This window comes from Lepisosteus oculatus, chromosome 6 (assembly GCF_040954835.1).
Source record: "Lepisosteus oculatus isolate fLepOcu1 chromosome 6, fLepOcu1.hap2, whole genome shotgun sequence".
Classification (NCBI taxonomy): Eukaryota; Metazoa; Chordata; class Actinopteri; order Semionotiformes; family Lepisosteidae; genus Lepisosteus; species Lepisosteus oculatus.
The window spans coordinates 4,497,667-4,641,845 of NC_090701.1; the positions used below are offsets into that span (position 1 = coordinate 4,497,667).

At 39.7% G+C, this 144,179-nt stretch overlaps 2 protein-coding genes and 1 long non-coding RNA gene across 6 annotated transcripts; 1 reads left to right on the forward strand and 2 right to left on the reverse strand.

Moving 5' to 3' along the window:
* Positions 1–25,051: 25,051 nt before the first annotated feature.
* Positions 25,052–108,730, reverse strand: tns3.2 (tensin 3, tandem duplicate 2). 2 transcript variants are annotated; one of them, XM_069190903.1, is made up of 27 exons: positions 108,714–108,730; positions 96,788–96,966; positions 95,329–95,379; positions 94,223–94,345; positions 93,550–93,614; positions 92,270–92,353; positions 90,836–90,948; positions 89,812–89,872; positions 89,639–89,714; positions 89,224–89,353; positions 88,755–88,820; positions 86,942–87,046; positions 79,290–80,471; positions 64,949–65,112; positions 63,978–64,104; positions 62,754–62,834; positions 46,440–46,581; positions 45,351–45,988; positions 41,835–41,921; positions 40,809–40,940; positions 35,088–35,183; positions 33,025–33,102; positions 30,388–30,465; positions 29,293–29,461; positions 28,988–29,056; positions 28,868–28,897; positions 25,052–28,534 (listed from the first exon to the last, which is right to left on the reverse strand). In XM_069190903.1, the coding sequence occupies exons 2-27, from the start codon at positions 96,935–96,937 to the stop codon at positions 28,390–28,392; spliced, it is 4,242 nt and encodes a 1,413-aa protein (XP_069047004.1). In that variant the 5' UTR covers positions 96,938–96,966; positions 108,714–108,730; the 3' UTR covers positions 25,052–28,389. The 2 variants fall into 2 exon arrangements, with proteins under 2 accessions (XP_069047004.1, XP_069047003.1); XM_069190902.1 differs by lacking the exon at positions 108,714–108,730 and adding an exon at positions 104,667–104,937.
* Positions 81,852–92,750, forward strand: LOC107078303 (uncharacterized). Its single transcript, XR_001479244.2, has 5 exons — positions 81,852–82,322; positions 92,062–92,146; positions 92,246–92,368; positions 92,467–92,547; positions 92,640–92,750. It is a non-coding gene; the product is annotated as an uncharacterized lncRNA (long non-coding RNA).
* Positions 108,731–110,666: 1,936 nt separating the features above from the next.
* On the reverse strand, positions 110,667–140,226 carry LOC102691942 (desmoplakin-A). Of its 3 annotated transcripts, none has more exons than XM_069190904.1 (24): positions 139,915–140,226; positions 136,981–137,068; positions 135,618–135,760; positions 134,961–135,096; positions 132,396–132,521; positions 131,605–131,664; positions 130,946–131,113; positions 130,661–130,765; positions 129,850–129,945; positions 129,442–129,567; positions 128,999–129,151; positions 128,747–128,901; positions 127,886–128,012; positions 127,337–127,523; positions 125,748–126,013; positions 124,934–125,112; positions 124,287–124,425; positions 123,805–123,998; positions 123,350–123,512; positions 122,444–122,527; positions 121,631–121,738; positions 121,276–121,374; positions 116,154–117,971; positions 110,667–114,868 (listed from the first exon to the last, which is right to left on the reverse strand). In XM_069190904.1, the coding sequence occupies exons 1-24, from the start codon at positions 140,109–140,111 to the stop codon at positions 111,677–111,679; spliced, it is 8,109 nt and encodes a 2,702-aa protein (XP_069047005.1). In that variant the 5' UTR covers positions 140,112–140,226; the 3' UTR covers positions 110,667–111,676. The 3 variants fall into 3 exon arrangements, with proteins under 3 accessions (XP_069047005.1, XP_069047006.1, XP_069047007.1); XM_069190905.1 differs by having other exon boundaries at positions 117,474–117,971; positions 139,915–140,225; XM_069190906.1 differs by lacking the exon at positions 116,154–117,971 and having other exon boundaries at positions 139,915–140,225.
* Positions 140,227–144,179: the final 3,953 nt, after the last annotated feature.

A 144,179-nucleotide genomic window follows, 5' to 3' on the forward strand; every position in this document is an offset into this window, starting at 1 on the left:
CTGGAAGGAACAGCATGTGAAAGGATACATTACTATTATTTAGGTTAATGCAGTTTCTTGGAACTATGAGGGGACACACTTCAGTAAACAGCAGGCTATTATTAAATGGCAGACTGTGTCTTTTACAGCGAGCAGGTACTGTTCAGACTAGATGTTTGCCTAAAGGAAAATAATTAAAACATTTTCGCATACAGTATGACGTAATTGACATTGTTAAATAATCAAAACACTCATTTCCTTGTCAGAAAAATCCAGATGGTATTTAATAGGGAAGAATCAATTCTTGGAAGATGGAGAAAAAAAATCATGCAAATGATTTATCGAGGTTAGTATACTTTAATTATTAGATAATAAGATTTAAGGCTTTAGTGAGGCAGCATAGTGTCACAGTGGCTAGCATTGCTGCCTTGCAACACTGGGGTCCTGGGTCAGGTTCCTGGGGTGCTGTCTGCGTGGAGTTTGCTCTGGTTTCCTCCCATAGTCCAAAGGCATGCTGGTAGGTTAATTGGCTTCTGCAAAGTTGGCCCTGGTGTGAGTGTGTGTGTCTCTGTGTAACCCGTGCCTTGAGCCTGCTGATTTCCAGCTTAGGTTCCGGCTTCCCCTTCAAAAGTATTAAGACATTGAAGCCTAAACTGGGATTTGCACTATAATAATCATCATAACTAATATTCCTGAATATTTTATTTTGAACAAAAATCAGTCAATTCAGTTCTTCCCTCTTGAGTCAATTAAACAAAATGTTAGTGTTACACCTTTTTATTTAGAAAGAGCAAAGGTACGCTCATGCTGGGTAGGTTTATTAAGGAGCTGCAAACATCCTGTCAATCTTGTTTTGCTTTTGTTTGGACGCCGAAAACTTTCCGATAAGGAAACAGAGACCATTTAGAAGATAAAAGAAAAGAAGGGAAAATAACATTGATTCTCTCAGCCAGACAATGATGCATATACCCCTGACTGAAACTATCTCTCCCCTGGACAGAAGGACACGACATACAAAAATGCTATTTCAATGAAACGCGAATGATACTTCTCCTATTATTATGCATCATAACTGAAACACAAAACATTGGGCTACATCTGTCATGTACTGTAAGATACATGGTTTCTTTGGCTAGAAAGCATATGTGTGTTTAAACAAGGCAAGAAGGAAATACCAAAGATTGCTGCAGTTGAAGCTGCTTACAACAGCCAAGTCACAACACTGTGGATTACCTTCCTCTGGCCTTCTTATTTTAACTTTTTAATCCTTGAAAATTGACCACAATGGATTTTGGAAACAAAAAAACAAGGAACGTGCTGTTTTCAGGTATTTCACCCAAGGGAACACCGTACCAAGAGGTTCAGTAATGTATGCACACATTCAAAGAATGTCTCACATCAAGAGCTCAATGAAAGCACAGTGCAGCAGAGAATTTATTTCTTCAATTTTCATTTGCTTTTCTGGGGCTTATTAGGAAGTGATGGTCTGATTGCACAGATTGTGCTGTGTACAGTCCGAATGAAAAATGACTTCCTTGGATTCCTTCATTTACTGTATATCTTTAAAACCATGTATAGCAGTAGCACAGCACCTTCCTTAAAAACACACGGTGATTATGCAGAATTTCATTAAGCTCTGGTTACTCAATTATTCCGCTGAACATGAAGTAATTAGCCAGAAATTCTTTCACATAAAAATATTTCCTGTAATGTTCAGGAATCTAAACACCAATTAAGATATATAAAGTGCATTTATTATACATTTTATACCGAATAGAATTATACGATTTTGAATAAAAGGTAAATTGTTGGCTTGGAAGCTGAACCAAGTTGTTGGCCCGATGCCTGTATTCATTATCATCATTTGCACCCATTGAATTGCAACTTGAAATGTTTCATCAGCAAACAAATATTTTTCAAGGCTTTCAGCTTTTCACCAGAAAAGGTATATGAACATTTTTATGTTTACACCCACAAAAGGTCCACTGTTCCTGCTCAAAACGTGTTTGGTTTATAAAATACAGACATTATAGATATACGTCTAGTACCAACAGGAAGGCTGGGTGTGATTTTTATTTCTTTGCTGTAGTTGCACACTTTTTAAGACAGGTTTGGTCAATTCATTCTAAACCTGGTAACTATCCTTGCAATGCAATTCTAATCAATTCTAGCCATAGACACCAGTGCTGTGTGCTCCCAAACACCTGCACTAGTCTTGATCCCAATGAGGGCATGAGGACACATAAGGGCTGGCAGAGATAGCCAAACAGGAGCAGTGCAGCAAAAGCAGGAGGATATGTCGAGGAGGATATGCACTAAGCAGTGGGCTTTCAGACACTGAAGGCTAGGCACAGCTGACAGGGAAGAGCAGGACAGGGAAGCAGCGTGGCTGGAAGATAGGGATCTGGCACAATCCCGCTGGTCCGGTGCAAAGCTGAATGGATATGGAGGTGGATGACAGACTGCGAGGAACCATGGTTCAGGAACCAGACGGATACATAGGCGGGTTATCCTTCTCCAAACAGGGTTGTTGTGCTGTGAGAACTTCCCCGACAGAAGGAATCTGAATGACAGAGCACTGGACCGTTGGCAGATCATGGTTTAAATATCCTGGAGTGTGTTTATTCATACGACAATAACCGATAAAGCAGAGGCAGGTGACCGGGACAGTCTGCCTGAACAGGTTGTCACGAACACGGGAGACATTCGACTCCTAGTGAGAGCATGGCTGGTATCCATGGAATCCAGGGGCTGAGCGCTCTGGTTTGCCCGGGATTAACAACCTCCCTGTGTTTGACCTGGCTAACTTGACTATGCTTTTAGAGTACAGGACATGGCTTGTTTCTCAGGTGACTCTTTTGGATCCCCCTCTGTAAAGATACCTTGTGATGGCTGTGACCTTTACCTGTTTTACCTTTTTACTTTCATTCGCATCTGCCTGATCACTGCCGGCCTTTGCGCCCCACCTGCTTTCGGATCCAGCCTTCCATCTCCAGACCGTTGCACTTCTTACGATAAGCGCAACAGAATTACACTATTCAGTTGATTTATCATTCAACGATTTAAAAGATTTTGGTTGATGTCACAGTAGTGACCTCACAAACGATGAGTTTGGGTTCCTACTTTAAGCTGAGATGGTTGCCTGGCCGTCTGTCACGGTAGACATCCCACCTCCAGGGGGTGCTCTGACTCTATCTCAGTTTCCTCATTTAAGGCATCAATCAGGCTGACACAGTTCATCTGGGTGTGCCTGATTGCCACGCCGTTACCTGTCTGTGTAAACCTTGGGCTTTCGATGCTCTGGGCTCTGCAACACAAGATGTATGCCTGGAGATAAGGCCTGCCCCAGCCGTCCTGAGCCCCGAGCCTAATGATTACCCTGTGGCTACCTTTGTGAATTCTGGCAGTACTCTTTGATACTTCTGTCTTTCTATGATTCCTTGTTCTAGATTATATGGATATTTTCCTCGTTCCCGAGAATACTCGAGTCGAGTTCCTGTTTCCTTGAATAATGGATCCTTTGGTTTCCTGGACTGTGGACTGTTTTTTGGTTAATGTTGTGGATCAGGTTCTGGTCTTGGATGCCTGTTTGGATTAACCCTTTCTGTCACATTGTCACGCCTGCACAGGAAATCACTTGTCACCTGGTTCGTGTGAATAGATAAATCTGTTTACTCTTCTACATTATTTTCATATTTGTGGGAGATTAAACTTTTTCTCTTCAAAATTAAAAAAGCCAACAACCTACATATGCATCTTCATTCAAAGAGTCATAAACCAATTTTATTTTTATCCTCTTCAGTTTTTTGTATAATAAAACTGTGTAGACAACTGTTTCTCCTTCAAGTGATGGTACGACAGGCCTCACGTTGGTACACAGTACTATATGTTTGAAGTCTCAGTAATCCTGTTGCTAGGTTGCTGTATTTCAATAGGTATCACATTTTTTTTCTCTCCAAAAATAGAGTATTTGAACATAATATGAAACTGACACATTTGTATCACAATGAAATAAGTCCAGAGCATTTGTTTCAAAAAGCAATTTATAGCATTGGTAATTAGAGATTTGTCAGGTAGTACAAAAATCTGTAAGTAAATATTTTTGTTGACTTTTTTGTATCTGAATATCAGATACAACAGAATTTCAAATTTTAATGTCTTAATTTCATTAAATACAGTAAATTGATATAATACGTACTGAGGCACTGAGATTCGGTGTCTGAATGGAATTTGTTATATCTTGCATGCACGTGAATTCACATTTTCTGTACTTGCATTTGAGTTCTCCATTTCACTTGCACGGCAAACCAGATCTCTGTACGTTTATCCTTAACATAAGTTATAAACACGCCTTAAATATAGCTCTTTACCTCTTACAAAGCACAACTAAAGAATAGAATGTAAAAATACTCAACACAAGAAATATATTAAAAAGACCAAAAAGGTTATTTGAGGGTTAAGGTATATGTACAGTATGTGGACCCAAAAGCTCCTTGCTGCTTAAAACCATTTATCGACCTACTGAATTTCCCTCATTATGCTGAATGGGATAGCCGGATTTTCACATTTGAGTTATATACAATACAGTTTTTTACACTGGACATTGGTCCTTTACACAACTTTGAATAATCAAACTGATTTTGCAGCCTAGAGGTACAGAGGTACAGCCTAGCCTGTTACAGAGGTGCGCTGCTGTTTGGACTATAACTAGATGGTACCTCACAAATAATAATAATAATAATTGGTTACACTTATATAGCCCTTTTCTGGACACTCCACTCAAAGCGCTTTACAGGTAATGGGGATCCCCTCCACCACCACCAGTGTGCAGCCCCCTCCTGGCTGATACGACGGCAGCCATAGTGCGCCAGAACGCTCACCACACACCAGCTCTCAGTGGGGAGGAGAACAGAGTAATGAAGCCAGTTCATAGATGGGGATTATTAGGAGGCCATGAATGGGAAGGGCTATGAAGGCAGTGTAACAGGGCTCATACACAGTCATGAGTCAGTTACAGAAGTGACGTCACCCCCCTCTGAAATCTAGACAGTGTAAAACTCTGCTGACCAGAGCACCTGGTCTTCTGGCTTTCTCAGCGGGCTAGAGAGTGGCGCTGTGTGGCTCTGGGCCCACTAGCAACCATGAGCAAACCCTGCTGGGGCACAGTAGCGCCGCACTCCTCAATGGCGGTGTGTAGACTTCTCCCATGCTTGCGGGATCTGGTCCTTTTTCCGGTCCACTGTCAAGGGCGTGGTGCTGCATGTGCTTAGAGCCATCCAGCGACCGGGATCGAGTTGCTGGTGACACGGACGTCCCAAGGGACTAACCGTGGGGAGCAGGAGAGCAGAAAGGACCCATATGCGTAGCGGCGAGACGGGAAAAAGGCCCGGGCTCATTAGTGCAAAGAGTTCAGGAATGCCGTATAGAAACCTATGCCCTCAGGGAGCGGACATGGGGCGCCCTGGTGCCAGGCGGGTCTCAGGACATCCGAACGTCAATGCTGAGCCAGGACAGAGTGGAAGACCCAGAAATATATAGCCCAAGGGAAAGAGAGGGACCGGAAGGACAGGAGACCGGAAACTAGGGACAAGACAGAGAAGGAGCGCCCTCTGGCTGCAGAGGGCGTGACAGCTGGAACAGGGAGAGCTGGACTCTTCACATCAGCACTGAGCGACAAGGCAGCCAATGGCCACTAACGACTCATTAACGTGACACAGAAGAATTCTAAAGCCGAAAATCTAATGAGAATAAGTTAACCGGTTAAGTCTAAGGACACCTCAGTGCCAGTAAAGGTGGTAATGGTTGCTGTGTCTGCACATGGATTGAGTTTTATGGCCCAGATGTGACTAGTTCAATATTGGGTCATGTTCCCTGCTGACTGTGGCTAGAATTCCCCAAGCGGTAGTGCTGGGTCTCTAAACTGGGATTCCCCATTCTGACCCCACAGGGTGCTAAATCAGCAGCTCTGTTTTGTCTCCTTACGTTAGATACAGTTTGTTTTTTTTCCCACTTGGGAGAAATGTTAAATCAATCTACCGTAGTTAGTCCTCTGTATAGCCCTTTTTAAGCTGGCCACCGATTTTGACGAGACACAGAAAACAGACTCTGTGGACCAGAGCTGGGGCTTTCTGGTGAAGCGCGGTGACTCCTGTGACTTTCAGTGACGTCACCGAGAGACATTCCACTCCCCCTTGCCTGACATTCACCTTCCTGCCAGGCGCTGGGGAGTTAACATGTCAAATGACAAATGGCTCTGCAGGCAAACATGCTGGAGGAGCATGTCTCCGTGTCTCTTTCTCTGCCAAGAGTGTACGGGAGTCTTTGCCAGGAAGCTGAGTCCTGAAACAGCCGGTGCTCCCAGTTTGGGTGGGTGTATGATAAAATATAATTGGAATGTGCAAATTTAAAAAAAAATCAGTTACAGGTGAGGATTAACTATATTCACTGTATTGGTCAAAAGTGACTGAAAGAAAAATACATATTTACTGTATGACATTGCAACAGTACCGTACATAGGATTAAGTACAGATGTGACCAAAGTATCTCAAACATTTAAACGTTATTTTTGCGAATACTTGTACGTAGATACTCATTATACTGTATGAAAATAATCTCCTGTTTTTTATGTCGCACATGTATTTTTTATCAGTATAAAATACTGAGAAACAAGTGGTTTCTGAAATTGTTAGTACATTAAAAAATATACAATGCAGACATTTGGAGCTCCTTCCTTCTGTAATCCACCACTGGCCTGGTTCTTCCTGCCCGCTGTATTTTCTGCATGATGACTTCCCTCCTCTGTCATTATTTTCTGATTTCCTTGAGGCGGAGACAGAGGTGAAAGGTGGCACAGTCCCAGGTTTTGATACCCTTCTAAATTTGCCCTCTGTCTTTCCTATTATTATTAAAGTTTTGTGAGGATGTTTTTTTCCTATAATAGGAGCAAGGCTACGGTATTTTTGGTTTTACGGTTGTCTTTTACTGCTACTCCTAGATCAACCCTACAGGATGTGTGCCACACACTCGCATTAAGCAAATTGTTTGGAATGTCATGAAAAGGAATGTTTTCTTATCCTTTTTGGTCTGGATAGCAAATAGCCACAGATCTCAAAACAGAACCCACATAAATAGCCTGGGAGCAGTATACTAGGCTTGTGGTAGACAGCACATTTTGAAGTCATGGAAACATGGTTTAGAAGAATTCAGGACAACACGAAGTTGGTACTCAATGTATTAAAATAATTATTTGCAGTATTAAATGTAATTACTGTAGATATGCATTTAACATCTGGATAATAATGGTCAATCTCTAAACATATACCACACAACCAGCTGAATATAACACACATGCAGTAAATGTGCAACACATGCACTGGGTTTTACTTCTTAATGCCCTAGAGTTGCAAAGGATTATTATTATAATTTTTTTTCTTTTATCCTTTATGGTCTTATCCACAAGAGGGAGCTGTAATATTTAGGGACTTGTACTTTAATCCTTATAACAGATATTCAAAGGGCCCAATGCTTCTGATCACAGATTGTGGCTTAGCTTGAATCAGACATCTATTAGTAAGTAATATAACGTACTGTTCCTTGTTTGCAATGAAATTCATATCTCAGAAGGCATGAGAACTCTTCTTTGTACCAAACAAAGAAGTCTGTCTTCTTGTCTGTGATTTTAAACAGGAGAGTCGACTGTTAATGCGCTGTAGTGGATTTATTTCATTCAACTATTTTTTTTCCAATTGCATTAATCTTTGAAATGTATATTTCTGAGATATACATAAAAGCAGTTGGAGCACTTAGTGTTTCTATTTTTTCCATTTCTATGGAAAATGGTTAGTGGTAAAAGTATCTTCTTTACAAAGAATTTGTGTGCATCTCTTAACGTTTACAGCCACTGTATAAAGAAATCCTTCCATCCATTTTCTAACCCCCTTATCGGATACAGAGCTGTGGGGGAGCTGGAACCCAGCCCAGCTTATACTGGGCAGAAGGCAGGAAATGTCCAGTCCGTCACAGAGCATGCACAAACTTAAACATGCACACTCTCACACCAGCGGCAGTTTTCCCAAAAGCCAGTCAACTCGTCTTTGGGCCGAGAATGGAAACTGAAGCCCCTGTAGGAAATGACCAAGGACGCAAGGACAACATACCAACTCCACGCAGGTACAGCAGCAGCCCTGGCACTGAACCAGGGGCCCCAGCACTGCTCCGCCATACTGTCCCTTTTAAACAAGTGGATGAAACAAATTAAACAATAGAAAGGGATAGATATACAGAGCTCTCTGTTTGTTAAGATGAGTTAGACTTGACTAAGCAATAAGGAGGAGGAGTTACAGCTCTGGACTAAGAACCGGAATGATGTAGATTTGAATTCTGGGTGGAGCATTGTTATTGTAACTTTGAGCAAGATAATTCAGTTGGCGTTAGCTGCCTATGATGATTGTATTTCAACCCAACAACAAGATTAATAACGAGAAGAAGAATAGGAGATCAATTAAGGTCCTGTTTCTGGGCAAGAACTGTAGACTCTTCCTGCATTCTCTAAACTATGTTTATACATAATACAACATGATGAATTTCGATTCTGAATTACATTTTACAGAAATGAAAAGCAAAAATATGAAAAGAAACAGCATATGAACTTCTCTTATACATCTTCTTTTTATGTGCTTTTCTAAACACTGTAAAATGTTTCTATAGGAGATACTTGAAAGCTCTACCATGTTTGAGAACGGTAGAAGGTGTCTTGTCAGTCTTTGAACCTTTGGCCAGAATGTCAGCTAGTGCATTAGGAATATGGCACTGACATCAGCCCAAACAAAGTAGATTGAGACAACGTTATTCTTTTGCGCAATCCACCAAAGTTTTTTGCAATCTTTCTAGGTCCCGCCCTTTCATGTACAGCAATCATGCAAGTATTTTGTTTTAAAGGATTCGAGGTGTGAGTTGTAATAGTGTCACAACCTTAAGTGAACCCTTTTAGAAGCAATTGGTTTGTTTTTTGCTCTGTTGCTAAATCTCACTAGCTGTTTTATGATGTAATGCTGAAGAGTAATATGAGAATGAAAATAGAGAACAAAGAGCCTCTATCGAGTTTCCACCACTGATTGTTTTTTTTTCTGTACCCTTGGGTATGAACCAGAAATACATTAGCCCAAATAATGTTTAAAGTGTTATCACACAGCGCGTGGCTCTGGTTTCTGGTTCATGGGCGCAGTCAGTAATGGTATATAGAAAGCAGGCAGTGTTGTACCATGATGAAACATCATAAAGAGTTTGATAGTCAAGCCCTCACCCACTGTTCAACAGCCTAATAGGTCATGTGGGCAATTTCTCGTGCAGGAGTGTAATCTAGCAGTTGTGAAGGGTCAAATTCAAAAGTAGCCCCTGAAACAGTATGGAGTATGTATGCATACACCAGCTTTCAAGAATTTAATATATATGTTATTACAGCAGATGGAATGAAACAGCAGAGAAGTGTCAGTACTGATGCAGTCATCCTGAAATAGATGGGGGGCTAATTAAATGCCTGATCTTAGTATAAACCATTGTTTGTATTATTTAGTTAGACAGATAGGAAGGGTGTAACAGGCGTAACATTAAATGCATCTAATTACAACAGTTTCTTCATTGTGCTGCATCCCAAAGCCTGTTTCCTAGTATCAGATATGTAGAGTAAATGAAAAACAGTGTGAATTGTAAATGCATGAAACAGGGCCATCCAGAGTGATTTTGGGGAGAACAGAAGGCAGCTGTCCATGGTGAGGACATTCTCATGAGTGAGGGCTTTACAAATCGTTATGATGTTAAAGGCGGAAGAATAAAAAAAAAATCAATTAAACCCAAGTAAGCGCCGGAGAGAAACGACTGGCTGAGGCCATTCATTTAATCTTTCTTATTTATGGAATGGTATAATTAGGCATCTTTAACGGTCGCCTTTATCAGAATGTGCGAAGGGTCGAAATGTCTTCAAGTGGCGTGAAGGGAAACGTGGAAAGCATTTCAAAAAGCCGAAGAATTCGAAATGACCGCCAAGCCTCACAGGAAGGGAAACACAGTTTAATCAGCTGGAAGCTAGCTGACACTGTCTGCCAGCAAGTTAACCCTGGAATATTTTCTAGGAAGGAGGCTGGAAATCACATGATGACAACACTGTAAAAGTCAGTGCCATTTTAAGAATGGCTTCATGCTTGTCTCATAAACGTTGGATAATTCTGGGAAACTTATTACAGGGGGGCATATCTTCAGTACACTCCTTATCCCTTCTCGACTTGCTTAAAAACTGCTGGGATTGATCCACAACACGGCACGTTACCTCTCCAGAAAAGGCAAGCAAACAGTCTTTTCAGAGAACTGATTCTCGTCCCCACAAAGTAACTTCCACCTTGCCAAGAGCCAAAGTGCTGTGGCCCTCGTCAGAGCTTGTAATCCAACCCCTGGGAAAGTCAAGGGTTTAATTAGAACAGTTGTAGAACAAATCAGGGAAAAGAGACACCAGTGAGCAGCAATCAACACCAGAATGACTGATTACAGATGCTCAGAAGGGTTAGATGTGGCAGAGCTAAGTTGGGACAAAGACTCCCTTCAAAACTCCTCTAGACAATAAGCAGACAAAAGTAAAACGATAGCTGACTGGAAGTGTTGAAACAGAACCAAAGGACAAATGCATAGTAGAGAGGTTTTTTTTTAAAGTAGGCAGCGGTCTATGTATAGAAGATACAGTATATCACCTAGGTGGATAAAAGAGATATCTCACTGCTGTGAAGGAATGCAGGGCTCCTCGGTTATGCTGTCAAAAGAGAGTTATAAGAGGCTTTGGCAGGCCGGACACATCAGCTGATTCGCACTGCTAAGGATTTGATGTTCTGCGCAGGCTATTTTAAATGTGTGGCGGCTCTCAATTGGATTCCGTTTTTATGTCCTCTGTTCGGCTGTTCCGTTGGGTTAAAAGTCTACTTAATATTATGATTTTGAAAACAAAACAATGAATATCGCGAACACCCCTCCCTGAATGTCTCTTCCTGTCTGAGACCGCACCATGTCTAGACCTTTCACCTTTTCGTTCTAGCGCAGAAATGTGAGCATTAAAAGAAATGAATAAATAATGCATTGGTATGGTTTCCTGCCCGCAGAACTTAAATAATTTGCTTTAAAGGAAGCTTTGCTGCAAAAAGAAAGTATTTTCCCTGAAGACAGCTACATGAATGCGTGGTAGTGGTGAGTGATAGGTTTCATCTCACGCTCTACAAATCTAGTGTCCTGATAAGAGTGCAATCACGCAAGAAAGAACTTCGCAGGTCCCAAGAGCTCTCCCCATTCTTAGTTGTGAAAGCACTGGCCTCCTGTTTAACCACTCAGGCCTTATTCTTAAAAAAATGTCTGAAATACAGATTTCACTAATGTTAAGATCAATGATTGTTACAATTTGAAATAGGACCTTGACAACACAGAAACTTCAGCATGCTGCCCTCAGTGAGAAAAGGCAATGTTTGTCACACTGCAGTCTTCCCTATATAAGATCTGAGCTGCTCAGCCTATAATTCTTTACGATCTAAGAACAGCTTTTTGCTAAACACTCAATGAGAAAAGTATAACTCTGGATCAGGTGCTTATATTCACCCTCAAATACAGCATGAAGTTTAGTATTGCTCACATTAGTGTCTGGAAAACAAAATGGTTGATTCCTTTTTGAACACATACTATAGCTATGCTCAGTGCACAGGAGGCACAAAAGCATTGTACTTACATAATACTTCTCATTGTTTACTTTTTAGGTCACTTGTTTTTCTTAATACTTCTGTATTTAGAGCATATGACTTCAGTGTGTACATATAAATTCAGAACAAGCAGTTACATGTCCTTTGTCATAGAACGCTATTTGGAACAGTCATTTATACGAAAGCCAATCAACAATTACAATCAATGGGACATCTTTCATCATCAAGCCATCTGCTTCTTTGCACAATGTGAACCCAGAGTAAACCAGATGCACTTTGTGTTGGGCAAAGAACCAGCACAAACATTGCAGATCATCTCCAGACTCGAGGCGAGAGGAGTTGCTGATGTGCAGTGAGTCATGCTCCCTTTACCCAGAGATATTTAACCCTAAACCTGGAGGACCTTTCTGTTATTCTACTCCTCACTCTTTCAGCTGATCTTTCAATAATTTAATTTACACCTTGCTGGTATTCATACTGTAATTACAGGTCTTTCAGGACCTGAATTGAATTTCTCTGCCTTATTTCAAGAAGCAGTCACCCCTTTGTGCATAATTCCCTGAGAACTTTTCATTACAGTTGGTTAGTGGCACAGTCTGGATTTGAGCTGGTAAGCCACAGGGTGTTCTCAGTGGAGTTCTTTGTTTTGTGTTTTGTTCTCCTGATTTCTGTGATTGACGCTTTATTTATTATTATTTGAAACAAATGCATTTTAAGGGCTTGTAATTTGACAAATGGTGTCTCATCATGTGACTATTCAATTGAAACGATACAGGTCATCACGCTTTTACGACACTTTACAGTGTCCAGATCCTGGGAAGAAAAACACGAGCTATCCGAGACGGAGGTAATCATCTCATCATGCAATTAAAACACATGAAAGAAACGATGTCAGAAGCAACGCGCGGCAGAACATTAGCTCAAATTGCAGTGCTCCCTGTGGCTTGCAGTGGCGGTGTCGGCAGCAGGAAAACAGGACATCGGTTTGTCGATCCGTTCGTGAACTCCAAACTTTCCTGCTTGTCTATGAGTCCTCGCACATGCCCAGACACACAGTATCCAGGCCCCCCCACCTGACCACCAACAGGGGAACCAGATCAGGCCAGTCTTGCACCTTAATGTTCACCCAGCACAGGGAAAGCCCACGCGGACCACACACAACACACACACATCCCTGCTCCCTGCTACAGTACCTCCAATTGAAAAACAACCACAGAACAATGGCTCCTTATTTACACTCCACCCACCCCCCGACATGCTAGGAAACCACACGGGGAAAGAAAAACAGAATCTGACCAAATCTCAGGTTTAGGCAATGAATTATTAATCACGATTATTGACCTTTTCTGATTAAAAAAACGATTTATTAAGTTGAATACAGAATGCATTCTTTAAATCTATATTTATAGGATGGGAAAAAGACAGGTATAGTATAATCAATGTAATGTAATGAGGCCTGTGTGCACAGCCTTCACCCTTCAAGTTATCACCTTCTGGAAATTTTTACTCCAACTGCAAGCCACATAATAGTACATTCACTGTTCCTTTTTCAGTCAGACAAGTCTCAAATTTAATACAGTACAGTACATCATGTTTCATTTCTTGTTTTGTTTTGCTTTGTTTTTTTGTTTTTTTTTTTTGGGGGGGTGGGGGTGTTTTTTCAGACCATTTAATTCATTCCACATTAGAAGATTGACAAGTTCTGCAAGCAGCTCAGGCATTAAGCTGAGGTAGCATGCCCTGTGAATGAGCTAATTGTTAGGAGAGTTCCCATCCCGAAACTTAATATTGTCATCTCAGTGCCAGCTGAACCATTCTACAATAGTCTGAATCCTGTGAAATCTGCAGATTTCAACAAGCGCTTATGTTGGCCTTCCCCTCACACTAGGGCACACACCATTTGTCACCGATGCAGTGAAAGATAATGTCAATGAGAATTGAAACGAAGACTTTAATGGCTTAATCTTATACTTGTGATAAGTCATAGAGGGGTTTTCTGGGGCGACAAGAAGATGGGAAAATGCGATAAGAAATTTATGAATAAATGGAGTCCATTCAGGCTTCATCATCACTGCTTTTACTGTAAAATTAGGTCACTTCTTTTTTTAACATAATCAAAAGTCACAAAACAGCACAAAGCTCTGTCTCATCTTGGGCTTTGACTGAACAAGTCAAAGGTAGTTAGGTAGTTTTTTTAACTTGAATTAAATGAAAGGGATTAAAAAGCTTACTTTGGAATAAATGTTTTTAAATGCCATTCTCTATTGTTTCTTAAGAAGGCCCATTTTCTTCACAAAAGTCAGGTCAAGTTTATATACTAGATGGCAGATCCTTTCTTGATAGGGTCTAGGATGTCATCCTTCATTTTGTCACTTGGTGACACGAGTTCTGGGTCATTCTACATTATATAATAAAAATAATGATCAACATTTAACCCAGCTACTCCAAAGCAGTCAGAATTTATCAACGAAAATTGTAAGGATTCAAAAAGCTATCGAGGACCGCCAGTATAAGATGTACAAGGCTCCTATAGATACCAGATAATCTGTGAGGTGAGAAAAGAGAGAGTTATCTACACAAGTAAAGACAAAATTGAGTTTTCAAATTGTTCGTGTTCACACACAGAGGTCAGAGAGGCCTTCTACACCAACCACAGAGACAAATATTCTGGTTGTCTTTTCTAAGCATCCTTAAAAGAAAAAAAAAACTTTGAAGCATTTTGAACTGTTTTTTAAACACCCCCAGAAGAAATCGAATATAGAGCCTGTTACTAATCATTACTGAAATAACTAAAAGATCCGAAATCTGTTAGGAGATAAAACAGAAACAAACATCTTTAAAATTCAAAAAGAGGTTCCATAATATGTAAAATAGACTTAGACCAAGAGTTTCTCTCTATTAATTGATGGGATGTAATCCAGAAAAGGATAGTTAACCTCCCATAAAACCTTTCTCTTATTGTATTTTGTATGCGTTCCAGCTTCAGCTGCAAACACTGATAAAGAACGGCTTCACAGCTGACAGAAGCTGTTTTGAAAAACTGGCATACATTGTGTTTCAATCCCAAATTAAAGTCTCTATTTTTATATCCTCCTTTGTTCTCTAATTAAAAATGATCTAGTCTCTATAATTAATTGGTTCAGGCATTTTTCTTCAATGACTGTACTTCCTTCATTTTGGTTTTCTGGCAAAGCTTAAACTCTTTAACTGTCACCCACTGAAACAGAACTTAGGAAAAAATAACTGCAGGTGCCTTCAGCTGGCATTTCACTGAACAAAAGTGGAGAAATGAAGAAATTCACATTTTCCCACACACCATAATGGCACCCTATAGTGGACACATCTGGAGATACAGTCCAACAGACAGACAAGGGATTAATAGTATTTTGTAAACCAGGTCACAATATGTATTAAAAACATTCTTCTAGCAAAATGTCATTTGGTGTTTACCAATTTATGTTTGTATTCCTCAGTTTGTACTCACTGTATGAATCTACATTTCATAATATGCCTTCACTACCCTGAAAACAGTTAATACAGTTCTAAGTATTAACTGAGAGGCTCAGTTAATACTCCAGGATGATGACTCACTGAGAAAGCCTTTCTCAAGTCTGACTGCTTAACAGGAAAAATGCAAAACACTATAGGAGCCTTGTAATCTTTTCAGTGCAGTTCTATCGTGTTAATGCTTTAAATCTCGGGGTCTCACTTTATAAGTTAATGTGTCTTTTTGGTTTTTATTAACAATTGATGCATAAACACAACTGATATTTAAGATTAACACAGCATACATGGAAAAAGGCGATTTTTATACTTTTTTTTTCATGATCTAAAGTACAGCCGCAGTTGCACTGAGACATAGACGATTTGTGGTTGAAAAGCTTTGAGAGGCAGACAAAATAGAATTCTGTGAAATAATATCAATTGTTCACCCTTGTTTATTACTTTAAATGACCTTAAATTATTTTCCAATTAAGTCATATAACTTGACAATTTAAGGTTAAGATGTAGACACAGTAGGTGCCTGCCTGCCTACTGTGAAGATATGATTTGTAAGCAATATTTAAAACTAAATATTGTGTTTTATTCTACTTGAAATTCAGTGACAAGCTTTTGTGGTGCTTATTTTAAACGTTTTCAGAAAGACTAAAATACAGTGAACAATGGCTGTATACATCCTAGTAAGATGACTGGACAAAAGTGGTACGACATTAGGCAATTAGTTCCATTCTGGACCCGTTTAACCACTGCACTCCAAATCTGACCTCCTGAATAGCACGCCTCTTACAGTCAGCAATGTACTGTACTAAGCACCAGGAAATGATTAAATGACGACGTGTAAGATCATTCAGTTGGGTAACAATTCTCCGATTCTCTTAGATCTCCAGAAAAGTTTGCCTTGAAGGCCCGTCGTGACACACTGCGCTAAGACACGCTCTCGGGATTTCCAGCCAGGACCCAGGGTGAATCAGCAGATGTTGCAAGCCATTTAATTACTGATGTAATTGTCCTCTTTTGCACTACTCTCATTAACATCTCCGAAGTGCTGATGTAATGAAACCTAATCTGTTAATCTGACTGCAGCGTGCCCCTCTCCTTGCCATCCCTTTTCATTGTGCTGCAATAAGTCTGCAGCTCCTTGTGACACTTATTACGTTGGGCCAGCCTACTGGTGAACTCCACAAAAACTTTACTGACAGGTCCATTAAATCTGTTCGTGATATCCAGGCAGCCCAGCTATTGTGTGCAATTTCTTGGTTTACTCAGTGCACCATTTAGGCTCCTGTAACAGAAGAGGACCAATAGAAACAATGCACACAGGGAAAAGACTGGGGAGGGTGTGTGTTTTTTCAGGATATGTGCTTCAGTGCACGTACGCTGATTGCAGGGTCACTACTTGGCTTTATTCAATGTGCGTAAGCAGTATCACTGTCTCCTGTAGCTTTAAGGACAGGGCTGTTGGTTGCAGCAAGAAAAACCTTGCATCTTCGAGATTCTGGATTTAATAGTAAGATTTTTAAAAAATAAATAAGAGTAACTGTTCTGTTTGTATACACCTTCACATTTAACATCGGTAAAAAAAATACTAATAAATATTGAACTCTACAATTCTACAAGGTTCCTGGCTGTACATTTGACTTACAGTAAGTAGGAAGCAAGAGTTCATATTTTGTACTTCCTTGAAAGTAATTAGGAAGTTCTAATCACAATCCAAACACCAAATAAAATCCATATTTACCAAAAGTACACAGGGAGATCTGGTTACTAATGAGAGCTTTTCTGTTCTAAAAGGTTTTTAGGTGACATTAGCTACACGGCTCTGTTCTCAATCCGTGCTGCACAGGTGGATCATCACTCCTGCAAAATAATCTTGTCTTTCACAATGTTAGTAAAACTAATTTAAAATGCCTTACGCAGCACCACAGAATGCTTAAGAATACTTATCTGTTTCATGTTTTTGTCAATGTGTTTCCAATGGTCCATTTTAGCCTTCTGCTTCCTCTTTACCATGAATAATTCTGAAGTGGAGATGGCATTAACATCTTTAACTGTTTTGGAAGTTAAAGCCTTTTTGTGTGAAGAGGGGACAAGCCGTGTTATTGAAGCTGATACCCTGGTTTCCATCAAGAAACAGCTGTATAATATCCTCAGACCAGTGAGCTCCAAACTACCAAGTGGGCTGACCGCGCTGCACAGCCTCCTCCTTTCATTGGCAACTTTCTTAGGTTCGTATTTTTTTTGTTCAATGTTATATCAAACGCCCTTGAAAATATCAATAGTACCAAAGCTTGAAGATTAACATGTTAGGAAGTCAATGTGAAACAACCGTTTTGTTATATGTTCGAGCATTTACCAGTGGAATTTAACAAATGCGTGCACTGGGAATGGGATTGTTGAGGGGTTATGGTTCTCTTCCAGTGCCAAATCCCAAAGAGCAGAAGCAGGAGCCTCGTTCTTCCTGCACCACCTCAGGGACCAGGCGCTCTTACCACCCGGCCAAACGCGACAGCCTAGTCACCATGATTCAACATTTTGACCACAGAGAGCAGCAGGAGACAGCTGCAGGGTATCATGGGAGACCCTTGGAAAGGCGGTATCCGCCGCAGCCCTCTGTCATTGACGTCAGTCAGCGGGTGTAATGCCTCGGTCCAATTACAGGCTGAAAGAGCACGTTTTAAGCGTGATCCCCAAGACACGACTGTGCCGGCGGGCTCTCTGCTGCAGCACGTCCTGGCCCTCTGAAAGTGCCTGTTGCACCCTGCCGAGACGTCTCTCCAGGCCATGCGGTTTTGCTCCGTTGGGATTCCTCATTCTGGGGTCTTCGCCTTAGGGAACCTGGAGCTGCCACTCCCCGGAGAGAGTTCCCCCCTCTGTAAGATCCAAGCCTTTTCGTCCCCAAAGCTTGAAACTAACTTTTGCATGTTGATATTTAAACTGGCTGATCCCCTGTGTTGCTTTACCAGAAATAAAAAAAAGCCTTTTCAGCGGACACAGGGCTGTATGAACACAGAGGCCCTAATGACATGCCAGGATTTACTTGTTGCTGACTGAAGCACTAGAATAGTTAAGTTGGGATTTATCCAAACCCTGTACTTTCTCAACAGGAGAGAAGTTTTGATGTAATTGAAACCTTAAGCTATTTGCACCTCTAAGCATACAAATGAATGGGAGGACAAAATGAGTGGAACACAAAAGACTGCCTGATTAGATACATGTACATTTACCTTAGAAGTACTAGTTCAACAGTGCGAATTATACCATGAGTTAGGAGTCCAGAGGCAAGATCCAGAATGCTTTCATTTATTCCCCAGATCATGAAGGATACCTCACAGAGTGAATAATAATAATTTTCCTTGCAGCCCAAAGGATGTCATATATGCTTCATATATGCTGTAAGAAGGGACAGGCAGCGCTGAAGTGCAGCTCCCATCTGCCAACATTATGGGCCACAGCCCCTGGACTCAAATGCAGCTCACGAGATGGACAAGTGAGACACTGCCATGACTGAGCAAAAGAAACTAGGCTCCCAAATTTGGTTCCGTTGCTGCAATTTACACAGCAAGCTGGGTTAGAGGGTAATTATTAGCATTCAGTCTTAGGAGTGTTGTGTCCTGTTATCGATGAGCCTCTTTACTGCAAACCTGTGTGTGATGTTTCTAGAAACATTGGTATTTATTTTCTACAAGCGCAGTAGATGAGGTTCAGTCCTCTCCCTTCCCCCAGGAAAAGGATTGTTTTCTGCATCGATATTTCCTTTTTTTTTTTAAAAAGAACTCTGCTGATATTTTACACATGATCTCCTGAGTGTCCGGCTTTCAGCTGTGCTAATTAGTTGACTTCTGACTGTGCTGCATAGATGCATGTCTTTGGAGTTACTTTTAAGCAGACAACAGGGCTCTTTTGAAGAGCTTTGGAATCTACATTCTGTATAAGTGACTTTAATACGGGCTTTGGAAACATGTAAATTCCAAGCGTAGTTCAGACAGTAAATTTGTTTTATAAACAAATTTAACTCCTACATGTAAACCATCTGCATTCCACATTGCAGCCACTTAGAAAATTCTTCTGGTTTTTCACAATTAACAGCCTCCTTATCACGCAATCGTAATGAACAATGCTTTTTTCATACCAGCGATACCAGCATTAAGAACACTCCTGGATACCTTGAATACTCCTGGAGTGATTTGGCACTGTATTGCTCTGCAGTAATTGTCAGACATGACTGGTGCTCTGGTGACTCCTCTGGTCGTGTCTGACAATTACTGCAGAGCAATACATTGTAATAAATCACACAGAAAACACGGAAACTACAGCTTGCCAGTGCATAGAATAAGAGAAAACCAAAAAACAAACCAGAAAGAAATGCTGATAACATATAGACCTTCCCTGTGCAAGGAGCCTATGAATTCTTAATAGTAGCTCTGGTATAGAAAATTCCCATCCTCGTTTATCATAAACTTGTTTGGTTTCTGACTGCAACTGAAGTTACTCTTTTAATGGTGTTTTGACAATGATTTGCGACCAGAAAACATAGAAGCCTGGGTTCAAACTCACAAAATGTACAATCTGTATACTATATTCCTTAACTTCCATTACACTTAATTGAAAAGGAACCTGGCTTTCAGACAGTATTATTCATATACTGTAAGCAGAGAATGAGGACTTGCAGACAGGCTCCTCCAGTAGGCCCACTTGTCAGTGCCATTTACCTTTTTCCACGCTGTGAGCTCCACAGAGTTTACAGCGGAGTTAGTGTTGCTTGGGGCGGCAGCACATCTGTCATTGGCATCAAGCCTGCGGGTGTCCTGTGGGTCGCAGGAGTCACTGTTCTCCTGAAAGTCAGGTGGATCCCTGATGAGTAGTGTCCGTCCTCTCCCAGCGGAGCTCTGTCAATAGTGTGCCATCATTTGGAGAATCCTAGTCCCCGCAGGCATGTAATTCTGGAATACTGTAATTGTGGCTTCTGTACATATGCTGGTATAGAAGATAATGGCGGGTTATCAGAAAGCAGAGCCATGAAATAAAACTCACAGTAACGCAATATCAGTTGCTTCAGTTGCTGCAAAAATGTTCAACTGAAATGTCCTGGTTATCAGATCCATCAACGTGTTGATATCGAGTCGATGAGATCATTGTTTAACAGAATCACCAGTGAAAGTTTTCTAGACTTGATACGAGTCGCCAGAGTGTAACTATTTAAAATAAAACAGTCTGATTAATGAAATGAACACTGCCTGACTGATGGTTATAGATGGTGTGTGAAACACATTGACATAATAAAAGTGCTTTATTTTGTTTTAAAACGGGTAGATGTTTTGTCCAACAGTCCACATGTCACGATCCTCACCCCTCCTCTTAAGGGGGATCCAACCCTTTCGTATTTTAGTTCATGACGTGCACCTGCCCCCTGTTTATCCGTCATTATTGAAGGTGGGCTCTCCCGGTATGCCTGGCTCAGCACTGGAAGCCCGGAAGCCCAGGAGCGACTTTATCACGGCGTCCTGACTATCTGAGTCCGGGGCGCTTTACCCTGTTTTTATTCCCTGTCCCCGTTCCGGATTTTAACTGTGTTTGTCTCGTCTGCGATGGATCACCCGGTTTTGGACTTTGCACTGTCTGGATCTGTCTGCCCTTGCCACGCCCCTCGAGCACCGATCACCGCGCTCACGCCCCCCTGTCTGTCAACACGTCCTTCCCCGCTGACTTCCGGATTAGACCATCTGCATAGGGTCCTGAACTACGCTCCCGTTACACCGCGGCTATGGACCGCCCCATCGAGGATGAGCTGTAGCTCTTTTCATGTATCCACTGATAAGCGCACACTTTGATTCATAAACCACGACATGCAGTACGGTGAATGTAAAATAAACATTTTACTGAGAGATCTTGTTAATCAACAAAAGTAGCTTGGTTTCAGAGTATTACTGGACTGAGTAATAGAGACACATTCTCATTAAAACTCCGTACAAATCACCGTTGTGCTGCATACTCAATATAACAGCACTGTTGTGCTTGGAAAAGGAATTACAAGTGAAGGATTGAAATGGTAAAAGTTTCAAATTCTGTAAAAGAACAAGAAAAGTGATCACTGAGGCATGGAACTCTTCTTCTGTACCAGCATGTTTAAATAATTTCATGATACATTACTGCTTTATTACAAATATCATCACACAGTCAACTGAGCTATTCATTAATACACAGCTGTGTTCAACTAACAGCAATGAAGCTTTATTTAGACAATTCATTCCCTGTAGGTCTGAATCTATTCGCTTGCCCCCAGCCTCGTCCTGCTCTTCGGCACAGTCTGATAGTCTGTACATAGACAGCAATAACCCTGGAGTTCACAGCCGGCCTGTGAAGTTATCTTTGTGTTATCCTGAGGTTTAGGGTGCCTCCACAAGAGAGGCAAAATAGGGAAAAAATGCCGCTTTCAGAACAGGAAAAGATAATACACCCAAATGAAACAATGTTATACAGTTCCAAGTGATTATTTGTGAGCTGTAAGCATCCTTAGACGCACCAGTCCCATACCCCTTCACGGATAATGGCTAGGCTCCACAGCATAAAATCAGTGAGCCATGAAAGAGGCATTTCTAAATCCTCTCCTGGGTTAACAGAGCTTCAGGTGAAAAGAAAAAACAGTGAACTGTAGGTGAAACGTATTCACATGCTGTAAAGAAAACACATGCTTGTTTTTGTCAGTGGCAATGTGTGCAATGCTGTCTAAAGTATATAAGTGGCTGTAAAATCATGGAAATATGGAGTCACAAGGGCACTGAAATGCTTTTAAGAGTTTGTTTCTAGATAGCCAGTATTCAGACAGTCCAGAAATGCCACTGGCTTTCTTGTACTGGCCGTGTGCGATACAGTTTTCTGTCCGCCATCAGTATTGCCTGGTGCTTGCTACCTACAATACAGCAAGGGGGCCATGTTTCAGCAAGCACCCTGGGACATGTCCTGTGCACATCCAAGAGCATGCGGTACTGTATCTGTGACAGGAGGATGCTACAGGCCTGCTGAAACTGACTTTATTGGGCCGCCCACTGTCCCAGAACCCACCTGTCATATCCTCTGATGAGTCAAGGTTCGATCTACACTCCTGTGATCGCATTGTCAGACTTTCCTGCCTGTTCTCGTCTGTCCGAGGTAGAACAGCACCTCTTTGTCAGTGTGACGTAGCCTTTCTCCACACATGCCTGGTAATTCTGTGGCTACAGCAACCAGGAGAATCACCTTGTACCTTTCACTCTTTGTCATGGTGACAGATGTGCTGTCTAAGATAAGATCATGCTCAGACTTACGATGCACATGTCACTATTGACCACTAGAGGGGGAAATACTCACATCCTAGCTTGTCCAGCGATATTCCCGGACTTGCTGCCCGCAGAACTTGCTTATAGCACATTCCTGGCTGATAATGTTGAATTCTCCCCACACAACAGCAAAATTGCAAGAGAAATAACAACAGAGCAACCCATTACTGCCGATAAGAAATATATATTTCCTGCATCATATGACGGTGGCTTCATATCTTTACATTTATTTTTAAACACACTTATATACACAGCATTACAATGCATAATAATTTAATTACTAAAAAAGTAAAGAGGGATGCAATCATCCTACTATGTCTTTGAACACAAGTTTCTTTTGACTTTAATACATGTGTGTACAGAACCAGTTGGGTGTATTTAGATGACAGCCCATCAGAAGTGGCAAATGGATACTGGAATAATGGCAGCAAAAATCTAGAATGCCAAATGATGGAAGAATTATGATTTTTCATTATTTGCTTGTAAGAATTTATAGCTCACCATAGCTTCTTTGCTAAAAATAACGTGAAGGCTGAACTTTTTTTTTCTAGGAGGGCTTTTACATAATTATTAAAGCAGTCTTCAATTTGACATTTTCTTACTGCCATCTGCTGGCCAAATTTCTAAATAATAATAATAATAATAATAATAATAATAATAATAATAATAATAATAATAAAGAAGGTTTTAGTCTAATTTAACAAAGTCTTGTTAATTCAGGTAATGAAAAGTTTTAAAGGAAATATTTGAGGGAATTGTGAGAATATTCATTTTTTCATTCTTCTTCAAATATTTAATATTTATCTAAAATTTCAATTAATCACAACTGTATAACATCACTGACAAAAAACATAAATTAAAAACCTCGAGAATAATGTTTGAACTCTCTGGCATCATCACACTTTCTTAACAATATTATTAACATCCAAAAGGCATCTATACTCAAAATACTACAGGAGCCAGGGAAAAAGTACTGTATTATGAAAACAATTATTAGATATGAGTTGTAAAAATTGATTAAGCATGATAGAATACACACCAGTTCAATAATTCCATATTTGGCTGGAGCAGGAACTTCAGCTATTCGATTGGCATCATGATTTGTCCAGAAAAAACATTATTGGGTTTAGATGTGGGGCTATGCAAATCTTCAAGTATCTAGAAATGTGAATTTTATCTTGGCCTCCACTCGATAAAATCCACAAACCATTTCAGAATTGTAGGATGGGGCTCTTATAAGAAGGATCAAAATGACAAGTTCCAATGAATGATTCTAGATGCAGTTTCTACTTGTATGTGTGTTTAAGTCTAAACGCAAATGTATTCAAACCTTATTGGAAATATACTTTTAATGAATGTGGATATAGTCATAAATACTTTAAGTTTTTATGCCATATCTTTTTTCAGGCTAGACATGTAATCAGTTGGGAACACCAGATAATCTGATATGGTGTGACTTTTGCATACCGCACTTTACGATGGCTTGACAAATGAACGTTGTATAAAGTGTTTCACGTGGCAGGTATATCAGATTTCATTATGCCATGCACAGCTTTCACTGGTCAGCTTCTTGCAGGACTGCCAGACTACAGTATCTGGAACAACCATGTCTTATCCCTGGAATTCTCTTTGCGTTCTATGATTACGGTGTAAAAAAAAAAAGACATTACTTGTTCAGGCACAGATATTACCGATCCCCTGCTTGTCTATTTGTCATCTCTTCTGAACTAAACTGACAGAGGAAAAATAACACAGTGTTAAGAAATGCAATCTAGCTAACAAGGAAAATGTTTGCTTTACCTGATCATACAAGCTTTTAAAATGTATACAGTGGCAGTATAATCTACTACAGTTGATGTATGGTTCACAACCACATTATTTGTAATTAAAACAAGAAGAAAAGCTTTCATCAAAGCTGAAAGGGTATCATTAAATCAGAAGTAGACATTCAAGTACATGATTCCCGTATGAATTATAGAGATTTACAAGTGGTCCAGTTTCTGGACTTGTAACTGGAGGGGTGTGGATGCAAATGACAGCTGAGAAACAAATGCTGTTGCTCTGAACCTCTCTCGTTATGGATCAAGGCATAACCAAGCAAGGAATTCAGGGCTATATAGAATTCAAATTAAAATATTTCATCTGCTCAAAAGAAATTAGTCGAAAGACATTAGTAGCGAAAGACATTAGTAGCGAGCAGCGAAAGACATTAAAACCAGACGCCAGAGCTTGTGTGCTGGGAATGTTTTCTGTATGTTTAATCTGCATTGGATTTTTTTCATTGCACCGTGCAGTAGCTGGACAGCACTTTTCAAGCCTGATCGAATATTCACCCTGACCACGGTGCTCCCACGTTTTGTTTCCAGCCTTTGATTAACCACAGGCGTATTTAATAACCCAGCAACTGTAACCTCACTTGGTCAGACTGCGATAACATTTCACGGGCATCGCTGTACCTCTCGTGCATTGATTTCATATGGACCGCAAAGAGGAAGGTGAGAGAAAAGGCAACTTATGAAGAATTATTGGCCAAAATTAAGTAATACACATTTCATTAACTTTATTATCATTTGAAATGAGCTGGTATGTAGGGAGTACAGAAATAACTATACACAAAAATATATGACATTAATTTACATGAATACAAAGTGTTTTTTTTACAGAAGGCTTGATGGAAAAATGCGACATCACGCAGAAAATATAAAGGGAAACATAAAAAGTCATAGTTTCCAATGTTAACAAAAATATATCTTTAGTCCACCTCCTTGATGCACATCCATTCTGATGTCATTTGCTATCAAAAGGTCAAACAAAAACATTTTTTTAAAATATCTTCTCAGCTCTGATATTGTAGAAAATAGAAAAACACTGTTCCAAGGAAATTATGTATATTTCATCTCCCTGGCTTGTGTGTGGGGGTTACCTGTCAATAACATGAAATACTATATTACCATCAATATAACTATTTATCTCTCAGATATGCAATTTATATATGACAAGCATGGTCTATATAAAAATATTTCGGTTATGTCTGTGTAAGTTTATACCTATGTTAAAAACAATGAATAGTCCATAACAATAGCGAAGATACTTATACAGTATAGAGCAAAACTATGGAGATTTGTGCTAAACCAAGCAAGTCTTTTCTTTTCCTTTTAAAGAGCACATTTAAGATAAGAAAGCCTTTAGCAAGAAGCAATTTAACACTGTAATACAAAAACATACATAATAATATCAATATGATTACTTGCATATGTTTTATAAAATGGTCCAAAAGAGAACATTATACATTGAAGCAGAAGTAAATGCCTGTGGTGTTGTTTTACATTTGACACAGAAAGCATATTGTATTACTTTATTTAGAAATCTATTATAAAAACTCGTTTTTAATTTAATTTAGTAAAATACATGGGGAATTTACATAATCCCCTGATAATATATTCATGAAAGACGTACAGGAGAAATATCCTATGGGTTTTTCTTTGTATATATATATATTCTTTCTAAAATATCTGCAAAGGACTGAATGGCACCCCATAATGTAAAACATGGTAACACAGATAATGTACCTTGGTTAAAGAAAACAAAATGAAAATGTAGAAGAGAACATTTTGCTTCGTGGGAAAAAAAACCCAGCGATGACAAGACGTTTCCTTTGCAGTCTTGCACATCGGTTAAGAATACCCACATTAATTCCAGGACCACTTTGATGAAGTCGAGCAAAAATCAGACCACCATTTGAAGCAAATGGAAGTCACAGACGTGAAACTGGATAATTTAACTCAAAGACCTCATACTAAAAACAAATACATGCTAGGCAAGGTTAGTCATTCCCAAGTAATTCAAAATGCAGGCAGTACAGGCAATATAAGTACAATGTATATCGCCCAGACCCCATGTCTTCTGTCTCCAAGGGTTCCAATGCATCTCACTTGAGATGACAGGCTATTGGAAAAAATCTGCAATCAAGTGAGATGCATGAGAGCTGCCCAGCAGACCTCTGCAGACTGCAGACTGCGAGCATCCGACAGACTGATCTCATACCTGTACGTTCAGGCACTTTGTTCCACCTGTGCGAGTGACACCGCCCCCCAACCCAGCGTGACTCAGAATGGAATTCCAAGCCTGCGTTCCGGCTTCCAGGCACTTCCAAGCATGCTCTGCCGATGGCCTGTGTCTCCACTCACAGAGAATTCCGGAGGACCGGAAGGGTCACAGACAGCGTGATGTGTATTATAGACACTACTCGATACTTACAGAAGCACTGGGAGAGGACACAAGGCGCTTTTGATGCAATTGCTTTGTCAGTCTCCAGGAATATGAAATAAGTGGTAATATATGCATGTTTTTAATAGGTATATTCATCTTAAATACATACCTGCTCTATAACATTTTCTAGTAAAAAAACAGAAGTTTAACTGAAAGCAATGCATTATAAGCAGTTAAGAGGAGTGGGAGGTGGCCAGGACTAATAGAAAAATAATTGAATACAACGAAAAGAGCAAATGAAATAATTTGTTTGAACGGCAGTGAACAAGTACTCCTGGTTTGGAATTTAAGGTTTGTGATGGTAAATGACCACAGGAAAACTGGTTACTGTAAACAGGGCTGTGCACAGTGTTTATATTCCAACCCATACTTAAGGTCAGATACTGTAAACATCTCAATTTTTTCCCAAGAGTAAAAGAAGATTTGATCATTTCTTTATGCTTCATCAAATTTTAGAATAAAACTTTGTTAACTGTTTATGATTATGTATAATCTGAAGCATTTGTTGCTGTAACAAAAACAGAAAATTAACTTACATGATGCTTTGATGTTTAATTTACAAGAAATCCTAAGTTTTCATAAGTCTATTCATGGTTCCTAAACATCTTTTAGGCATTTTAATGTGTACCTGGATGAAATTGTTCCTATTACACAAATAGTACTAAATGTTGAGTGATGGTGATTTTTGCAGGCTGCTCTCTAACTACATCCATCACTGATCATCTTATAAATAAGTAGGAGTTTGGAAAATCACAGATAATTTACACATCCAAAACTATTATTAACTGTGAGAGGTAATTAGAGCATCCAACAGCTTGAAGTGACAAATAAATGCCTAATCAAGTCTATTAACAAAACCATCCCTCCATCTGCCCTATTGTAACTACAGCCTTCCAAAAGAAGAACATTTTGAATCAAGTCAGGGCCTCCAAGGTTTCTATAGTCTGAACATCCATGAAGTGTATTTGATATAACGGCTTTGTTATTTCCAATATGAATTGTACCACTTTTAACACTATGTTTTTGCACATTGTTACAATTCAAAGGACCAGAAATGCAATCAATATTAAAAATACAATTCTGGTTTCCATGTTATTTTTGTGGTATAAACAGCTAATTAGAAAATCTTAAAATAAAATGAGCAATTGGCAAAGCAGATACGTAGTTTGCATAACGGCAGTAAAACATTACACATTAACATTAACATTTGGTTAAAATATGGCCTTAAAAAGCAGGATTTTTTAAATGTCACATGGATGAGGAAAATGAAATCTGTAACAAAAACCTGTGACAGTGAAAAAAGTAGACTTTAGGATATAATGGAAAATAAATACACAGTTGCATGTTAATCAATTCCTTCCCCATCCCCACCCCCACCAACGAATCCCTTTACGCTTAATTCACAATAAAATACATGACCAACAGTTCATCCTTCAGGTGTTCCAAATAAATCATTTTTCTAGCTTTTCACGATCAATTCAACGGGTGACCTCGGCCCAACAGAGTCATACTTTCCGAAAGCGCTCCTCTTCCACTAGCTTCCAGACACGCGACGCCAACCCGCCGCCTGTCCCTGCGCGGAGCCGAAGCGGGCGGCGGGGCCCCTACTTGCTCTTCTGGGAGCCGATCATGACTCTGGAGACGAAGTTGACGATGGCGCTGGCGGGCTGCTGGGGGTCGTGTTCCGCGAACAGGTGGCAGACGTTGTCCGTGGCGCTCCCTTGCTTTCTCGCAACGAACCCGAAAATCCTGAGGTGGGAGGGAAAGAAAGATCCGCGGTTGTTGTTGTCGTTGTTTTTTTCGGGAAACGAGTTTTAGCTTTTGATGCAGCGAAGGATGAAATGATGAAAAGACCGGGAGATCTGGCTTGCTGGTGTGTGGGCGTAGGCAGATTGAGCAGCAGGGCGTCCTTTGAGATGGAGATTTGGTTTTATAGACTATTTTTCAGATTCAGTTTGTGTGTGTGCGTGGGTGTGTGTGTGTGTCCTCAATATTTTCGCTCAAACTATGTTTCATCATACAATTATCCCACTAAAAACCAAGTTTTATTTTGCCATTACGTTAAGGAAAAACAAAACTTACTTTGCAGAGGAACATCCATCCTTCGTCCATCTTGATAAAAATGAAAAAACAGTTAATTGATCGTTAGGATCCATTGGAGCATGTGCACAGTATAAAGCCAAAGAAATATGAAAGATTTACCTTCTGTCCTGCGGGTCTAAAGCACAAAATATAACAGTGTTGACTGCATAATGTCTCCTGAAGAAAAGTCTGAAAAAAACAAAATATATATTCATAGACAATCAGCCTTAGAGACAAAAGTAATATGACTCTGAAGAAATGTAAAATATGAATGCTACAAAACATTTTCACACATAATAGAAATCATATAGTCCTGTATGTGTGTCGATAATCGTTTGCAGGTAGATTCATTCCTTTGCAGCTACAATTGACACTCTGAATGGGGAGGAAATGCTGTGTGAGAAGCTGTGGCACGAAGCACTTACTTCCTCTGATTGTCAGTGAGCGTGATGCCTTGAGCAGACACCTTGAAGTGCACCACTGTGGAGGTTGTTGGGGTGTCTGGGTTCAGAGTGACACTGGTGGCTTTGTGCACCGCTTGGGTTCCTGTCAGAGACTCCATTTCCACTGATCCCAGATACCACACGTTGCAGGCTAGTACAGCAATAAACCCCCACGTTAATAACACACTTCGAGACAACAGCCATATATTTTTATACACTGTACTTTAAAAACTGGGACAGGATATTCCTAATGTTCTGCAGCTCTTAAGAACGATATATTCTTAAGTTTAATCATCACCTTCTTGAAAAACAAATAGACAAACGATGAGTGCTTTGTTTAAAAAAATAAATAAAGTGCAATTTTGTCGAGGAAAGAAAATGCAGCCACTTTCAACGTAGGTTTCCGAAACAGAAATTCCCTCTTAAAATATTCCAGGAGAATCTTTTCAATTTAAAGGAAAAAAATAGTCCATCCATCCAGCCTTAGTCCTCCCATTCCAGTGAGAGTCATGGTCAAAAATATCTGGTTAATTCTTGATGAACTTTTTTTCCATCAATTCATTACAGAACAAAATACATAAAAGCAAATGCAGTTATATAAAATTCTGCACCATGCTCAACAAAAATATATTTCTTCACGGCCTAAACATCAAAATCAAAATGGCTTTTCTGTGATTTAATGTCTATCAGTAGGCCATGTGTTTTCCAAATAATTTAAAGCAGATCCAAACACAGAATACAAATCCTTAAAGCCAGGATATCACCCAATCAAATCTGGAAAGTCATTAAGTGACGGTCTACAACTAAGATTCCTGAAGTAATGTCACACAATTCATTCTTAGTGAGAGCTCTGTCACTCCAGTCTACAGACACTGCAAGACACACAGCATGAAAATGATCTGATGACTCTCACGCACATTTCAGAAGAAAGAATGTGTGCAAATTTCAGAAGAAAGAACATCTTTCCAACACTGGATGGATGGGGCAAATGGAAAAAAAACAGCTGGGGTTTTGTTTTGAACAAATGAGTGTTCTGATACGTGTTACACCCCCACACTCCCTCTAATAAACTCATACCTGCTCCTTGCTTCAGCAGTTCGGCTGCAGAGTTTGTTGCCATGTGAGCGTTCGACTCTCCGATATCTTCCAGAGGATCTAAAAAAGAGGAGGAAAATGTCTGGTCCCTCTGGATATTACAGCATTTGAATGCCCACTGTGCATTCGCACGTTATGCAAACTGAGATTTGTCTAATTCAGAAAAAAAAAAATCTAGTGACCGAAGAAGGGTGTGGTTAGAAGCCTTCACAGAAACGAAAAGGCTGCAATTCAAAACGCTAGTAGAGGGGTATTTATTCAGCACTAAAACCAACAGCACTTTAAAAATAAACAAGCTGTTAACAAAAATATAGTCTGGCACCACAAAATGTAAGGAAAACAAATGAAAGTAAATGACGTCTCTATTCAAAACTACTCCAGTAGACCACCTGTAAATAGAATGTCCTATATCTAGTCTGAATTTTTCGATTTTTTAAGATGAATGAGTTAGGCTGGCAGGCACCCAAGTCAGACAGTTCTTCATCAGAGCACAGCGCTAAAGCGCTAACTAGCATTTATTGCACCCATATACGAACAGGGCTCTGTCTTTCTTTAGGTCTACGTAAGTTATAAATTTATATCGCAAGTCATACCTTAGAGCAAGCCATTCACTCAGTTGCAACTGTACAAATGGCTGAACCGACCTCAGTAATGAGGTAGACTCACGTTTTAACTGAACATTTTTTCATGCAGATTTGTGTAAACGTGGTCAGTGATAAAAAAAATACATGAAAAATTAAGCAATGCAGGAAATTTCACCATTTCAGATCTGGCACGGCACACCGGTGTTTTCCTTAAGAGTGCGGCATCACCATCACATACAGAGTACGAAGTGCAGAGGGGAAAGGCAAGTCAAGAAAAGATTTGTAGTGGAAAACTGAGATTTAGAACCAGTTAAGGGGTGGGATTGGTGGTAACCAGTTTAGCGTGTATGTCTGACAAGAACAAATCTTTAACTTGTGCAATCGGACACAGAGAGAAGGATATTTGTGAGAGCTATGCATCTGCTGTGTTGCTTGCATTTTATTGTTACATTTCATTTAATCTATTTTGTATATTGCACAGTAATGTGTTTGCTGTATTACTGTTTTCATAATACTTTAAACTACATAAATACACACACAGTATTACTAATAATTGATTAATTCTGTACACTTATATAGTGCTTTTCTGAACACTCTACTCAGAGCTCTTTACAGGTAATGGGGATCTCCTCCACCACCGCCAGTGTGCAGCACCACCTGGATGATGCACCAGTTTGCTCCCCACTCACCAGCTCTCAGTGGGGAGGAGAGCAGAGTGATGGAGCCAGTTCAGAGATGGGGATTATTAGGAGGCCATGATTCATAAAGGCTAGGGGGGGAATACACTTACAGGAATAGGAGGGTCTACAGAGGTGTTTCTGATTATACTGTAATTTACGTACTATGTAATGGACCTGACTACCGCTTAAGACGCAATTCTGCTGTACTGTAATCTCTTAAGATTTTGTTATTTGTACAGACTGAAGAGTACCGTACATGCCAGAGGGTACAAGTGGAAGTGTGTTTAAATCGGGAAACAGGAGGTACTTCTCTGCCCGGAGGTACTGAACAGCTGAACAAGCTACCCACCCCATGATGAAGCCGACACCCGAGGTTATTGATACCCTGTTACCCCGGAAACAACTGGATGAGATCCTTGGATCAATAAGATACTAACTACCCAACGGATCTCTAGTATCTCTAGTAAGAAGGAAACCTTCTTCTGTTCTTGCATTCTCTCTGAGTGGTAGCTTTGGAGCAGCAGGCCGTATGCTTGTGGTGTGAATTCCTGCTGCAGTGCTCCACAGCTCAGCAACCCTCTTGATCTGATTATTGCCAAACCGGAGAAGGGGAAAGACGCCCCCTCCTCTCCTGCAGCTCAGCTGCCACAGGAGACAACAGTCTTCCTGGCTGCAGTCTGAGTTCAGAAGTGGAACAAAAGTCCATTGCTTTAAAGAAATTCCATGAATGCAGTTTATTCATCGCTCCATAGTGTACCATTTGAGAGATTTCCCTTAAACACTGAGGTATGCCACCACTCAGTTAATGTGTTTACACAAAGTGTAGTTACAGAACTTATGCTATTCTAAATGTATTAAATAAAATATAAGCAGAGTAATATTTTTCAGTTATTTTTAATGCCCACACAGCATATATCTGGGAAAACATGTGATTATGTCATTCTAATTTGTTTCCATCTGACTTTGTATTATTATACGAGCAGATTTATTTGAGATTTCATGCTACTTGCTGTGCCGCAAACCAGGTTGTTTCCACTGATATTCGTATTGTGCAATAACAGTTTCCACCTTCCACCTTTTAGCCTCGTCTGGTCAAGACTCCAGGAGTTCAGCAAGGCTGGGCCTGGTCTTTACAGGAATGAGAGACCTCTTAAGGAAAACCAGGTGGTGCCGCTGGACTGGTAACTGGTGATCTTCCCTCGGTATCAGAATTTTGGAGTATTGTCCCAATATTGGGGGGGGGGGGGTTGACTGGATTGCGCCTTCTAAATGCAAAGCATAGGACCAGCTTGCAAGAAAATGAAAACTGCATCCCAGTTAGATCACCTGTCACGTAAGGGAAGCACTTTACTCACCTCTGTCAGGAATGATGAGTTTACAAGGCAAAGCCAATGGAGTGATGGAGTGTTGGCAGACCAGAGCTGTGAGACTGCCTGCGACACAGATAAACAGCACGAGAGTTTGTGGGACTATGTGTGAACCCTCCTGTGATGGCTGTATGTCCCAGACAGAGGCATACTGATCACAGTGTAGCTCACCACTCCACTGCAGAGGCGCTCATGGAATAACCCTGGATTTGAAGCAATAACCAACAAGCATTTATACCAAATCAATTACACGAGTTCCATTAGTGCTAATCTTATTTACGACTTTTTTTATTCCCATAACTTCAACCACTGCATCACAGAATTTACCAACGAATGAACTATAATTTGGCAAAGTGCCTAAATAAGCCCCATCTTTATTGTCAGACATTCATGGTAACTTATGTGCATTCATACAAGATTTAATGTAGGAAAAGTGACTGTTTTCTTGGTTTGTTTTGAGTTTTGTTTTTTCCCCACATTTTTCCACTTTTCCTAACTCTTTAAGTCAAAAGCAGCAGGAGAGATCAGCGGCCTGCGGTCTTCAACACACACCAGGCCACTTTTTACCAGAAAATGACCAATGATATCGTGGTGACTATCGCCATGACACCAGGCTGGTGGGCAGAGTGGCTAGGAAATAATTAGTGTAAGACAGTATACAAAACGCCTCAGCAGAGTACAATCAGGGTAGTTTTCTGCTACCGCTCTGCATGGTCATTCATTAAACAACAACTTTCTTCACAACAAGTTAAAAATGAGAGGTCATTTTTCACCATGCCTGGATGTATAAATGTAGGGTAATTCAAACCAAATTAAGGCTGAGCAGGACTTTAAAGAAACATTTGTTATGCACTGTAGATACTAGCTATTAACCTACTTTTCCCAAAATACAATGTTTCACTGCTTCTGACTCATTGATGCAGACAATTGCTTCAAAAAGCTGTTGTAGGAACTTTTAGCCACTTGACTAATCCTCAGATTACACACCGAGATCCAACTACTGACTCATCTGAAACCTAGATGTCTTTACTATTAAAAAACAGTGTGACAAGGTGGCAAAGAACAGATGTCTGTTCAAGGATATTCTTTAAGAAAGGATGCCTCTATTCTTTTAATTTATTTTTCTACTTAGAATATTATTGAAAGTATTGAAACAGAACACTGTGTTTGCTCCACGGAGGTACGGTGCTGCATGGAGTTTTAAGGAGTGCGCTGAGCTTTCAGGCTCTGGAATTTCTAACACACACCAGAGGGCACAAGGAGAAAGTTTCAAATGGAAAATAGGAGGCATGTCTTTACCTAGAGGGTTGTGGGAGTCTGGAATAAGCTGCCAGGACACGAGGTTAAAGTCGATACCCTAGTTTCTTTCAAGGAACGGCAGGATGAGACCCTTGGATCAGTTCGCTTCTAACTACCAGATAGGTCAAAATTCTAAATTGCCAAAATTCCTGCTTCAATGCTTAAATGGCTAAGCAGTCCTCTCGAACTGATTACCGGTGAGCTGGAGAAGGGAAAAGATGCTCCGCTCCTCTCCTGCAGTTTTATTTCTAAACAAAAGTATTATTCGATGAAATATATTGTAACGCTTACGGCCGACAGGCACAGTGTAAGAGCCGGCGTACCAGAGCAGGTGACGTCACCGCCCTTCCCTGTGATAGCAGGACTACAGCTACTGGGCTGTAGAGAGATCTCTCTTTAACTCATGGGGCTGGGTCGCTGCAGAGAGACGCGAGAGTCCCGGGTTCGAGCCTCAGTCAGGATGGGGCCGACCTAATGCGGCAAGGGCGCCCGCCTGAGCCCCCGTGCGTTACAATATTATACTGCCCAATGGATCCTATATGCAATCCCACCCACAGCCACAAGGAGGAGATACTGGGAAGTTTCACAGCCACAGCATGAAAGGAGATGAGGCCTCCAGTCATCCTCAACGCTGGAGGGGTCACAAGGCTTTACTGTGCACGAATGGGAAGATGGTATCCACCCATATCGGGTCCACTTTTTCCAACATTGAATTGAAACAGGGTCCTACCAGATCTCAAAACACAGCTTACCAAAGTAGGGCTCATTGGGACAGCCTTTGAGTCGCACTCCCTTCTGCGTGCACTCGATCAGAAAGTGCCTCACGAGCTCGTTAGACAGATCTCCAACTGTAACAGGAAAGGAGGAGAAAGAGCCGGTCAGGCGGCAGACACAAACAAATGCAGTATAGAATAAGCGAGAGATGCCAGTACAGGTCCAAGCAACGCAGAATTGTGCCTCGGTATTTGCCTTTTGATCACTTCCAAGTCTGTAAGCAAGCAAAAAAAATCGCTCGAGGCAGAACAAATACAGTGGCAATGTAGTTCAACGCATGTAGAAACCCCCCCACTACGTGTGTTCAAGCGTGCTAACACTGTCACAAAACCCACGTGAAGAGCACTCCCGTGAAACGGAGAGATCGCCGTGAAACAATCACTGCAGCAGAGTATCCACTTGTGATGGGGATGCGTCTAGCAATCTACAGTAGGTGTCTGTTCATTCTTGACTCGGCAGTCGTTTCTGTCACACATACACATTCGTGAACGTGTATTTAATTTTTTTTTATTCCGTGCTGAAAAGAGAAGAAAAGAAACAGACCCGATGAAGGCTCTACCGCCGAAACGTTGTGTTTCTTTTCTTCTCTTCAGCAGGGAATAAACCTTCACTTGTTTCTTTGCAGCCTACACGTGCTGACGCAGCCACCTACTGGAACAATTTGTGTAATCTGATCAAACTAGTAGAATAAAATATTCTTCCGATACAGAACTAAGCTTTGTGGATGCAAAATGCAACTTTGTAAAGGAAGACAATGTATTTTCATTGTTATATATAGCATATTACATCACAGTATATCTAGCCTTTAAAAACTATCGCTGATTACAACAATGGTTTTCTATTCCTTTCTTACTAAGAACGTGGTTTTTACCGCCTGTCTGCCCTAACAATGTGCTTATCCCAATTACAACAGTGCTACAGCACCACCTGCTGGATATGATTGGAAAGCTGCAAACAAGGAATTGCTTGAAATGTACAGTATGCACAATTACAACCTACTGAGAGCTAAAGCCTTTCTGCACTTCTCACAGAAGGTCCAGATCCTGCATGTCTCATAATACATGAAATATGGGGTTAAAGCACTTCCTCTAAGTTGCCCACAATGCATAAGAACAGTGTATTAAAAATAGCTGTTTTTGGTCAGTTTTTCCGCAGGACTTTTGTTATTTTTCCCACAAACAACTGGGAGTCCATGGCTAGAATACATGTAGCAGTCTAGAAATTGTACACTTTGTACTCAAAAATAATTTCTGTCCCACATCAAGACACCTGTCAAAAATAAATATATTATTATTTGTTCAGACAAGCAGAGCAAAATAATCTTACTAACAGGCAATTCAATCACCATATTTTTACAAGGATTATCTGAAGGGGGTGCTTTCAAATTAATCAAAACACTGCACTAATTGACATTACAGCACACACACTAGTCACATTCATATAAAATGAGACCCATTCCTAATTAAGACCATATTCAAATATTGGAATTCCATTGAAAACCACCACATGTGTATTCAGATGTCTAAAACCACTTCTAATCAACACAGTCAATAAAGTTTTAAATTCCCCACCACATTTCGGTGGCTTTTCACTTCAGAGGAGCCCTTTAGTATCAACGATGAAACACCAACCACAGGACACAATCGAAAACTGCTGGAAGGACATTAAAAACCAAACTGGAGACTCTTCTTTACACCAAAAACCCCGCTACTCAGAAATACTGGTGAAAACTTTATGAGGCACATTCGTTTTCCATCACTTCCATTACACGTTTTATCATTTCTGATTGTCACCAGAACTCAAAGACATTCCCTCAAATACCCAAACTTCTACTTACAGTAAAAGTAAAATATAGTACAGAATCGTACCTACATTTGAAAACAATACCATTCCTGTTTGATTATTAAAGTAACCGGCTTTAAGTCATTAATTGATGCTTACACAACACGGAGGGATACCACTTTTCCTCATTTACAATATAGTACGGTTGTTAGCAAATGCATAAATATGAGGTACTATGCTGTACTATACTGCATGCACTTAACACACATAAGTTGTATATGAACTATTACATAGAATAAAAAGTAAGTTCCTAATCCTAAGAACAGAAGAATCTCGACAATTCATAATGACAACCCAGCTAGTAAGAGACAAATCCTGCTACATAAATAAAAAAAACTAGTAGAAACTAGTAGTTTTATAAAACTCACTATACTATATGACCATATCAAAATCAGTATTATTATACAACATAGAATATTTTATCATTTAAAAATGTAAATGATTTAATAAAACCATGAGTATATCATAGCATCTGATTTGAGGACTGAGGAGTGTCATTATGTACATTCCTACAAAGATTTGCGTTTTAAATATTTTAAAATCTCTAAACATATTCCAATTCTGGTGGTCACATCATGTTGAGATGCTTTGTTCTATTTGTGTGACTAAATGAATATTGTTTTTTGGAATATAAATTGGGCAGCACAGTGTCACAGTGGTTCTAACCATCTTGCAATACTGCTGTTTTGGGGCCCTTGGTTCAGTGTAAGTCATTATGTTTTATGTTTTTTAAAGTTATTAGCCATTTCTTTGTCTGTTTTTGACTGATCTTAAATCACCACAGAGATGGTAGGGAGTATATGTCCTATGTAGGAATTCCAAGGGCAATCATCTTAGATACATCTTTATGTTATAAAACATAAAGTAATAATGTTTTTTGCATAAAATGCATGTGAAGCTGGTGGAGATAAAGCACTGAGAACAGTCTTTCCTTATATGTGGATGCGTATGATTTCACGCTACCTGACTGTATTTTGGTCGACTTCTGTCATGCATCCTGACACTCAATACAGAACGCAAATGTGAGCCCTGTAGTTTGTTTTTTTTTATTCGAGACAAAGGACTTCCTCATCTGGTAGCCAAGGGATGTTATGCTGTTTCTTATATAACCATATGCTAAAATAATGGCATTTCCTTTCTCTCAATTGTTCTGGTACTGTTCATTAAGCGATTCATCTCACACACACATACCACAACGTTAAAGCACTTTAACCCTAAATAGCTTGTGAAAACGTCCCCTGCAAAAACTGAGGGAGGAATCCTGGAAAACGTAATGTCATACCATGACTTATTTAAAAAAAATATTAGTGTAATACCGTATTGCAGCATTGCAGGAAATTAGAAGCTAGTCAATACTCTTAACCTCAGTCCTAGACCTAACCCCACATCTGGATTACGATGCTATACTGTCTGCAATCCAAACCATAATACAAACTCTAACCACAACCACAATCACACCCCTAATCATCCCTCCGTCAGAAATCCACTGTACTGGCAAGGGTCACGGCAGACTGGAGCCTCTCCTGGAAGCACAGGAGATCCCCGTTTATCTAGCAGGAATGTCTCTGACCACTCCAGACCACTGACGGCACTAGGCCACCTTGGGGAAAGCCCAACCGGGCTGGGAGAGACATGCACTCAGGAGATGCCATGGCCCAGAATCGAACCCAGGACCCTAGAGAAGCGAAGCCGCCGTATTAACGGCCACACCAATGCGGTGGCCCTAATGATAGCAGTGAACAAATTTTTACTGGAACCCTGACTCCAGGACCAGTCCAAACCGCAACCATCACCCAAACCGCAACTCTGACCCTAAGTACAGTCACAAACTTTACCCTAATTCAAACCTAACCCCGGTCCTCAATTTAATACTAATCCTGGCCTCACTAACTCTAACCCTTAGCCCCACACTTAGCTCATTGCTTGCTCATACTATCTGAGTCCTAACTTCCATTTCTATACCAATTCAAATAATTAAATTCGCTTAGCTTATCACAAGGCTGATGTTTTAACACTATCTTGTAGCAGTAATAGGAAAAAATCCAATTACTATAATGTTAAAATGAGGCAAGCACAAACTGCAAAACCAAGCGCAGGCGGAGGGGTGGCTCTGTGGCTCAGGATCTGCGCCTGTGGCTGGAAGGTTGCCGGTTCAAATCCCACAGCCGGCAGAGGAATCCTACTCTGTTGGGCCCCTGAGCAAGGCCCTTCACCCTAGCTGCTCCAGGGGTGCTGTATAAATGGCTGACCCTGTGCTCTGACCCCCAGCTTCTCTCCCTGTCTGTGTGTCTCATGGAGAGCAAATTGGGGTATGTGAAAAGACAAATTCCTAATGCAAGAAATTGTGTCTGGCTAATAAAGTGATCTTATCTTAGCTGGGCTGAGATAGTCTGAGACTGCAAGTTTAGATACAGTAGATGAACTGAGATGGCTGTTGCATATTAATAGTGAATGATTTTTGTTAAAAACTGTTACCAGAACTTGAAAACTGTGTTTAAATCTTAATCTAGCCTTAAAGATGCTGGCTTTCCTACCTTCAAAGCCTTACTGACAAAGGTGTGAGGCATAGTTTCGCTCTGATGTCATGCTGGGCAACACCCTGCGACAATTCTAAAGACAGTGTGAACACAAAGAGCTGCTGGGGTCTGTTGGGTTCCCCTTAGTATTATTAAATTAGGGTTGGCATCAATCTGTCGCCCTTTGCAGCTGAAGCCTGTCCTTCTCTTGTTAATATACTAAAATGACAGAAAGTTGTGTTGTGCAGTTGAAGCTTCTGTCTCTCCTGCTGAAGGATCGATTTATTTAAATAGCACTGTAAATTAATTACTAAAGCATGTCAGGAAAATTCCAAACATGTCCTTCACTACTGTTCCACGTTTAAATAGCTATACACATGCAAAACCTTTCTGTAACTCGGCGGTACTGACTCGCTGTCATCGGGTTTAGCTCTGCTGGATGTGGTTTTGCCGTCTTTCCACTCCCCTCTCTTTCGCTGAGAAAACTGGTCAAAAGTATCTGCTCTATTGTTTTTCCCTTCTTCTCATCATTCACTCATCTGACTAAATCTTCTTAACACCCCTCATCCTCCAGCACTCAGAAAAAACTCTGCGTAGTTAAACTGCAAAGTTAAACACTGCCTCCAGCGTGCTCCATTCACAGACTTCAGTGTTATTTGTCTTGATTTCAGTTTGCACTCTTTAATGAGCAGGACCTCACTCTGCTATGTTCTTATGAACCTTCCCAAGAAATTCATTAGCATCACTATGATACAAAACAAGAAAACACCACACATGTATCGATCTTTTCAGCTATATTTTTACAATACAGGATAAAGGAATTTTTTTTTTAATTTAAATCAGGCATACACATGAAATACAATAATTAAAATAATTTAGGTTTAGAAAGGTCTTATATACTTATGCTTTTAATCAAAAAAAACCTTTATTCATTCAAGAGCTGATCGGAACAACAGCTGAAACGGCCTTTGTGTTTCACTTGCCTGTACCCTGATTAGCTTTTTTACTAGTTCTGAAACACAAGTCAGCTCTAATTCCCATTCGAAAAGAGTGGCGCAAGCTTTGTGCTGCAACAAAAGCACTGTAAATCTGCCCCACAGAAGTCAGCTCACACCAGAAGCAGAAAACAAAAGAAACCTATCGGATTCCATGGACGTAAAGTAAGTGGAATACTAGTTGGTAGCTCTCTGCAACAGTAGAGGGGTTTAAAAGGCAGACAGCAAACTCCCCTGAGTCTCACACATAAACCTTACTGCACATCCGTGGGCTGATAAAAGTCTGAATGCTTCAGTCTGAATTTCTGGAAGTCAGATGTCAAAGTGCACCAGCACACAAAGATACCTTTCTTGCTCTGCTGCAGTACAGAAGGAGGGGGCGTGGCCACCTTCATGGCCAGTCCATATGCACCGCGGAATGAATGGCTGTCCCGGACAATGAAAGATCCTGGCTCTTTGTCCTTGAGGATTGCAATGGCTGTGGGTATTAGGAGGACAAAGGTTTAAAAGACAGAACACCGCAATTAACATCTAAGCTTCCCCTTGTGTCACGGCGGCTTCAAAGCATTTGTGCTCACGGTCTCAGACCGTGGCATGGCCTATTAAGACTTCATTGTTGTTAAAGACATACACTGACTCCTTACAAAGAGACAGCACACTTCTGGAAAGCTTTATCAGGGCTTCATAGCTCCAGAAATGTTTAACACACACACACACAAAGTTGACATTCTTTTTAAATCAATTTGAAATAGGAGTCAGCTGACGGAATTTTATTTCCCAAATACTTCATCAGCATACTGCATAGAATTTAAATGTTACGGTGAACAGTGATTCCAATACTTGTAAACAAAAATGTTAGAACTGCAGGTAAATTCAACACTGTCCTGTACATCACATCTTTCACTTCTTGATATATATCGGCTATTATTCTGCAACCTTACAGCTACTTGAACTCTAACATCATCATGTTGTATGTGACTTTGGAATAATATAATTTCAATACATTGCAAAACATAACAAACTGCTGCATAAAAATTAGGACACACTAATTAAAAACAGCAAATGAGTATGGTAACCCATATTATTTTTAATTTTAAATGCCTCTCAATAGATGTTTACATATACTGTATACAGAGGCTTTGATTCCAAAGTTATTTTTTCCACTAAGACATTAACAGATTGACAGTAGCAGATAAAAAACATGTATGTGTTTTATAAGGGAAATGCTAAAGTATAGGAGATGAATATTCTTAGACATTACTTCACTAAAACTGAAACAAAGATATAGACCAAAATTAATTTCCTCAGTCTCATATTAAAAGACAAACCTTCCAAACAGTGATTTTTTAGACAAAACACATAAAACATTTACCTTGGTCCCTTGAGATATCAGGCTTATACCAGAATTTTGAAGTGTCTTGAACAAATTTTACAGTCACCTGCTTATTAGGAATAGCATCTGGAACATAACAAAAAAAAACATGTAATATTAGATGTTAATCATCTTTTAATCACAGTCAGAACAAAGCCTGTAGAACAGAGAAAGGATAGCTCATCAGAGCACAGTGAGACTGGAAGGAGTATAAAACAGAGTTGGTACAGTCCATCACAATGGTCGGCTATTTTAATATAAATACATTTAAACAGAACAGATTTTTTTCCTAGCTACACATTTCCATTGCTGGGCCAGGTATATTAATAGTTAATTGCATTTCCATGACGTACGGGCCATGCTAAGTATTACTCGTGTAATCCTGGCAATTACTCTTGCCATTAGTCAGGAGGGTGTGCAAACACAGAAACGAGGCAGCCGAGATTCCCACACCTGGGTGAGCTGGGTTCTATACAGCAGTTGAGTCAGCCACCTGAGTGGTCATGGAATCCACTCAGCCAGGTAGTGTGATCCTTCTCACCTGAGCAATGGAAACTCTGAAAACACGTCTAACCACGTGAATACCCCAGGAACGACCTGCACAGACACAGATGTCTCCATATGCTGCCACGTAATAACTTCAGTGGCCTGGTGGCAGCTTCATCCGGTACATTCAATCGAAAAGCATGCTTGTGGTCTCTGCTTCCACCACGTCTCCATCCTTGTGTTCCGAGTGCACAGGCCAGGTCCTGATCTCACACACACAGGCACACCTGACGTGAATGCACCGTGTGACCCATACTGGAGTAACACAGGGACGTCACCGTCAAAGCACGGTCAAAACAAGCCTAAATTAATCCGTAATTAATGTCGGCCTTCAACTGGTGCTTGCGGCTCTCGTTATAAACAAATCACCAAACACATTGAAGAAGAATGCAAATTCATTCAATCGTTTGCGTTATGGTACTGGTGGCTGACCATGCTGGGTGACGAATCAATTGCAAAACAACAAAGACAGATAGAAGTCCAAAACAAAGCCATTTTATCTCAGCATTTAAGTTGTGAAATATTTGGCTTTCGGGTTGTGGCCGATACTGTTGGTGTTAAAGCTTTTTAAAGAATGAATCAAGTGTAAACAACGCAAGTTACAGGTAATTCGTTAGCTGTATTTATATCCATATTATCTTTTTACTCTTGCCATTAGCCCTTTGTATGCTACCTGCATGATTTTGAATGTTTACGCTTTTTGCAGTATTGTGCTCACTTCGTGGTGGTACTCATCTTCTTTGAACTAAACGGTATAAAAAAAAGCCTTTCTGAGTTCTGCACTTAATGGACAAATGTAATAGATAACCATGCACAGCTGGCAGGGTTATCTTAAAAAACACACTACCTAACACATGGCAAAATGGTTATTTGGTCTCTTCCCAGTCCTCTGACAGAGACATGAATAGGAAATCTCTCTCAAATGGACAGGCTGATGATGCTGGATAAGCTTTGCTTCATACTTCTCCACCATACTGTCAGGTTGAACTCTGCCTGAGATATTTATTTTACTGTCTTAAAGAGTATGACAATGCTCTACAGCATGGGTGAATACTGATACTGTATGTGTGGAGCAGAAGAACATGTAGCAATACCACGTCATCACCAAAGCATTTTGTTGGTTTCAGAGCAATGTGTGATGGCATTTGATCATTAAAAAGCACGAAAACCTCGGGCTTAAGGTATGCACTGGCTTTCCTCATTTTTAACAGGCTGAGGAAAACAACACAAACTCAGAGGAGCTAAAAACTCCAGAATCTACTGTACTTGCCTGAACAGCTCCACCTGGCACTACCAATAATCCAACCTGCAAATATTAGACTACATAACTTTTCAAAGACGTTTAAAAGTAAACATGGAATGGAAAATGGGAGTTCCTATAACACAAATTAGTCATATTGAATCACAGTTTTAAAATTTTAAAATATTTACACATCAGTTTCAAATGCAGTTGTTCAAATGCATTTAGGTCATTTTTGTATGTCAGTTTAGGATATAAAAAAATACTATCATTTTTAATCACTATTTATTAATAGTTTAATATACAGTCTTTCATATTGGCTAAAAATTATAGCAAAAACCCACTTGTTGCTACTATTGTTCAAGGAACACCTTATTCATTTAAAAGTGCTTGAGAATGCCACACCCTAGGATATCACCATCTTCTAGAACTACTCTCTTGTCACACATTGTTGAAAACATTGCTAGTTCTCCATGTGAAAACTGTTTACGGAGCAAAGTGATTCTCTCGGATGATAGAAGTATACTATGTCATACAGACTGGGTTCCCAACAAGCTAATTTTCATTATTCTAAATCTTCTGGCCGTTTCAAGATTACCCAGAGGGCATCCTGTCTGTACAGCAGTCTCATGTATTGTATCTCTTGCAAAAAGTACACTGCCATTTCCAGGGGCCAGACAGGAAGACAGACAAAGTAGTAGGGATTAAAGATCTCTCCCAGAGGACAACTCCCCATTTCACGTCTCTCAGCTGTGACCCTCCTGTCTGCGTTCTTTCACAGGGGTTCAAGGACCCTCACACCACAAAGACAGCACAAGTTTAACGTATCCCCAAACAATCACACCTCCCCTAGCTCCTGGTGTTCAACTAGTTTCTTTCACAAGTCTCTCCATTCACTTACGGATTCCGGCCTTTCACTCTGCCACTGAAATGTGTCTCCCCGAGTTCTGTCTCTTTCTCCTTTTCCCGTTCTAACATTTTTCTTTCATCCTGTCTCCCTCTCCCCCCACGCACTTGAGGAGGCACCACTGCTGAAATGCCTTTTGTATTCTTTTTTTGTTCATTTCCACTTGCAAGTGTGGACTAAACTTCTGCTGGTGCCTCAGAAGCCTGCACACTGACACAGCTCTTTGCTCAAATAAATCCAGTTATGTTTTTTTTCAACAAAACTGTAATGACATTTTCCCAACTAAACTGTCAGTTTCAACAGTGAATTCATCATTTTATCCATATTCAGTGCCAATTTATATTAAAATTGTAATTTTCCTTTGAAGTATTTATCACAATGACATAACTTATCCTGAGAAGAATGTTAAAACATCTGTGTTTTTAAGAGGTTCTTAGGCATTCGATAATTGCAATATATCAGTGCTGGCCACGGGCTGTTGTTGAAGGCCCTTTGCTGTGTTTTGATCCTTACAACAGCTGTGATATGTTGTGGGAATACCACTTGGAGGAATGTGTCAAAGACAGAAGTCTCTAATCTGGGGCAAACAGAACATAATCGCACCAGTCTCAAACCACATTACCCACGATTCAAAATCAGACTCATAAAAAGAAAAAAAAATCCATAGTGACTATGAAGACCGTGATCAATAGGGAGCTGATTTAATGTCTTTGACGATCACTGCATTGCTGGAGTGAAAACTGAATACATGAGAACACGGTTCCAATATAAAAAATGATGAGAAAAGACAGAAAGAATAAAGATGCCAACGAAGCAGGTGTACCTGGGATGGGGGAGGTGCTCAAGACCTGGGAGAAGTCTGGGAGGACACTAGGGAATGGGATGCTTATGGTGCTCCCACTGTGTGGGCTGGAGAATCCGCTCAACGAAGGAGACGCGGAACCTATGGAGTGCTCCCCCTCCGAAATCCTCTTTTTCTCCGGGAGGGGCGGCTGAACATTCACCCCGGCGTGCCTGAAGGCGGGGCTCGGCTGGCTCAGTCCTTCCACCGCCGTGAGGAAACTGTGCTCCAGGCTTCCGTTGTCCAAAAGAGAAGACAGATCCACGTTCCTGGAGCCGAGAGAGTCCGCGGCCCCCGGGAAGCTGGAGAACGAGGGGTCATCCTGGTCTTGAAACCTCTGAGCAGCACCCACGCTGCCCCCGTAGCTGAAGGGCCCCTTGGCAGCTTGGCTGCTGGCTAGGCTGCCCGCCTGAAGTCCTCTTGGAGAGCTGTGGCAGCTGGCGGAGGCGTGAGAGCCGGGGTACTGAGACAGGAGGGACGGGCCCTGACTGGGACCGACGGAGAACTCCCTGGATCCCAGGCAGTGAGGGCTGGACCGGCTCGCTCCGGGCAGCGACGTCCGGACACTCAGGGGGACCTTGGGGTTGCCGTCTTGCCAGGATCGTCCGGGGGGAGAGGGGCTGCAGCACAAGGAGAGAAGGTCAGTCACAACCGGGAGCAACCCTGCCTCTCAGAAAGGTTCTTGCCATAGGCCTCTGACGTCCTGAGGAATAACACCCTTAATCTCTTTCATCTACATCCTAGATCTTCTTTCAGTCTTGCTTCTTGCTTAAACCTATGTGGAGTCAACAAATCAGACACGATTCCAAATTAGACTTTTTGTCCCATTTGTCACTCTACTGCTTTAAAACAGAATATTTAAAAACAATGTTAGAACTGAAGAAGACTTCAGAAGAAGAATCCAATCCTTACTCCCATTATTTGTAATCGGTAATGCATAAAAGGTATGCAAGAAATCTCCTAAGTGTGTTTGCTAATCAGAGAGACCACATTTTGTGTGAAGATTCCTTACAGTGCAAGACCAAATCAAAATTAAATAAAAGCATCTTACATATAATCACAATACTTTACCTTTCAGTTTGTGGAAGTGGACTATTGGTGGAAACATAGGGCCTTTGGCAGGAAGAGGCTGTAACTGTCACATCTGATCTGAACAAGTCACCCTCCGAAGACATTGTGGTGTGGGTTATGTTGTCCATATAACCTCTGGGTTCTGTGTGGAAATACAACAGCAGACTTTTAAAGACTGAACTGCCCTGAAAAATAATGTCTGGTGCAAAAAACAGGGCCTATTGTTCCAGCACATACACCACGTAGTGTATCTGTTTTCCCACCTACAGTCAAGGACGAACGTTATCTGCCAACTTGCACAAACAGGGGAAAATGAGATGGAAACGGAGTACAAAAAGGTCCAAATCAAACTCTGCTTAATAAGATAAACCAGGTATGGTTGGGAAAACAGGATAGCAATACAATATAATATAAATAGGCAACCACTGGCATAAAACTACTCCAAAAATAACTGGACAAAATTTGGAACATCCGTTCATGATAAATATATTATACCCCAGTTGTCACCATCGCCCCGGAAGATAGGCTTTACTACAGGCAGTACTGGTCCTGGAGTGGCACCATGATATTTTTTGTTAAGTGAGCATGATAGTTTCCTTAACTTCATCAAAATAATACTAACAATTATTTTATATAGTACCGTTCTTGAAAGGCTTCTTTCAAGCTCATGTTTTCCAGCTGATTAATACTTGAAAGATAATGGGTGTCTAATTAAATCACGTATTTCATTGCTGTAGAATGAGTATGAGAAATGAATGAGAGTTCGTTTGAAATAATGGTCAGCAGAGATATGTGTATCCCAGGACCAGCTGTTGAAGAAACCTGCCATAAAGACATAATTTCACAGAACTGAGTCCAATCAACACCCAAATTAAATCCAAGGTCCAATGGCACCTGATCACATCTGGGGATATAAGTCATCGAATTTCTCTGTGTGAAAAAGTGGAAATGTATACTGTTGAAATTGCAACCATATGTTCTGCAACAGCTTTTGTACTGAACAGAATTTGGGAGGCACAAACAGCACTGTATGTGAAGAGTTTTACTTTACAGACAAAAAGGTCCTATTAAATTAAATAAAATGTATTACTATACAATTTAAATATTAACAGCAAGCCAGAGGTTATCATTTTACTCAATATACCACAGTGCGGAAAGGCAAGAGGTTAAAGCTAAGAACTATAAACATTTGCCTTATTGATGCATAACAAAAATGTCAACAAATGAATTGTTGAAATGAATGTCATGGTATTGAGATATTAGGAGTCACGTTGTACACTTCCCCCGAAACACTTTGCACAAAGCACAGCTCTTTCTCAAAGCCCTCACTCCTTGGATCTTCGACATGATGAAAATGTCTGTCCTGATTTTTATGTGATAAAAATCTAATAGACTTTCAATGAACGGGGCCCACACATCTGTTTTTGGGGAAACAGAGCTTCTTTATTTCTGCCCCACGACAGAACACTTACTGTAGTTCACATCACTACAAAATGTGGCTTTTCAGCTTGAATTTTCAGACGACTTGTGCAACCGGGCTGATGGCCTGGTTTCAAGTTAACTGGAGAGTCAACCCCTTCTCCCTCCTCAGTTAAACATGCTTATTCTGAGGTGTGGGTAAAGATGTACCCTTCTTCCCATATCAATAATTACAATTTTTTCCATTTTTATCAATCTGTGCCAACTAATAACATAAAGCAATGAGTAAAGTGCAATTTGGTTTTCGTTTTAGGACAGAATAACTGATCCTTGTCCCCCAGTCTTCAGAGTTCAGGGTTCACTGCATGTTCAGTTTTTCCCTAACAAGAAGAAACCTGACATGCTTTAGCTTAGCTCGGGGCTATAGTAAAGAATTCATGCCCACATACTGTAAACAACATGAATCCATATCAGAAGTCTCCGTGCTCCCAGTCATGTCCACACAAGCTTTGAGGTAGATTTCAGATGAATCAATCTACTGATTAGTGCCACAACAGACAGTCTGCCTGCATTCCTGAAATAATACAAACAGCATCCAGGGGCTTAAAAGATTTAACTGGATTTTCTATTCTCTTCATTCACAAAACAGAAGCCAATTGCTTATATTGAAGCCAAAAGTCAGAAAATACAATTTAAAGAAGGATATCTACAATATATACTGAGCATAAAGATAAACTATTTATGCATGTGTTGTTTTACAAGACTAAAGCACAGGGATTTGGGATACAGAGTTGATTGATTGATTAAATGTTATTTGACAGAATTTTGAGTAGCTGAGCATTCATGACTCACTGTTTTACACCTGTGTGAGTCTGACTATTGCACAAGTACTGAATCTCCTCATTAGTTAGAAATGTGACTGGGCACAGATGAATAGGTGATTTAACCTGCGGAATTTTACACCTGGTCTAAACTGAGAAAGAAAATAAAAACTATATGCCTCACTTATCGAGCAGTCAATCAGTTTATTTGCCACTTATCGGGAGGGGCCATCATTATGCTGTAGGTTGGACTGAATCCAGGCACTGTCACTTGCCGTCTGTGGTGATCACAGCCAGAAACTTTTCACTTGAAGGAACTTTACAGCCAAACACTGTCTATCAATGACAGGCCATGATCTGGGATAACATGAGACACATTTCACCAGGAGACAGTATGCGGGGAGATCAAAGTCTTAGCGGTTTGGCTGGATTATCAAGTCACTACTAGTGGAGCTCTGATTCATGACCACATGCCTGTACAGCACTTCACTGATAACGTCCTGGAATCTCTGTTCTAGGATGCTGCTCCTGAGGGTTCACTTGACAGCATTCCTACAGCACGACAACATCCATCCACACGCTGCCTTCACGCAAACTGGCCATGTGACAGCTATGTCATGGATTCCTCGTGACACCCAACTTGTGACCCAGTGAACACGTGTGGGATGAGCTGGGGCAACGTGTGGCATCGAGGACTCAGAGACCAGAGAACAGGCACAGGATCTAGGAGAGGAATGGGGCACAATCCCACAAGACAGCATCTGAAACCTGGGGCGAAGTTTGATGCACAGCTGGCATAGCCAAATTCTTTAATAAATTGTCAGTACAACTCCTAAGAAAGCTTTTGCAATTTCACCGATAAACAAAATAATAAAAATAATTTGCTGCAGTTATAATTAACACATTTGTTTTCATGATCAGTATACTGTATATATACACACCAAACATCGCAGGCACCTAAAGGAAGCTGGAATGACGTTTGTCTGATGTAAAACCAACGTATAAGCAAAGGAAGGAATCATAGGTTTACTGTGACTTTTAAACTCCATTTCAAAATGATCCAATTCAAGTACATGTCTGACACACAGTAGAAATGACGCACCTCGGGTTCCAAGACACTTTGTGGTGATTACGGTACAGCTAAAATCATCTGCACCCATTTAATTTCCATAGAACTTGTGTTAAGAAACTGCCTCTGAAATCTAATAGTGACACAATAGAGCAAGTCGAATGGGGGAGAAACCTGCTTTATGATGCGAGTCATACATTTAATTTTAAATGGTGAAAGTAGGGGGGAAAGAATAATATCCTCTCCACTCTCCTCTCCTCTGGCTGTCAGTGAATTCCAAACCTCTGACCAAAGTCTCCTTGTGTCAGACGAAGCTGGCGTGATGGAGAATACTGAGAAAGCTTGGGCAAATGCAAACTAATTCTGGCTGAGAAAACAAAGACTGAGAAGGAAGCAGATCTAAGATCCATTATCAGAAAGATGCATATTTCTGGAAAGGGCCTCAGCAACTAAGATCCCATCGCTGGGAAGAAAGGGAAACTGCCTGTCCTCTGTGGGGCGCACACTCACACAGGAATCTAGAGATGCCAATCAACTCTGCCAACGTGTCACGGAAAGGACCCCCTGACAGAAACATGCACCCAAAAACTTTTTTTAATTAAAATTCCAAAAGACTGACATGGTCATCCCTGTTTTGCCAGAGGTCTTGATTTGGTTATTTCACCATTTGTCTACTGACAACATGGTTACAAATATGGACCATATGGTCTCCTCTAATTTGTAAGCTTCCTAACTTTCCGAGAATCTGTTCTTGAAAAACGATTCTGTAATTGCAAGTAAAATGACAGATTGCCTTTCCCATTGAGCATGGAATGAATGAAAAACAACCTATTCATCACAAGAGATTATTCTGTGTGGTGTAATACTGCAAAGGAGTAAACCTATTTGTTTTCTTTTTTCTGTAACAATGAATATACACATATATTTTAGTATACAAATGATGTTTTTTTTTTCAGATTATTGTGATTAATGTGTCCTCTGATCTGGGATATAACACACTCGACTCACACCTCGAAAAGCTGAAACAAATTAGTAACCATAAATCATAAAACCACGGATATCAAGTCTGGCGTCCCTACAGAGATCAAGACTCATTCTAAGACTAGAAAATAATTATGAATAATAATATTTTACAAAATCATTAGGATCATTTTTGGATCACTCCTTATAATTGGGATGGTTACAACTATTCTTGTATTAAATGCCGGATAATTTATCTATTTAAAAAAGCAAAACAATCAGGTTTTTTGTGCTCTAGCTGCAGCTGATGGTTTAATTACCATGGGAAACATCAAAGGAAGGTACCAACAGAGGGATTAACGAGCTTTCAGCCTGGAAGTCAGTAGCAAGCACTGATCCTTTTGGCAGCCTTTTCTCACGCTATTATGAATCACACTGAATTAAGAAATAACAAGATAAAGAAATAATATTTCTAAGGAGACACCTGGATTTACAGTATATTGAAATAACTACAAACTAGAAATGTATAACTTCATGAATGCTGCACTCCTTCTGACAGGAACATACAGGGTAGTTAAAAGATTTCACGGTCCTTGACACCTCTGCAGATTCCTTACAGCCCTGTTTGGAAAATGGGGTGAAAAGCAGCATTCAGCCTACATTCTGAAGAACCTCTTTCTGCATAGAAGCAGAACTGAGAGCCGAGTTTTTCTTAATCGTCAAGTTTCCAAAAAAAGGGAGGCAAGCACAATACGCCTTTAGTCTTCAGTGCTCCGAAAATACAGTTTTGCACAACTTGTTCCAGATGGCTCCAACCACCACATCTACTTGCCAGATCAGAACTAATGAGTTTCTGCAGAAGAAGGAAAATGGAAATTGCCTACAGATTACATGAACATGTGTCACTGATTGATCCCTGAATGGGGGATGCTATTATCTATCTTATTAGCTAACTTTGCTTTCTAAACTTTTAATTCAAGCTTGAACAAAATGATACATTCATATGCTTTTTTCAATCATTCCCAGGGCTGCCTCAGTTTCACTGCTTAAAAACAAACATGCACCTATAAAAATCATGAATAGTTCAGATGTATATGAAAAAAAACGATGTAAAAAACAACTAGACTAAATTTATTAAGGAATTAGAACCATTTGTTGAAAATACTTGTGCAATATGAGTCCAGATAGGCTTGTTTTTGTGTGCAAAACTGGAGTTTCTGCAGTAAAGAAAGCAAACATCTGTTTTAAGTGACAAAACAAAGTTTCTAATGCACTTCCAAGGAACAGTGAAAATGCCAAGGTCCTCCCCAAACTTAAAGGGCTGATTGATTGATTGAAACAGTAAAAAACAATTTGTGTTACACAACCTGATTGATCTTGTAGGTTCAGACAATCCTATAATAACAGACCTACAATTTTATTTATGAGCCCCTTTCAAGAAACAAAGCATCACAAGTAGCACACACCTACTGCACATAACAAGCAAAAGAAAAGCACTTAGTCAAACCAGGAGTAAATTACACATTTGTAAATCTACACAGCAGTAAATTACTCAGTGAAATGATGGGTCTTTAAATGACCTTTAAAAATGTCAGCAGCCGCAGAGTCTCTAATGGATTGGGCAGTCAATTCCACAGATGTGGAGGTGCACAGAAGACACCCCATTACCCACGGGCAGTTCCGCGCCCGTGTGATGAGTGCAGGGATTCAATGCCGGTCTCCTGGGGGCTCCCAGATTTCACAGGAGGGCACATCAAATCTATAACTGGGTCTGTGAACTGAACTCTGTAACACCTGGTCTTTGGCAGAGTGAAAAGCCCTGAATATGCAGATTTCACATTAAGAGGTAGATTATGCTCATGCAATAATTCCTTAAATTCCAGACAGAGCGAGAGTCTTAATGGAGCAATATTTCATGCAGGTAAGATCACACCTGTGAAGTACTAACATGCACTTCAAACGACAACAGAAATAATAACATTCTCATGTCCACTGATAATTTGCTTTCAGCACCAAATATCTCACCAAGAAGCAACATGTCAATGAGCAAAGAGCCGAGCAAAGATCCCTGCGGAACACCCTCATAGTTAAAACACCCACAATATACAAGAAAAGTATATATTTGTATAAAAGTATACTTTACACTATATACTCCTGATTGTCAAATACGAGTCAAACCAGCAAAGGGAAGCAGCAGTGGTCCTAGCTAAATTCCCATATGATCCAGTAAAATGCCACTTTAATCCAGAACAAGGGGACTTCTAAGTGATCTGGAGTCAGAAACTATCAGCAAATCATTAACTACCTTAACCAGGGCAGCCTTCTCTGTAAGACCTCGGGAAAAGCAAGAGAGACACTTCCAGTATCCCTTCCGGGACTAAATTAGTGATACTGCTGAAAGGTGAAATAATCGCAAGAGCGCAGAAGAACTTTTGCGAACCTACCTGGTCAATATCAGATGAACAGCACGTCGAGCAGAATACTGTTATTTAAATTCGAATAGGGAGCTGCGTCTGCATGCTTAAGCTGCAAAGGAACAGGTCGAGAGACTATTTTCTTTTCCTTTCAGCATGGAATAAACCGTTACCTGTTCCTTTGACTAGAATGATTTGCTTCATCTGAAGAAACACAGATTGTACTAGAGGTATTTAAGTGCTCATAATTAGCAAATTATCACTTAAACAAGCCTCTCTGACAGGAAGGGGAAAGTTCAGAACAACGTACGCTGCACGTATTCAGCTACGTGCTGGGAGTTGCTCGGGTGACACCCAGGCAGCTGGGGAATCTGTCTCGCTGTTCCTCCAGCCTCCACTCATCTCCTATAGCCTCAGTGTTTCAACATGCACCCAGGAAACGTCTTCATCATCTGCGCCTCTACCTTATGTTCATAGTGAACAAAAATTATACCGTAACGTCCCAAAATAAAGTAAGCCACTGTGTGAAAAAACTGTGCAAACCGAGAACTACCTGTACTTAAGTTAAGGAAAGTATAAAGGAAAGTCAGGGCCATCTACATTTACCATCATTTAACGCCAAACATTCTTAAGGAAGGCCTCATATTCTTTTTGAATACTCCAGAAGTGTCTAAAGCTACATTAGGCTCATATCCCTTTGCAGGCAGAAGACAGAGATTCTAACAAACCTGAGCCGCATTTCAGCTGTTATGACATCTCTTCACACGTGCTGCCACATGTATGTCAAAAGTGACTTACACATCAACACTCAACAAGTGGTCACGCTACATAACGGAATTCTTTCAGACTCAGAATATATATATATTTAACACTTTACTATTTGCAAATCACTGAAGGACAAAGTGTTGTACTTTTAAGAATATGTGAGCAGTTCAGAGCTGGCTCCATCGTTACACAGTGTGAACATCAGGATGTACACAAGAAGCGACAGACCTTTCGCTGTGTCTAGACCCAGCCTTCCTGGCTGCTAACTGATCTGGCTCAGTGAAAGAACGTGGCGCACCAGCCTTGACATCATGGCTGGGTACGTTGTTCTAGGCTCCCACATCCTTCTGTGTAAAAAAGCACTTCCTCTTCTCAAAAAAAATCTTTCCTTTAGTGTCCACCGGTGTCCTCTGGCTCATGTTTCACTGTATATTCTGGAGTCCACTGAGCTGATTTTGTCAGTGCCTTTCATGGTTTTTTACACTTTCAACTATATAACTTAACATTTTGTTTGCCTTCTTTTATTTGCATAGTTGGCAGCTGTGAGATCTGTTTATCTGTGAGAGCCGAACACAGCTGACCAAATTTCCTTAATATGATTTCATTATCCATACTCGGAAAAGTATAATCCCATTAAATATTATCTTCTTTTTGCTTATATTTAAGAAATCTACTGATATTTTCTCCCTTTCTTAAGTATCAGAATGTACTTCTAAATTATTCCTCTAACCCAACAAAATACAACCACACTTCCCAATATTACCATAACAGGGTAATTTTCTGATTTGTAGAAATGGCAAGCAGATTACAGGAATTTAAAATGGATCACAATAATCCCCACACAAATATTTGCTTCGGTGTTAGTGTAGCTATAAAGGCAGTTGGACTTCATGGGAAATCCAACATATGGTGTTTTCATTTAAATGTGAGGAAAGTTTTCTCTTTTTGATGTGGTCAACACTGGATCTTGAGAAGCATCGATGTGAGTAATGCGCTGTCTCCAAAGTAACTAACCCCAAACTATTATTTGGTAAACGAAAATGATTTAAGGAAAGTTTAAAACAACACTGCACTTCTAAAAGTTTATTTTTTTGCCTCTTTCTAGCTAATGTGATTAAGAGCTGTTTGTGCAGATTAAAAACTGTCTATCTCTGTTTTATCATTCCTAAGAACACAAATGAACCTCTTCAGATTTTGAATAAAATCTCAAAATTAAATTATTTTTAAAAGCTATTTTATGTGACATAAAAACATGAACAAAACTTCACAGTATGTGCTCATAACAACCTAATTTCTTCTGTTTATATTTAAATTATAATGCTGATCTAATCAACAATATTTTTATAGTTAATATTTATAAAAAATGGGTTTCATCTTATGACAGGCTACGCAACATTGCTACACTGCTCTCGTCTGTTCATTTTCCACTCATTTTCCAGAAATTATTTAATTTCAGGGACAAAATATTTAGCTGCTTGTCTATCTTGCTTTTGTGCCTTGGAAAGAAAACACCACATTTCCCCCCATATATTCTAATGCCAAACGCACTTTGGGAACAATAATGCCCGACATGTCTTCACTTCTAGAAACTAAATGAGTACAGCAGGAATGAATGAGAACTCCCAGTCTTATTTCACCAGTAATGAAACCTGCAGTGGCTAAAAAACGTACAGATTTAGATTTTAAAGTGCCTCCAGCTTTCCAAAAAAAAGTGCCAAACTGTATTCTCTTTTCCATGACGGATCAGGTTTCACTGCCTGCTGTGCAATTCCAGACAATACAGATCTTCAGGACTGCTTCAGACAGCTGGCTGATTTCATTGCACACGCACACATTCACACACAAGACCATCCATCACACGAAACAGGAGGGGGGGGGGAGAAAATGCACCCCCCCTCAAAGTTTACATACCTAGAGAAGCGGTCATGATGAAGAATGTTTCATAAGGGAAGTTACAGCCCAAAGCTGTGCAAACATCCACAACTTCGTCAGTAAGTCTCTCCTTCTCCTGCCTTCCGGCACCAATTGAATCAGGCTGGCTCAGAGACTGAGGAAACACTCTGTGCCGGATAAGTATCTCTTCTCTTTCTCCCTCTCGCTCTCTCTCTCTCCCTGTGCAATAAACTGTTCCAAGCATTCACCAAACAGGACTAGAAATGGCTGAAGCAACTGAATGTAGTCATTTAGTCGGCAGCAGCAGCTCCTGTTCAGTACAGCCCAAACGGAAAATAATTCCCTGATTGTTCCTGGCTTGTTGTGACACTCACACTGCCTATTCAGAACATGCTAGGATGAATCTTCTGGTTCATTTACATCTGACGTTTTCTTCTCCCCCTTTAACTGGCACAGAGCATTGTCTCCTTGCCTCAATCTGTTTCCTCCAATCAAAAGACACTGTCAAGGGTTAAGGGTCACACTTGGCCTTTTTTTGGAACAACTGTGATTTTTTTTTAACTGCCCCAGTGACACATGGTCTTAAGGCTTTTTTTTTGTCATCACAGAAAACCTGGAGTCAATCCTATTTTTGATTAATTTCAGTTTCATTTGGTATAGGAAGCTCAGCCTCCTCCTGTTTGTGGGCAAATACTTGAGGAGATCTGGGAGAGTTAAACACTACTTTGAAGCAAACTATGTAGAGAGGCATCAGAAACTTAACAAGGTTTTGCTTTTTATATGAAATATTTAATGCCTTTTGCAATGTGTCTGGGCCATTATAAAAAAAATAAAATATGAAACAGTTGTACATTTCTAAAAAAATACAGTTTAGAAACTAAATATTATTTCAAGCATTCTCTCAAGTGAATTGTTTTATGCATTGATTGAGGTTTTTTTAATATAATATAACTACTTAAGTCTGATGTCTTTTGGGGTTTCATTTAACATTTTATTTTAAAAATATCTCTTTCAACCCTCCTTCACTTTATGCAAGGAATCCTTTCAACTTAAAAGACATTTTAAAACATATTTGAAGCACATTCCAATCACGAAAGTTTTGTGAGCACATTGAAAACACTGGACTAAAGACAGTATTTCTTTTCATTCAAAATCTTCACATATTTATGTATTAGCTGCATAGCCACAGTTTAAAATGTGCTTTCAGCATCAATGTTTCTATTGTTATAGCAAAGAAAGAACGTTTTCTTCTGAAAGCCAATAACAGTTTTAAAAGGCTTTTAAATACATGTGGAGGTTCAGACACCAGGAAACAAATACAAACATATATTAAATCACTATCATTCCTTGAGTTTGACAACAAACATATATAGTACTTAATAAAATGTTGGTCTTTATTTTTACAAACATTTCTTGAGTTTCAACAGAATATACACAAGACAAATTATTGTCTTACCCGAGTGATAATTCATTACATTTTGAGAAAGTGTCAAATATATAATATACATGTATGGATTTTATAAGATAAAAGGGATGAAATCACAGCCTTGAGTGAACATTTAAACTTTTGCTTATTAATATTATTTTTAAAAATCAAAAGGAATTGAGTTGCAACCTTATTCAGACCCTATTTAAATTCTGTGAACTTCTTTGGTTTGCTGGATATTTGCTGTAGTCTTATTTAAATATTTAATTATTTTAATCTAAATGTACTCAAATAATTTCGCTGCTGAGTAGGCAGCCACATTCCCACACATTCTTGTTCAACACAATTGACCCTTAAAAGGACTGAACTCATCAGGAATATCTGCTTCCTTTTTGCATTGGCTTGTTACAATACCAAGGTAGCTCATTTTAATCCTCTCAAAAGACACCTTTTAGGAAATAACGATGATGGTGAACTGTGTAAACGTTAACTCTGTGACCTAAAACGACTGCATTTGAATTCTGGAACATTTTCATATCAATGTCAGGAACCAAGCAAGAATGCCACTACTTCATCCAATTAAAATTAGCATAAGGAATTAGTATGTCCCACTCTTTTGCCAATGCTTTGGACTAAATAATATAGGAAAATTTCAGTGCTTCTTCTTATGTTTGTGCATCTGTCTTTTCTATATCCCACTGTCAAAATTAATTTTCGTTCTCTTTAACCCTTTTAACCTGCAGCTTTTATTTCATTTCAAGTCCTTTCGGAATGTAGCACCTAATTGGCATGCTAATGCCCACAGAATGTCATTCAATTGGCTCATTCACAACTTGAAACTGTTAGTCATCCAAAGCCTTCAACTAGATTTTATGTCCTAATTTTGTATAAATAAAAGTACAGATTTGAAACTGAGGTTTGTTTTTAAGCACGTGAAACAGGACTAATATGTACTTTCAAATAGTAAATTGAGCAGTTCTCACAGTTTCCAAAGCACCGTTTCTGAAAGAATGAATGAGAAGTGACATTAAGCAGTTTAATCCCCACTCTCGCCTACTCAGACCTGTTTTATTGGGCTGTAAAATCTAGCCAATCAAAAGCTAACTGAAACAAAATTAAGGCTGGCTGTTTTCTGTCCTGCCCCAGGAGTCTGGCGAATAAGTAGGAAGAAAGGCACCTGAAGGAGGCTCTACAGTCAAAACACTGTTTTTTTATCTTTCTACTTTTCAGTGTGGAATTATCTGCTGCCATGTTCTCACACACAATAAATCAAGCCACTTTGCCGTGGAGCAGTGTTTAGGGTTCTGCGCTTATCACTGAAAGACTGTGGGTTCAAAGCCCAGGTGAGACACTGCTGTTGTACCCTTGAGGAAGGTATTTCACCTGAAAAATACCCAGCTGTATAAACAATTGCAAATTTAAGTCTCTTTGGACAAACTCTTATTGAAGGGTTAAGATGTCCTGCATTATGAGCCTCAATTAGTAAATTTGGGAAATTTACAGAATCCGATTCCGAGATGTTAAGAAAATACATTCTGTTAAGGAGTAATATTACCAAATTTTAAGTAAGTAATTGCAATTCTGCCCTACCAGCCCCTGATTCAATGCAATTGCTCCGACCAAATGCACACACACTAACAAGTTTGCATTTAAACAAAATTACTCATTAGCAAACAAAACAAAAACTGAAATGGAAATGTGGTCTAAGGAGTTATTTCTCAATTAAATCAGACTTGAACTAAATAACATGAAAATCTCTTTCATGAGGGGCTAAACTGTGCCAATTTTGCACAGTGCCATCAATGGAAAAAATGCTCTGCAAGCTCATATTTTTAGAAACACTGTAGGAAATGCACTATACAAATACACTACATAAAACACGATGCATTCCACACTCTTTTTTCCCTCCTAATTACATCTACAGTTGCAGTGAGTGAAATAAAATCTGGTGGAAACTCCTGTTGCTATGTGGCTCTTTGTGCCCAGTCCACACTATCATTAAATATCTTTCAGAATTTCCCTGTAGATTGGGATGGATTTTCATTGCTTCTGTTAGATTTTAAAGTTTTTTTTTTTCCATACTAGAAATAAATGTCTTGCTCAAAATCTTTTCTGCTTTTTAAATCATCTTTTGGAATTCCTTTACTCTAACAGCATAGACTCTGAATAAGAGAGGTGTTAAACAGCATATTCTGGATGAGAGAGGTGTTAAACAGCATATTCTGGATGCCTAAGGGTTAGCAGGTAGAGATCTCATTATATGGGCAAAGGTTTTGGGATAGCAATTTATTTTGTGTGGGATAAATGTTAAATTCACATTCTGATACAAATGGGTAGGAATTATAATAAAGTACTTTTCAAATTAATTTTTCATGTCATCTTAAGATTCCATTAATCTCATTTAATAAATATCCATTGAAAGCAATGAGGTTCATTTACTCTTAATTTAACATGAACTGCAGAGTGATTAATTTATACCAATTTATATTAACTTATAAATTAAACACAACTGGTTTCTGAGTCCAGGAATATTAAAAGTCCAGAAATATTAAAAACCACACACATAAAATAATTTGAACAAGTCAGACATATGGGGATTCACCCAGATCTACACAATTCCTGGGATATCTGTCTATCTACAGCAGAGAGCGTGTACACATATCACAAACCAACTACAAATTCAGCAAATCAGTTTGCAGAGCTGCCCAGTGAGGAAACAAAGCACAAAGCTTATTTGCTAAAGTCAGGTTATTCCCCTTCTGGAAATGAATGGGGAAGCTGCAGGAAGCCAGTTAAACAGAAATCTAATAAGGTTTGAGTTTGCAGGAAATTTGTTTACTTCCGAACAATAAACCAACCTCCATAGAGCTAGTCCTTGGATATTTTTAGCTTCACTGTTGACACTCGGGCAGTGGGAGCTTAGTGGGAAATTCTTTTCATCACATTTTGGGAACACAAAATTTGCACAAAAACGGCTTTTGTCTTGATAGAATCTGACCACACTGCAAAACAATCAATTTCTGTGCTAAGACTTAACTAAGATTAATGACCACAGTTGATAGTATGCAAAACAAAAACATACTTAATTATTTTATAACTTCAAATATATCATGTACTTATTCTAATTATTTTAATTGACTGATTATTAATATTTAATTTACCAATTATTATTTATTTATCAATTATTATTATCTTATATTGAACATACTCATACCTCCTTATACTCTGCATACCATACCAATTTTTACTCAAGTTAATAATTTAGGATAGAATTATAGACAATTGCAAATCAAATGCATAAGGCACATAGGATAAGGTACAATGTGCAACATATGAAGAGTGCCTTCCACACATGAAAAGTACCAATCAATCTATGAAAAGAAATAAATGAGTATATAATCTGACTTTACAGTAGTTTCTAAAGAATCCACTTAGAAATCCCAAACATACCGTATCATGCAAACATGCTGCACATCTCAGAACACCACATCTCGGATTGCCATTGTTTTTGATATTTATACAAAACATTTTGATTTCTTGTGCATTGCCTCACAGAAATCTGGGGTTTGATGCTTTCCATATGGTGCTTCTTTGGCAGAATGCAAAAGCAAGATTTAACGCCACGAGTGTTTAAAAAACTCATAGTTTACTGCAGGGACATGTGGATACCACCTTCTTCTCCTGATAATCTGCCACGTACACTGTATATCTGTCAAATATTACCCTGCCAACATCACTTTGAGGTGTTGGTGAATTGAACATTATTAATAAAATGGCTTAACCCAAATTACACTGAGGTTAGGGATGTAATTAAAAGGTTCTAGTAGAAGCGATTGGTTTGCAGTACAATGCAAGGCATAGTCATTGAACTCTTTCACCTGCAACACATTCTGCAGTAAAATAACAATCATCCATGTCACAACGATATTTGGGAATTCTGCATTTCTTTGAGTTTTTAAAATTCTTCAGAATCTTAAAAATAGTCCCATGATTTAAAATGTCATTCAGACATTCATGGAAAGAAAAGTTCCAACATATTTTGATATGATCAGAAAACCATTTGAGGCTTTATCACCATTCGCTTAGCACAAATACTAATCAGTTTAACAAGCACACTACAGCAGATGTTAACTTAATGTAAAGTTTAAAGCTGTAAAGTTAAAAAATGAACACAATATTTCTTTTAAGTTTTCAGTGTAGAACTAACCTCTACCTCTTACTTTGCAGCTCACACCTAGACACAGCTCCCCATAGTAACTGTTCTTACTACCATCAATGAATTTCAATAATGCACATAACCACCCTGGCATATCTCTTCAACATTTTCCTTTTAAGACAGGAAAGATACGAGGATGAAGTAGGTATTAGGAAGAGGTGGTGACGGTGTTTTAGTTCAACTTTAAACATCTGGAAAGTTTCCAAATAACTTGTATCTGGAATAAACTGCGCAGGAGGCATGCCAAGTCGAAATGCCAAAGTCACGGTATTTAAACAAGCTCCTAGTGTTGTTCTCCTGTGGGAGGAGTGGTGTTTCCTTCTGTATGCTGTATTAGGACACAATGTTACTGATTTGTTTAAACCCAGCAGCCATATCACCCTGCAACTCACAACTGGCAGCCCACTGGAGCTCAGCAGGTGTGAGCCTGGTCAGTACCTGGAGGGAGACCTCCTGGGAAAAACTAAGGTTGTTCCTGGAAGAGGTGTTAGTGGGGCCAGCAGGGGGCGCTCGGCCTGCGTTCTTTGCGGGTCTCAATGCCCCAGTATAGTGACGGGGACACTATACTGTAAAAAGGCACTGTCCTACGGAAGAGACGTAAAAGAGAGTAGGGGTGTAACCTGGCCAAATTTCCCATTAGCCCTTACCCATCATGGCCTACTTATAATCCCCATCTTTGAACTGGCTTCATCACTCTGCTCTCCTCCCCACCAATAGCTGGTGTGTGGTGAGCGTTCTTGTGCACTATGGCTGTCGTTGCATCCTCCAGGTGGGGCTGCACACTGGTGGTGGTGGAGGGGATCCCCATTACCCGTAAAGCGCTTTGAATGGAGTGTCCAGAAAAGCGCTATATAAGTGTAAGCAATTATTATTATTAAAAACGTGCTTTAATCTGGCATGATCAAATCTGGGTATTCTTTTGGTTTTTGATGAAAACATTATTTTACGTATGAAAAATATGATAAGGCTTTACACTTCCGTGATTCCCTTTGCTTAATGAACATTAGGCAAATTTCAGTAAGGTATTACTGTATGAACACACTGTTATCTCTAAGAGTAGTAACCAGCAGAACAAGTGAGTCTTTGAACAGAAGTGCCCAGTGATAAAAAGCAAGAGATACACTGTGCACACTGGAAAGGCATCCACATTCCAGTTCCTGAAAACACGTGCCGGGGACATTAAGCACATACTTTTTAGTTCACGTTTTTGTTTTAATTCAGGGTTCTTACCCTGGCTGCTGAAAGCAGATTTTGAATACGTAAATGCCAATTTTCACATTCTAAGCCTTTTCCCACCTTATATGTACAGTAAATACGACAGATTCTCCTACCGTGGGAGGGTCTGTATGCTTCAAAGTCCCTGCTTGCTGGGTTATGCATCCTCATCTCAGTAAATTCTGGAGCATTTCTCACTGCAAGAGAGGAAGAGAAAGCTTGTATTGCATATCTCAATCTAAGCATAATTATGAGCACATATAATCTCAGCATAAGAGTTTTCTGAGACCGTAAGTGCAGCGCCTTGCTTTACTGAAAAAACAGGGATTTTCCAAATGTTTGGAATTTTTTTTTACTTTACTCCGCTCCATATTTTTTATACTGTATATATGAAATATGGGAAGCATTTTCTAATGCTCTAGATGCATTGGTATAGACAAACAGAGAAGGAGGAGTTGAGGGCTTAGCACCATTCACACCAGTCACATCCGAAAACACATGTAGTTCCAGACATACAGAAATACAATATTACAGGACACTCCCACTAACATACAGCATGAGGCCCATCCTGAGAGAATCTGTAACAGAGGGGATGAGGAGCAATCATTCTGGCTTTCAGCACGATCATTGTGCAAGTGTAAAACAGATTAGCTGGTGCTCCAATTGTTAGAGGAAGAGAAAGTACTGTCCCAGACCATAAGGAATCGTTATAAGAAATGCATTTATTTTTATAACGGGAGATCCATCTTTGTAGCATTGCCTGTCAGGAAGACTATCTAGTCAAGTGTTTTTGGAATTTATTTGAGATCGAGCATATTCTGAAAATTGAGGAAGATCTTAATGTCCTCATAAGTAAAACCCAATTTAAGTAAAACCAGCAGACCAGGATTAAACAGGAATATTGAGATCTCCACTTAAAAAGCTTAAAAATAAATGGATGGGTAAGACTCTCAACCTTAGTTTAAATCTTTATTTTTTATTTCTTTTACTATCACAGCTTAACAAAAATAAATATTACACTATTATATGGCTATAGACGGATTCATAAGACCACCCTTACATAAAACATATTGTGCATTTACACTTTTTTGAACACATTGTCCAGACAGCCTTTATTTAAGAAGGTATGTTATGCAAGTAATTGAGAACAAATTCTCATTTACTATGACGACCTGGGAGACCGATTTATACAGCGGGGCATTCACTGTGATCATAACAAAAAAAAACAAAGCCAGGGACACAATTAAGCTGAACATGATTGAGCTCTGCATTTCGAAGGCAGCAACAGACCTGGCCTTGGAAATGCTCTTAATATCAGTGGGAGAGAATGATCATCTTACCATAAGGTGTTGGAGGGGACACAGGGAAAGCGGGAGTGGGAGGGACTATTTCACTGCCGGTCTCCAGCGAAGACAACACACTGCTCTCAGCTTCACCGTTCACCTCTCTGCGCTGCAGGGCACTGCACTGTAACGGGCAACATCCACGGAAACAAGTGAGAAGAAACCACATCAGTCAAATCTGAGGGGACCCGTGACACAGCCCCATTCTGCAAATAAAGAGAGTCCCGGGGAGGCTGTGTTTGCACTTGTATATTAGAGTCTCAGCACAAAGGGTGCAGATAATTCTTATCAGCACTGGGGGCTTCACACTCTTTAAAACAGCAGCAAGGCTTTTCTGCAATGGCTGTGCCACAGACCTGCACACCTTGGCAAATGGTGAATGCAAGAACAATCTGTTAGTCGGTTTAATGGTAAAGATATCATTGGAGTTAATACGAGCAAATAAACTGAGGATACCATACTGGTTAACGATGCTGTGAATGATTACTAAGGGGTTAAATGGACACAGTGGTACAGTATAAATCAAGGGCTCTGCCTTTACATGGTGACCAGATTTGTACAATTGAAATAAATGCTCCATTGTATTTTGCCTGCTCCAACATTCTGCTGTACACAGGTTTTTTTTTTCCCCCTAATATAATTAGCATTGCCAAATTAAGTTAGTTTAGATACAATTTTAAATGAAGGTGAGTTATTTGAAACAAATTTTGAACGTACATGACATAAGCCAGTGCTTAATGTTTCATTAGAGTTTTCTGAATTAAAGTCAGTTTAATTTTACTTTTTGTTGCATTTCTTCCTCACTTTAGTTTATCACATCTAACACGATTTCAACAAAAAAAGACATGCATATTAAAATATATAACATATATCTATATATATTTGCATATAAAGGGGTTTCAGCAGCCGTCGAGAAAAAGAGCTTGCACAAATAACAGTGCTACTGCTCTGTGCCAAGAGCCTCATACCTCAGAAGGCTGTGAGCTTGAAGCATAGGCCGGTGAATGTTGAATCTGTTCCATCAGGACCCATCCGGTCCTGCTGAACAGAGAGCTCTCTGTGATGTCACTGCTCTGCCGGGCTCCAAGCACACTCCTTGACCTTTCCAGGCTGGAATCACTGGCTTGCAGGGCTGCAAACGCAAAGGACTGCATTTATTAGTTTCAAAGGTATGTCAACACGTTGTTCAGGAAATAGAAAAGCAGTTCAAGAAAAGTCTCTGGACCACTTGTGTTCCCCTCTGTACATTTTGAAAGTATTAACTGGTTTTCTAGCATTCCTACACGTCTGGGGATGTCCATGAACCAAAGTTGTACATGGATGTGAGGGGAAATTAATTAAAAAATGAACTAAATAAGAGTAAAGAGTAACCTTCACGAGGCTGAAAAGTTTATTTCTAGTGTCTGAACATCAAAAGGGTCGGCTTACGCTTGCATTCCAGAATCTACCAGATAAGGTTCTGCCAAAATTCTGCTACAGGAGATTTTACTACAACAATATTGCCTCAGACTCGAAGAACAACATACAGTCACATTACAATTATAATTACTGAAGTGTTGTAAATGTTATCATCCATGAGTCATTAATTAAACTGGCTTAATATATTCCAAATTTACATTCTTCAGGTTTACATTTCATATAATTAAAGAACAAGTGCTGCATTCTTACTAGCTATTAGAATAAAGGTGAATGAATGATTTATATATAACAGCACACCTATACATCAATCTTGCAAGAAGTCTGTCTGAACATGTATTATTCTTGGAGAAACAAAGTACAATATTTATAGCAATAATATATTGCTTTAGAAAGTGTGCAAATTCACATGCTTAAAGAAATAGCGGGGATGCATGGACTTCTTACTGAAATATAACTAAAACGTTTGATTGCTATGGAATTTATTAGACAAGAAAATAAAAAAGTGGATTGTTTGTGCAAGTTCCTATACGGCCACATATACAGTACTGGTCCATTGTCTTATTCTCTCAGGGCACAATTATTGAGCTCATCTTCCTGTTCTCCCTCAGGTTTGTTCTTTAAGTTTTAGTGCAGTTAAGGTCCAGTGACTGGTGACACCAGCCCATCAGTTTCAGAAACCTGCAGTTGTTTGAAACAGCAAGAGGGACTGGCCACAGCAGTGTACTATACTGTATATCCCCATGCATAAGGAATAGCACTGAAGAACTCTCTGTCAATACAGTCTGTGCAGCTAGGAAGAAAACCAACCTCTTACATCACCACAGCTACAGTATTTTAGGAGGTAAAATTAATGTAAAAAAAACGCACAGACCACAATCAGGAAATACAGAATAAACAGCAGCTCTGTAAACAAAAGTCAGAAGGCTGACAGAGTGAATGTCTTAATCTTGATTATGAAAATGAAAATCAAGCCCATCCCTTCCTAACTATTCAAAACCACTTCCTTTTTCAATTCATTGGTATCATTTAATCTGCATCTATTCATTTAGGTGTTTAGGTTTTAAGAAAAGAAACAAGTGTAGGTTTTCGTAAATCTCTCCATGTCAGGAGAAACTCCGGAGATATCTTTGGGATGCTGAGATGGTCGATGGGTTAGGGTAGAGGTCTGCGGTGTGGGCAGGAGCTGAAACTCCAAAAAATAGTTGTTCCCAGACAAACACTACCAACTCCTGCAATTGACACAAAACTGTGTAGCTAAATTCAAAGAGTAATGGAAAATAATGTGTACCACATACAAGAAAATGGCAAAGGATGTGATTTCATCGAGTTGGGCTATTTTGCAAAAGCTATGATAAAGGTCCAATATAAAACCATTCTCCAAAGCCAAAGTGCAGCTGTGACAGTTTACAAGGGGAGATATTTTAGAGGGTTAATGCATTTTAGCATAATCTAGTTTTATATGGATTCTTACCTATATTTTAATAATACTGTCCAGATGTCCTTATAATTATAATTGCCTGTGTAACCATATTGCATATCTGAGTGCTTTGGGGTTTAGAAATTCCTTAGTTCCCTTTGTGCCTGTAAAACATCCCTCATTAACAGTGCTGTTGGTATAACGACCCTATCTGAACACAGAAAAATGCAATCTCATGCAGCTGTGGAATGCTAGAAACTGCTAATGAATACAACTGATTATGAAGATGCTATGTGGTTTGAGTTCATCTGTTCTACATTAGTCACACAGCTCTTGGTTAAAAGGCAAACCATTTTTGAAGTGTTGCTTCTTCAAATTGAGAAAATAGCTGAACTTAGGTACAAAGGACCTATACTGTATATCTGGAAACCAGGGAAATTAATGACACCAGGGAGTTTCTGCTATGAAATAAATCTAGTTTTCATTTAACTGATAAAAGAGGCATACAACTTTAATGGTAAATACAGAACAGTATATTATTATAATTGTAAGTATAACTTGTTTACTTCTTCACTCAATATGATCACTTCACCTCCCTTGCTATTAGCATGCATTTCATTTCATTGTTTGTTTCAATTCTTCTCTCAGCAACAGTTTTCAGCCTCACTGGAAAAAAGCTTGGACTTTACCCAAAAAGCCCACAAGGATGACCTCTCGAAAAATGGAAAGAACCTGGAAGTCTGCGAGAAAGGAGTGATAGCCCAGTTTGTCAATACACGTCTGGAAACTGGCTCAATTCATTTGCTTCAAATTACATACTCCATCACACACAGATCAGAAATGATCTAGCTGCTCATTCAGACTTCATGGAGTGCTCCAGGCGTTTCTCAAAACAGAGACAAATTTAATCCAAAATTAAACAACTCATGAACAATATCCAGTCTCTGTATATGCCACCCTAACCTGTATTTCTCTTTTAATATACTTAGAATTGAGAGGAACTGGGACAAGAACCTTTTATAATAATAAACATTGCACTGGCATTTTTTAACAATGTATTTTTTACATAGCATGGCCAGAGGCAAACTTTAGGATAACTTTAAATAATAAAAAGATGTAAGCATGATGTAGAAATCCATGTTATACAAAACCTTACAATAAACATTCTCAGACTTCAGAAGTATTAAACACATGTTCTAGGAACAAGAGCAGTGCGTGGTCTGTCAGACAGACTCCTGCCATATGTGCAGCTGTGACAAAGCAGACAGCTGCCCCTTCCCAGAAACTGCAAGCCCAGGATTTACATTGGAAGTGCGGAATCTTTCATTTTAGAGAAGTACGGCATTCTAGGTTAGAAAAACAAGCTAAAAAAAACCAAATGTGCTCAGTGCAGTAATACATTTACGCAACAATAACGTTATAATGTTTGTATGCTTTCATGACATATGCTAACCACACTGTTTCTGGGGTGATGTTCACCATTTCATTCCTGTCATTTCTTTCTAATGTTACACTTGCCCTGATAGCCACTTCAGGCAAATAAACACTGATAGATCCACGCAGAGGAAAAAGTTACTGTTACACATAATTTAACAAGATAATTCTTATATTGGCATGGGCATGGCTTTTTTTGGACAAGCAGCAAAGAAACTGCTTAAAATGGTATTTCTAGCCTGAGTAAAATATGTGTGTGTGAAAACTGTAAATATGTACACTATCTGTACACTGTGAATCTTGATTTAAACCCCTCAAGTTTTTTTTTTTATTGGAAGATGTGATGCTTGCTGCAACAATGGCACTAACTACAAATTATGTATTGTGTAACGGTTCTGGGGGTTCAGCCCTTGCCACTCCAGCCCCGCCAGTTCGTCCCTCACTGCCTGGGCTCGGACCCGGGTCTCCGGCGTCACGCAGCAGGGAACTTGTCGGCTGAGCTAAAGGAGACTTCCTTCATCCCGGGCGGCTGAGATCCCCGTTATACGCAGGGGCGTATTCGTTACAATTGGAATAGCAGGACAATACATTAAATCTATTAAAATACCAATTCCATTTGAGATAATGAGATAGCTATCTAATAGGCTTTGTGGGTCACCCTTAAACCATCAAAAGCTAAACATCTGCGACAATATAATTTCAACCTCTGAAGGAAATCATTCAGCCATTCAAGTAGTTTAGAGGCTGTTTGAAACGAAAAACCCCAACATCCTGTTGCTCTCCAAGACTACAGCTGGCTACAGTGAAGCCTTACAGTTTCTGACAATTATACAGCTATATCCAATAGAAAACTGTACCCATCTTTAATGTAAAGAAATAGCTTAACAGCTCTAGGTAATACCACACTTTCAAAAACGTCTGATGGCGGTATTATTCACACTCAAAGAGTGTGAAGTTTTGAAAAAAAATGGTCCATTATACTCTGTAGTAAATAAATATATTGTTTCTTTCTATAACTCCATAAAATTAAAATCCGAAGGATTTCCTACACGTCTGCTACAGTATATCCAGTATACTGTATATAGTATGTACGTACTTTATAATAAAACATTTCATTTTGATTATGAAAGGTACTGTAGCAAGGCTGTCCTGTTTTAAATAAGTAGCCCGGCTGCGGGATTTTGTTCTGCTGTCAAGTTCACCTGGTCCTGGTACATTCGATTTCTGGAGTCCACGTGCTGTCAGAGGTATGCAAGTCATGCTCTGACAAGCTGTGTTTCAGTGCTCAACCAAAACAGAATCGACATCTGTCTGCAAGACAGAGCACAAACCACGAGCAGAGGCACATTTCAGGGAGCCTTGCCGAGCAACTCAAACTGTGGTCTTAAAATGATCTTCTCCATCTTCGGCAAACTGCGGTCAGACAAAAGGGTTAAGACTTTACAAAGGCGACGTCTACCCTTTATCGGGAGCACATTACGAAATGATGAGATGCTTGAAGATGATGAGCCTGTGTCCACAGAGAGCAGGGCGGTGTATTACCTTCACAAACCGTGAAGAAAAACAGATACAACGTTTTAGCAAGGCCTCTGTTTAAGAGAACGATGGAAAAAAAACAGTTCTGAAAAAAATGCGTGGATGTTAAGACAGAATATTATATTTAGAGATTAAGTATGAAGTTGTTTTTTATCCGTAGAGCTGATGTACAGTATGATCCAATATTAATAAACAAGTAGAAAGGGAAAATTAATGTAAGTCCATCCATCCATCTAACTTCTCTATCCCATACAGGGTCACGGGGGAGCTGGAGCCTATCCCAGCATGCAACAGGCGCAAAGTAGAATTGTTCAGGTGGGGAGCTGGGTCAGCATGCGTAGGCTGCAAAGGAACAAGAGGTTTATTCCATGCTGAAAAGAGAAGAAAGAAAACACAACGTTTCGGCCGTGGAGCCTTCTTCGGGTGTGGGGCACACCCTGGACAGCCAGTCCATCACAGGGCACACACACACACTCACACCAGGGCCAATTTTCCCAAAAGCCTAGCACGGTATGTACTGTATAATAAATAATGATAGAAATGAAAAAGGAAATGCAATATGAAAATGGCACAGGAATCTCTTAATATTTCTGCAGAAAACCACAGTGACTTCAAAATGCTAAAGAAATTTCATCTTGTGGTTGAAGGTCCTCTCATGTGAAACACCACACATGTCAATTAGAATCTGTAATTGGACACATGAATCATCTCTATGGTTAGGTACCAGAGTGAAATCATTCCTATATTTAGCATTAAGTTGCAAAATGTAAAGTCAGTATACTATGATGAATTGTCCACATACTGCACCAACATGTACTGCATGGTTTATACAGTATTACGATAACAAATTCAACCATAGCTTTTAAAGTTCCTGTTGTGTAAAAAGTAGTGCAGTCCCACTTTTTCAAATGAAAACCAACAAAATGTATCATAACATGCAGCTCACACTTGATATTGAGTTGTCTATTATTGCTGTTCAATTTATAATTAAATGTCTCCCAGCAGCACAATAAACTGAAACAGTCAGTACAAGTGTATATTTCTGAACTGTGGAAAAACATTTGTCAATGACAACCATGGTACCTTCTTTTTCCTCTTTGTATCAGAATTTCTCACTACCCTTTTACAATTCAATATCTCTTTCTTTGTATTGAAGGAAAAACAACCTAATTTCAAACCTGAAAGAGGAAACAATTATATTTCTCATAAAACAAAGCCACGGTGCTTAAGAAATGTATATCAACTGTTCCAATCTTCAGGGTTATAATTTATGTCAGACTTTGTCATGAGAACATAGTAAGAAAGGCTACAGATGAAAAAAAACCATTTGATCCTTCCAGGTAATTCGGTACTTTCGTTCATTGTTAATTGAACCATGGATCTAATCCAGCTATTTCTTGAGAGAAACCAGGGTATATACTTCAATCATGCAGCTGGCTAACTTTTGTGTATTAAATGCACTTCCACATAGTTTTCACTTAATAATGTGTAACTGTACATGATACTGTTAATATAATATTTCTCCTGTCCTGTCTAATCTGAAACTAAAGACTTTTACAAAGATGCAGAAGTATCAACATCCCCTTTCTAAATCGATCTAATTCACTTGGAATCAGACGTGGGATTAAAGTGTATATTGAACTGTGATACTGAAATATCATTCAAGTGATTGCACATGGAATGTGCTCTTATTTATCAAGACCTGCAGGACACATCTCTATCAATGGCCATCCATTTACACAGCCTTCTCAGCCTGTGAAAGGTGTGAGTTTTGAAGTGGTTGAGAGGAATGATCAGGTGACTTCTTTAAGTGAGCTGGATGGATGTCAGATGGCAGAGATGTGTTTGGCAGATCCCACTCGGCTCAGTCACATTTGTGTTCGATTAATGTAAATTAAAAGCCTTAATAAAGGATAACGATGGAAGTCAAAGCTCAACTCAGCCAAGAATCAGCTCCAATAGATCGTCACAATGTGTGTGGGAGTGCACGCCTGCAGGACATTCTTGGATCGTTCTAAATGAAATCCCAGCATAACATTAGAACACAGAACTGAAAACCCTTCACTGCTGCCCCTCTAAAAGTAAAGCATGTTGCTTTCGCCACAGTGTAGTTCAGAACAGTGGATTGAGCATTAGCCAGGTGGAAGAGCACGGTTGTGTTTTGCTCCACAAGGCAATTCTACACCGAAAACCTTGAGCACAAATTGTTGGCTGTACCTTGAGTACTAGCTGTTGGCTGCAGGGTAAATGTGTTCCTGACGTGGAAATTCCAGAAACGGCACCGTTCACAACAACAGGAGGTAATTTGTTTTTCCCTTGTAGAACTATGTACAGCTGGCAGCCAAGACGAGACTTGTCCTGTGACTAATTATGCTCTTTTATTGACAATTAATTATTCCGGGGTAAGAAGAAGAGGGACCATGCCTCGCAAAATTGTTAAAGCGGGATTTTTTGCGACTACATAAATACGGCCGGGTAAACACAAATAATTGTATATAGTACATTCTCCATGTCACGCGCCTGTTAAACAAAAAAAATATATATCTTGTTAGTTTTTCCAGTTAAAACAAACGTTTTGCACTACTCAGGTCATGGGTTCACAACAAATGGTATTCCAAATCTCTTATCACATCCAAACACACAAATCTTCCAGTGCTGTTAATGAAGACTTATTAGCACTTATACTCCATTCAGCCTTCAATAGCCTTTAACCCTATCAGCTAAGCAAGAGGTCAAAAGGCGGTGGTAACCAAGGAATCAGTGGAATGCACAGCAGTCCCCTCTTCATCTTTCTTTATGTTGGCATGACAGGAGACAACCTGAAGCTTCTATATAACTTGCACAAAACTTTTTGTTTTGCATCCAAGACTTGCGTTTATTTAAACATGTCTACAGTCCACAGCACATTTTCCTGTAAGTTCTCCCCTGCCTATAAACACTCCTTTTGAAAATTACGGTATTTTAAATCTTTCCAAACACAGGCACAGGATTAAATACAAAATTTCTCGGGACAGCGGTAATTTCTGCTGTTTAATTCCAATTGAGCTCTCAAAAACAGAAATGAATCCCTTAAATGGATAATTATTAAGCAATCATCTCTTTAAATTCCATACTACTTCTAAAATATCTCCCAAGAATGAACAGCTTACATATGGTCATTCTACACTTAATGAGTTGGAAGATTAAATCCAAATTTTGACCCACCCACAGAGAATAATTGAAAATTACAAGCCAGTGACCGTCTGTCATTGAGTATAAACAAAACCCTTGAGATAGAAAAGCCCAACCTCAAGCACTCAGTTTTTAATTTGTACCTGGTATGTGAGCCAAAGTTTTCATTTAACCCAGGAGATTGTCTTTAATTAAAAAAATAAACAAAAGCAGACTCTACCTTTAAGCACTAAATACCAGGAAGTACAGATTTTAAAATAACAAACCAGGTGCAAATGTTACTACATCCATGATTTAGCGCACCGCAGGTTTTATACTGTACATATTTGGTAAAGAATATACCGTACTGTGACATAATACGTTTATTTTTCCATTACTACTGTATTTGGGTGACAATTCTTACAAAAAGCAACTTACATTTGCACCCGTTAATTCAGCTGGGTATTTTACAAGAAGTAATGTGGTCGAAATAGGTTGTGCAAGAGTACAGCATTGTGTTTCTTGGGACTGAACCCACAATCTTGGAGGAAGTCCAGAATCAGAACTGCTGCACTAGACTGTTGACCATAAGCACATAGAACGTGAATCACTTCAGTTGCACAGAGTTCAGCTAGTTTCCCTCCAGCAATGAGCAATCACGAATAACTGAGTCTAAGTGTCTGTTCTTCTGTGCTGCCTTTCTTTTATAATCCAGAAATACAGTAAACCTTTGCACTGGATTTTAAAAATTTAACACCATATTTAAGTTTATTTCAAGTGGTTAAAATATTTGACAGAAACAATTTGCCCAAATAATTTGCTCAAATTTGAAAAAAAAAACTGTTCTTTCTTACAAAACTATCTTGGTTCACTCTATAGCAATATAAGGTTGCCAAAACTGAGACTGAGCAATTAACTATAAAACCTGAAAACTTATAACCATACTGGATATGGATATGGATATGGATATATGAAAATATTATCATAATTTGGGCAGAATTAGATATATTAAAATCAGAAATATTAGATAAGGGTAAAGCTGTAATCAAATGCAAAGCATTTTAGGGGTTTTCATGCTCATAATCAGATGAAAATCAACCAAAGAGGCACATTTTTCATCAATCCACAGGGAACCCTTACAAAATTATGAGTTAGATATCAATTAGAATGAAGAGATTAATTGTGAATTAAATCAAGAGAGGAAATTAGACAAGAAACCCCTTTCTCTCATTGTCTTATGCGTCATCTACAGTACGCAGGTGAAGATACTAGATGCCTACAGTTCATCTTTCTGTATTGTTGACTCCATAGTACAATCACGTACAATTAACAACCGATCCTGTTAATGTTCCTTCACAGCCGAATAAACAGCCCATTCACAACCCTCAGTTTATTCACACTGTAAGCAGTTCAGGAGCTGGCCTCCAGAGCAGGGATGAGTTTTGTACACTGACATTTTCAGTGAACAGCGGACTTCACCCCAAATAAGTCCAGAAAATTCAGCTGTACAAATTGGAAAAAAATTGATGTAATAGACTGAAGAAGTTCCAGTAGGGAGCTGCGTCAGTACGCTCAGGGTGCAAAGGAACGGGTAAAGGATTACTCCATGCTGAAAAGAAAAGAGACACAACGTATCGACTGTGGAGCCTTCTTCAGGTGACAGGCTGTGTCTCTTCTCTTCAGCATGGAATAAGCCTTTGCCTGTTCCTATGTGATCGGTAATTAGAAGCGGCTTTGGGTGAAAGCATCAACTGAATAAAGTTTCACCCTGAGAAGACTGAGTTGTCTACAGTACCCACTGTAAGTGTTTGCTTTAATGAAGCCATTGACCTTTATCAAGGTCATAATAAGACATCTTGCAATTCCTTTAGTTTTTTAGCCAAAATCTCTGAAACACATAACAGCCATGTTTTAACAAGTTATTAGACGCAAAGCACTCTGTGAGTCATTTTAGTGAAATTACAGGCATTTCATACTTCATCCAGTCCAGGTTACAAAAAAACAACATGGATAACAGCAGTTGGCAATTTACTTGTCAAAAAGCCAGCTTTATTTACTCAAGATGATGGAGGAGTGTTGTAATTTGCTCCTGTCATTCAGGAGCTAGAAAAACATGCACTTTAATGTATTAGAAAGTATAACTTTTTTAATAAATGCAGTTTTGTCTAAGTGGTACACCAACACTGGAAAGAAGATATCATATCAAAGATTTACATAACAGATTTGGGCACTGCATTTTTAAAATTTTATCTAAACAAAAGTCCTGGATAAAAATGTACCTTGTGACCCTGGCTTCAAAAGCATTCCCTGCCTGTTACGCAACAATGCCCCCTATCAATCCATTTTGGGAAAAGAAAATGATAACACCTTCAGGGGAAATATTATACCACAAAATAAGAAAATAGTTAATTGTTCTCCTGATACAGTCCAAGTCCCTGTACCTTTTCTTCAAACACAGATATTACAATGAAAGCGAGCAAAAGAACTGTTTCATACACGCAGAAAACTCACACACAAATAAAAAAAAGTTTCTAAACAGAATGGTTTAGTCAAAAATTGGACAGAAATCAACAGACATGTTGACAAAATATTTTTTTTCTACCCCTTTCAAACATACTCAATCATGTTCACCATTATGACCTAGGGATATGCAAACATTCCTCCAAAATGTAATTTATCACAGCCAATAGCAATTTTCCACACTCATCACGAGTATCACCAACACTTCTAATCTTCTGTAGGCATCGTAAGAGAGACAGCGCCACAGTCTCCCATTTATTTCACAAGGCCAAGAACAGGAAGCACTTCCGTACACAGAGGATTATGGGAGTATGGAGCAAGCTAACCAGCCATGCTGTCAAAGCAGTACCCTGCCCTGTTTCAAGAAACAGCTAGGTGAGACTCTTGGATTGATTAACTACTTACAACCAAACAAGCTAGATTGGCTGAACAGTCTCTTAAAGTCTGTAACTTTAATTATGTTAAAAATCACAGGGGCTTCTCTTTACGGGGTTCGCTGGGGTCACCCAGGCCAACTCAAGCCTACCCAGTTCTAAGAAAGCTAGGCCAACAATGTGTTTCCACTTTGAGAATCCTTTATCCTACAGGTAAATAAAATCTCCACCTCCTCTCGGAACAGGTACCTTCAGACGAGCCAAAAATCTGAGAATCTGAAAAAGAGTGAAATTGGTGGCTCTCTCAGACAGGCTCATTCGCTTTCCTTTTGAAGGCCACCATTCTAACGCATTCTCTTAAAAAGTGTCAGTAGATGTGCACTTGGTTTTGAGTGTGAAGACTGAGGAGAAGAGAAAAGAAGGTTTCCGTGGAAGAATTGGGGAAAAAAAAACTGGTTTCCTGGCATCCATTACCTGCTAGCTAGGATGTGATGTACGACAATGGAGACACCACATGAAAGGCAAGGACTGTGGAGCAGTTCATGAATAGCAGGTTTCAAAACATTTACCGACGGTTTTCTGTCCTGGCACAGTGGCCTACACTGCCAGACCATCATGCTGCCCCAGAAAAAAAATTAACACTTGCAACAATGCGATGAAGGTGAAATACCTCCCAAGGCTGTCCTTAATAAGAAGGACTCAAACATGCTGAAAGCCTCACAAGAAGAGGGGAATGAACAGAATAAACTTTAACCTTTGAAAGCTTCAGTCATCCCAACAAGTGCCGTTTCCCCATCAAACTTCTAAGGCTGCTGCAGGTAGAGGTGTTAGTGGGGCCAGCAGGGGGCGCTCACCCTGTGGTCTACGCGGGTCCAAATGCCCCAGTATAGTGACGGGGACACTATACTGTAAAATGGCGCCGTCCTTCGGATGAGACGTAAAACCGAGGTCCTCACTCTCTGTGGTCATTAAAAATCCCAGAGTGTTTCTCGAAGAGTAGGGGTGTAACCCCGGCGTCCTGGCCAAATTTCCCATTGGCCCTTATCAATTATGGCCTCCTAATAATCCCCATCTTCAATACTCTGTTTTCCTCCCCACTAATAGCTGATGTGTGGTGAGCGGTCTGGCACACTATGGCTGCCATCGCATCATCCAGGTGGGGCTGCACACTGGTGGTGGTGGAGGAGAGTCCCATTACCTGTAAAGTGCTTTGAGTGGAGTGTCCAGAAAAGTGCTATATAAGTGTAAGCAATTATTATTATTACTATTCATTACCACCAATTCACTGATTCTTCAAACCATATCTGAATCATAAACTACATCATAAAAAGGGAAGGATTTTTTTGTAGATTTTCAAAAATCTGAATCACAACCACGTACACCATCAAGAATGCGTCAAATTCCTTACCACTTACTGTATGCATTAATTACTGTATAAAACGTGTCAAGTTTAAAACTAAGAAGCTTTGGACATTCTTAAACATTAGATAATGGCCCTTTTGCCTTGATCAATAGCTACAAAATTGCCTATCAGTTTTCTTTCTTAGCACTTCATAGAAAAAAAATGTTGGTTTACGTTGTTTTTTGTGAAAAAGAAAAACACTTTTTTTTATTTTAAAACTTCAAGGGCTATTGGAGTAGTAGCCATTGAAAGCTTAAAGAGTGAAATGTGCTTATTAATATTATTCTTGGGATGATTCCTGAGGTTAATGATGCACAGTAATTTTTGCTTTTAAATGACGTTTCGCAGTATTTATTTCTAAATGTATATGTACATTGGTCAAAGCCCTAAATAAACAATCTCAACTTCACTCCTAATTACAAACTAAATAGAAAGTGCAAACAGAACATCTTAACTCTTAACATCTTAACTGCTGTCCACCAGACGTGCAAAAAAATAATCTTTTTTTAAAAAGAAAGCAGACTCTCAGTGACTGAACAGTTGGTTATGGCTCATCAAATGGAAATACAAAGTGGTAAGAGAATGGTCTACACTCAATTTCCATGAGGCAGGAAGTAAAACTTCACAGAAAATAAAGCAGGCTGTCAGTGGTCAAACACTGGTGGTAAAAAGTTCTTGAGTGCCAAACTCTAAGGTAAATTAAAAGGTGGACAGTTTCAGTTGACAGTGTAAATAGGGAAATACAGCTCTGTGTGAGGGACACCTCAAATGGAAGTGTTGTTTATCCCCACTCGAGGCAAATCTGACAAGAAAGTGGGTTCAGGCTATATTGGTACAGCTGCCTACCACTTCATGCTAGTCTAAAAGAAACTTGTGAAAAGACAGGTCAAATCGTGTGTACTGAGCTTCTTGCTAGCCGAACCACAGTCCAAAGGGTTCGCTTTCAGGCTGTTCTTGTTAATTTTCCTCAACACCGGAGAAAGAAGAGCAACACAAAAGAGCTACAAGGTTTAAAGGCGAGACCTTGAACAGGATTAAAAATCCCTAAACCTCCCACATAAATACAGCCCTAATACATCTCATTTTGACGTCTGCTGTTCCTTTCGGTTATTTTAGTTAAAATTATTATGAGCATTTGACCTGTAACTATTCAGGTTGTCCGAAATGAAATGCAACAAATTCACCAAAATGAAGAAAAAGAATAATGAAAAAATTCTATAGTGTGTGCAATTTTTCACAATCATAATAAGGTGTTAAATAAATGTCCACAGTACCTTAATATACAAATTTACTGAGTTCTTCTTAAACAGCTGGTGAAAGGAACAAAATAAAATAGCGGCATTATCTGCAACGTGATCATTTTTTACCCCAGGCAGCAACAATCCCAGGTCCTACATAAAATTGTTGATTATATTTGCCTTTAAAAACATTTGCAGGAGAGCCAGCCCTTATTATACGACTGAAGAGTGCAACATTTTACACGTTATTGGGGAACTATTTGGAATGTAAATAAATAAAGCTCATTGGGAACATGTAAGCGTGATTAAAAGGTTTAAAAAATATTAGCCTTAAGTTTAAAGTATATTTCAATATCGGGCAACTTGCAAAATTATCATATGTCGGTCTGCAGCACTCCCAAATGAACTATGGGTGAGTGAAAGAGTATTATCACAATTTTCCTTACGGTTCTGTGTCTTTTTGTGCCGGTATTAAAACAGAAAGACACCCTTCACAGGAGGAGAGACCCCAGAAATAAAATCCTACTGGTTCTTAAAAAAAATCCTTAAAGCTGAAGGATCTGAGCCCCTGACCACAATCCCACCTCTCCTGTTACAGAGAAACCTCAGTGACAACATTCTCAGTATTAATTGCAGGATCATCATGTCTGCTTTTGTTTCAAATTCGGTTGGTTGTTCATAATACACAGGGTTACACTAATATGTCTTTTACATTAATACATCCCCACCAGTACGTCAAACATCAAATTCAAACAACCCCAAACATCAAAGCAAGACACATACTGTATATATTTCTCAACAGTAGGGATCTGGACTTGCCTGATTGGTGTGTGTTCTGCATATCCTCGTTGTTACCATCCTGAATCCTGCGATTCACCCCATAGGTGAACCTGGCTCCATCATCTTTCTTGGCCACAGATCCATTGACCTGCCCCGTGCCCTCCCTCTTAACTGAATTCGATCGAGTGGGTATCGGCACAAAGGTGGGGTCGAGGTCCATTATCAGCTGGTTCAGCTGCTCAATGGATTGATCAATATCCATAGCGAGCGAGGCAGGTGAATCTTCTTCTTTGCTTGCGATATGCAAGCCATTGGATTCCTTCAGCGCAATAGTCGCCCTCTGTACAGCATCTCTGCTGCTGCTCCCTCTAGTGGGAGTGTCGGGGATTGCAGTTTGGCTGGGGTGGCTACTCATCTGTCTCTTCTCTGGAGGGAACCTCGTGTCACTCTCTGCTGGCTGGTAAGTGTAGTGCTGTGCGGCCACCATCTGCTGCTGCTGAACCCAGGTCTGTGTGGAGTAGCCACTCTGCCCAAAGGTCTGGGTCTTTGAGGGTGCCACATGAGAGCCAGAGGGGTTCCTCTGGGGGAGGTGACCCGGCTTCAACTCGTTGAAAACCCTCTCGTAGTCCTCCATGCTGATTCCCAGGTCAGGAACACCGGCCAGGCGCTGCTCTTCGCCTGTGTGACTGCTGAACCCATCCGACAGCAAGGAATTCTGGCTGCTCTTGTGGTACCCAAAGTGGCCCAGCTGATTGGAGTGCTGGCCCTCGGAGGACGACAGGGTGCCAATGCTGTCTACGCTGTGAAGGTCGTGGGTGGGAATCTCGTCGTCTAGGATATCCGTCTCCCTGTCCTTAATCCTCACGTCCCCATTGACGTGGACCTGGGCCGGAATCGTGTGCTGGACGCCGACCAGCTGCTTCCTCTCCGTCATCTCCCTGCAGGGCTCTGCGCTGTCCAGCCCAAACCCGCTCAGAAGACGTTTCAGCTCTGCCCTCTCCTTCTTGCTCGGCCCTCGTTTGGTCCCCGAGGTGCAGCTGGTCCACACCGAGGCCGTGGAGTGCCCGGAGTCGCTGCTGATGGACAAGGCGTGGTCGCTGTGGTCCGGGCTGCTGGTCACAGACCCATCCTGAGGCCCCCCTGCCAGTCCGCTGTCTGTAGTGCTCTTCTTCCTCACTTTGGCATACAGATTCCCGTCAACAGGCCCCTGCGAGTGTGGCACTGAAAGGACAAGAGGGCAGCGTTTCAAACACTCATCCTGTGCTGATGATCGTGGAGCACATCCGCCCTAGCAACCTCCTCCGTCACGCGCTGCAGGAGGACACCCAACGTACCGGCAACCACATACACGGCACTGCGTCTGTGCTTTCCAGACATTCATCAAGATTCATATGGTTTACTTTATGCCTTGCCTGTCAAAGCATGGTATCCTCTGAAAGATCACACCTCCATGCGATAATAAGCCTCGACTTTTTTTTTTGTTTTGGTTGAAAAGGTCGGAAGTTTGGTCTACCTTTGAGGCGAAAGGCACTCTATAAACAAGTTTTTAGCAATACAAATTATTAATTTAATTCATTTGGACACAAATTATTCGAACATATAAATATGCATATAGGCGCTGACAGTAGTGAAAAAACGAACACTTAAGCTGTTAAAATCCAATGCATTCAATCAATGAGTTCCTAACAAATGCAACACAATGTCCGTTTACTCTGCCAAGATTGAGCCACTGATAAAATTCTGTATGATGTCTTTTGCTTGGATTTGTACCCTAAGGCTGTGGCAAAATAACGAAGGTAAACATACCTATTTTTCCTGATGCCAATTAAAATGTTCATGGTTGTGAAAGAAGAACTGAGAGATTTCCATTGTGGTCTTCTTTATTTGAAAATTCTTTGCCTCGGAGAATTCTTTTTGAAAATCAGACAAGGCATATTAAATGTTCATTGGATCGAAACTCTGAATTTAATTTAGTGTTTCCACCACATAAATCCGAACTATTAAAATGGCAGAAGAAACAAAGGTTCACCTTTCATTTTTGTACCAGATCTGAAAGTAAATATTGAGGATTACTGTGGGATTTGACCTTTAAAAGGGTGCTGTTTACATTACATCACAAAGTCCTTGAAGCCAGCAACCCACAGAACATAGCTGTATTTATACTCTCAATTCTTAAAAATAAAAAAAGAACAGGAATTTCCACACGCACACACAAGAGAATCCTGTAAATTACTGTTATACAAATATTAAAAAACTACCAACAAATTTAGAACGGTTTCCGATTTGTCAAAATGAGGATCCAGGAGTGACAAAACATACATAAAGCAACTTTTTAATGCTTTAAATTGAGAAAAGCTATCCATAATGTCACTGTTCAAAGTCCACATTCCAAATATACATAAGCAAACAACAGCATAGCTAACATACCTAAGTCAGTCTCCCATTAAATGCCTGTCTTTTAGGGAAGCAAAGCATTGAAATCCAAATACCAGGCATGCATGATAAAAGCAGCGCAGCCTGGCAGCCCCCTCTACTTTACTGCCCCCTATTCATTCACTACTTGTTGAAACACAGTTGGTTCAGAGCAGCTAGATAAACACATCCATGGAGCTGTCTGAGAGGAGGCTCTTCCAGCTTTTCACCAGTGCATTCACTCGGACATCTCGAAACAGGAGAACAAGGTGACCCTTTCTGCGGCGCACGTCAGGAGCCCTGGATTGTTCCCTTTGCTCAGGCAGTTCTGGGCAGGCAGGGAACTTGCATTCCTCCCCACAAGGTGACAATATTTCTCCAGGGTTCTCTCTCCTGCTCTCCTTCACCACCAAACCTCCCCCGCCCCCCCCCTTCTCCACCATTCCCTCCACCCCTAGCGGGCTCCCCTTCCCTTCAGAACACTCCTTACCTCTTAATTAACTGCAGGTAACCACGATCTGCCCCCCCCCCAAATGTCCACATAGCCAAGCGCTTGGAAAATCAGCCGAAGAAGAAAAGAGTGTGGCTCGCAGACGCCAAGCCAAGCCAGCACACAACATCACGGAAGGCTCCCCGTTTTAGCCGCTCTGCACTGGGGAGGTAAGTGTTTGTGCAGCGTACACAGGAGACCTTCAATTGGCCAGATATGAGAAGGAGAATGTAAACACGAAGGCGGGCCGTAGAAGGAGTAGGCAGTAGGGTTTAGCTGTAATCCGAACTCCCAGAGCCAAGGGAGACGTATAGGAAGAGAGAGAGGGAACTTAAAACAAAACCATCTGAGAGCTGAACACAACATTCCTGTACCCTGAAAAACCGTGCTTTAATTAGAACGGTCTTCCTTCTTGGCTATTTCTTTCCACTCTTTGTGAATCGGGGCCAGATAATTTCTCAACAGTAGGTAATCACAAAATTATATGGCAACGCTAAAATGTTTCGCACTGGCATAAAACCAGATGTGCGCAGAAAACCTCAATTGCTGGGCTCACAGATTGTTTCAGCATCGGCATGAATCAAGTTTGGAAAGAGTGAACCTGCACAGACCACTGTGCTTCAACAGCAATCTTTTTTTTCCAGTTTTTACTGCTTCTGAAGATAATAAGCACATACTTATCAATGACTAACAAGACAATAAAACCTGTGAAAAAATGTTGATAGTCGGTTTTCCAACATATTTACCTATGTTAGGAATTTAACAACTTAAAATTCTCCAGCATGTACATTGTAATTACACCTTTATTTTTTAAAAATCCATGAGTCATTACTTTCAAGAATTGTTTTTAATTTTGAACTAGACAGTTCTTTAACATCATCGTATCTTTTTAATGTTATGCGGTATATATTTTAGACCTAAAGCTAGGAACTTGTAATTGAAATGCTGGAGTTTTAATTTAGCCTAACTAATTACAGTTTTCACTATAATCAGCAACTACTGTAACACTAAAACTCTTAGTTCTATATCCCCAGTGGTAACAGGCACACATTACAAAAGAACTTTGATTTCCTGGGCTCGCTCTGAAAGTCGTCCTTGAGAAACAACAATGAATAGGGCAAGGTGGTGCTGTTGTGCATTTTACTGTACTCTTAGTCATTCTGTCTTATCTCAGCAATATCTGTAAAGATAATCACACCCTTTATTTTTTTTAAATTGGAGGGCAGCATAGCGTAGAGGGTAAGCCTTTTTATAAAATTTTGATTTATCTGAAAACTGAATGACTTTCTCAAAAAAAATGCATGTTTAGCTTCTATTTTACTGATGAAAATACCCAGGTGAGAAAGCAGTTTCATGTGAACTACACACTGCTTTTATTTTATTGCTTGTAACAATCTACAAGAATGTTTTCATGTTGCTTGTGATCTTTTATTATTTTGATGAAAAGAAACAGCAACTTCTTTCAACAATTAAACAGAGCTGGACCCAGGGAATATCAAGTCATGTCTTTTTTTCTAAAAATAAAAATGAATTTGAGAGGGTGACATAATGAAGTGGTTAAGCCTTCGGACTCATAACAGGTGGACTGCAGGTTCTAGCCCCTGCTGCTGTTCAACCTTGTGAGGTGTTTCATCACAGTACACTCGTACTGTATGTAGCTTTGTACTCAGGAATATAAAACCCTGTCATTCAAGACACAGCCTTACTGCACTGACGAATTCCAGTCAGGGTGAGCATCGTCTGTAGTTTTTCATTGTCTTAACTGACAATCCATGAGGTTATTAAAATTTTGAAAAAAATAACTTCTGTACATTTTAAGTGGGTAGCTGCGTCAGCATTTGTAGGCAACAAAGGAACAAGTAAAGGTTTATTCCATGCTGAAAAGAGAAGAAAGAAAGGTTTGTGGTTAGCTTACACCCGAAGAAAGCTCCACAGCTGAAACCTTGTGTTATGTACATTTTGATATGCATTTTGTCATGCAAGTTGTGGGTGTGGGCATGTATTACTATCAGTGTGGACTGATATAATAGAGAACAGTAAATAAAAACAAAACTAAAGTCAACTGGTAGATGTATAAAAATACAAATTTCTGTGTAAAAAAATTGGTACTATGACTTTAAGGTTCCTGGGTGGACATAGTTGACCCTTAATCTCATACAGCCCAGTAAAAGACAGTACTCTGCAATATCACAGAGAACTGGAGTTTGATGACTGGCACAGTAATATTATATAGTCTGTTGCTGTAGATGAGTTGTTACACAGTATTCACAACCAACCTGCAATATGCGGAATGGATTTTCATTGACCTACTTCTGAAGTGGAAAAGGTAGCCTCTGGTATTTGCTAACTGATATTTCTGTGTATTCCCAGCATTCACTTTACATATATGCATGTGTAAACTTTAGCACAGCCCTAATATGAGTAAATTATGTGCAAGCATTTGTTCCACAACAGTGCTTTGAGCCTCTTCTTGTGGTACAGTGATTTACTGCATTTGTACAACACGTCTCTCTTTAAAGAAGCGATGATGGGTGATGAGGCTGCAGTCTAGGAAGCAGTGTGGATCGCTCTGGACTCAGAGGACATACCTTGGACCAGAGGACTGTAGGTTCTAAATCCTAGCTGGAATGCTACTGTTGCAGACTGGAGAAAAAGTAACACTTTTTTATAGTGCATATCAGCCAGCAAATCTGACTTCACTCAGACTGTCCTGCTGTATCAACACGTCTCCGCTGTTTTAAAAATTCGATTTGTTTTTTAAATGAACCAGAAGTGGACACAAGCAAAATGACCCTAAATCCAGACTGTGGAATTTATATCTATTTTATTTTAACTAATGTATCCATCATGAAATCGCTCTCTAAAAACTGATTTTGTGGATAACAATCCATTGGATTATACCATATGAATGAAAATGGTGAGGGTGCAAGTCTACAAAATGGGATAATCGCTCATTTAAACAGAAGTGGAAAATCTGTAACTAAACCTTTTCTGTGTTTACACTGTCTTTTGAGATTTTTGCCATTATGTTTCACTGGATTATATTTGCTCCTTTACCACATGATCAGTATATCAAGGACAATAAGTAGAATACTTAAAATCACAATAGGCAGAATTCTTTTATTTGACTTGGCAACATCCACTCACACAGAATGGAATGATATGCACTAAAAAACAAGTTCTTGGCTGATTACCAAGTGCTGAATTCCACTGTCATTTAATTAAACCTTCACTCTCAGGTGTAATGTTTGCTGAGAAAATTTGCTTTGGAATTATACTACTGGAGTGTTTGAGGTTTGTGGAAGGAATGTCCCCTAAGTAAAGAACAGTTTTTCATTGTGTTTTTTTCATGCTTTTTTAAAGCAGCTGGAGTGATTACATTTCCAAAACAACACACAACACAACAACTCCTCTATCAGTAAAAGTAATAGAATTCTTTTTTTTTTTGCAGTATCTCTTATGTTCTTTTTCATTCTGTATCTTGTTGAGTATAAATAAACAATCTCACGGGAAAAAAGACAGCTGGCAGAAAAGCATAAGAATAACCCACAGTTGGGTTAGACTCATTGTTCAGAGGCCTCAATTCCAAATGCGACGAGCACCCACAAACTAGCACAAACAAGTTAAAAGAGGAACACCCACTGTTCAAAAATCAACAGCGCTCAGAAAGAATATTTGCATCTGTGGCAGATCTTGTTTTTTAACATAACAGGTGCTGGGAAATGCTATTTGTAAGGTCTATTTTTAAGTTTCCTGAATTTTTATGGATCAGCAATTTGAGATAATTTTTTTATGAAAGAGCCTTTAGAAAATAAACATTTTTTGCCTGACATAATCCATGTTCTTGTATACTAATACAGCAGCTATAAATGATAAAGAAATGTGTTATAAAAAAATAGTAAATAAATAATTCACATTGATCCCAGACATACTTAAGAGAGATGTGAACATATTTACTGAACACAACCAAATGGCTTTAACTCTATCATACCTCAATTTTAATGATTTACACCCTACTGAAAGCCAGGAGAATATGCTGAATGTCTGTCTGGAACATTATTCAAATACAATTATTATTATAAATAACACAATCACTACTGAAGTATTGTAAAACTTCTTTTATGCCGTTTACTGGTTTGGAATCTCCTTTTCCTTCCTCTCACTTACGATCGGGCTCTGAGAAAGACCATCACATGCATGTTGTGAGTAATAATAATTTAATAATTGCTTACACTTATATACGCTTTTCTGGACACTCTACTCAAAGCACTTTACAGGTAATGGGGTCTCCCCTCCACAACCACCAATGTGCAGCATCCACCTTCTTCGTACTTCTTCGTCAAACTCACACAAGGTAACTCAAGGCCCAGCTAACCACCAAAGCAGGCAATCTTAGCCGTTGCAAAACTCAGAACTGTTTTCCATGTAACACATTTGACAAATACTACAAATACTACTTCCATTGTGAACATGCCACAAGTCAAAGTCAACTGGGCAGACTGGTGGCACTGTGGCTAAGAATCTGTGCCTCTGGCTGGAGGGTTGCTGGTTCAAATCCCACAGCCGGCAGGGGAATCCTACTCCGTTGGGCCCCTCAGCAAGGCCCTTCACCCCTAGCTGCTCCAGGGGCGCCGTATAAATGGCTGACCCTGCGCTCTGACCCCCAGCTTCTCTCCCTGTCTGTGTGTCTCATGGGTTGATGCGAAAAAGACAAATTCCTAGTGCAAGAAAACGGCACATTCTTCCTTCTTCCGCACGCTGAGAAAGAAGACAGAAAAAGCAACTGTACCTTCACTGTCCGGGCTCATGTGTTCAAGCGAGTCCCAGCGGAACAGCGGGTCTGCGGTGTTGTAGTCCACAGTCACGCCGGGGCCGTTCTGCCATAGCTCAGAGCCTGGAACAGGCATGCACACTCACTGACTCCACACGTGATGTCACCACACAAGGACACTGGGCTGAAGCCAGGACAACTCTATGCATCCTCAATTAAAAACTCCGTGGCCCCTCAGATCCATATCTAAAGATATAGTTCTACAGACATCTTCACATTTCCTGAGTCTCCTTTTGTTGTTTGCTTCATGGGTAAACTGTCACAACTTTATGAATTTCTCATTCATATTTTTATTGTTAATCCAATGAAAAAACTGAACATTTTAAGGTAGTTGTATGACATATCAAGATTCTTAAGATACTTCCCTTTAACTATATCATTTTTTAAATTTATTTTACATTACTTTTATTTATTTTTTATTCTTAAGATACTTCCCCTCTACCATATAATTTTTTATTTTTATTTTACTTAAGGCCCCTTTGCCATGTAACATGAGTTCAGCTGCTTTGTGGATAATTAGAAATGTTCATCTTGTCACAATAATTCTGGTCGCCATATCTTGGCGTCTCTTTCTTACTTACTGTTGCCACGTTCCCTTCAGCTCCACTTAGAAAAATGACAGAAAGCTAGCTATCCTTTAACTTTTTTTCTGCAACTCCAGCTTCTTTTTTATTATCATACCCCATTCCCATTTTCTTTTGCATTATCCACTTTCCTTGTTCTTTAGTGCTGATTTTTTCAAAATGATTTATTATAAAATACAATGTATAGGAACATGATGCCTAAAACCTCAGTTCAACTCTGAGGCTAACACAATTAAAAATCTTTTAATTATTCTATTCCTGTTTCCAAACGCACCCCTTGAGCTGTATTTACCCTCTAACAGTGTGGTGGAAAGATTCACGGCGATACTTTAAAGCAGTGCATCACAACCCTGGACCTGCTAACACCTATCTCTCCCACCAAGTACTAAATCACAGGCTCTTACTTCCATTTTATAATCTATAGATCTTTTTTTTTAATGTTCTTTTCACTTTTAAAAAGCTGAATGAGGTTTGTAATTGCTATGAGCCCAGTGCTGTAAAAAGCAAGTTCCAGGACCGCACTAAACTGGACTAAAGCAGAAGGAAAAACACACTGACTCACTGTGGGAGTGTCAGATACAGTACAATTCCAACCTCTGTCTGTTCATCAGCAATTGATCACCTATTAAAAGCGGTTTAATCAGAAATAAGTGAGTACACTTAGGACTTAGGCATATGGAGAGGAATCTGCATGACGTTATTACCTCTCTCCTGAAACTGCCTGCACTGTTGATTGATACCATGAGGGTGCCTGTGTTAGGACAGGCGCTCAAATCTGACATCTTCATTCCAAAGTGGTGAGACTGTGATGTGTCTACATTTCCTTCTCTTCCTCAGAATTTTTTTTTCAGACCATAGCTTTCCCTCTCAGTTGCTGCTGGAAGATACAGCTTCAGGGCTCTGTCAGCATTCTCCGCTTGATTTATCTTTTTAAGGCAATGCATCACCACCGCAAAACTGGCACAAAAACTACTGTAGTTTGACTCAAACAAATGTTCGACATCCCCTTGCTCTGGTATGAAAACACCTTTTGAAGTCATTCATTATTCTATTCACCTACAACTTGCCCAGTGACTAACAGACTGAGCAACTGGTGGAATTTTGCATGACTGAAATAACACAATAGGGGTAAACACAAGAGCTGCCCAAAGGATCTTCCACGACAGAATAAACTAAGTGAGTAGTACCTTGAACCTTCTCCGGACTTCCCGAAAACATCAGTTCAATCTTCCCATAATCTGGGAATCTGTCATCTAGAAAGTCAAAAGAGGTTATTTGATGGTGGTACCGGTAAAAGATACAATGAACAGGCTGCCGGGGGGTAAGTGTTAAAAAATGAGTCCTGTAAGAGTTCAACTGTGTTTAAACAGACAAGGCAAAGTACAGACTATTTAATATACATACTGATTAACAAAAATCTTCTGTCGCTTATGTCACTGTCAGGTTTATCGGACCACATAACCCTCATACACATGGTTAGAAGCTCTCTATTTAAAAACAAAAAGTCTGTAAGCTTTAAAAGAAAAATCCAAATTTAGAAAACTATCCATCTTTACCAGCATTTTAATGCATGAAACTAGTTTGTTGCTTAGGTTTTCTTCACAGAACAGGACAGCGCTTTCCGGCCCCTTGACTCTCTCTGTCTTTGTCGCCTACCTTCACAGGCGACTTCCAGGTCCTCCTTGTCAAACACTAGTCTGTGCCCATGAACAGCGCCCGTGTGAAACTGAAGGCGAAAAACAACCTCTCTTGCCGCGCAGTGCAACCTCTTGTGATAACATTTAATCTGTAACACAGCGGGAGAAATTACTTGGTAGAGTCATATAAGTTCGTGAGCAATATTTTATGACCTCGTCCTACATCTCCTGAAACTTATGAAGATGATTTGATCTGCACACATGTACGATATCAACCAAAGGGCAATCGCCAAAGCTGAATATGTACTATTATGTAAGCAATCAGTAAATCAATGCTTTGTAGGGCAAAAGCATCTTAGATACAGGTTAGTTAGCTCCACAGTTAGTTATTTTAAGAAACATATTAGCATTCTTCCAGTGCTTTAGGAACTTACCATTACATCACCTTTCAGTAGCTGAGCAGGTTCCAGGGCAATACAGATCCTGCTTCTATAACCTGCTCCCACACGACTGGACAGAAATAACATGAAACAGTATTTAGATAAAAAAAACAGAGACATTAAAAAAAAGATAAATCAATCATATTTTAATAAAATAAAAGGCTTACTAAATTCCTGAGGTGTACACTGATTCCATTCCCTGGTAGACTTTCAAAAACGGGTGACAGACTGTAAAATAAGGACAGTATCCTTTTAACTAGAAAAATGTGCTTCGGATTAATTTTTTTTTACAAAAGTAATGTTTATATAGATACCAGCAAGCAAAAAAATCATCTTTGTATCAGCAGTGTAAATTGTATAATTCTGAAAAAAATAATTCACACACTTTGAGTGCTCTTAATTAGGCTACCAAACACTGGAAGCCTGCAGTAATTACAAGGATTTCTCTTTCCTCACACTTTTCAAGCTTTTCATATTCAGAGACCAGGCAGCATGGCACTTTTATTCTCATGAGGTGTACTGAGACAGACCGGCAATTCAGTCTTAAGAAAAATGATTAAATCTTTCCAAGGCATTTTATGAATAGCGGCTCCACTTCTGAATTCAAACGAGGTAGATTTTACTTTCATGTGTTTGTGAATTGTGTTATTTAATAATTAAATGTCAAAATGATTCTTGTATTATACAATGCTACTCACTCTATGCGTTGAACTGTTCTGACTCTTTCATTAACGTATCCACAGTCCCTTCTGAACATGTAGCACGATTGTGAATTTCTTAGTAAATTTTGCCAGGCAAGTGGTTAATAATCAAGAAAGAAAATACTCCTGAACAAATAAGGATCCGGGATAAATCAAAACGTAGTTACAAATGCAAACTCCAAAATCAATGCCCAATGGCATACTAGTATTGGGTTAAAACAAGCAGCAGACTGTTACATCAAGCAGCATGTTTGAAAATTGCAGGTCCAGGACTTGGATTAGGCCAGTCAAGAGGAAATGTCCTATCCCAGTAAATAATATCCACTCCATCCAACAGGAGCAAATAAAGCACTGGCTTCCATTTGATCCCAGGAGCAGCAACTTTGTGACCATATGACTCATTTCTAATCAGTAAATCGCTCTCTCACCCACTACCTGATGGTCTTCCTGTACAGTTTTGAGTTGGATCATGCTTATAAGAAGCCTTTACCTCCACCAGTGTCAAAACTGGGTACTCCATGAAGAATGACAAAATGCAGAAAGAGGGGTGAAGTGTTCATTTTGATGGACCCAGTCAGAAGACTGTTCAGGAACCACACATACCTGCAATGAAAGTGAAGGTAAAGTGGACTTCCTGGCACCCAGAGAGTAAACTCCTTCCTTTTTCATTGCATACAAGTAGATTGCAGCCTATAGAAATCGAAGAAGTAAAGTCCTTGTGCACTTTGTCCATATATAAGTTAAGCTGTGTTTTTCTTTCCTGTCACTGCTGCAAACCGAGGGGCACACTACTTTTTGCTCTTGTTTTCTTGAGGAGAAAAGAAACTGGCAGCAGATTTAATCACGGGTTCCTCCTAAACCCTTTACAATTTTGAGGTCACGACTCCTAATTTATTAGAAAGGAAGTAATTGAACGGGATACAGAGAAACCTATTAAAATAAAAGATCAAAGCTACAAAAAGATAACTGTTCCATCTCTAAATTATAGAGCTCTAAATATATGAACTAGGGAAAGACAGCCGATGTGGCAGCATCATTTAAATCAGGAAAAACAAGCTTTTCTTTAAAGCAGAACTTAGCCAGACAGACGAAAGTGCTTTAAAATGCAGATGTTCAACTCGGAGGTCCTCCTTTAGCTCAACAGAAGTGCCTGACAAGTTTGTTACTGTACCTGGACGGTGTTGTCTTTTTGAAAACGGTAGTCTAATAGAAGGGGATTAGAATGAGTCGCTGCGTAACTGTCCAGGCTATGAAGGATCAAGCAGTAGTTAATCTGATGCTGAAGGCTTCAAAGCTGGAAGGCTCGGTTTTCTAGTCTCTTTCCTTTTACTTCTCATAATTAACACTTACGTGTTCCTTTGTCTAACATAAAGGCAGAAACCCTAATGCTCTGAACTGTTTGGGACTGAGCATCCGGGTCAAGTGGGATAAACACCTCTCGGCTCCCATTGGAAGTTAAAGAATACACAGGGGGGACACCATTGAGGCGTATCTCAGATCAGGAAAGATCTTAGATGAGAAGAGGTCATAACTAGTACAATTTCTGTCCCCCTGACATTGTTTCGTGTGGTGAATTTGTTTGAGCCTAAAGAAGGCAATCTACCGCATTTTAAATTCAGCACTCTTTTCATTTTTCATGAAATTTATATGCTGACATTTGCCTTCTTGATGTTCTGATGTTCTGAATTTGATCGGTTGCCACATTTTCTCCTTCAGGAAAAACAAATGTTCTTTTCAGATTGACTGCGAGAAACGGCATGGATTTACCCATACACTTCAGGGGAAGGGACATTTAAATAAGGTAGCTTTCATAATCATTTAAAAAATTATCTCATTTCCGGACGTGTGTAATCTAAATCTGCATCATGGAGTGTTATAAAACTAATATTCCCTCTCTCAGCAAAGCGCGAAAAACGGGACTTACCGTTTCTGAGACGCCGTCATTATGGCGGACACCTTATCATCATAAAACTTCTTCATTGCAAAGCGGTCCAGCGCTTGGTCAGCACTGGAAAAGAAATCGGTATGTATATATGTTTCGGTGACATTTCAAACCCATGGCAGCAGGCTTAGGGTGACGTGCCCGAAAATGCACAAACAAGAACAATTTTATTTTTTCAGTTTTGCACAGGCCATGAAAACTGGGACCGCAGTAGCCCCTATCTACAGATGCAGCATTACTTTGACCTGGTTAGATTTCAGGTAGGTTTCGCAATGGCAACTTAGTATGATTTAGAAAGCAAAAGTGCTAAAGTGCTTTACGTGCAGTCACAGCATGTTTTTTTTCTCTACAGGTTTGCCATAGCGACCCAAAGTGGTGTCTTTTCAGTCCAAAGTCTACTTCACCACGTCTGTTGTATTGAAGACCATCTGTCAATAATAAACTTGATTACTCTTGCTTTCTCTTTAATGTATAGTTTGCTTATTTTTATCTTTCTTAAGTAGTGTTAAAGTAGCTACATACGGAAATTCATTTGTTGAATGAAAAAAGTAGAGATACTGTATAAGTAAGTTACCAGTAAACTTTAACAGGATTGTTTTTCCACTTTATAAAACTTATCGGTTAAAGACATCTGTCCAGTAATGTACAGATGTGCTTACAGTAAATGTTTAAATGCATAAATCACAGATAAATCCGAAATAAAAGAATCTGCACAAAAGCAAAGTAACTTTATAATTGTACATATGAAACCTGTCCTTTTGAGTTATTCACTGATCAAACTTAAATTTTCATTTATTCATTAGCATTTGTACATATATTCTCACATCTGAAATATTGTGGCTATACCTGAAGAGGTAACATATCTCTCAAAAACCCTGTAAAATGAAGGTGTCTTGAGAGAATGAGGAAGAGAAAAATCTTAGTTTTTTTATCAGATTAAACTATATTCCATTCTTTCAACTACTTTACCACCCTTAAACAAATTCATTCAGCAGTATTTTAAATAAGAAAAAAAACAAATTTTATGAGCACACTTTAACATCCTGATGTACACCTGGGATGGAATTACATGGTGTTTTACAATTTTCAACATTGCTTTTAAGTAATTTGGAGTTTGGTAACATGCACTACCCATTAGCGTTCTTAAATATTATTTAAACGTTCCTATTGATACAAATCCACAAATATATATACACATGTGCAAGTACACCATACAGTATATACAAATACACAAATAATAGCATCGTTATCATCTATGTTACCTTGCTGATATGTTGGTGAAGTGTACATATGAGGAAATGACAACTCCAATTCTGCTTTTGCCACCCTGGAGGAATAAAGTAACAAGTTCATCTTCATTTTATTTACTATCAAAAAGCTTTTAAGTTGAGAGATCGCTAGACAGGAGCAGAAACAATTTATTTTGTCTGCAGAGTAGACATTAATAGGTCTCCAGACTTCTGTGATCTCGACTTTGGTGTGTTTTCATGGACTGAATGCTTAAGTGCCTATTCCCCATTATCAACAAGAAAAACTATGTATATTTTTTATATAGACAACCTTTGGTAAAAAAATGAAAGGATTTAGTTTTTTTGCAAATATTGGCATCAAATTGTTATCTCTGAATAACCTCATTATTTTGCTTTATTGTCTCTTTCACCTTATCACTAAAACATGACCCACTTGTGGGTTTCATACAGCATCAATAGGGAACTGTTACTGTCTAAATGAACAAATGTTTTTATAAAGACCAGGCTGCCCACTAACCTAATGCTCAACATAGTCTGTGTCAGGAAATGACCATCAATGTGTTTTGCAGTGAGGAGGACATTCATGAGGATTACATCACCTGCACATACCACACTACTGAAGGCACACTTTTCTACAGTAAAAGTACCAGAATGATTCAGTTGGCAACCGAGAGTCCTGGCTTACTCTGCAGTGGATGACCACCACGTGCTGAGGGTCACTGTTGAGCCAGCTCTCCATGGCCTTGCAGATGGTGCAGATCTTCTCCAACGGAGGGGCATGAAGGTCAGGCCAGCCCGTATCCATGGTCTGGAAAAACAGCAGGTCTCCCAGTTCATAAGGACCAGCGGAGCAGAGCTAATTTCTGCTCTGCCAAGCTCAACACATAGTATCCCACAGCTTAGATCTTTCAATCGGTCCTCTTTAGACACACACGGAGAAATAGAATCAAGCACGATTAAATCCAGATTTGTGCTCTACATCAGCTATTACTCAATTCAAAAACAATGCTTTTATCTGTGTGTGTGTTTTAATTGTATGGGACCAAAACTGTGAAGCAAACTGGCTGATCTGTGGTGGCATTTGATCTGAATAAAAGCTCATACAGGAGCAACACCATATGCCAAGAAGACCCCCAGAGATACTGCACATCCAATAAATGTCAGACTGGTTTTGATTTTGAATTAGCTTCATGTTAGACACATTTGCAAAATTACTATCAAGTCTCAATACTTCAAGAATTAATTCTTGTGTGAAGGAAGCAATTATTAAGACCTAATTTACAATTCATCTAGTTAAAATTTCATACTACTGCGACTAGTGAATATGTAGAATCACAAAAGTAAATTCCTTATTTTTTCCCTTGATTGTCACAAACTGTTTTTAGTCCTTGACCAGGGTACATGTACTGGCCTTGAACATTTTCATTTGGTTTAGCAAATTATAATCTTTATCTTCCAAGGCCAGAGAATCTGGAACTAAAAAATTACAATACAACAAACATTATATTTTTTGTAGCTTTAGCAAGTACTGATCCCAGAAATTCATGATTATATCAGACAAGCAGGCTACCATAAAAAAAAGATAAATCTTGTAGGCAAATACATTTACAAACATAGGCTATTTACATAAGAATTTCACTACAGTGTAGGGGCAGATAAGTCTTTATACAAACACGCACACACATATTAATATGTAGAATGTGAATAACCAGTACTATTGACCCACACCCTGCTAAGTCAAACAGAACCACAAGATCTACTTACTCATGTGCAATTCTAAGAAAAACATACCTTGGGGTTCATTTTGGTGAGTTCATATCTCTTTTCTGAGAGGTTTATAACCTGCATGAAAAAAAGACATTCATAACTCAAAATGTATAATATATTATGATATCTGATTAGGACATTACATCAGATTGTTGTTTTTTGCTTTTTCAATTGCATATATTTACCACTGCCTCCTGATGCTGTTCCATAAGGATTATCTAATAATATAATCCTAGCTTAAAGGATCAATTGAGGCACAAAGAGAACACAAACGTTTATGATTCACACCAAAAATTCATTAAGCATGTGGTTCTTGATATTGTAAATGGTGAACAGGCTGAGTAATTTTGTTTCTTGGTGCAAGAAAATACTAAGCTCAACTCATGTGATCAGGTATTCACAGGGAAGGATGCTCAATGTTTGGTATTTTAAGTTAAAATTGGAAAAATGAGCAGGTTTAGAAGCTGTATAAACAGCAATTCAAAAATACATTTTAATTAACACTAAAAAAGTGAAATAACCATGAACATGTCTTGGCACTGTCTATGACAGAACATGCCTAGAGAATAAGAGGCACAGTTTCAAAAAACATCAGACAAGTCCAGAGAAACCAGGAAAGCAATTCTTTGATGGACAAGTCACATCCCGGAAGGCACACCAACCCAAGACTGTCGCATCTATCTGTACCATCTTTTATCATCAATTTCTGAAGGCCACCACACACAGGAATGTCTGACCTGTGCAGCAGCATGCTTATACTGCAGCTCATGGATGATGGCTAATTGTGAACTACTGTACATCATTGTCTTCTGTGAGCCAAGGAGCATCTGAGACAGAGGCAGCAATGGCAGTATTGCAGCAATGGCAGCAAGGAATACTAGTGTGCCCTCAGTGGACCTGACAAAGGATGTGTGGATGGACATCTTGGTGAGTATTATGCTACCTGCTGGGCACGCCTCTCCCCAGTGGGGCAGAAGAAGTTCAAAGGAAATCAAGAGGAAATTCATGCTGCCTATAGATAGAAATGTTACTACTACTAAATGTTACAATGGAAGTGAACAACTCTTCGTGACATAACCTGCATGCAAAGCAAACACTTTGCCCTGTTGCATCAAATCCAAAAACCAAATTCCATTTACGGATCTAATCACAGGTAAGACTGAAATCGATGCAGCTTCTGATCTCAAAGAAAAATGTGGCACGCACAGAAATGCAATACAAAAATAATTCTTGGAATCGGATTCTGGCATTTCGAACTAGCTACTGTATTTGTCGATAAGGGCCAGCTGCTAGTGTGCTGGTACTGCTGCTGGTCTAAATTACAGGACAATCTCGTTAGGTCTTGCTAACTGTTTTGCAATTCAACGTCCCCATCTGTCAACTTTATTCTGATAATTGTTGATCACATATAAAGTAATTGGGGGTCCAGATGTCAAACGACACTGGAACAGCATTCGTGAACAGGAAGGTAGGAGGTTCTTACTAAATAGTTGTCTGCATGTTTAGATTTGAGCATCCGAGTGACGTCCTGCAGGTTGGAGAGGTAGGTTTCCTCAGAGCAATCCCTGGGAAAGGATACTGCAATGATGCACTCTGTGATGTACGTCAGATCCAGTTCATAGCCTTCCTCCATCCTGGCCTTTGGAACCACTCTCCAGGACACTGAAATGACAGCACAGCATTATGTTGGTAACTTTAGTAGTTTTCATCTCCATTTCATCTGGTGTTGAATGGGGGGCTTCACTGCATCAAGCATTTTCAGCAATGCTCAGAACATTTCAGTAACAATTGAGCACTCAGAACAGTTTTCAACAGCACCCTCGTCCACGAGCTGAAGGATCATCAGGCAAAGAAATGAAGAGGACCACCACCACTGCCACTCATCAGCTGCGAACATGTCAGGAAGCCCAGCAATAAACACCGATTAGGTCCAGCTAAATTCAGAAACGCCTTAAAAAGAACAAAGAATCACGTAGGTGAATGCAACAAATAACAGATGGAAAGGCTTTAGGGAAAGGAGCAAGGAAGATCATCTATTCGAGAATGAGCATCAGTTGTTTTTATGAATTTCAAAAAATAATCACCATCATCAAATGTCATCACTATAAACTGATAAACAAGATTCAAACAAAAAGGTGCTTCTCTAGACATTGTTTTAGTGCTTTTTCTTTAAACAAAAATTATATATTTTGGGTCCTTCGACTGTAATGGGTAGAATCGTTGCTGTGAAAGATGTCCCTGACTATCTTTGCTTTGCAGGTCAATACGGAGCCGCACTCGGACTTGCCAGCTAGCCTTGTTTATAACCACTGCCCTTGTCTGACAGCGTCAGTAATGTATTTCATTACTGACTGATCCAATTACCGATGCCTGAGTGACACCGATGATGCGTATTGAAGTAATACAATTATTCCCAAGACCACTGTTGTACAGTATTTATCATCCAAACATCATTTATTCTAGTGTGTAGCAAAGAATTTTGTTTCAGACTGCAAATCAGCTGTTGTAATTTTCAACAGAAAATGAGTTCCTGTGGAAGATGCTATGGCAGTAGGCAGTTCTGTCTCACAGCTCTAGGTTCTTAGGTTGGACTTTGTCCCTCTGCACCTGTGTTTTCTGCGTGACCTTTTAAATTATTACATTGTTATTAATGTATTATTATTACACATTAGTTCAATTATTATTACAAATGAGTTCACTAAAATTGCATGTAGTTGAATATTCATGTATTTAAATTGATTTAGTTTCATACAGTAGCTTTCAACACAGGCCACTACCAAGTGGAATGAAGCAATTATTCATGAAATGCAGTAGAAAGGTCATCAGTACAGGAAACTAACATTTCTATTACCACATTTAACTTGTTTTGTGTTCTGGGGTATGAAGACTTACTTCTAAGTAAATATGACTAGCAGTGTCCCATTGAGACTAATACCCAGGGCTGAAGATGATTTAAACAGGGGTCTGTAACCCTGGTCCCAGAGAGCCTCGATCCAGTTTGTCTCACAGATCACCCCAGATCAGCTTGTTTTAAGATTGGGATGACTTGTACATTATTGATCAGTTTAGCCAATTCTTTCATCCCTGAGGGAATCAGAATTTCTCCATCTTTCTTGTCTTAAATAATCGCTAAATTACTTCAATCATTCACCTGATTACAGCTCAGGTGTTCCACGTCCTTAGATATCAATGATTTTATGGCTACCAATACAAACCGCTGGACAGGACTCTCCAGGAGCAGGGTTGGAGACTCCTGATGTAACCCTGTTCCCCAGCTCACCCAGTCTGAGGCTTAGTCATTTAGATATAATGCAATTAGAAGACTAAGGTTATGCTCCTTTTACAATTTCCACACTGTACAAGGGCACAGCAGCTGAAAAGATCATCTTGGTCAGATCAGCAGTGTTTCAATACACTGTTACAGGGATTTCTGAATGAAGCACCCAGTAAACCAAAGGGGAAAAACTCTTAAAGTTTTAAAATTCCTCTTAAAGGAATAAAGAAAAAAAGGATACATTTAAGAAAGGAATCAGTTGGATTTATTACACAATATATACATTTAAAAAGTGTTATATTACTACTTAAATAAAACAAAAGATGACCCAAAATTCCTGAATCCTTAATGCCCTTCAACTTTGACAAAAGTTGCTTTCTTGTTCAACATAAATAAAACTGATTTTAAATCTGACATACACACACAATTTTTTTTCCTTTGTTCCTCAAGAGTCTCTACCTAACAAAAAAAAGACAGTGAAAAACTAAAGAGTGATAATCTCTTTCAGAAAGAAAAAGTAGCACTAGTAAACGTGATTTACATTTAATTTGCATTCAGAAAAACAGCTATGAAATAAATATATATACTTACTGATGAATAGTATATACAGGTAACTGAAACAGCAGCCTTGCTCAATTCAGTGCAGGAATGCCTTACGTAATTTCTCGAGCTACGACAACCAGAGGCCTAAAATCTAAACTGGGTCCATTTCATCTAGCAGGAATTGTTCCATTTATAACAATGTTTAAAGTGACCAGCACAATTTCAGTTTTAATGTGTCCGAAAGAACCAGAGCAGTGTAATAGTCAAACTGCCAGATTACTGAAAACATCACGGCAAATAAGCCACCACCTTCGACTCAACCTGAGACCTTAGTTTTGCGCAGACTGCTCAAAACGTCACCAGGAGCTCCTTACTCCCAATAGGCCCTCTGCACTAAGTATTTTTTCTTTAAACAAATGAAGCCCCTTTCGGAGTATTTTACCAGACAGAACAACTACAGAGGTGCCTGAAATCCTGTTTTTCATGCAGACGACCAAGAAAACTAACTTCATATAGAGCAAACTGCGCGCGGACTTGTTTAAGCCTGCATTTTTTATTATCGTTTCTGCTGTTTTCTTATCCTTAAACTCTTGCCTCCCAAAGCCCTCAGTTAAGGGAAGGGGGTAGTTCCTCCTGAAGGCAAGAATGAGCGGTGTCTGGTAAACTGTTCAAAGCCCACACATAGCTCTATAATTCGAGTTGAAAAGGCAGAAAAAAAGAAACTCACAGAATCCATTCAACAAGCTGCAACAAGCCAGTTGGCAGATGCTGAAGATTAAAGCGTCTCAACTTCTAAATGAATCCCCTCCGGGAACATGTTTTTATATAAGCACTGTCAGCAGAGCTAAAATATGCATCAAAAATCATTAATTAAAATAATATTCCCAGGAGGCATCACACCCTTGCTGTGCATCTGGGTTACATAATGTCTCTGAATCTTCCTCCTAACGCAACAGGATCCAGAATGAAATAAAATTTTAAAAAGTAATAAACTAAGCCAAAGTGAGTGGACACATGAGCACAAAACAACAGTTAAACTGCAACATCTGTAAGACAAAACAAATAGTTCAAAACATTTTTTCAGACCATGAAATTGCAAATCGCAATTCCGTGCTGCATTTTGAATATAGAGTATTGTATACCTTCAGGATAAAATTAAGAATGATTGATACACTTCTATCATTTCCAAGTTTGGTGTATATGTAAAGGGTCGAGCCATTTATTATGATTAAACATACAAAAAAAACAGCAGAAAGGCCTGGCTTAATATGGCACACTATATATATATAATACTCCAATTGCCGGAGAGGACTGTAAAATACACATCCAAAGTAGAAGCGAATGTTACAGTTACTACCTTGGAAATGTCTGCTACCTTCACACCCAGTGGGAGGTGCTTTTTAACTTGGATCGGACCCTCAGTGCTCATCACAGGAACGGTCCCAGGGAGGGAGATGAGCATCAATGTGCACAGCAAAGGCAACGATAACAACGAGTAGTGCAGCAACCCGAGAGGCAGCCAGCAGGGGAAACAAGCGGAGCTATCGGCTAGCAGAGAATTGGGAAGCACTGGATGGTGCTTGAATTGACAGGAAGGTGCACAGAACGGGATGTCCAGTTTAACAATTAAAAGGCGAGATAATGGATTCTTAGTTTTAAAAAGAAGTACTTGAAAGTGGCACAGCATGGCACGGATGAAATGTAACCCTATAAAAGTAAAAAGGCGACACACCAGCTGCGAGTGCGCTTTGAAGTTTAATATTTGTAGGATTAATGCTTCCTGGCTTTCAAAACTCCTTCAAGCAGTTTTCTGATAATTTATCCATTTTTTTTTCTAGCCCGCTAGAAAGGGGACACATCCCCTTCTTGGATCTGGGTAGGCTGGGTTCATTTTCACAAACACCCACGCTCAGCATCTTCCCATCTGACAGGAGTGCAGCTTCCTCTAACAACTGCGTCCAAAACTGCTCTCCTCTTGGAAATGCCATGCGGGGACGCTGCCAGATCATTACCACAGGTGTATTATTTTTTTAATTCAAAAAATGCTATTCATCCAAATCATGAACAAAACCAAAGACCGGAGATGAACTTTTTTTTTTATGAAATGCTTAAACAAAAGTACAAAAGCCAATACTTCAGAGACTGTAATGTGACCTTAAAAATACAGGAAGATGGACAAAGCAACTTTGCACACGCAAAACTGCAAAAGGAACTTACGACATCTGGATTTGTGGAAAATTGTGTAAATCCAAGCAAAGATATATTTAGCAAGTTCAACACAGCAGAACATTCAAAAGTGTGTATGTATGCAATCTAGGGTTTTACAGGCCTTCTTCCTGTAAATCTAGTCTTTCACATGATTTAAACATGCATGCAAAGGCAGATGAAAACAGCATGTTTTCAAATTAAAAATGATGACCTATGGCCTCTAAGAAACATGTATCCACCTAAAGCTGTTTTACTCATTCAGAAAGACAATGTTTATATTGTTATTCAAGCGAAGCTTTTCTAGAGGAGAACCCTTTTTTAAAAAACATTGGAGAAAGCATAGCCTTATTAACTGGAGTGTTGTTTTCCTAGGTTTATTTTATCTGTTACTGTGTGCACATTTCACCTATGAATCATTAACAGAGCAGATGGCTCAAATGTGAAAATAAAGAACGGAGCTCAGATTCTTCTGCTGATGCGATGCATTATTTATTCTACGCATCAAAATCTGCCAATATACTGACCACCTTTAACTATAATAAGACACACAAATGAATCCTGAGAGTTGCCGGTGTACAGTGTATGAACTAAAAGTACAACCCATTTAAAAAATCAAGGTACAGTATAGGTCTTTTACTGGAAATCATGCCAAATCTGAAGGAATAAATTTTGTGAAAACTACAGTTATGTCATCCTGTTCAGGAAACTTCAGGCTATATAAAACCATATCATTTATCTGAATTACCTACTTAGCGAAACCCTGATCCATTCAGTTCTCAAAGACTTGCCAGTGGGCAATGGAGCAGCAGTTCAGAAGGTCTTCAATCATGAGTCGTGTCAAGAGGTAACAGTGACTAATGAAGCACTGGGATACCCCAGATGCTGTAGTCCTGTAAGATATTCTTCAGCCACGTGAACATGTGCTTCACACCGAAAGCATGTGGTAAGGGCTTGAAAGACCGATGCACACTTAAGTTCAGGACATCAGTGAGGTAGGCCGGTCCGTTAACACGTTCTCAAAAGGCAAGAAGAGATGTAGGATACAGCGCTTGTCACCACCACACCCTCCACCCCATCATCCTGGGCCTGGTAACTGAAGACGGAATCTGTAGGTTTGTCTTCATACAGTATCGGGGAGAAGGTATAATGTTTTGTCTCACAAGCCAGAAGTCTAGATGCTAGCTAGTACTTGCCATTCTTATAAGCCTTCCTCGGTCATTTTAGAGTCATTTTAAGCTTGACGCGTAACCATCCTGCGAATGGACAAAACCAAAATTTTGAAACTGACTTTTTGCTAAGCGAAGGCCCTGCAGGAACCTGAACGAGCAGCCGTTGAGACCTTCCGATCTCCGTCAGGGAAATCTTAACAGCGCAATAATGGAAATTCATGATTACTGATTCCATGATTTATGGAATATCTGGAAGAAACAGAAATGAGTTGATTGATGAAACACTTAAGTCTTGTGAGTATATACTGTACAAACTATGCCTTTCTTTGCATCTGTTACATCTACATGCAACTTAAAAATAGTTATTAAGGGAACAGAAAATAATTAATGTGCTGTCAGTGTATTTTGAAGGAAGTGTCACATGTGGCAATTCCAGTGTCACTTTAAGAAAGAATAACTGAATGGAAAGTTAAATAATTTGCTTTTTAGAAAGTGACCTTCTTTATTCCACCCAGGTTTGCGCGATATTTTCTCAAGTCAAAATTAACAGGAATATCGGATTATTAAAACATTTACTCATTAAGCAGTACAAAACACTGGGCTGAGCTCAGTTCATTTCAATGCATTCATTTAGTATACCAACGGACAACTGCTGGTTTCTCTGTCATCAACATTTACTGTTTCATGCCAATGATGTTTTTTTTATTGGTTTTACAAGTGGGTGCCAATCATAGATGGGAAACTACCGTTGTATAATTAATTATTGTATAAAATAAATGTTTCCACCCTTCAATTAAACCTAATAAACTGAAGAAAAAACTCTTATTCAAATACCCCTTATCAAGGTTGCTACACTCCACTGTTCAACAGAAACTGATTATCTCCACCATGAGCATGCGTAAACAGAAGTAAAACTGGGTGAGTCCCCCAACATCACCACATATAAGATGTGTGTCGTAATAGCTTTAAAATAACGTGACCAAACTGTTTATTTTCAGATGGGGTTTTATGCATTATGAAAGGAATGAAACACCCATTCTAACTGCCCACAAAAAGAACTGCAGAATAAAACTAAAAAGCAGAGGAAATTTGTTTTCCTCTTACAAAATACAGTTTAAAAACACACTGATGCAGATTTGTCACTGGTCTAACAACACTTCAGAAAAAAGCGTGCATCCGCGTGCAAGTAAAATACAATTTAAAACATTTTCCCCAACGAGTCCAAAAAGAAATGGGAACCTAAACTGAAAGAGCTGCCAAACAAGCAATACCTAATTATCAGCCTCTTTCCCAAAGGTTAGAGGAATGCGTTCCAAAATGGATTAGGATTTTTTTTCTCTTGCTTTCCTGCAAACTCCCAGTTTAATAGATTACACATGTCGACTGTGGCTGGTAGTAAGGAGCACATACAGATTTCTGTACCAGCCACCATGCTGTTCTTGCTGCTCCCTTTAATTCCACTAAGAGGTTAACGGGATGTCAGGTAGAGTTGAGTTCTACCTCACCGTTCACACCTGTTTGCCTTGCTATCAGTGCTCGATTAATCACTTACTTTCCAGGACAAACAGTTTATTACCCCGGTTCCCTTATCACAACATAAAAAAGACCCTCAGGTAAAAGAGATAATCACAGGCTGTTACTGCAGAAAGGAAGAAAAAGTAAAAAAAAAACAGGGATGTAGGGTAATGGAACTTCTTACATGTCATTAACAATGGCTGTCTACAGCAAAGCCTCTAGGCTACAAAATACCAGCTGTAGCACTAGGTGCCAAACTGCCTCCTTGACTGATGCAGTTTTGTTTTCTTGTTTCTGAAACCAAACCAAAACTACAGCCGGGCACTAAAACACTCATGTAAAATACACCCAATCATACTTTAGAGTATAAACTCTTTTCCCAGCTTCTTTTGCAGGTTCATTCTTTTTCTCTTCTGAGAGCCAAAGGAAATCAAGTGTGCATGAAGCACTTTTTGTGTTTCCATGAGCAGCTTAAATATTTCCACATCACCTCTTCAGAGCTCTTAATAAGATGAGCTTCACTGGGGACAGGGGGAGAGGGGTGGTGCTGAAACGGCAGGGGAAAACTACTTCATAACTCTGCTCCATTCGATACAAAACATGAAAGGGACGCACAGGCACACCACCGAACTAGAAGATAGAGCTCTGCTTACCTTTAACGGCGGATTCAATGTGCTTTTGATCCCTCAGGCATAACAGAGCAACAAAACAAGAAGCTGACAAGCAGAAACGCAGAAACTTGGGGAAAGCTCTAGATCATCTCTGTCCCAGTGTTCCCTCTTCTGAGATCGGAGTCGCTCACAAATTCAGTATGTACTTTGCCCCTCTGCTGCTACTTTGGAGGTTAGCTAAATGAAAACCCTACTGCAGCTCAGCCCCCAACACTTCCTTAGTGCTCGAGCTGCAGTTCCTGGCTGAAACAGTCCTCCCTCTGCGCTTGTTCCATGATCCCTCCCTCTGCTGAGAGCAGCCTCATTAACACTGAGAGATCAGGAGGGCTGGAAAACGAGAAGGCTCTACTGGCACATGCATGGAGGTGGTTTAAAAACTACATCACTAGATGTCCGTTAGGGAATCACATGAACAGCCACCAAAAATAAAAAACAAAATAATAAAATATGCTGATTTCTTTTGTGCAAAGGCTTAAAAAAGGAAAGGTAATAGTTTACAACACTGTACTAATGCAGTCAAAAAATTCGTTTTTGATTTTAAAAAAGCTTCAGAGAATCACGGTATTCAAGTTAATCACCTTTTCATCTTTAAAAATAGCAGGTGAACTTACTTCAGATCTTTAAACAGATAGGAACAGAATCAAGACCAGTAAGCACTTCAGAGGAACGTAACAAAGTGATCATCCAGGGCCAAGAGTAAAAATAACTTATACAACGACAAACAACAAAAAACAATGTTGCAAGACAATCTAACAGAGGTATCTGGTTCTATCATTTATGTTTCTTGAGCAATCAAAATACATTTTAATATAGAGTGAACATAATATAGAGATTTAACATAGAGTGAACGTCTTAATTATGGTGTTCCACTAATTTTGTATTTTGTAAATAAACTGATATATTTTGATTTCTATAATGAAAGAAAGAACAAAACTTGGAGTTAGGGTTGTTTAAGATCAAGTCCTTATTTGCAGTTTAATTTTCTTGTTTTGTTAGCACCACAGGCTGAAGTCTGAAAAGGAGTGGAAAAGTGTCAGAACTATTCCTTTTTCCACTTAAAACAGTGGGTCTCTTCAAAACCCAACATCTATATTCTTTTTATCTATTTTAATGTTTTAATTGGGCTTGGTATAGTTACCGTAAAATGCAGACTTTTGGATGTTTTATTTGATTGGTATCTTTTAGCACAGATAAATAACAGTAAAAGTCATTTTTTTTTCATATTGGGTAGCAGATAGCACCCCAGGTCTGGAAGTGAACCCAGGAACCCAGTGACCACTGCAACACCACGAGGCCAGCAATCCACAGAAAGATTATAAATCAGCCCTGACCTGATGACCTCCTTAGTGAGGACACGCTTTTTTTCTCCTCTGCCAGCAATCCTACTTCTCTATACTCACAAGTATAACAGCAGTAGTAATTATGAGTAAGGTACTCTAAGGTTTGGCAACTCCATGTGGAAGCCCATCCCAGCTTCAACCAAGCTTGTCTTTTTATCTTTTTACCACATTCATACCAATCTTTCACACCTTGTCCACAACAGTTCAAAGTAAGCTATACATCAGTTTACGAACCAAATCTAAGTGACTGACTGGCCAGTGTTCCTCTTCATTAAAATAATTTGTTCCTCTCTACCTAACAATGATGCTGAAACGTTTTGTATTACAGTATGTGATACAGTCTATCAGCATAATGTAGTATGTTAAAAGTATTTTGTAGAAGAATGGTCAGTACAAGACCTGGGTTTCTAATGGAAAGATAAGAACAATGCAAAATGTCTTCCGAGTGCAAATAAATATCCAAATTACTTATTTGTATGGTAACCAAAAGATGCCTCAATCCCTTCAAATTATGCATGTTTCAAAAAATGTACTTTTCAATAAGTTTAAGGTCAATGGTATCTGACAAATTATTTTTAAATCAGAAAAAATTGTGATTCCCTTAAAGTAGCAAGTACAGTACCTCACTTTATGAGCTACTAGTGCTTTTTCCATTAACCAGGTCATTCTGCGGTTTCTTTAGTTGCACCATTGCCATCTTGTTGTCGCTGACTATTGCTGTGCTCCTCAGCCTCAATCATTTTTTGTTGCTTTAATGATTTTTGCCCCAATACTTTTATACTTTTCTCAAAGGAAGAATTTAAATTTGAGGTATTTCTCAATCCACAAATGGAAAGGATAAAAAAATACTTTCTCTGCGGTTTCTCTCATTTTTTTTGACCGCCCAAATATTTTGTGGTTGCACAGCTTGATGTTGAAGATCTGCTCTAGAAACTGACGAGATACACACCTGTCCAGCATGATGGCGATTGATTACATTGTTCTAATTCCGGGAGGCTGTACTAGAGAGGCGTGTGCGTTTTCATCTGAGAAATGACTGTGTGGCGGAACTACGGTGAACTATGAGGCTTTAGGAGTACCAGAAAGGAGGATCTGAGTGATGCACTCTCAGATTCCCTCCCATCTCCCTCCTTTCTGAACCAAGTGTTCTCCCAGTGCTGCCTGTCTGGCGACAGTAATCTCGTGGTGACAGTGCCATCCCGCTAATTTCACCCATGAACACTCAGGCTGAGGCACAAGTCTCGGTTTGTTATATTATAATGTTTAGAAGATCACATAAGGCCAATTAGCCCATCTAGGCCCATCTGTTACTTAACTGATCTCAGCTGTTTCGTCAAGGAAGCCAGGCTATTGGCTTGAACAACATGGCTGGGCAGCTTGTTCCACACTCCCACAACCCTTTGGATAAAGAAATGCCTGATATTCTTCAATTTAAAATGCACTTCCACTTATTTACCACTTACACGTTTCTGGAACATGGTTCATTTTTTACAGTTCGTTTTGAAGAAATCAGCTGAATTGATTTTGTCACTGCAGGAGGTCCTTTTTTGTCGGAGGATTGCAAATAACTTGTATGAGATCCCCTCATAGTCTTCTCTGTCCAAGACTAAAAAGGTTTAGTTCCTTCAGGCTTTCAGTGTAGGACGTTTGCTCAACCCTGAAATGTATCTGTTCCTCCAGACTCATTCCAGAGTCTGTACGTCATTCCATAATATGGTGCCAGAATTATACACAAAATTCTTAATGAGGCCTTTCTAGTGCATTAAACAATTTTAATATACCATCCCTTCATCTAAATTATATGCTTTTAAACTGTGCATCCTAACATTTTGTTTGCATTTTTAATTGCTCGTGTGGAACATGTAAACGATGTGTCAACATAAACACCCAAGTCTTTTTCATAAGCAAGGCCTTCATCAGTTTCAGGTTTGTCGACCTTGAAGCGCCACCAGATATAAGAGGAATAGACATTATAAACTTTATGTAAAGATATAACCCATTCCTAAGTGATTTATAACAGCAGCTTTTGTTAGATAGTAACTGCCATTATTTCAATTACTAAATGTAAATGAGAATGCATTAGTTTACTTGTACAACTACACATGTAAACAGACAATATTAATCATAGCTTATTGGGTGTATGACATGTATAGAATTTGGGTTATAAACAAGGACGTATGACAGGGAAGCTAACAGAATGTCTCCAGTTAAAACTCCAATCTGCACTTGCTTCAGAAACCATTCTATCTCAGTTATCAAATTAATAATTCCCAAATATACTAAAGATCCTAAGGTTACATCCACAATAAAAGTATAACTATACATAACACGTATTGATGCATATTAGGGAGTGTCCGTTGTAAACAAACATCTTATTGCAGGCCTTAAACTTAAAATATTATACAAGCAAATCAAACTAAAAATGAAAACAGCCATCTTAAATGGGATAAGCGGCCCACGGCGTGTAACCAGGCAGTCAAAAAGCTTAAAAGACAGAGTCTTTCAGGAGACTGTACGAGCTTTTTTATGCATTCGCGTCTGTTTTCGTGCTAAAATACACCGGCTGTAATCACGTTTACGTTATAAACCAATTCCCTTCATTTACTGAAATATTTAAAAACCTTTACCTACCTTTTGGACATGAGCTTATGCGCGTTGCATGCTAACAATAATAATTACTGACACGTACCTGAATGAAAAACATAAACGCGTAAGTCGCCGATTTAGATTCTATATACGTTGGGGTTTCATGTTGATGCTAGCCAGAAAAAAACTTGAAACAAAATATATACACACGAACAATGCTTAATGCGCGTGTTGCGGCACGTCTCGATATTATCTACGAAGACGTCACCTGTCAAACAACAACATGAAGTTTAACAATCTCCACTTTTTATCTCTTTTTACAGTGCCAATCCAAGATAGGTCTTAAATGTGCGTTCTGCAGTCTTATGTGAGCATCAGCTACTGTACCAAGCAACAGTCAGCAGTGTACAGAGATATGCATACTTAAGTTAAAGTTTAACTTAATCTGAACCGGTTGTAATAATCAAAAATACGCACAATACCGTGCGTGGAGGTCAGCATTAGAATTACCATTGTTACTTCTCATTTGTCTGTTAACAATGCGCATAATAATTTTTTAAAGAAGTGGGTACAATTTAAAGAAAACAGGTTTTTGTAAATTAACTGTGCATCAAAAAACGCAAAATGAAAGATTGTTTATGCCTGTTTCACTCGGGAACGGACCACACACCTGGCATGAGAACTGGGTGAGATTTTCTGATAGTCCGCACCTCTCTCATGAATAGAAAAAAAAATCAAATTTCGCCGCATTAGAAGGCATACTTTCCTAACAAGGTCTGGCTCTTTAAAGAGTCGTGTATGGGTTGCCTCTGATATGAGTGCTTTGAATTTCGCTGCAAATATCAAATGTTTCGGACCAGAAACTTTCCGTCAGATTCGACTTGTTTCTCACTGGCTGGTCCGTCAGAGGCAGCCGAAGCTTGTGAGATTTCATTTAAGGAATAACTTCTTATTCATATTTAATGGATGTGGGCGGAGTCCACAATTTTTCGCAAGAGATGACTCGCCCTTAATGCCGAAAAGGGTCCCGGTGCACTACAGGGAGTCAGTTCACCTTCCGCGGAGTCGATCGGCGGTTCCATCCTGGAGAGCAGCATGAAGTGCAAGGCTATTATTCCTCAGTAGGTGGCACAGCTCATAGGCTGACACCCTCTAAGAGTATCATCATTATTAGTAACAGATAAGTCATTAGTAACTACTGAGGAGTAACAGTATCTTTAGTAATTGAGAGAGAGTAATACTGTATTGCCATTACAATATTGCTTTTGGTATGATTGCGCATCCATTATTGGCCTCTCTGACTCTCGAGGCATTTAATAATAAATTCTTACTTTTCTGGACTCTCCACTCAAAGTGCTTTACAGGTAATGGGGACTCCCCTCCGCCACCACCACCAGTGTGCAGCCCCACCTGGAGGATGGGATGGCAGCCAGCCATAGTGGACACGGTCCATTTCAGCACACACCAGCTCTCACGGGGGAGGAGAGCAGAGTGATGAAGCCAGTTCATCGATGGGGATTAATAGGAGGCCATGACTGGTAAAGGCCAGGGGGTGATTTGGCTGTTAGTGGGGTCATAGCCCTCGCATGTGAGAAACATTTGCACTGTAACAGGGGCTCATAAGTGCAGTTCATTCACATGCTATTCCTCTTATCCTAGTTACCAGCTCCAGTCGCTCCCTCTTGGCTGGTCCCATCTGTAGGAAAGCACTCATGAGCCCCAAATATAGTTTGCAGCAGCTAAATGTCGGGACTCGCCGCCCCATCGTTTGGCTATGTTATCAGATGTATTATGTTTTCCTCCTCACGGTATTTTATAAATCACGTTTTCAGGCTTTAAAACATTCCGATCGAATTAACTCAAAGAAACGCCACCACAGCAACAAGAGTGTTTCCCAACACGCGAGGTACAATGGTTGAATGAAGGACAGGTCTGCAGTGCGGACACAGTTCAGGGCAGCGCTGAAGCAGATGTCCACCTAGAGAGCATGTCTGCTTGCAGCTTCACTTCATGTGTGAATATATACGCAAATAATAACACTGAAAACACTGAACAGTTATTCTATAAAAAGGTTTATTACCAAGCGCACATTGAAAGATATTAGTCATGTTTATTTGTGCAGCATTTCATTCTTTGGAGGGGGGTTTGCATACAGATCACAGTGGAAAACGTCAAGAGTACAAAGATGTTTTTCAAAACCTGATTCCGTCTCCATAATGGAGGGAAAAAATTAAAGTTGAGTACAGATGGTTATTTGCTTCGCCGTTTCGTGAATGCATTTGTGCATTTTACAAAATGAAAAAAAAAACTAATACAAAAGGAACTGGTCACAGGACTGCTGTTTCTAGGCAGTAACAGAATACACTGAAAAATCTCACCTCTATGCAGCTTCGTGCCTGTCTCATTACGGCCGAATTCAACTTACGCATCATGAATGCATTGGTAAGCAATGAATTGCAAAATTAATATTGGGATGTAATGCTCACAATTCCTAAAGTACAGCTGAAGAACACTTAAAAGAGAGCCTAAAATCTAGAGCCACAGCATGGTGGTGCAAGCCCTTTCAGATTCCACAGTGCAAACGATAATTTTATATCTGCTACCTTATTGTGATTAAAACGGCTAAGACGAACACGCACAGTTGAGCCACTTTAGGTTGCAGACCCTGGACATTTCTGTGGAACAGGGGTATCATTTTCAAAAATTCATTATTGGCTTTTCTACGAAGAAGAAACTTAAGGAATTAGTGAGGACATTGTGAAGAGAAGAATAAAAAATCCACACAGTTCATAAAGAAAATCAGATATTTTTAGTACATGACCGAGTAAAACCAAAAAAAAAAAATCTGTCAGAACATATACCAGGCAGATGAAAAATAAGGAAACAAAACTAGCTGCAAAAAATAATCCCTTGCCCTGTATAACTAAGTATTGTAGCTAAATACCAAACAGCTGCTAAATGCCTAATATTGTGTATATCTATTCCACAGCCACTCCCCTTTAAAACTTGAACTTGGTCTCCTCTACGTTTTGAGAAACGTAACAAATCTCAGATCCCCCCATTGTATTATGAGAGAGAGCTGGAGCTAAAAGTGGAGGAGGTGTAGTTGAAAGTAAAGTTTGAAGACATATCTACGCTGCCTCGTCTTGAGCCGCTCCTGGACCCGGAGCGGGACCCCGGCGCAGATGAAACGTTGTAGGGGCTGCTGATTCCTTCAGAGGACATGGAGGACGCTTGCAGCAATTTCATCCCGGTGTTTTCCTCCACCATGCAATTTTCCATGGCCTCCTTGTATGAAATCTTTAGCTTGGTTTTAGGACACGTCAAACTCTTGGCATAGCGCTTGGCATCTTGGAGTTTCTGAGCTCCTCTTCCATCCAGCCAGCCTTTTCTGATGGCTTCTTCAATACTTCTCCTTTGAGTGGTACCGGGTTCCATCAGGCCTCCTGTGACATACTGATACTCAAGGAACCTCTGCCCAGCTTCATACGGTAACCACTTCTCCTTAATTGCTTGCGCCGCCGACATCTGACGCTTGGTTTTCACATCTTCAAAGCCTACAAATGCTTTATAAGCTGGCTTCAGCCTCACAGCCATGTCCTGGTCAATGATGCCCTGTCTTACCGCATCATCCAACGTGAGCCGAAGACCATTTGAGGGATTTATGATGCCTCCAGTACAGGCCTGAGCCTCCAACAGCCGCTGCCCCGTGATAGAGTCCACAAGCCCCCGTCGTACCGCTTCGGTTATGGTTATTTTTTCGATGGTTTCGGTGTCAAATATAGCTGCGATCGGACTTTGATCTTCTAACAGATCGGAGGGGGGCGAAAGACTTATCGAGACGCCAGACCAAAGTTTTCTTGGGGTAGCTGGTGACCCAGGTTTAAGTAATGTGGGGCTCCTGCTGGTAAATTCAAGACTAGAAGAACTGACCAAGACTTCCCCGGTGCTCTTGGTGGTCAACATGTCTGCAAACTGCGTAAGGGTCAGGGACCCCGAGCGATATTTCTCCAATGCCGATTTGTCAATGACACCCTTATCTACAGAATCCTGAATGTCGTACTGCTGGCCGGTTTTCCGATCAACAATTACTACTCTTGACGTGCCGTCGGATGAAGTGATAGTTATCTCTTCCCACTCGCATTCCTGCTCGGAGAGCTCCAAGAATGTGTCATAGTCAATCAGGTTCCGGTGAAAAGCTTCACGTACTGTCATTTCCTTGTCAGTGTCAGGATCAACAATCACCACTCTGCGCTTGCGCAGGGTGTTCTTCTGAGTCAACTGCTGTTGTTTCTTCTTATCTCTCAGTGGAAGTAGGGTGAGACCAGTCTGTTTATCCTTAATGCACCGGTCTTTAAGCTGCAGATATGTTAGATTTTCTTCAGTGTTTGGGTCAAAGAAACCTTTGGTGTCATCCCCTTCATAAGACAAGATATCGTTCATTTCTTTATCGAAATACCCACGTTTGTAGGCAACATCAACGTCTATGCGGTGACTGTGTTCGGGGTCAATTATACCACCACTTGCAATCTGAGCTTCCAGCAACCTGATGCCATGTCCTTTCTCAATTAGTTCCTTTTCTATGGCTTGAAACAATGAAATGATTTTCCCCGTTGATGGGTCTTTGTATCCGGTGACAGCCCTTTCAGCAGCCATGAGTTTGTCCTTAAACTCTCTGCCAATTATGCATCTCTTATAAGCCTCTTCCACTGTCAAGCAAACATTATTAACAGGATCCACCATGAACCCTGATGCTGCTTGGGCTTCCAGAAGTTCCAGAGTGGTGCCAGGTCTAAGCAGCCCTTCTTTCATTGCTTGATAGATGGAGAGTGTTCTGTCATTGGCTTCATCATAAATTCCAGCAATACAGCTTGAGCCACGCAAGTAAGACTTTAGTTTGTCTTCAATATCTTGTTTGGAGAGTTGTCCTGCAGCCAATTTTTCTGCATCCGACTTCTGTAAAAGGTTTGAATCTACCAGCTCTTTAATGGGAACTTCTCCTCTGAGTCCTGAAACGGTCATGTCTTGCTGAGGCTTCAAGTGAAGGAGCAGCAAACCAGTGTGAGGCTCGGCTTTGCTCAATTTTTTCAACTGAATGTAACTGACATTTTCCTTCGTTGCAGGGTCTATGTAACTGGTTGGTTTCTTATTGAGAGATCTGTAGAGATCCTCATCAATTAACCCCCGATCAAGGGCCGCATCTTTCGGAAGGAACACGCTGAGGACAGGATCGACTATACCTCCGGCAGACTCCTGCGCCTCCAACAAACGGATTGCCGTTGTTCTGTCGACCTGTCCCTTTTTCATTGCTTGACCGACGGACAGAAGCTTGCCCGTGTACGGATCCTTGAAGCCAGCGCTAGCCGCTTCGGCTGTGAGCAGCGCGTCTCTATCCTTTCCATCTACTAGGCCCCTGGTACAGGCAACATCCACTGGAAGCCTTTCGCTTGTTTTGGGATCGATAACGTGCCCCGTGGCTGCTTGCGCTTCTAATAGCATCACAGCACTTTCCGGAGAGATCAAGTTCTTCTTCTTGGCGTCCGTGATGGACAGCTTCCCCTGCGATTCGGCCACCACGCCCGCTATGACCCCTGTTCCTTTTAAATTGAGCTGGATGTCTAGGGCCACTTCATCTACTGTCTTCTGTCCCTTGAGAAGCTTATCCAGAGTAAGCTTATCAATAATCCCACAATCGTACAACTGATTAGCCGTGACCTTTCTACGCAACCCGTCAAACACAAGTTTGGAAGAATCTACCGTGACCACGTTCGTGTCCGTCTGGGTTTCTTTGCTGTAAGCGTAGGGACGCTGGTTGAGTTTTCTAAGCTCCCTCTCCATGCTTTCTTTTGTGGATTCCAACTCTGACATTTCCCTTTCCGTGCTTTTCAAACGATTTTTATATCTTTCCTCCATCAGTTTTAATTCCGCTACAAGCCTTTCAACTTCGTTTTTCAGCGAGTTTCTCTCTCTCTCAAGCTTATCTTTCTCTGTCTCACCCTTCCTGGCTAAGTCCTCTTTCAGCTCATACTGGCTTTTCCAGTAATTGAAATCATTCCGAATCTGCTGATTTTCATCTTGAAGGCGTTGCTTCATGCGAATTTCAGATTCGAGGGAAACCCTGATGCGGCTGAGTTCGTCTTCATATTTCTGCATTCTAGCTTTGTCCTGCTCCAGTAGCTTGATCTTCAGTATAAGACTGTCCTTCTCCTGCAAAAGCTCATTGTACTGAGTCTGAGATGCATGAACCAAGGAGGAGGTCTGCAAAACAAGAAAACAAGGTAATAAGAAAAGCAGTGTACTTTAGCAATGTACCTCGTGAAACTGTAGAATATGATTTAGGAATACCTGACAAGATGTACAGATCTTGTAATCATCAGAATACAACATGTTGTCCCTCTTTTACGTACTTGTCTTTTCTATACACATTTTAGGGAATGTCATTACCAGATAAAGCACTTAAAGAGCTCTTCAGGGAAAGAGCACAACTTTAGTCCGAAAAAGGTAGGAATCCAATAGGTTTTCTAAGTCTCTTTAAAAAAAATAATCAACAGTTGAAGACCTCTGAAAAGCGTTCCGACTGGTCCGAGTAAGTTAAACATGAGCTTGATGAGTACATTTATTAGAGCAGAGACCTCTGAAATTCGTACAGACCCTACAGCTCTCTAGAAATGGAACTGGCCACCACTGCCTTTGCCTACTACTATGGAAAATGATAATGAAACAGCCTGAAAAGGTCGTATTCAGAGAATCACTCTTGTGGTAAGCTGTTGTTCTATTGAAAATGTATATTCAATAAACAAACTATACACATGTACAAAAGCCTAAAGCATCAAAGCCAAGTATTCCATCACAGACTTCTTTTCCATGTTTTTCAAAAAAGCATTATAACAATCATCATAAAATCGGTGAACTATATGAGGACATTCACTACATTTACCACTTTTCTACAAATGCCATCCACTCTCCTCATTTAAAAAAAATCATTCATTTTGATACTTGCTTTTCCTAAACTAAATTTATCAATGGTTCCAAAAGTGTCTAAATCAGATCAGGCATATTAGGTGGAAATATAATAAATTATAGATAAGTATTGCTGAAGCATGATTTGTTTGAAGAAGAGAATGAACAGAATATGCTTATGAGTTTTTGGGATGTTCAGGGATTCTGTAGTTAATTTCACATACACTGCTTCTTATAACGGATTAATACACTAACTCATTAAATACATTACACTGGATCATTCATATTTATTGTGTATAACTAGTTTTCATTTTTTAGGCAGTCTAATCTTCCAAAGCTTGTAATCACACAGGAATGGAGATGAATTTAATGTATTTGCTGAAAAAAATCGATGAAGCTCACAGTGATAAACAAACATCAGATACTAGCTGCTGTAATAGGTAAATCAAAAAAGGAAAGCAAAGTAGAGCCATGCATGCAAACCCAAAATCCAAAACATGGAAACTAGCTTTTTGCATGGATAACAAAAAAATCCGATGACAAGTTAAAGACTTTTTAAATGAGAAAATAGTTATAGGAGTACCTCAGTTGTTTGTTTTTGGAATTTTTCAATTTCCAGTTTCAACTTTTCCCTTTCCTTGGACAACTCATTAACAAGTGTCTGATGCTCGAGTGATCGTTTGGTGCTGTCTTGCAGCTGACGTTGCAGGAACGAGATCTGAGAAAGGGTTTCGCTTTCACCATCGTCTTTGCTCTTTTTCAGCTCGTCCCTCTCCTGCTTCAGCCACCTCGACTCTTCCTCTAACCTCAGACGCTCTTTGGTCAGGTTCTCAGTGAGGTTTTGCAGCCTCTCTATTTCAGACTTGTTCTCATTGATAATCTTACTCTTTTCCTCAATGGTTCTGTACAGCTGCTCGTTTCTGAGATTTGCTTCTTTGACGTTTGCCTGCTCCTGAAGGAGTTTGTTCTGCAGGGTTTTCAGGTCAGCATTCAGCTTATCAGTAACAAGTTTATGCTCTTTCAGGCTCTGGTTTAGGGAGTCTTGCTGGCTTTGCAGTTCTTGTTGAGATGTTTTACTTATTATGGAAATGTGCTCCTGCTGCTCTCTGAGTTCTTTGATTGTATTCAGATGTCCTTTGCAGGACTGGCTCATCTTAGCTACTTCTGCTTCTAAACCTATTCTCTTTGCAGACTCTTCCCTTGCTACCCTCTTCTGATCATCCACTTCAACTTCCAGCCTGTCAACCATCTCCTGAAAGTCTTTAATCCTGTTCTGGAGTCTGACAACTTCTTGTTCTGCTTTCTTCTTGTCCCTCGTCTGCCTTTCCAGTTCTATTTTGACCACACTGATCTCCTGCTCTGTTGACTTCAGCCTGTTTATGACCTCCGTAGAAGACTCGTGTTTTTTCTGCAGACTGATCTGAGTTTGTCTGAGAGAAGTGTTTTCTGTTTCCAGGGCTTTTCTTTTTCGTGCTTCCTCTTCCAGGTTCTGCCTGAGCTCACTGATTTGCTTGCTTTTGTCCTGGATTGCTTTGGATGCATCCTCTAGGGCCTCTTTGTGCCTCTGGCCTTCTTCACTCCGCTGCCTGATGATGGTCTGTAACTCAATCTCGACCTCCCTTCGCTTTCTGTACTCTTCAGTGCCAGATGCCTTCTGCTGGTGCACTGTTTCTTCAGCTTTCTTCCACATCGCCTCCGTTTGACTGATTGAAGTCCTCAATCTCCTCACCTCATCTTCCAAGTCCCTCTTTTCTGACATAACTCTTTCGAGCTGTAACTTCAGTGCTGTCGAGTCCTCCTCTCTCTGCATGCTTATCTTTTGGACACTTGTCTTTGTGACATGGATTTCTGACTCGTACGTTTTTTTAAGGTTAATTATTTCCTGATTGTGTTGGTTCCTTACCTTTGAAAGCTCGGCTTCGAATTCACGCTTTCGAGCTCCCTCGTCCTCCAGTTGCATTTTCAGCCGTTCGATCTCTCGCTCCTTGTCCTTGATTGTCTTTTCGATGTCTATCTTTTCCCAGCTGACGTCGTCCAGCTCTTTCTGCCTCTTTTTGATGACGAGATCAAATTCTTGCTGTTGACTGGAATACCGCTCCTCAGCCAGTTTCCTCTTCCTCTTTTCTTCCTCAATCTGATAGGTTAGCCTGGTCACCTGCTCGGACAGGTCTTTAACTTGGGTGAAAGTGCTGTCCAGGTTCTGCTTTGCAGCGCTGTACTCCATTGCCTGTGTCATTTTGACAGTCTCCATGGACGATAATCTTTCCTTATGTTCATTCAGCTCCAGTCGGTATTTGGCTAGGACATCTTCCAGAGCTTTATTCTTTTGGGATTGGTCACTGCTGTCATCTTTCCTCCGTTTCAGCTCCTCTTCCAAAAGTTCAATCTTGGTGTTCCTTATCTGAATAATTAAAAATTGAGGCTTCTTGTAAGTTGTTACTATGCATGTTGGCATACCCCAAAAAAACATTTAATCATTGTAAACCCCTTTAATTTTACTTGCTCTTTGACAAATTTTGATTCTCCAATGCATGCAGTAATATTTTGTTGCCAATTACCACACAAACAAAATCCCAATTTGGTTATAGACTACACTTTCCTCCTACTGGTATTACTATGGAGCAACAAAATCACAAGTAAGCATCAATTTTTCATGTGTAGTGCTTTTGTAAACTAATGGAATTTTATGGACCAGATATCCAGCTGTTTCTCCGGTTTCATCCCTAAACTCTCTAAAATACAATGTCTTGGATTTTAAACTTAAGTTATTGTTCGTTTAAGATGTTAAGCACTGTATTCAAGGATACACAATCGGATGAATCCAGATACAAAGGGAATGCAGCAACACCCTCTTAGAACTATGACTTCAAAGTAAACTGAAGCAATTTTGATGTGATGTTATAGAAACCGGTTGCTATGCACAGAGGATATATAGATAAATTTAATTTGGCTAGAACCGTAACTTGTGTACTGGTCTGATTAATCTGCTAGTTTACAAATAGATTATAAATAGTATAGTATAAAAAGTATTGATAATCTGTTCATCAACAAATAATATAATCCTAGATAAATAAATCACTACTCTTCTAAAATATGTGTAAAAAGTTTTAAAAAAATTATCTGGCCTATTTCAAACAAACAGTTCTAGCACAATACAGTGATCCTGTAGATTGTGATGTGACAATAGGGTACAATAAGGCTTTGCTAATCCAATTTTTAAAAGAACACACTTCAGGACCAGGAGTGAAACAAACACCAGAGCCAAAAAGCAGCCAAATTAAAGGGGTTTATGGAAGAACCAAAATTGTTCAGAATTTGTGAACATTAATTCAAACAGCCATTCATGTTTTTTTAAATAAAAACATTTAAAATGTGACTGCAGCATACAACAACATATTTCATATTTTTTTCCTTACATCCTAGTAACAATTTTTAGCCATATGCATGCAAAAAGCAAATAAACACTATATTGCCAAGAGTTTCTTTGTTGTATTCTGATGTGTCATATTGCTATTACAATCATGTATTATATGTACTCCGATTAAGTCTTATTGAATACAGATTATTGAGTATAGAACAATAAAGACCACAGTAATGAACAGAAAGGAGACCTAATCTACAGCTTTACTAGATATTAATAATATAGAGTGCATGATAACTGTAGTACTTGACTCATTCTTTCAAACACCATCCCAATAAATTCACCAGGATTATTTTATTGAGATTCTGCCATGGATGGGATTCAATGCCATAAATAATGATCAGAAACACAAACTCAAATATTAATAAATTCATATTCTGCACCAGTGGCGCAAATGGTTTCAGAATGAAAATTACTTTACGGCCTGGGTGTCTATGATTACATAAAACTAGTCTGCAAATTCATTTTGTACAGCAAAAGAAAGTGCACACCCAACAGAGATGTCTGCTGTATTCAAGTTTAATAGTATTTAAATTAATATTTTGAGAGCACCTACGGAGCGGAATTTAAATCAGCATCAAAAGAAACATCACTCATCACCTTTTCATACATGAAGAAAATTAGTTTAAGTCTCAGCCAGGGGCGTCAATGTTTTCTTGTGCCAATATAACGGTAAATTTATTATGCTGATTCAGATTTGTCACCAACAGGACTAATCAATAGAGATACTACCCATGAAGTGCCTTGTACAACAATCTCTCCTGGGATTTAACCCCACAACCTTCCAGTAACAAGTCCTGACCACTTCCCCAAAACAGCTGCACAGGGGTGTGTGGATCAGTGGTTCCGGTTTGTTGACGCAACAAGTCATGTGATGTCAAACAGTGAAGGCTGTGCTATTTTGAAGATTCATTCTGATGAATCAGTTCTGGGCAGATGATGTCATTCTCAGCTGCCCACTTCACTTCAAGTCATCTGCGATTCTAGGGGGTTGTCAGGATTTCCAAAAAGTCTTGGAACATGCAAAACGTGCGTTCTTCTCCGTAGGTACCCGCAAAATCTTTTCTGCTTCAGACAACCATGGCATCACAGTAACAAAATTGAGCAACTTGACTGAAATGGTTCTCCTGTTCCTACAGCTCTAATTAGAGAGAAAACGTTCATCTCAAAAGGTAAGCTATTAAAGTTACATAACTGTACAGTGCACAAGTGAAGACCTCTATAAATACCCCTTGCCAATTATTCACAAGACTTCTCACCCATTTACCACCATCAAATGTGTATTTCAACAACAATGTGTTAAAAAACATGTATGTCTACTTGTCCAATACTTTTGCCAGAGCTTACATACAGACATATGAAGAAATGTCATTTATTTACAAAAGTTGTAATGTTGGGAACGCGGAGACATGATGCAAAATCTGGCAGAGAGCAAAAGCAAAGCTCTGAAAGACCACCCTAAGAAATAACACAGTTCATGTTCACTGTGAAAAGGGCACCAGCACAGTGAGCATCAGTGACAGAGAAGGAGAAGCTGCAAGAAAACTGCTACAATCCCTTTTCAAAATACACCACAAATCTGAATACCTTTCAGCCCTGAAGGACAAATGTTTGAACAAATTATTTCCCTAAATCAATGGCTTACAAGTGTTCCAAGTCTTTTAAAACAGGCAACCTTGAGTGGCTAACAAAAGGTACTGGATTGCATCTCAAAGAGACCAGGGCTACAAACCCCAGTCAGAGGGTATAATTCAGAGTTCTATTTGAACACAAATGGGGATGCTCCTAATTCTGGGTTCAGAAGCACTGCTCCAGAAAACTAGAAAACTCTGTTTTAGTTCCATTTCACATCACATTTCTTCCTGATCTAAGCAGACACAAAACCTTTTGACTATGCTCATGGAAGTTTAAAGATCAACACAAAATGATATAGACCACAGCTGACAGAATGCAGCAAATCTGATGGTCAATTTCCTTGTAATTTTTATTTTTGGGCAACATGTCATTTATAAAAATATAATTTACTATTGGCAATATAGGGTTAATTCCTTTTCCTTGGTAAGTATTTTTTCTACTGCAGTGCATTTAATCTCTGTAGTAAAGTTTCAGATTTTATATGTTTTATCAAATCTGATGCTTAAGTTATTTTATGATAAAATACATCAGGTATATACATAAGCTATTCCTATAATTTTCACACAGTTATACTATATATGTATGTATGCACTTATACACATAAGTGTCGTCAATTAAGCTATTTACTATAGGTTTCTCCATATCATACCTTTATTTCTTCCAGGTTTCTTAGCATTTCCCCCAGGAACTTGTAATAGTCACTGGACCTTGTGAGGAGTTCGATGTAACGAGACTGCAGATCTGCTGACTGAAAGACAAAATGGTTTATTTTAAATGAGAAAATTAATCATGTTATATTCAGAAACAAAAAAATACAGTAAGGCCGTACAACTGTCACTTTAAGCTTTGGAAAATTAAAGAATCCTCTCCCTACCTTATATGGTACCTTATTTGCTTTACTTTATTATTAAAATTTAAATTCTATTTTTTAACAATAGGAACAAAAGACAGTCAATCTGTGGAAAGCAAATGAAAGACACAGAGGAAGGCATGCAATGTGCTACCTCTTGCAGTATGACAGTGGAAGGGGACTGCACCATAGTCCTTTTAATGGGTATGTTCAGCAGCGTCTCCAGCCCTGCGCTGTATGAAGCAAGTTGGAGCTCATAATCCTGGAAAATGAAAGAACACCACACTTCAAGACACAAGCCACTCCAAGTAATGTGACTGTTTCTAAAAAACTGACCAAAATGTCACTTGAGCACATCCCTGTATTTTTTATGCAGTATCTCTATTGTCCCTTAATACAAACTCTATGATAAGTATTAAGTTTCCTTTCTCCTTATCAGTCATCACCATTTCGGCTTTTGTCCCCCCACTTTCCAAGCAGTGCAGTCACTTCTCCTTGTGCATGTCTGCAGCAACTGTGATGCAGGAATGTACCGCAGACATTCAGCCATGTGGCCAAGTTAACACGTCAGCTACAGTATTAACAAGATGGTGTTCCTGACAGCTCTTTTAATGGAAATAGTTCTGTTATGGGCGGAGTGGTGGCTCTGTGGCTAAGGATCTGCGTCTGTGACTGGAAGGTTGCCGGTTCAAATCCCGCGGCCGGCAGAGGAATCCTACTCCGTTGGGCCCCTGAGCAAGGCCCTTCACCCCAACTGCTCCAGGGGCGCTGTACAATGGCTGACCCTGCGCTCTGACCCCAAGCTTCTCTCCCTGTCTGTGTGTCTGTGTCTCCTTGGAGAAAAAGCTGGGGTATGCGAAAAGACGAATTCCTAATGCAAGAAATTGTATAGGGCTAATAAAGAAACATTATTATTATTATATAGAACGTACTATATTTCAGCAGGATACAACAGAACAGCATTTACCTTCACTGAATTTGAGCATAGCTCCGCGTTCTTCTGAACATCTTCCACTTTGTCCCTCTTTCCTTTTATTTCAGCATGTAGCATCTGCCCGTTAAAAAACAAAGATGAAAAAAAAAACATTAAAGCATCACAGTGATTACAAAAGGTACAGAAAAAATTATTTCCTCCCCGGAAAGATTTGAGATGACGAAGGCCTGATAAACATGTGACTCCCCAGCTTCCTCCCCAAGTAAGAAGACACTGTGGAGTCTGACACCCTGGAATGACGACTGCCCTGCAACATACAGCAGCCAACAGGCACAATGTGTGAACACATAAATGGCAGCAGTGACCTCCCGGGCTGAGGTAAACGCTCTGAGCTTAAACACTCTGGTCTCAAAATTTGACTACGGTCTGGGTGAGCAAAAGGCACAAAAGAATATTTTGAAAGCACACACAGCATACCGGGGAAGTCTGGTGCACAGGAAAATGAAGTGGAAGACAGGCCAGGATGCATGACATTTAATCAAGAAGGAGCATAATATATGTGGATTGCTCTTCTGGGGGCATAACAAGCCTTAGTTTATTTCTCTTTTTGCTTACACCACAATGCTTAAGGTTTTCATTGTTAGCAGACAACGTTCACATTAGTTTGGGGGGACGGAGCAACATGGCCTATGATTAAAGAGACCTCTAAATGATGCTGGACGGTGGACCTCAGGGACCAGAGAAGGGCTCCTCTGGCATAATATGATTAACTGTATATTGACTCTGTTTATGTCCTTTGATTGCAGATGTTATACTAATGTTTCATATAAATCCTTACCAGCAGTTACCATTTTTTTGGTTTATTAATTCTACATTCAAACATTTAAAAAATAAAATTCAACAAAGGAAAAAACTGCATTTGAATATTAAATAAAGTACCTTTTGCTGATTCAGATAGTCCATAATTACTTTGGTATCTTCAAATTTGCCAGACTGGAGCGTGTCTTGGCGTTGCTTTGCTTCATCAATCCACTTTCTGAGCACTGTGCTGGTCTGTGTGAAGTGCTTAAGCTGCTGCAAATGCTTCTCCAAATCCCAAAGTCTGAAAAGCAAGAACTTTTTAGCTCATATTTTTTTTTTTAAATAAAAGGTTCTGAAAGAGCTCTTGCACTGTTACTGCAATATCAGAAAAATGTACTCATAAAGCCTTTAGTTCTGGTTTCAAGTGCACTCCAAGGAGAAAACAAACATCTTTGTTTTGGCACCTGTCTTTATTTGGAAAATAAATTGGAGAAACATACTGCATGGCATCAGCCGATGCCAAGTGTTGCAGCGCCACAGTTTAGTCCTACAAAGTTAGTAATTCACAGAAAGTTGAAGATTGTAAATCTTGCCTGCTGTCAATCTGGGCCTGGATCCTGCGCCAGCGGTCAGACATCTGCCCCACCACCTCCGCATACTTTGACAGATCCAAATCACACTTGTTGAACGAATCATCGATCTGGCTGTTCCAATGCACCGCGTTATGCAGGTGCACTTCCATATTTTTGATAAGGTCCTTTCTGGCCTCCAGATCTAATTTCATTTGCTAAGGGAGAAAAGGCGACATATGCAGTTTATATACAGCACGTTGTTAAAATGAGTAGTGCTGAATTTCGTATCACGCCATGCAACAATTTAAAGTTTTATCTGCAATTACTAACACTCTCCAAGTTGATCCAAGTCATTCATCTCCTTTATAACCATTTTTGTTTTGAATGACGAAGAGCTCAGATGCAACTATCAACATCTATTCAAAAGACCCATTTATATCATCTTGTTACATTACTTCAAGCAAACAAGTTGGTGTAATCACCCTCAAGAACAAGTTACTGACCTTCAGAGCTGCTCTGTAGCCTTCTATTTCATTGGGGTCAAGAGAAGTGGTTTCCTTTTCAGTGAGTCTGGCCTCATGCACTTTGATGATGTCTTCGGCCTGCAGGATGCTCTGAAGCAGAGCTCGAAGTGCTTTCAGCCTGCAGAGACAGAAAAACAAATTACTCACACAAGGAAACTGACAACTGAAAAACAAAGATCTCCTGCTTGGCAAACAGAAACAGTTAATTTGCTTCTAAACAGGTTCTGTTCTCTTGGAAGCCGCTACATTTTAGAACAAAAAATGGAAGAAGTGCCCATGCTCTTGAAAAGAGCAAAATGAGGAGTGAAGGATGTGCATAGATTTTACAGGAGCAGTTCCAAGTTGTAGTCACTAGAGGGCACATGTTTCAACCTGAAAATTAGCTCAAAAGAATCATTTCTGTGCTCACACATTTGAAATTTACTTCCTCCTAAATACAGTTTCTAAACTAGGGAGATGTGATTATAGCAGTACCTACGGCCTAGGACGTAGTACATTATTAATAGTACCGGTTTTCTCTTTCTGTTAAGCAGATGAAGTTCAGTGCTCAAAAATCCTTTTGCCTATTTTGTTTCTCAAAAACATCTCTGCTCAAACCAAAATAACACAACACTTTTGAATCTTACCTTTCCAAATAGGAAGAAGAAAAGCTTCTCATGCCACCAAGTTTCTGGTTTATAAATGCAAGTTCTGCCTGAAGAAACTTCTCCTTGTCTGGGTCATTCAATCCCTGAAGCTGCCTCAGAATTGTCTCTTTCAGTTTGATGTAGGCATCATAAATGGAGTCTACTTCACCTTGCACAGCCTTAAATTACAATATTTCCATTAAAGAACTTAGTATTTTGAGAAAACAATTCCAAATGACAAGTAAAAAGAAGCTCGAGGGATTTTTTTTATGAAAACACAAATGTTCACACTCATCATTTTAATAATTTTTGGAGTGCTGTTTAAGCACAGCTTCGATTTAAGTGGAATGAGACATTTTCAATTCCTACAAAATGAAATAATGTCCATTGTTTTTTGTCTCTTTCACATCTTACAGAAATATAATGCTTCTTATGCAGAAAATGTATCACACAAATTATGTCTGTAATACCATTAAACAGAAACATTTGTAGGCAAAGGGCTTCCTAAAATATGAATTTACTATATTCTTGCCCATACATTTTTAAAGGTAGCTTTAAGTCCTCATTTTTACATTGTCTAAAATGTGTTAAACCTACGGTCAAAACTCTGTACTTTGTATATCCCCTCTCACTGTTTAATGATCAGGAGTTTTAACGTTTAAATTTTACTATGATCTTATTGCACAACATTCAACATTTCGGTTATCGTTTCGCCAATTCATACAGTAGAACATTTTCAGCAGTCAGGCTTCTGTGGGCAGCGAGACCGAGACGCAGACTGAACGGGTCTTAGCGCTCTGATGCAGAGCCGTACCTCCAGCTGGGAGATTCTGGCGGTGCAGTCGCTGACCGAGTCCTCTTGCAGGGAGATGTAAATGTGAGAAGTCATGTTGGCCGCACACTTGTCAAGCCTCTGGCGCAGAGCGTGCAGCGCGATCAACAGGCTCTGACTGGAAGAGCTGACGGGAGACGGGGCAGTCAAGACCGGAGACGGGGCAGGAGGTGGAGGGGGGGTTGGTTGATGACTGACCACTGGTGCTTTGGCGTCGTTGATGATCACCTCGCTCCGTGACCCTGCGACTACAAGAGACACCGCAAACAACGAGGATTATGTCTGCATACTCTATACCCTCCATTCACCGCTGTTGTGAGATTGGATCAACTCTGTTTTTATTTTGACCCATCATTTCCTTTTCAAATTCACAATCTTTTGTAAAATATCGCACTGCCATAGAGCTTATTTTTGACACAGGGGAGGCATGTGGGAAATTTGACAGGCCAAGGGAGGGACGGATCCCAAAATTTTGGGAACCCCTGCTTTTACTGATTTGATTCACCAGTTAAGAGCCCGTCCATCGTACAGCGGCGCGGGACCCTGCACCAAAATGAGCGGATTGAAGGAGCAGAAAGTTGACAGCGAATGCAGAGTGTTCAACAAAGAATGAACTGCAAAATACTTTTGCACAGAGGTTGGAACAAAAGCTATATGTTTAATTTGTAAGGAAAGTGTCGCAGTATTCAAATACAATCTCAGTTGGTATTTTTCTACCAAAATGCTAACTATGCTAGCGATCTGTCATGCGAGGAGTGGGCTAACAGAGCTTCCAAACTAGCCGCTGGTTTACAGGCTCAGCAAGATGTGTTTTTCCACCATTCTACTATCCAAGAGGCCAGCACAGAAGCTAGCTACCTGCTTGCAGATAAAATTGCTAAACAAAGCAAGAAGAGGAGCTTTTGAAGGAGCGTATGAAAGAAACCGTAGATATTCTTTGTCCGGAGAGCAAGAACAAATTTGAGAAAATAAGTTCATCACGCAGAACAGTTACCCGTTGGGTCGAGGTAATCGGTGAAGATTTGGCTTGTGAGTTGATAGTCAAGTTTTGTTCAATTTTTATTTTTTTATATTTAAAATGATTTTTTTTCTCTCAGGTTATCGTTAACCTTGAACTAATAAGCCTCTGTTGGATTCTTAACTTATATAGGGCATAGGTTATCTGTAACAGCAGCCTGATACAGTTTCCAAATTTTATGTGGCCCTTGGGACAAAAAAGTTTGGCCACCCCTGCTCTATACCCTCCATTCTTTGCTGTTGTGACCACACAGAGAAAATTAATTTTATACCAACAGTGTAGCAGAGTAATACAGCAACATCTGATGAATCAGGTGGTTCAAGAAAAGCAAAAGCAAAAAAAGATTGAAGACCATGAAGCGTGTTCTGAAAAGATAATTACATGCTATTACTGCAATTCAAATGCTGGACTTCTGATCCCATGATTCCTAATATGCTACGTTGTGCTCCATTGAGAGAGTTTTAATAAAAGGCTGATTTTATGGTGCACTAAAAGCACGACAGCGCTGTTATTTTCAGTGAAAAGCACAGCAGAAGGTCAAGAAATTGCTTACCGTACTCTGGCAGTTTTACAACAAGAGTGTTGTAGTGGTCTTGTGCTCCACTGTATTCTGACTCAATCTTCTTCTTATCTTCTTCACCAAACATTTCCGATCCATGAGACTGCCTCAGGAACTCTTGGTAACGCATTTCTAAGCTCTTGATAATGCTGCGGTATTCTTCTGGACGCATCTTCGCAAGCTGAAAGACAAAGAAGAAAAAATAAATTTCTGGATCCTCATTCCAGGACCTGTCAATAAACACCCATGTTAGGATCATCAGCTTGGCTTAACTGCTGGAGATCCTGTGACCAGCACTAAAGCAGGTTTATAACTGGAAGACACATGCACATGTCTCTCCAACGGCACATTATGTTCAACCTCTAGAATAATCTTCACTGACAAATAAAAGACACAGCTGTGGGTTGTACAACACCACATTACATGTTTGCAAAGGCTCAATGAAACAAAAACAGACAAGGAACTGAACCCCAAAGGCAATTGTAAACAACTGCAAAATGTTTAAAAACTAGATCATGTTTTAGCTCAAGCTGTATAACTTACCATGGTAATGGTCAAAGAATTAATGTGATTTATGTCTTTCAAGCAGTACTGCCAGGACACCAAACTCCTGATGTTTATATTCAGCTGGCTCCAGATTGACATAATAGCCTCATAATATTGTTCATTCCTATAACATGGAAAATAATGTCAGCACAACAGGTTTTTTAATCTTCACATACTATTAGTGACAACCATTTCGCTTTGTGACGTTTTAAAGTATTTTGTTCTGCGGCCCTGTGAAATATCTAAAAGTAAAAAGACAGGTTTTCTAATGATTTACAGCATGTAAGACAGTGCTATAAATTATTAAATACAACACGCAGAATACAGTGATAAATGTCAATGGTGAAGATGGTACATTTAATGCTTCCTTGTATCCTCATGTCTTTTGTCACTGAACAGGCCTTTTGGTCCAGAATCTTTGCTGACAAAATGAAAGTGATACTCAGGTGTCTTTTCCAATGATAAAGAGGAGTCATACTGAGGCATAAATTGTCCTCTCTTATCACAAGCTTCACTTCAATGCAATATGCACATTTAAAGGTTTTATAGTTATGGTCATGTATATGCTTGGTCACAGTTTAGAAGATGCAGCATACAGAAGGACTAAACAAAATCATGCAATCCTGGGACTGAATGAATGAATGGGCACATTGGCACTGTAATCTGGACAGGATGCCAGGCCTTCCGAGAGCACACACAGAGACACACCAGAACCATTTAGACTGCGTTTATATGGCTAGGAACTGTCTGTAAAGCAGAATAACCTGCTACAGGCTGGAGCAGCTTCAGAGAGAGGTCTGATTGTTGTCACTTCATGAGGGAAGAGTACGGAAGCCTGGAAGATCTCTGGGAACGTACTTGGCAGCAAGGCTGATGCTGAGAGGATTGGGGGGCGGGATGAGGAGACAGACTGAAGGAATCAGCATGTCCAGCCCCCCCGGGCCGGTCACCTGCCACTTGCTGCGCTGGGAGTTGTCTTTCAGGATGCCCTCGTTGCCCTTCAGGATTACTTTCTGGATGGACAAAGACAGCAGATGAGGGCCCGGCCGCCCGATCAGAGCCAGCCCCGGGCCCCGGGCCCCAGCCCCGCCACGGCGCCAGCGGACCTACCTGGTCCTGCTTGAAGTCGGTCAGGGCCTGCACGATCACGGTGCTGCTGCTCTTCTCCTCCGGGTTCCGCGGCTTCAGCTGCACGATGGTCTTGGCCTTGCTCATCAGGTGCTGCACCTGCCTCCTGTTCTCCATGATCCGCTCTTTCTCTTTCTGTTTGGGTGGGAGAAAAATATCCCCCCCCCCACAAGTGAGACATTTTCCAAAATCCCACACTTACTTTTTTTATTACAAGCAAGCCAAAACATTTTAAGGAGTTGTGCTTGCCTTCACGCTATAAGTGCATGGAAATATCGGTAGGGAGTATTCATTTTCTAGGAAATTTCCAGAGATATATAGCTTAACTAAAGAAACAGTGTCTAGGTAATACAAACTAATCCCACAGGACTTCATGGAATATTCCCCGTGAGCTGTTCCTCCCGCTGTTAATCTGAATGCCGTACCTCCAGGTTAGTAACAAACTCCAGCAGTCTTTCCAGAGGTGTGCTCTTGTCACAAGCAAAGTTCTTGCGGATACTTTCGTGTTGCTTCTGCAGCTTGCTGTAGGTTTCAGTGGCTTCCTTGAAGAACTATAAGGGACGGAGAACAGTGGAGGAAATGTCCTTCAATACATACAGTCTTTTTTGTCAAAACCCAGAGAGTGAAATGATTTTACAATCAGAATGTCTGTAAATGTCAGATGACGTCTCTCTATTATTTACAGTAATTCCAGCTGCAGCAGCCAGCAAAGACAACATTAGGAATCATGGGAAAAAATTGAAAACACCCAGATTCTTTTTGCTTGAATTCTTTAAATCTGTTGGAATGACCTTGTACCTTTAATTTTTTGAAGACAGAATAATGCACCTTACCTGGCTGTAGGCAGCATTTTCCTTCAGGTGTACATGAATGCATTTTGTTATTTGAAGAAGCCAGCTCCATTGTGTTTGCAAAGTGTCCATGTATGCCTAAACATAGATTGAAGAGGTTTTAAAAGCAATGAAGCATAAAGGTTTGAAAGGTGGACTGCAGTCAGCGCCAATTTGCAAACCATTGGGAAACCCGGCAAACAGTTGTTTTTTTACAGACTGCTTGTTCAGTGGACACATTTTTTAAACAAAAATCACACCAAAGTGGAAAGGGACTGAAGTTGTAATACATACGATTTATCTGCTCTTGAGGAGACATAGCGTTTGTCGATATGCAAACCAATTCAGTCAATGAAAGCACAAGACATTATGAATGAATGTCTATGACAACTAGAAAAAATATATCTGCCCACTCGCATTCAGCTTTCAATATAAGCTTTTAGATACAGATTTTGAAGAAGTACAAAAGGATTCTACAAGTTCTAGTCCCTCTAGTCAAACAAACACTGTCATGTTCCAAACTGTCCCCTTCAGTGGTGACATGCCAGTGAACAGGAGAGCTAACAGGGTTGAATGGTGGCAACTGACTAGCATAAAACTGATAAAACTAGCAGGTGAGAAGGGGAGTGTTAAGAACATTTATAATGTTAATAAGCATAATAATGCTCTTGGATTCGTATTTGGCACCTCGAACCCAGTATGAACCCAAACATGCTGTGTTTAACTGACACTTGGTGGACGTTTCTACCACAGAAAGAGCACCACATGCAGTCTCTCCGGCAAAGACCGGCCCTACAGTAGTGTCCTGTCTTACCTCAATCTTGTCAAAAGCAGGGTGATTATTCTTGAGAAGACCATCCACTTTTTGCTTCAGCTTATTGAGGTACTTTTCTTTTTCTTCCAGGTCACTCATAAGTTTCTACAACAACAGCAAACTTGTCTTTAGAGTAAGCACATACACCCAGCGGAAACAAAAGCACATCGGATCACAGTGATATTATAGATATCAAAGTGTAAATCATTATTGGCTAAATATCCAATGCAGAAAGAAGACCCTACACCTTATCAAATGATAAGGCTACGTCTGACAGTTTCTTACTGAATAGCCCTCTTGCTTCTTGGGGATGTAGTTATCGATGTTCTTATCACCCCAGTCGAAGACCAGTTCCTCCTCCTCTCTTTCATTCACCCACATGATCTCTTTGGATATTTCTTCTATGATGCTTTGTAGGTCCTTCAGCTGCTTCATTCGTTCAAAACACATTTTCTGAAAATCGGAAAAGCACATGCATTTAAAAACACATATATTTAACACTTTTTAAAGTACCGTCTACTAATCTGCCTCAAGCAGACATTTTCTAAACGCTTTATTGTGTTTTTAATAATTAAATTACTCTGGCTAAAGTCTTTCCAGTGAAAGGGGAACGGAAGAGAAAAAACGGATCCTTATTTGCGCTCAGACACTTAAGTTATGTGGAAAATATGGTATCCAAATAAAATTAAAAATAGAGGTTTTTATTCCAGTCAAAGCTGATACTATTCTGTTTTTCAGTTTTCCAGCATGAACCGTTCTTGTTGGGAAAAGACCAGATTTCTTTGAAGTTTCCAAAATGGGGGTTGGGGTGTTATTTCCATTTTTCTTCAGTATACACTGCTCATACACTCAAAATGTCTGCAGAGTACAGTGTCTCTGGTATCACCTGTTTCCACAAGATATGTGCAAAATCCCTGTAAAATCATGGAAACGTTTCCACTTACCTGCAGGCTGTCCCACTCTTGATCCAGGGCGTGGAGTGCCCCCTTTTCACCTTTTTGGAGCTAAAAAACATACTTCAATTAACATTAACCTTAAGCTATGTATACATCCGTTTTAAAGTTTAAATATTCAGTTAAAGTAACTGAATATCGTCATTTGTAAAGAAAACTTTAAATTATGCTGATGACAATCAAGTCGACAGAAGATAGATCTTTCAGAAAACCTAAAGTAGAAATACATATTAACAGTAGTAGTAATTTCCTTGGTGTGTCAACGAGGCAAAATGTGTTCTGTATAATGCGAGTTCTGACATTTCTGGTCAGAACACCATTTTCATGAAAACCAGCTTCTTAAAAGGATCTGTAAATTACCTTTGGAGGGAATTGTGTAACAAACTAAAAGTGTTGCACAAGTTCAATGAAACAGTGTTTTACACACCAGGAACCTTTCCTATCTCACTTTCTTAAATTAGTAGGATTAATTTTTGAAAACGTTTTGTGCCTGGATGTAATAATTGTAGCAAACAAGAACATACAAAGTATGAAAAAACAACAGAAAGCAGTTTGAGCAGTTTACAAAGTCTGAAAAATAATCTTGCTGTGCTTGTATAAATGAAACTAAATTAGACCACTCCAAGGCTGCAAGACACACATTATGAGCTTTGTAACTGGGGCACATTACCACAGTTAAATGGCTAAGAGCTATTTCCACAAAGAGGAAATTGGAACAACCTTGAATAAGAGCTAAAGATGAGATGTCATCCAGAGCGAGAAAGAATTTGAAAAGTACACACCAGCTCATCCCTGGCTCTGTCCACCTCAGCACTCCTCTGGATGGAGCTCTGAAACTTCTTCTGGTTGTAGATCTGCTGCTCAATGGCGGCACTGTCATCACCCCAAGGCGAAGTCTCAATCAACCGCTGATGAAAAGAAATTATAATTAAGGAACAAGAATAAAACGTCCTTCTTTTATCCGTTTCAGGTTTGGATTTTTTGTGGTCTCGGGAGGCGAGCGGTCACGATTCCTGAATGTTTTTGCTCTGAGTCAGCAATTTTTTTTTTCCTGAAAGAGCAGCTCGTTCGCGATACAACATAAGAACCCGCAAAAAATAGTTCAGTTTCGGCATATGGTACTGGTTTCCCACCAATACAAATAATGCTGTGTGTAAATAGCCATGATTAAGTAGATAAAGGTGTTTTGCTAAACAAAAATAATAATAATAAAGGTAATATATAGGTGCTAAAGCTAATGTATAAATAAATAGATCAATACTCTTGGTCTGAACATCTACCCAACAGCACGTAATTCCACTAACAGCCTCTGGAGGGCAGCAGAATTTCACCTTAACCCCTTTTAACTCGGCCTCTTACCCAAAGGGAAAGAATTCCAGGAATTCATGGTAGACAGGGCCCTGTTTGCACTGAGATAAGATAACAGCTATTTCTGTTCCACTTTTTTGTTGAACACCCCCAGCTGTCTTACTGAGAACCTACCAATCCTGGACTCCACTGTTACACATCTCTCATCAGACAGCCCCTCTCACGAATTGCTAGTTTGTTGATTCATACAAAAAAAAGTAACTTCTCTTTGTGTTTTTGGAGAAGTTTGTTGCTTGGCACTCAGAGGGGGCTTTTCATACTCATAGTTACTCCAAGAAGATAACACAGAGACATGTTTATGCACTGAGTGGGAGTAAGGTCTGTACAAATCTTCTCCAAGAAAGGGAGTGAAGGTATCAGACAATGAGTCATTCATGACTGGAAAAAAAACAACACTTAAATGATAACACAGATAACACATTCACTTTGCTCTAACCTTTAAGTGAAATACAACAGTCTTTATAAAAGGGCACTTTACTAACACTAAATTAGTATTGAATGTAGACAAGAAAAAATTCTTACCGCATAATTTTATACTTGAAGAATTTAAAGCTTTAAAAAGCAACAATTTGGTTTTCCTCACAATATTCCAGCTGTAAATGGAACCTTTTTTTTCTAAATTATGTTTATCATCATTTCATAAACTCTCATTCTAAACTTGCTGCATTTGATGGTTCAACAATAAAAAAAATCATCAAGGATAAACTTCAACAGAAACAGGAGTAGAGTGGAGTTTATTGTCATACGCATACGTGCAATGAGATGCTTAATTGTATGTATGCTCCTATACAAGATATTAAGGAAACACCAAAAACACAGAACAGTGGCAGCAACAACAAGTTAAACAACATACAACTTAAATAAAACAACATCAGTGTGAACCAGTGGTAGGGGTACAGTTCAGTAATCTGACATCTAACAATAAACCTTATTTTAGTTTTCTAAATTTGCACTGCAAAGTCTCCCCTCCCCCAGGTATATGAAGCACACGAGTCTGCACTCCAGACAGCGGCTTGAAATAAGGCTCGGGGCTCAGTCGTATGTTGGATAGAGGAATTTGAAACCAAGGAGATGATTAAACCACACACTTGTGCCAGGTTTCACATGTACTTTCGAGGTTCTTATGAGAAAGCAACTCAGCACCTTTTCTTATAACTGAGCAAGTCTTTGCATTGAAAATGATAACTATAAATAACGCAGACGGGGCCATTTCTTTAACCTGACTTTCTGAATAGCTTTAGAACAAATACACACCGACAGTCACGTTGATCATGAAACGGTAAATGTGACTCAGTATTCCATGGATTGCACGATCACGTTCTGTCCCAGCCCTGTGCCTGGTGTCCCATTTCAGTATTTCAGGTCCTCAGTCTACAAAGGTAACGAACGCTCCACCCCCAGACAAGCACAGAGAGCAGGTTATGACAAGTGCGCGAGTCTCCGGTGTCTCACAGCTCTGTCACAAGAGCCTTACTTCTCCCAGCAAGGTACGAATGCTACCCAGGTTGGCAGGAAAAGAACCTGAGGATCTTGCTGGAGCTGCTTCTTATAAAGACTAGAACACACAGTCAGCTTATTCCAAGACCAACTACACTTACGCTTAAGTAGTCGTACAAATTTCTTTTTCAAAAAGCAGTGATTTTAATCACGGCCCTGCGTTAATCCCATGATACTTTAAAGATGAGATGGGAGCCACTTCAAGCTTCAACACAGCTCCGAAACAAAAGGCACCCAGAAGCTTTCAAAAATGTACACGTCATAACGGCAACCCTCTGCATTATGCACGCCTAAGCAGCGCCTCAAAATAAATCATAAATTAGTCACGATTCCATCGGCTGATCAGGAACAATCCAAAATCACCCATGTCGCTTTTTAACAGCACACATCTGTCCATCCTCAATAAGTGCTTAGTCCAAGATGGGAGTCAAGAGTACTAAACATTCTGGCACAGCATCCTTATCGGGGAAGTTAGAACGTACCTTCTGTTGCCCAATCCAACCCATGGCTTCATTAAAACTTCTCCCAGGGTCCTCCCAGTTCATGCTGCCCTTCCGGCGCAGGGTGCCCTGCAGCAGCGAGTGGGCAGCACGGACCTGCTCCTTGAACTGCTGGGCGCTGGAAGGACAGGCCGCCGTCGTCACTTACACTTCACCTCTCCAGCTTTTATAAAACCTTACAAATCGCAGCTCGGCAATACTTCTGCGCCTCCAAATGCAGATGTCCCCATCGAACAGGGGGGCAAACTCTCTGCCGTGTCATTAATCTTGCGTTTTTAAAGCGATCATCCCCGAGATTGCACAAAGTAATAGCCACTCAAATATCCCCATATCCTTCTGCATGTTTCAGAACCAAAAAAAGTTGCATAAATAATACAGATTATTCATTACTAGCCAGTTTAACTTTTCCAAAATGTTTTTCTCACAAAACATGAAAATTCATAGAGGACACAACCGCGTGTAACTGAAGAAAGACACAGTTAGATGTTGAAGAAATGAATACCATCTCAATGTAACAAATTGCTAAGCAAAGAATTATGCTGTGTGCGATAGAAAAATACAACCGGACGTGACCTTTTCCGAGTACTTCCTTAATCTAACATTTATCATTTAAGCAAGTGCAAAAAATGGATTTCTTACCTCCTAGCCGCATGCTCAAAGGGCTGATTCAGAGACCTGAGCTCTCTTGCACATATATTGAGCTGCTCAATACTTTCATTTGACATTACCAGATATTTCTCAGCATCTGCCTTGCCTCTGCCTGATGATCCAGAATCTAGGTACTAAATACACAAGGGGAGAAACAACATTAATTTTTCATAAACTAGGTGCTCAACACTCACCACTCAGTATAAATAAATAGGATAGTCCTAGTTCTGGTCAACGAAACAGCACATCAGCTTTTGCAAAAATATAAAAAAGGACCACACTGATTTTTTTTTTTATTCATTTCATGGCCCACATGCATTAAGGCAATAGGCAACAAAATGGGTCTGGGACAAGCTGCCCTATCATGTTGTCAAAGACAACTGTCAAAACCCAGGGGCCTGCTGTTTCTTGTTACCTCTAGTACACTTAATGCAAGGCATGTATTTATAAACAAAGTAAAAGGTCTATTCTCATCCACAGAAAAACATGAATAACTGAGGAATCTTTCTACTCTCTTATTTCCCCGTTTATTCTTGTTTGGGGGATTCAGGTAGAAGGCAAATATATTTTATGGCCAGGCTCCTTCTCATAAAACACATGCCCTGACAATGAGGCTATGAGTCAGACACAAAAGAAGAAACTTCAAATGCTCTGTTCTACATTACGTTTCAACCAAAGAGGTACAGCCGTTTTAAAATAGCAGAATCTAAAATAAATATGTAACCAAATATTTAAACTAAAATATTTGCTGGGCAATTACTTATTGTTATAATCATTATTATTGTTTAGCAGAAAGACTAAGAGGATTAATAGGCATTTTTGTTGTAGTTTCAGTACAGATTCAAGAAACAAGAAATCATTATTGACTAGTAACTCATCAACACTTTTCTAAGAAACATTAAAAACAAGCATCGGTCAGTAAGCAACATTCTGACAGCTTCAAAATGTAATATAATTATAGACAAAGACTTAAGTTAATAAAAACAAGGGGAAAGCCAAGAATGTATGATAAACTTGAAGATCCAACATTTAGTAACACTCTGTAATGTGCACGCAAGCAGGAACAAAATGCAAATCTTTCTTTTCATGGCTAGCTTTCCTACTATTACTGCCATGTTATTTTAACACGTATGTCATTATACAAATACTGAGTAATCATTAACAGATGTCCACGTTTTGTGTAATTTTATGCATCATAATATATCTATTGCAAATTTAATGATTAAACTTCTTGAAAATCTAAGGTCTGCTCTTATATATATGTTGTACTGCAAACTGGGCAATTTGAGATTTTGGACTTAAAAAAAAAAACATGCACAGTGTTTTGAATTCCGAATATAAAAAGTGCACTTACAAACTGGAGATGGTGCTCTGCTCTTTTCAGATAATCCTGACATTGGTCCTGTAGAATAGCTACTCTTTGCTGGAGAGATTGAATTGAGCTGTAGAAACAAAGCAAGATAATTATTAACTTGGGCACCACCTTCCAATTTTCTGGCCAGAGTTTCTGAATCAGAGAATGTTGCTACTTATCAATAGGAACAAAACAATTCTCATGACCGCAGATGAATACATTAGAAAACAGCATTCAAACAACCTGCTAAATAGCATGGGAATTGTGTGTTATTTTTCTCCTCAAAGATAAGGGCTGGCTTAAGAAATATGAATAACACATCATTTGGAGAGAGTAACAATGACAACAACATCTGAGGATGAAAGAAGAACAGTATTTGATGGCTTTCTCGCATTTTGTCAGGAACCATTTAAACTGAGTATTTGAAAATTAAAAAGGACTGCTGGGACAATATTACACAATGCATTAAACACAAAGATGAAAGGGCAATCAATACAAATGACTCCCTGATGAAGACCAGTATAATATTTCACTATTCTTTACTGGCTTTTCTATCATTCATGACCATACAATGGCATCTTTTCAAGAAGTACACAGTAAAATAAAGCTTTGAATACTACAGTACATGAGAGGTAAACTAAAATTCATGGAGCTCTGCAGTGTGTCCTGGCAAAAAGTTGATCAAATCGCTCTGTCCAGGCCCTTTTTAAACTCAGCTTCATCCTCAGACAAATATCATTATCCATGTTTCCCCCCAGAATTTGAGATAATAACAAAGCATGAACGGCATTAATTATGAGCTGCTTAAGTGCAGTTTGAAAAGTAAAACAAAAGCTGTTAGGGAATGTCCCGCAGACATTATCTGACATACTGTATGTTGCTGTGCAAAAAGACACCATAAAATAATAAGGAGTTATAATTTATGTGTGCTGCAAGCATCAAAAATGTAATCAATGCTTCCAATAATGTTTTCTCTGATTACTGCAATGAGTATAATTGATATAGCTACATTTGAGAGAGAAGAGGGTAATCTTATTTTGACATTTTAATTCATATTGATGGCTACTTCCTTTTGGACAGCAATGAACTTTATGTAATCAAGGATGTATTTTTTCCGGTTACTTCCATGAATGTAAGTCACACTGCAGCAGAAAAAGCAAAGAAAATGATATCATTACACTTCGCTTAAGAAAGAAAATAAAGAAATACACCAAAAACACCTCAACAAAGTTAAACGAAATTTTGATTAAATCTCATCATCTACAAAAACATTAATCACAACGGTGATGTAAACATTAACCTCAATAGCCAAAATGTTGTTTTTCCCTTGTGCTCTGCAGCGAGCAATTAATTATTCCTGTTAATATAAAAATGTCTGGTAAACTGCTAACATCTTCAAAGATTAAAAGTGCAAACTGGAAGACAATTTTGTTCTTCGATAATCCGACACTTCTCTACATATTTTTATTAAGTAGGGTATTATAGATCAATGTTTTCCCAACAGAATCAATAGCTGGGTAGGCTCTAAAACGTCACCCCATGCAAAGTGGGGATTTCTTAGCATCAATTATTTTGCTCTAACATTTCGTAGTGTTATAACAATTCGCAAATAATATAATTTATGATCGACGCATCTTCTTATTTTCAGGTATCAACACAAATCGGTCACAAATGTTGCAAGCGGTCTGTCGCAATTCATTGCAATGGGAGGCATGGCATAAAAACTAAATATATATTGCAATGTATGCGTATTTTCTGTTTCGTATCCTCTACGTTTGTCAGGTTATTAGGGCGTGTGTTATCAATTAGAAACCATGCACGGGCATTCTTATGCTCTAACAATTTAGCATCAGGCATATCCACCTAGCACAAATTAATCAAGATATTCAAGAGAGTGATGCCTAGTTTTAGCTTATTCGTGTTGTTTGGCTGGCGATACAACACAGTGGCGCCTGTAGGAATGTATCAGTTGGCTACTTTTTATTCTTTCCGGGAAGGTATTACAATTGTTATTGCTAAAAACAGCGAAATTCACAAACTAGTTTAGTTCTTCCATCATCTCATTGTTCAGGCTTATATTTGTTAAAGACAATTCATATTGTCCGATTTTGAAGCCTTGCAAACTTAAATTTAAAAAAAACATCTGTAAAAGGATCATCACTGATCCACTAATTTGTAGAATGTACACTAATTGTATTTGTATGTCGACTTGTGGTACAGGTTCACGACATTAGTTTGGGTTACGTACCAACAACAATTATAAAAGTTTAAGACATTAACAGAATGTAACCATTTTAATCAGCTCAAGCGAAACAAGTCTATGACTATAGAGAACCACAGGTATATGAAGGCTCCGTTACATACGAGAACGACCATTTTAAAATGCTCAACCTTCAATTAGTTATTTGATGAACAAATGGAAAAAAACACAGTATTTTCTATATATTTTCCAAGAAGGTACAACATGAATGTGTCTAGGACGGAAAGTCTAATGAACTGCCCTGTCCTCCCCCATCTTTTGAAACTTTTGCGCACATAAGCGCGGATACAACGCCCATTTCAGAAGTGTGAACCTCGGACCTGCTCGTTTCCCGACGCTGAATTCCAGGCTGAAGAACAGGGAAACGTAAACATAACTTCAGCTCTCTGCGCTACATATCCTGTTTTTGCAGATCAACAACTTCGCGGGTGAAGGCGAGTCGACTGCCTCCCCACAAAATAAATCATTATTGTTTAGAAGCAAGAAATCTTTTATTTTAAGAGCAAATTCCCTCCCCTATTGTTTGCGTCTCCCGTCCAGTTTTGTTCTGCGGTTGCGCACAGCCCTAGTTTTTTTTTTTTCGGCTAAAACTGCTGAACTTTTAAATAGTCCTCAACTGCTGCACCTGTTCCACATTAAATTATGCAAAAACACAGAAATCGTTGTGTACACACCCGCCCTGCATGGTTCCTCCGCCACCTTTTAATTCAACCGGGATGTAAGAGTCCATATAATCCATGGTATATCCATTTCCTCCGCCGCGTACCTCACTCCGAATGGAGTAAGAGGTGGTGCCGGTGGTCAGATCAGGTCGTGAATTAGACCTTCTGGACATGGATAGAAGTCTGTTCTGCGAGTCGTATATACTCATCTTCAATATTTCTAGAAAATCAGATTCAATAAGCAGCTTTTCATAACTTCGTAGCAAGCAGAGGTACAACTCGACCTTCCCCGCCTCTGCATGCACAGAGACTGGTTGGAGATGACACGGAAGAATCCCTTTTTGGCAATACGAAACCACACCTAGTAAATTTTTAAACGCCTAACTGGTTTCTCTCCACGTCCACACCTTTAGTTTGCCTGGGGAGGTAGTGAATGGGGGAAGGGTTTTTTTCTGTAGTCTGAAGTAAATGTGCTCTAGAGATCAGTATTTCTCACGCTCTTTCTCAGCATTTTGTTGGGGAAAAGGAAGCAAGTTCAGACTAACTCCCAAAGAATATCAGGAATTATACAGATACACTATTTAATTGAAACGTCTACATTCTCTGACTGAGAGCTTTTTGGGGAAATAAATAAGATTTAATAAGAGATGTTCGAATTGACTGCAGATGGAGGTTAATTCGTGAAATGTACAGAAAGAACACAAACGTTTCGGCTTTTTATATATAAGGACTTATATATTCAATATTTTATTTAGTTGCGTGTAGCAAAAAAAACGTTCTATTTTTCAGCTTTTATCATGTAGGTTTCTGATAACAAAACCCTAAGTAAAAATAAGTGCATTAATAATGAATGCAATACAAAATGTTCTCATTTAGTCCTGTGATATCAGGTATTTATGCTTTAAAGTAATTCTTACAGATGTACTTGTTTAGAAAACCCTGGCCAATCCATACGTGTGCATTACTTTTTCACATACTGTACATAAATATGATTCACTGAGGCGTTTTAAAACTGTGTTTAGTGTCGTTGGCTTTGCCTTCTCCATCAAACCCAAAACACAAAAGTGCAAATGTGAACTATGAAATATGACATTGATGTCTGTTCATCTCACGCCTCAGGAAGGCATAAGACTGACATTGAGTCTTTCCTCCAATAACAGGCACAGGGAAAAACCTAAATTCTCACTGTCCAGATTACAAGGACAAAGAAATGTGAGGAAGGGTCAGGTAAAAGACAGTCACATTCTTGTATTAAATTTTAAGAGACTTTTAGTACTGTTTTACAAAATAACATGTCATCGAGGCAGTCGCTGTGCTAAGATTGGGAGAGCAGTTCTTGAGACCCCCTGTGCCCAGAACTTGAACACTGAAATTCTGGGTGCACCTGCTACATCATGCTTTCTGTGTTTTGCAGCCGATCTACTGAATGATTCTAAAATGTAATATGTTTATTCTCGAGCTCATTGTTCAGCAAAATGATGATTATATGCTTATGTGATCTTTTCTAATGCTAAGATCCAGTAAGAGGGTGTCACGTACTCTGAAAAATTTAGTACAGTATGTGTTATAGCCTGTACATGAAGTAGGAGGGAGACAGAAATGTCCTGACTTTACTTTGTGTTCATGTTATAACATAGACACAGTATCTGCATTACCTTGCTATTATTATGATTGCTGATTTTTTAAAATCAGACAGCTTTTGGTTACACGTCCTTGTTGCATCTTTGTCACTAGTGTTACAATGTTATATATAATGATTTAAAGAAGGCTTAGCTGCAAAATCCGAACTAATCATAGGCAAGACCATTTACATACTGCAACTACTTGATTTACTTCTTCACATGTGTTAGTTAATGACTAGGACTCCAATGGTAAAAGCCACTAATTGTTCAATTGATACTGTGCAATATGCTAAGCCAGAAGTATTTTCTCAACAAGTTTTTACTTTCATAAAGGGCAGGGTTTAAGAAAGGAATGCAAACCTTAAGAATTGAGTTATTTAGTTACATAAACAGTGTTACTTGAATAATGGCGGAATTGTTTTGCAACACTAGACGGAAAGCAGAATTCAACAAGACCAACCAGCAGTAGAGACCAACGAAAATAAGAGAAACATCCAATTCTCAACAAATTCATTTTTGTGAAACAAAATGTGAAAAATACATCATATTCTTTTCCTTTTAAGGATACTGATAGTTAATATTAATTGTCATGTTTATGTTATCAGGACATGTTTTTATATTTAACTGAGCTTACAATACAAGTACAGGAGAAGAGAACCTCCAGCTCCTAGCAAATACCAGTGATCACTGGCTTATGCAGTAAATACAGGGGTAATAGTGATTCTATCGAGGTGCTCTCCACACAGGCACCCCCAAACCAATACTATGGCCAATGTACAGCCTCTTTGACTGATTATACAGGGGGGCCTTAACTACCTCATCGACATTTGAGTGGATGCTCAGACAACTTAACGACAAAAAGGCTTTAAATCTTCATTTAACTCAATGTCATGGCTTGATGAATTCGAGCTGTATCTCCTGAACTGCTTTTTTGTCCTTTCATGATCAGAGGTGGAGTGGTGGCGTTGTGACTAAGGATTGGCACCTCTGTCTGGAAGGTTGCTGGTTCCAATCCTGTGGTTGGCAGAGGAATCCTACTCCATTGGGCCCCTGAGTAAGGCCCCTAACCCCCACTGCTCCAGGGGTGCTGTGTAAACAGCTGACCCTGCGCTCTGACCCCCAGCTTCTCTCCCTGTCTGTGTGTCTCATGGAGAGCCAGTTGGGGTCTGTGAAAAGACAAATTCCTAACGCAAGAAATTGTATAGGGCCACTAAAGTGATCTTATCTTATCCCGTCAATGTGCATGCAAGTTTAGGTGGTGGTTGATCTCCATGCACACATGTGGTCTTGCCTGCTGCAGAATCAGTGACTCAGACTGGGTGTGCCCATCTATCCGCCCTGTCTTGGAATCAGTGATTTTTTTTCTCTCACCGCTGTAGAAACCATTTTCTGCAGACAGCAATGCTTGCTTCACCTCACTACCCCCCACCCTACCCACCCTACCTCCAGCCTACTGCCCCTCCCATCCTCAGTGACTGGAGAGGTGCTGCCTTCTTGGCAGTCCTTGCCATTCCCACACTCCCTCTCTGAGCTCGTTGCTGCGACTCCAACCACCTCCTGTCACCCTCCGAAATCTCAGCTGTTTAAACCCCCTGCACTCAGATCCTGTAGCAGGACGTCTGTTCCAGGGTAGCACTGTTTCACAGAAAGGGTCTCTTCCTAATTGTGATCGGGTAATTGTAACGTTCTTTTTCACGAATTGAACATCGGCCAAGATAAATGAAATCTTTGACCCTAGTCAGCATTAATGGCTTGATGTAATCTCTCACAAGATTATATCATACAAAACACACATCAAGTCAGAACCTGAAAGAGCAGTTAGTGGGTCTTGCAAAATACCAATGATGTATGATATTTAGTTATGAAAAGAACTTGTTGCACTTTTAAAGCACAAGCCACACCTTTAACTACTATAGCAATCACATTCAGCAGTTTCCTGCTTATCTACTGCTCTGATTTACATTTCCAGAGTATCGGTGATACAGCTCCTGCTCTATGTCTGTGTCTGTTCTCCTGCTCTAGATTGGCTGGAGCATAGGACCCCGCCCTAAAAGACAGACCACAAGTCTTTTCTTTCTTTCAGAAACGATGAAGTCATCCCGCTTCCAACATGTTTATCCAAACACACCTGTACAAAAGGAAAGTGATTACAGCTTTTCATTTTGCCTGTTTTACTCATTTAAATCAAAGTTAGCAGCTACTGACAGAGCTGTTGTGCCCTTCTATCTCATTTTGCTTAGTGACATTGACATCTACTGTGTATGTATTAGACTGAACACCCTTCCGGCCAGGCTAGGCTTTGAGTCAAGATTAACAGTGTGAGAAGTCGTGAGACAGTTCCCTCCACTGTACCACGACTCTTCCAGTCAGTGGGACAAGAGGGCCTGCACCATCTCTCCCCTCCTCCTCTGACTGTCCTTCGGCCCCTCCTCAAGACTCACGTGTCCAGGCTGCACTTGACCTCCTGTGTTGCTGTAACACCTGTTTAATTGAGTCTCTGTGCCCTAGGTCGGATTGCTCTGTTTCACCTCTTGTCTGCTGTACATTTAGAAGTCATAACTTGACTCCGTATTGAAATAATGTCTGTTCCCCATTCTGTCACTGTATTGGTCTGACTGACTTTCACTAAAACAATACACTTCTGATGAATTATTT

Excerpts from the sequence above, each read along its gene's own strand:
- tns3.2 (XM_069190903.1), bottom strand. The coding sequence starts at position 96,937 with ATGGAGGAAGGCTATGAACTGGATCTGACGTACATCACAGAGTGCATC. Across the intron at positions 95,380-96,787 it reads AACATGCAGACAACTATTTA|GTTATAAACCTCTCAGAAAA; the intron begins GTAAGAACCTCC and ends TTTTTCATGCAG. Across the intron at positions 89,354-89,638 it reads TACTGAAAGGTGATGTAATG|ATTAAATGTTATCACAAGAG; the intron begins GTAAGTTCCTAA and ends GCTGTGTTACAG.
- LOC102691942 (XM_069190904.1), bottom strand. The coding sequence starts at position 140,111 with ATGAGTATATACGACTCGCAGAACAGACTTCTATCCATGTCCAGAAGG. Across the intron at positions 129,152-129,441 it reads AGTTTGTTACTAACCTGGAG|AAAGAGAAAGAGCGGATCAT; the intron begins GTACGGCATTCA and ends CCACCCAAACAG. Across the intron at positions 127,524-127,885 it reads ATTCTTTGACCATTACCATG|CTTGCGAAGATGCGTCCAGA; the intron begins GTAAGTTATACA and ends TTTGTCTTTCAG.